The sequence below is a fragment of the Ochotona curzoniae genome, unplaced genomic scaffold, assembly GCF_017591425.1.
Source record: "Ochotona curzoniae isolate NIBS_2020 unplaced genomic scaffold, NIBS_Ocur_1.0 scaffold_4701, whole genome shotgun sequence".
Lineage (NCBI taxonomy): Eukaryota > Metazoa > Chordata > Mammalia > Lagomorpha > Ochotonidae > Ochotona > Ochotona curzoniae.
This window is the reverse complement of record NW_024467122.1, coordinates 73,836,530-73,976,509: the sequence shown is the minus strand read 5'-3', so window position 1 is coordinate 73,976,509 and position 139,980 is coordinate 73,836,530. Positions and strand designations below refer to the sequence as shown.

Below are 139,980 nucleotides of genomic sequence, written 5' to 3'. Positions count from 1 at the left end.
TCACTCTATACATGGAAAATAGAAACGTAACAGATAAGATTCACCTCTCTGCTGACCACTGACCAGAACCCAGAGCTGTCCTCATCACACACCAAGGTCCTGCTCTGCTGGCAGTTTTGTGCTGTGAGTGACACATATTACAGTGGGCCCGTAAGACTGGTCACCTGGTGAATGACATGAGAAGGCATTTTAGTGTGCCTGAGTATATATGCTCTATTGCTTGCACAATGACAAAAATACCCAAAGACACCATTAAGGGAAATACCCCTGGAGCCGTGGCACAGCAAGTTAAGCTGCCACCTGGGATACCCGCAATCCAGGTCAATGCAGGTTCCAGTCCCGGCCGCTTCCCTCCCAATCCAGCTCCTAGGAAATCAGCAGAGGGTAGCCCAAGTCCTGGGGCCCCCGCTTGCCCACATGGAAGACCCAGAAGAAGCTCGTGGCTTTTGGCTTTGGCCTGGTCCATCCTCTGCTTTTGGGTAATGACCCAAAAACATCCTCTCTACTTCTACTCTCTCTTTCTTCCTTTCATCACACATACGTGAATGACATATATAAATATATATTATATACATAGAGAGAATGTGCCCCCTCCCCCAGCTGTGGGCAGCTGCCTCAGTTGCATTGCACCTAGGCAAGTGTTACACTGCTGGGAGGAAAGCAGCCAGTAACTGGAGGGCATTCTGGACCTGGTTAATGCCAAATTTATGTTAGCTATACCAGTGTGCCAGCGTACTTGCTTATTCTATTATTATTATTTTAAGATATGTGGCAGGGGGGAGCAGATGTCAGCACAGCAGCATGTCGACAGACGGGGCCTAGGGACCCACACACAAGCATGTATAGGCCCTGGGCAGGAGGGCAGGACCCCAGGCTGGCACACCACACCACTGGAGGACTGGGTTCAGGGATCTGCATGCTCATGGGTAGCGGGGCTGTGGATTGCTCAGGGAAAGGGGCAAGGGGAGGGGATGTGTGGGAGGGAGGAGTGCTGAGGGAATACGTTACAGGCGAGAAATGACTTCCACCAACCAGGCCTCTGCACTTGCAGATTAGAGAGGGGACTGAGACACGGTTTGGAGGAGGGAAACTGGAGGACCTTTCTGGGTTAGACCAAGGCACCCACCTACTCACATGGGAAACCTGAGCTGGGCTTGTTGGTATCAACTGCTGGCCCACTGGTGCACAAGGAAGCTGCTAGATCTGGGGGGGGGCCTGCCTGGCAGGGCTAGGCCATAGTAGCCTCCAGTGAGTTTGGGGCAGGTAGGCACACTAGGCTGGGTGTGACATTAACTGGCGTGTGAGAGAACCGGATCTGTGGGGCATATGTGGGCTCACCCCTGTGGGACTGCAGTACCCACAAGTTTGCTCAAGAGCTGGGGGTGGCGACACTTTGGTCTAGGCTGCATGACCCCTCAACATGAGCTAGGACTGGGGGCAGGCTGGGTGGAGTCAGGCTGGTGAACTCCAAGGTGAGACAGGCCATGCTAAACTGAGCCATAACACACACTGCTAATGATGTAGTTTGGTAGCTGGAAGCAGCCTTCCCTCCCTGCCTCTCCCCTGTCAGATATAGGAAAAAAGGGAAGAAAAAGTTTAAAGTATATGTCCCACCCACCCTATTCAGTGGTCCTCATGGGTGTGCATTCTTGCCAGCTATGTAAACAACATCAGAAATAAAACTAAAGTTAAAAAAGAATGTACCACTGTTGTTAGATGATGCCTGCCTTGAAATTTAGGGGCTTTTATCCATGTGTTTGCGTACACTTGCATACACACACAGACACACACACAGACACAAGAACACACAGAAGCACACACACACACAGGGAAACACAGACACACAGACTCACATACATATAGACATGAGCACACACGAGCATACACACGCACATGCGCTCACACACACGATGGACCCTCACGGATCCCTGGCAGGCTGGGTGTGGCCGAGCTTTACTACTGTTTTTGCTGAGTCCTTGGTGTCAGGCCTAGCGACCTTTCTACCATTCGGTGATATGCCTAAACTCGCCCCTTTCGTCTTATCAGGACACATTCCCATGGCAGAAGGGCAGGTGCAGGGCTTGGTGAGGCCCTGCCCCAGGGAACCGTGCCCCTGGTGCCTTAACCCTATCCTTGGCCATCCTGTTCACTCCAGGGCCTGGGCATGGTGTAGCCTCCCAGACCCAGGCCAAGGGCTGGATCTGAGTGAGTTTGGAGACCCTGATCCTGGCCATCAAGGTCTCTTCTCTTTGCTGAGCTTGATGGCCAGCTCCAGGCAGCCCAGCCCAATCCCGATGTCCCCAGCCCCTGGTGAAGGACCTGCTGCCCTCTGCCCTCACTGTTCCCGGTCATGTCCATGCTGGCTGCCCAGTCCTCAGAGCCCCTCTCTTCTTTGCCCTGGGTCTTGGGTGGGAAACAGGCCTGCACGATCTGACCGGGGTCCCAGACTACACTGACCGCTCTTTGCCCCTGGTGCCTGCTGCCTCACAGCACTCCTTGCGCTTTCTGGAGGGGTGGTGTGGCCCTTCACTCTGGAAGCTGGGAGCACAGAGCCCAGGGGTGTGTGCCTGGCAGGGCCTGGGAGGCACAGGGCTCCCCTGCTCCTGAGTCCCCTCCCCTCATTACTCCCCACCTCACTATACCTGTGCACCTCGAGGTTGGCACTGAGCCAGGCTTAATCCACTTCTGAGGCCAGCCCCAGCTCCCCCTCCCCACCCCAGCGTAGGACCAAACACCTGGCTTTGGGCCTCAGCCGCAGGTACTAGTCTTCGCAAGATCCTTGCTTGCCTTCAGAGCCCAGGAGGCTTGGCAGCGCTCTCTGCTGGCTGTGTCTGGAAATGCAACAGTCCTAGAGGGATTTTGGCTCTGGCCTGGGCGCGCCTGGGGCAGGTCAGGTGATCCCACTCTCCAGATGCAGAAAGGCAAGCTCCAGGTGATGCTGGCATGGCATGTTTGCCCTGGGATCCCTTGACGCCCAGCTACATTGTCTCTTTGCTTCCCTACTTTTAGTTCTAAAGTTCAGACTTAACCCAGCTTACCTGGATGGAGTGAAGGGACCTGCCTGTGACTACCCATCCCAGGTCTGAGGTGCTGGCCTGCTTACTTTGCATTCCCTGCTGGCTCCCAGGCCCTCAGAGCTTCTGGCACTTCCTCTTAAACTCTCCTGGGCCAAATCTCTCCCTTCCCTTCCCACCCCCTCCCTCCTCATCACCATTCTGCTGCCTGTGACTTCCACTGCTGGGCACCCAGCTGGCCCGTGGCTAGATAATCAGATTACCAAGGATCCAGAATAATCTATTCCATATGGCCTGCCAGCTCTGTGGCTCCAAGGGCTAAAGGTGTGTGTCTGTGGGGGTGGGGGTGACAGGCAGTAGGCAGTACTTTGGGCGCCTATGGCTCAGCTAGGGTGCCTGGATGTAGCCTGGTGTCAGACCCATAGGCTGAGTACTACGGAAGGCCCCTCTCCCATGCCGGGTGGGGGTCCTGCTTGGGAGTTCTGGGAGCTTTCCTGTTTACACCCAGATTTTCCCGCTCCATGCTCTAGAGGCATCCTCTGACCTCTGGATGCATAGCCAGGCTCGGTGGGGCCCAAGAGGAGAAGGGGGACAGCTCAGGTCCTCCAAAGAAGATGGGCAGGGTAGGGTGGGCAGGTTCCAGGCGTTGGCCCCAGCTCTGCTTCCACTCACTGCTCCATTCCCGCGTTCTCCGAGGGCACCGTGGTGCCAACTCACCGCATGAGCTTGATCCTGCCATGCCTTAGGACACTCCGCGCTGCCGGAAGACCCCGAACTGGGATGGAGAGAGCTACCCAGGGGACATCAGTGGCATACGTCAGGCTCCTGGCAGATGATAGTCGCTCCCCGGGAGGGGGCCTGCTGATGCCGGGCAGACTGGCAGGAGGGCAGCTGCTTCCTTCTCCTGGGGGCCACTGGCTCCAGCCAGGTGGGGGATCAGGGCTGAGGGGTGTCCTTACTCACACCTTTGATTAGCACTCCTCTGTCAGAGGGACTGGTGGGAAATGAGGGCACGGAAGCTAATGAGAGGAGCAGTGCCTGGGACCCAGAGGGACCTAGTGGGAAGGCTGGGCCTGAGCTGGCGGGGGCACCTGTCCTGCCTACCCTTCAACCCAGGCCCAGGCTTGAACTCTTGCCTCTGCTCTGCTGGGGCTGCCCCTCAGCCTCGCTTCCCAGCCTTACACATTGGCAGGCCAGGGGTGGCTCGGGAGGGCAGCGGGAGAGCAGCAGCCACTGGCTCGGCACTTGTCAAAACACAGGCCCCATGTGTGAAGTCTCCATCCCAGCGGGAGCCTGCTGTCCGGAGAACTCATTAACTCCACAGCTTCACCAAGGAGCCAGCAGAGAAGGACTCTGATAATGATCAAAGCAGGAGATGCAGGCGTTGGGGGTCCAGGTCTGAGGCTGGGGTGCTCCCGTTTCCCCCACCCCCCAGTGCAGCCCTTGCAGCAGCAGAATAATGCAGGGCAGTGGGAGAGGAAGGGGTTCTGGCACATTGGCCTTGGGGACTTGGGGGTAGAGTCTCAGTGACACACCCAAGAGTTTCCCATCATGCACCACTCATGGGTCCCTGTCTGGTGCTCAGGCAGAACTGAGGTGCAGGTTAGCTGTCAAGTCTGGGTCTGTGGTCTTCAGGGCTGTGTGTTCAGCTTGAACCATGTGCCTCCTACACACAGCCTCTCATTCAAACACACCTTGCTGCTTTTGTACAGAATAAAAGAAACATTCATTAAAAAAGCTATTGGTTTGATTGTTTAAAGATTTATTTATTTATATTGGAAAGTCAGATATGCACAGAGGAGAAGAGATAGAGAGGAAGATCTTTCATCTGATGATTCACTCCCCAAGTGACTGCAACAGCCAGAGCTGAGCTGATCCAAAGTCAGGAGCCAGGACCAGGAGCTTCTTTCAGGTCTCCCCTGTGGGTGCAGGATCCCAAGGCTTTGGGCTGTTCTCTACTTTCCCAGGCCACAGGCAGGGAGCTGGATGGGAAGTGGGACCACTGGGATACAAAATAGCACCCATATGAAATCCATGTAAAGCAAGGACTTTAGCCACTAGGATACCATGCCAGGCCTCCCCACCCCCCAAATTCTATTTATTTGAAAGGTGAGTAACAGAGAAAAGGAGACACAGAGACAGAGAGAAGAGATCTTCCACCTGCTGGTCCACTCTTTGAACGACCACAACAGCCACGGCTGGGCCAAGCCCAACACAGGAGCCTGGAGCTCCAGCCGGGTCTCCCACATGGGTGACAAAAGCCCACATATACTGGCTTCCCGGCTGCATAAGTAGAGAGCTGGATGGGAAGTGGAACCAGGATTCAAATTGGGATTCATATGGGAAACTGGTGTTATCGGGGTTGGCTTAACCCAATGTACAACCATGAAGGTCCCACAGATTCATTTCCAAGAAGCCAGGAGTGCCATTATCCCCCCAGAGCAGGCAGCTGGAAGAGCGAGGGCAAGATGGTTAAGAGCCATGGATCCCTACTGTGCCTGGTGAGCCTTCTGGAGCTACATGCATGCTGTATATATTTTTTCTTTTTCTTTTTCTTTTTTTTTTTTAATGGGCTGGCACAATGACTGAATTGGCTAATCTTCCACCTGCTAAATCCAGCAGCCCTTAGGAGCACAGGTTTGTGTCTTGGCTACTCCGTTTCCCATCCAGCTCCCTGTTTGTGGAAAGCAGTCGAGGATGGCCCAAAGCCTTGGGACCCTGCACCCGTGTGGGAGACCCGGAAGAAGCTCCCGGCTTCTGGCTTTGGATCAGCTTAGCTCTAGCTATTGCAGCCATTTGGGGAGTGAACCAGCAGATGGAAGATCTTTCTCTAATTCTTTTCTCTGTAGATCTGCTTTCTCAATTAAAAAAAATCCTTTGAAAGATTTTTGTCTGAAAGTCAGATTTACAGAGAGAGGACAGAGAAAGAAGCATTTTTTCATCTCCTGGTTCATTTCACATACAGCAATGGCTGGAGCTGGGTGGATCCCAAGACAGGAACCCAGGGAATCGAGTCATCCTCTGTTACTTTTCCCAGGTGCAGGGAGTTGGATCAGAAGAGGAGCAGCTGGGACATGAACCGCAACCCATTTGGGATCCCAGCGCTTGCAAGGTGAGGATTTAGCCATTCCTATATTTTCAAGTGTAACACAAGAGTAGCACACTGCTACAAGAGGGTCTGGTCATGTGGATTTTCTCAACTGCGGCTACCCCGTGAAATCGGAACCAGGCAGGAACTGGGAATTACAACACTCAGAAAGCAGTACTGGGACAATAGGGACCGGCCCTCTCAGGCTGCTTCTCCTTGCTCCCGCCCCCTCCAGCGCACAGCCCGCTTTACCGAGTCCCAGACTTTACTCTCCTGGTTCTCATGGCACTGAGGAGGCCCAAGCCCTGGGCCCCCAGGCTGGCTCTGTCTTGGACTTGGAGCTCCAGGAGCGCCTCTCACAGGGTCCAGCAGGGGTGGATTTTGTCAGCAGCCGCAGGCTAAGAAAAGGTCTCCGGGCTTGGTGCTCCTGGCTGTGGTCCCCAGGGCTGGGTGGGCAGCCCTTCTCATGGAGGTGCTCAGGGGCTGCTGTGGCAGGTGCACAGAGCAGTGGCTCAGCAATCCCAAGAGCAGCAACAAGCAGGGGGAACAGGTAGCAAGGCACGCGGCCTTCACTGCTTCCACTGGGCTCCCTGTTGGTCTCACAGGGCCAGAAGGTGTGTGGGAGGGCGCAGAATGTCAGAATCTAGGCACCCAAAGAAACCGAGAGAATACAATGGCACACACAATGCCACACACCTCAGCCTTCAGTGAAGCCACCCCGGTGGGACAGGCTGCCAGGACCAGTGGACATCCATTCGTGGACGTGTAGGGTGGACAAGGGCATTGTCCACAGCGAATTTATGTTCTTCCTCACCCCGCACACGTGGGTTCCCCCGCCAGTGTGTGCTGCCAAGGCCTGGGCCGGAAGCCCCCCTTGCTTCTGTAGTCAGTCAGAAGCTCGGATTCTCTCCAGTCACTACCTGTCACCTGTCCTTAGATTGTTTTCTTTCTTCTGCTTTTTTTTTTTTAAGATTTACTTATTTTTAAAATATGTACTTATTTTTATTTGAAAGACAGATTTTACAAAGAAAAGGAAAGTCAAGGGGAAAGATTTTCCATCCATTGGGTCACTCCTCCAGTGGCTGCAATGGCTGAAGCTGAGCTGATTCAAAGCTAGGAGCCAGGAACTGCTTCAGGGTCTCCCACTCAGGTGTGTGGTCCCAAGGCCTTGGGCCGTCCTCTACCGCTTTCCCAGACCACAAGCAGGGAGCTGGATGGGAAGCAGAGCAGCTGGCACATGAACTAACGTCCACATGGGCTGCTGGCCACAGGCACAGGTTGAACCTGCTGTGCCAAGGCTAAGGCTCAGGCCTCTCTTCCTGAGCTTTATGAAGCTTAGAAAGTTACTCTTTAAGTTCCCTTTTGTGGAGAATTGTCAACGATCCCTTGGAATTCTGCCCAAAGTTTTTTCTCTGGCTACCTTATGCTTTCATTTGGCAAAAACCTGTTAGCTTGTTTCAAAATGGGAAGACATCGTAGCGTCTTAGAGCTCAGTTGGTGGCAATTGTGCCAAAGGGCCCTAGTGCCCATCCTGCCAGGCTAGGGGTGCCCCCTGCCAGTGACCTGGCCAGTTTAGGAGGGCTTCCTCGGAGGAGCCGTGGGCTCCCGCTTGATCATCTGAAGCAGCTGTCCTTGGCCGGAAGAGGAGCCTGTGTCCTTGTTACAGGAGATGGCGTTTCGTGGGCCTGCACCACGGGAGGGTTGGGGGAGGCCAGGTGGGCGCCTCAGCCCCCACGCACTTGGGTTCAAAGAGTCAGCCGGCCTCAGCCTGCTTTGAAGTGCTGAGGCGGAGGTCGCCTGGAAGAGGCCACTTCACACCTCGGGCTCCGCATAAACAGGCTGCAGCCCCCTGAGAGGAGCCTTTGCCTTCAACGCTATGGCCGCCCGGTGCCCGGCACTCTGCCAGTCCTGGGTCCTCGCAGTGCCTGGAGCCTGGTTCAGCCGCCGCCCTCTGGCTGCGGCTGCTACTGCTTCACCCTTCATCCGCTGGCCACAGGGCAGCTGTCTTGCCGGCCCGCGCGGCCCACAGGTTGGCGTTCAGGCCCGGCGGGGGCGCGGCTGGACCCCGCGTGGGAGCAGCTGGGAGCCTGTCTTAGGGGCTGTGCCAGGCCAGAGACGCACCACCAGCCGGTGCCTGCTGTGCTTTGGATGTGGCATGTCCTGAGGGGCAGGCGATGGAGCTGAGGCGCTCGCCCAGGGTTAGTCCCTGCTGTAAACCACTTGGCTCGTACTAGCTCTCGGAAGGATGCAATGTGTGAAGAACGGGGAGGCCATGCAGGGCCCCTCGCCCCGTCAGTGGAGATCTTCTGAGGGTCCTGCACCCGCGCTGTGTGCAGATCTGTCCCCTCTCCTGGCAGCTCTTCCCCGGCAACGTGCTGGCCTTGCTAGAGACCTGGATGCTGATGCCTCTGGATGGGCACCCCCCGGCCTGAGGAGCCCACGGATAGCGGACACCTGGCCTCTGGGCTGTGAGCGCCAGTGGCGCTGTAGGCCTGAGCGCCTTTGAAGCCGGCCTTCACACTGGGAAGAGGGCACCATGGAGCCTTTGGCACAGGCGGCCACGGAGCTGTCCCCGGTAGGCCTGTCCCCTACCGGATGGCCCTGTCCAACCCCTCCCTCGGTGATGAAAGGACTCAGGGGGTGCACTGTGCACAACCCGGAGCACATGGGCCTGGTTTGCCTGCAGCCTGGCTGGGAGCCTCTGAGCAACCGCCAGCCAGGAGGAAGGGGTGTGTGGGCGGCCTGCTGGGCGACAGCAGTTGGAGGCAGCCTGGTGGGGCGCTGGATGCGCCCAAAGCGGCATCTGGGTCCTTACACTGTGCTCAGGTTGCAGGGAATTCCTGCCTTGGGTTTCTGCTGGCTCCCCTGCTAACGGGCACCAGCTCCAAAGGGCCCAGAGCCCTCTGTCCCTTGTGGTCCAGCTTCCTGGTCTCTTCCCGTGTGGCCCAGGGACATGAGTAACCTCAGGGAGCCCAGGCCTGGCCAGGGAGAGCCCAGGACCCACTGGCTGACCTGCAGGCTGTTCCCTGCAGGCTTTGGTGTTTGTCACCCTCTCAGAGGCACCATTGGGGAGTGGGGGTACCATGGCTGCTTACTTCATAGCGTCTCTGTCAGCCCCCCTAAAGAGCCCCATCCCCCTCCTTCAGGAGCATCGCTTCCTGCCCAATCTCCTGTTTGGACCATTCACCCCATGTGGCTAGTGGCTGGTGGCTGGCCACATCCAGCACATCCCAGGCCCTCCCTCTCTGTTGACCCACTTACACACCGTCCCCTCAGGAGCGCCAGGACCTTGCTCCTGCAGACTGGGACCCCAGCAGGGCACACCCTGGCTGCTACAGGGAATGGGTTAAGCTAAGCCCTGTGGGGCTGGGGGCCCTCACACCTCCTGGGTACCCTCTCTCCACCCCCACACTTCCTTCCATATCACGGTTCTCCCTCACCCACCCCAGAGCCCTAACTTGGGGGGAGTATCCTCCTGGAGCTACCCAGCTAGGAAAGTCTATTTGCATGGCAAAGGTGGAGCTTGTAGGATGGGAATTAACGTTATTGGCAAGTCTTTTCACAGATAAGAGGGATTCATTGGCCTGACCTTCTCCCTGCCAGGCGCCCACTGTTTATTAGCACCTGGGTGTGAATTCTTATTAACGGGGTCCTGCTAATAGCGGAGGCGACCCAGGCTTGGGAACGCCTCCCACTGCTCCAGCAGCCCCACCCCCTTCCTATGACAGCGACAGTGACAGGAACTCGCCATGGTGTCAGGGTTGGAGGAGCCTCCCTTGGAAGGCTAAGGGAGAAGCGACTGAACGAGACGCCAGCCTACACGCCCAGCGGCAGCCACGGGGTGGTGCCTGTCACAGCCCGGCGTCAGCTCTCTGCAGAACCAGGGCAACCGGCCACAGCTCTGTGATTCCAGCCCGGCAGCAGCAAAGGAGCAGCCAGCTGAAGGGTGAGGGTGCTCGCAAAGGGCTTGGTTGGGGCAAGAGTCTGGCGTGGCTCAGGTTCAACCCGAGGGCCAAGGAGGGGTCCCATGGGTCCTGCCCACCCTGTGCTCCCCACAGCCTCCACGTCCTGTTCTTCAGAGCAGGGCGCTGGCAGTCTTGGTTTTCTCAGCTGGGTGCCTAAGGCTCTGCCTTTGCCATCTATTTCCAAGTCCTTGCAAGTGGGGTGGCTATGTGCTGTAAGACCCATCTTACTGACGGGTTGAGGGATTTGTCCCAAAGCAGGTGCCTGGCTAAGGGGTGGGGACCACCAGGTCTTGAGCAGAGTCCTGGGAAGTGTGTGTGTGGGGGGGCAGGTGGCTGGGAGGTGACACCATGCGAGTGTCATACTGGAATAGCTGTGCTGGAGTCACTGCAGATGCTGATGCAAATGAGGCTGCTAAAGTTCATTGCTGCTTTTTCAAGAATTGAAGGGATCAGGGAAAGAGGGGGCCACAGTTGTCTATGGTAGCAGAGCTGGGGAGTTGGGTGGACTTCCAGCAGGTGAGTAACTGCTGTCCTCTGGCTGCACATGGTTGCCCCCTCCCCGGCCCCCATCCCGATTCTAAGGCTCAGATTCGGGTGCTCTGTCTGCACCCCCAAGCGTGGGCCCCTACGTTTGCACAGCCCTGGGAACTGTGTCTTCTTAAGTCTTATACCTGGCCACTCATTGGGCCCCACTGGTCCTCACCGTCCCAGTGGCTCTATCGCCCTGGGGCAGGTGCAGGGACCACTGACTTGGCCGTCTCATCTGGAGGGGGGACCTTGGCAGCGCCCCATGTGGGCCTCTCGTGCCTCTGCTGAGCTCTGGCTCACAGGGACGTGCAGAGGCAGCAAGGACTTTGAGTCCCCAGGCCAGCGCTGCCAGGAAAGACATGGACACCTTACTCCAGGTGGCCCTGTCACTCTGTCAGTCCCTGGCTGCTGGCTGCTGGCTGCTGGCTGAGGTTTGGGGCTGTGAGCAGCACACTGAACTGCCGAGAAAGGGGCCTATGCTGTAGGAGCAGCCAGTGGCCAGCACACAGGGCCAGGCTGGCAGGGGCAGCAGCCAGGAGGAAGTCTCTGGTGTTATTACTACAAGGCTCATCTCTCTGACCCACCACATCCGCTGCCTGCAGAAGGTGGTTCTGACATGGAGTTAGGTAGCAGCAGTGAGCTTGTTTTTTTGCCTGACAAAAAAAAATTCACTTGGGGCATTTTCAGTGAGTCAGCATTGATGCCATAGAGAGGCGTCATGTCCACGAGGAAGAGTGTGAAGGTGACCCAGGGGGGGAGGTGGCCCACCTCGGCCACTAACCAAGCCCGCATCCTCAGCCCCAGGCCTCACCTGGAAGCCCGGCTCAGGGAAGCTCTTCCAGGAAGCCAACATGGAGCAGGGAAGAGTGAGGAGACAGCCCAGGCAGCGAGCCAGGAGTGTGGCTCACTAAGAAGCAGGAAAGGGGCTCTCCTAAGTCCATGACATGAATGGTCCCCCAAGATTGAAACTGTTAACTGGAGGAGGGCTGGCGTTGTGGCACAGTGGGTTGTGCTGCTGTCTGTCACACCCACATCATGTGAGAATGCCAGCAGCTGCATTTTCTGAGTCCCTGCTGATACATCGAGGAAAGTAGTAAACGATGGTCTAAGCCCTTGGGTCCCTGCACCCATGTGGACGATCTGGATGGAATCCCAGGGCCCTGACTTTGGCCTGACCTGCCCCCCAACATTGTGGCCTTTTAGGTAAGATTTTTCTCTTTGTGTCTGCTTTTCAAATTAAAAAAAAAAAAGTTACTATTATCATTTTTTTTAAAAAAAGATTCATTTATTTTTATTGGAAAAGCAAATTTACCGAGAGAAGGAGAGCAGAGAGAAAGATCTTTCATCTGCTGATTCACTCTCCAAGTACCTGCAATGGTCAGGGCTGAGCCAATCTGAAGCCAGCAGCTTTTTCTGGGTCTCCCACGCAGGTGCAGGGATCTAAATGGGAAGTGGAGCAGCTGGGATACGAATTGGCATCCAAACAGGATCCTAGCATGTCCAAGGCAAGGACTTTAGCCACTAGGCTACAGCACCAGGCCCTATTATCATTATTTTTAAGAAACCACTAGATGGGTCCTGCTAGAACCTGGACAAGGGGCATGATGGGTACACACCACAGCAACGCTAGAGTTGGCAAGCAAAGCCGCCGTTTATTTAGCTGACGTATCTGTTCAGCAAGGGCCCCGAGTGCGACCTTCCCCTCCTCTGGTTCTGCGAGTGGCTTGAGCTGTGGCTGTTCCTCACAGGGTCTCTCATGGTCCCGGTCACTTCCGGTTCTCCCGCTGCAGAAGCAAGGAGTACCTCCGTAGCTGGCTCCAGTGCTCATGCTCCTGGATCTGCTTCGGTTTCTTCTCCAGCATCTGGAAGCTGAGGCCACAGAGCCAGGCATGAGGCACCCGCCGTACCTCCCGGCCCCCAGCACGCAGGCTCCCAGTGCAGGGCACGGTCCTGCCTGCATGTGCAGGCCAGGCCGGGCCAGAGCAGGCACATGGCCAGCTTTCACTGAAGGAGCCGCGGGGCGGGGTGAGAGTGAACTGAGGACCTTAAAGTCTGTGCAAGCAAAGTGTGCTAGTCGCATGCCAGGGAGCATAGCGGGTCCTGGCACAGGAAACCCTGATGGCTTAGTGTGGCATGGTTGGATGCGGAGGACACCATGTGGAGTCGCAAAGAGGTACGCTGTGGAGGTCTGCTTTTCTGACCACATCTCAGTGAGATTTTTGCAAAATATAAGTTTTGGGTGATTTGGCATCTGCTTTCTAACCATCCAGTGGCGATGATGACGGTAGCAGGAGACGAGAGGATGGTCACGGAGCACCGGGCAGATGCCCAGTAAAGGCTGTTGCAGGTTAGTAAGCAGCAGTGAGGCTGCTGGGATGGGAGCCCTGCTTAGCAGGTGGCCGTGTGGGAGGCAGCCGAATAATCAGGACCAGGACAAAGTCTCAAAGACCAAAGCAGTGGCTTTGCGCACGATGCTTCAGTGTCCTGCACAGAGCCTTACCCTGACTTGCGCAGTCACGCCACCAGGGGGCGCAAGAGTCAGCTTCTGGTGTCAGCCTGCACCTCGATGTGATGAGGCTCCTCCCGGAACACTGACAAGGAAGCACCCCACACTTCACACCGCCTTTTAGGTAAACAAGCAGTCATCAGGGAAGAACATAGAATGGGGCACAGCGCTGGTCTGGCTACTTAACCTGGAGTCTGGAGGCCGGTGCAACCAGTTTCAGACAGATTTAGAGCTGGCCTTTAAAAATATGATTTAAGAAGTGGGAAAGAGCAGAGTTGCGAGCGAGTGCATGAGAGAGGCAGAGAATGAGCGGAGGCACTCTTATCTGGCAGTTCTTTCCTAAGATACCCATGAGGGCCCCTGGCCGGGAGCTGGTCTCTCCCATGGGTGGCAGCGACCCCATCACTGCACTCTTTACAACCGCCTGCCACGGTTGACGTCACCAGGAGCTGGCCGTGGGACCCAGGCACTTCACGATGGGAGCCAGATCCCTCACCCACCAGGTCCATCTTTGCCCCCATTTGGCTTTGAACTTGCTGCCTGCACTTGGGCACTGGAGCTAACCACGCCCTGATTTTGGGGAGCCCCAAGTTCCCCACAGATTGAGAATCTGCCCAACCCCTTTCTTATGAAACAGGAGTGTCAGTACTGCTGTGGAGTGGTGGGCAGTGGGCTGGCCTACTGAGCTGGAAGTCTTCACTAACTTACTATTTAATTCAGCCTTCCTACTTGTCAATCAAAAAACCCTGCCTTTCCTGGGATGCTTTTGTAGCATTCAGGACCTAAAAAAGGGTATGTGTGTGTGCCGTGAGAACACAGATTCTGAGCTGCAAGTGCAACTTGTGGAGGGACCAGGTAATTCCCACGTGGCTTCATACCTGCAGGAGCACTGCGCCTACTTCATACAGGGGCCACGTCAGGAGAGGAGTACACTCACGCTTTCTCACTCACAGAGCATGGCTGGAGCCTGCTCAGAGCCTGCCTATGGGAACATTAGGGAAAATGCATCCAGACAGCATGAACGGTGGGTGGGGGAGTGGCTGCCTGAGAACACAGGGTGAAATGTGCAGCGAGGCTCCCGGGATGGCGCCTGCTTGCCCGTTTGCTGACATGGGAACAAAGCTGACATTGGCCTCCAGGGAGCACAAGCTGGCGGATGGAGGCACCTGCCAGGGGAGAGGGCAGTTGGAGCCCAGGGTGCCACTGCCAGCCAGGACAGAGGTGGTAGGCGACGGCTGCCATGTGCAAAAGGCAGCCCCACTTGGGGCCAGCCACCCCTGGGGGTGCAGCATTGAGGGAGAAGGGGACAGTGCCCCGTTCATGGGCAGCTGGCCCTGCCGGGAAGCCCACTGAGTATCCAAAATGCCTTCTTGTCAGTTTCGAGCACAGGGGGCCCTGGGAGCTCCCCATTAGTAGCCGGGACACAGGGGGCCCTGGGACTGCTCCCTGATACTCTGGGAGTGCACACCATCCAGAAGAATTGGGTGCCAGGTGGACTGGGCGTGAAGTGGACTGGGTGTGAAGTGGACTGGGCGTGAAGTGGACTGGGTGTGAGGCCGCTGCAGGCTAACAGCCTAGCCCTGTGCATACCTGTGGCCGTCCAAGCTCTAGGTGGTTCAGGAGAAGGCAATGCTGCAAGAGGCAAAGGGATCTGGACAGGCCCACATTTGGGGGCCCAGGGATGGACTCAAGGGAGTCAGAATGTCACCCCAGAACTTCATTAAAATGTCAGCTGGTGTCACACAGGGTGGGCGCAGAAGCCCGTCTGGTGGGTGGGGGCGTCCCATTCCACAGGGAACGTGGAGAAGGAGCCTGTGTCCCTTGGTGTCATGAATGTTCTGCCTTGTCATGATGAGAGGTCTGGCTGGCCAGAGCCCACAAGGCCAACGAGGCCTTGGGGTGCTGGGAGCGGTGCCCAGGAGGCCGGGTGCAGAGCAGTGGCCTACAGCAGGCGCCTGGCCACCCTGGCTGGTAACCTTCCATCCATTGCCACTGCCTTGCAGTTTCACCCAGTTTGGAAGCCAAGGACACTATTTTGGATACAAGAAGTAAACAGGGGGAAAGAACTCAACGGGGAGCAGGTCCCTTGGGACACCCTGCCTCCGGATGGCCAGATGGCCATGAGGACTGGGCTGTGGGTGGACAGGGCCCCAATGCCCTCTCAAAATACAGCAACTGGGGGTGTTTCCATTGCTGGGGGTCCCTCTGGGGAGGCCTGGTCACTGCCAGTAGAGCAGGCAGAACGGCAGAGCCCCCGGTCATCCCAGGAGGTGCCACAGGCATGGGACTGGAGTCTCATGCTCAAGGCCAAGCAGATGTGCCCTCAGGGCCAACCTAAGGCAACCAGGAACCTGGCCAGCACCCACCACCACTGTGGGCCACTCCTCACTCCCCAGAGCTACCCCACAATACCTCCCCGGCTCATTCAGCCCCTAGCCTGCCCTATGCATCGGGTCAGTTGGGTTGACTAGCAGAGGCTCCTGCGGGGGTTGGGGGCCAGCTCTCTACACCCCACCCTTCCCAGGCAGGGGCTGGCGCTGGGATCCAGGACAAAGCTGGGAGGGAGACAAACACGGCAAAGGATCCATGTCCCAAACTGGGAGATGTTCTTGCCCATCCCTCAGGGTTCCACAGAGAAACAAGTGAGTTGGCACAAATAGCATATTTGTAAATGGAGTTTTCTCAAAAATGAAAAAGAAATTATTCCATTAATACTTTGCAGTGACCCAAAGCCATATTCTACAAAGTGAACGTGAGGGTGAGTGTTTGGTGTGGGGGTCCAGGCATCAGGTTAGACCCGGTGGTCTGATAGCAGAGTGGGAGACCTGGGTGGAAATTCTGACCCAGCCCTGGCTGCTGTGAACATTGGTGGTGGTGTGTGTGTGTGTGTGTGTGTGTGTGTGCAAGAACCAGTAAATGGAACATCTCTTTCTTCTTTCAAATAAAGTAAAAACAAGTACTCTTTAAAAATTCACTTTCCATGTGCTTTCTGAAGGCCCCTCATGTTAATGGCAGGGCTGACAATTTCTAGCTGGCTTATGTACATTTTCATTTTTGTGTTTTCCTGTTTTCCCAAGTGTGTGCAAGTTCTTATAGAACTCACAAACAACAAACACCTTTCTCAATGAGAGACCATTATTCCGATGTGGTGCTTCTATGTTTGAAGAGTAAGCTATGGGCTAAAGAGTTAGGAGCTTGCCTCCTGGCTCAGTCGCCTTGGGTGAGGGTAAGCCTGCGGCCAGGTGTTGGCCATGGTGCATCCCAGCAAAGCAGCCTGCTGGCCCAGGGCTGAGGCGAGGCTTTCCAGGCCAGAGTGGACAGAAGTGAAAGCTAGTTCAACAAAGAAGGTCTCGGGCTTCCATCAGGAGCTCCAGGAAGCTGCAGGCCAAGGCTTCCCCAGAACTGCTCACAGCCATGACCCAACAGCACGGAGGGTTGACATTTCCACCCGTTGGAAAGGTTTACTGATTTAATTCCATTCATTTAAAAAGGAGTGTGTGAGAGAGAGAGAGAGAGAGAGAGAGAGAGAGATTCCATCCACTGCTTCATTGGCTAAATGTCCACAGCAGCAGGGTCTGGCCTAGTGCAAAGCCAGAAGCCAAGAACACCTGGTCCCCATGTGGGTGCCAGGGACCCAGCACGGGAGCCATCACTACTGCCTCCCAGGCTGCCCATGAGCAGGGAGCTGGATTGGGAACAAGTACTCCGGTACAGGACGCGGGACTCCCCGGCCTCACCTCTACACTAGCACCTGCCCTCTCCCTCCTCCCGCACGCTGTAGAAAAGTTGCAAACAGGGAGAACACGCAGAAAACAGCCTCTCCTTCCATCCTCTGGGCAGAACCAGTGTTACTACTGGTGTACATACTTTCATGAACTCAGATCAGGACCATATGTTCAATGTCTTATAACCACTTCTCAACTTTCTATTTTGAAAATGTTCAAACCCAGAAAACAGCACTGTACTCCCCCTCAGCCTCTTGGCAGCCTGTAGCCCTCTAGCTGGGTGTCTGCATGGTCTTCTGAGCCACTTGGAAGTAAGTGTGGGCACCATGGCACGCTGCCCACTGGGGCTGGGGAACCTTTATCTGCCCATAGCCACTTGAGTCTTATTAACATTATCTGCGGACCACACAAAATGATTAACTTAAAACATAGCTTGTTGCAGACTTACGAACTTTCAAGTCCTGCTTGCAGGCGCTCTGGCAGGGCCGGACCACATGAGTGCCCAGGCTTTCTCTGGTTCCCAGGCAGGACGCTGTCAGTCCTTTACCTTCCAGGACCTCTCCAGCCAGGGGGCAGTAGGTGGAGCTTGCCCCCTGAGGAAGGGCTTACACCCACCAACCTCAGCTCCGTGTTTACTCTCCCTGGGGGCTATCGTCCTGTCCCGAGGAGTGGGCATGCTTCTGTGAGATACTGAGAGCCATGCAACCGACCCACGCAACACAGCAGGGACACGGTGGGAGCAGGTAACACGGGTGGAGATGGACAGCAGAGAGGTGCCCGTGATGCCACCTGGTGGTGATATTTTGGTTGCAAGCAGGGCACACAGCAGCATCCAGACGGCCACCTCCCGTCACAAAGCACGGACATTCTGAGGGTACTAGCACGTCCTCCCAGGCACTCAGTCCACTGCAGTGATGCTTTGGAATGAGTGAGCAAGCTGATCCCTGAGAGGTCACGTGCAAGAGAATTCAAACCAGAAGCTCTAACCATTCCCCTTTGCTTCACCAGGGGACGGGGCTAGAGAAAGGAGTGGGCATGACAGTGACTCAGAGATAACAGGACACAAGGACACTTGCCACAGTCATCCTGCTCTATAGCGGCGGGTGTGGGACAAGGATCCAGGGCTCCCCGCACCCCATTCCAGCCCAAGCGTGCACTGGATCATCGTGGGAGCCATCCACAAAGATGGACTTAAAATGGATCGAACGGTTTGGTCTGGAGACCAACACCCCCATTAGGATATCCAAGGCCCAGGTACCCGGGTGTGAGTCCCAGCTGCACCCCTGAACCCACCCTCCTGCTAAGGTGAGGTGTGGGCAGGGACCTGGATTGAGTCCTGGGCTCCAAGGCTTCTGCCTGTCCCTTCCGCGGCTGTCATGGACATCTGGGGAGTGAACCAGGGGAGGGGAACTCTCTCCTGTCAATCAAATAAATATATGCCTAAATGCAAATCGTTTTGACAATTGAAAAGTTGTTCTGGACAGGAAGATGCCATCTTTTCCACCAGCCGGAACTGGGGGCCTGTGGCTACCCGCCCAACGGCCAGTCCCTCAAGTGCGGCTCCTGGGCTGGGGCAGGTGGCGCCCTCCCGCGGCCGACCGCTTTTACCTCTTCCGCAGCAGCAGCTCACACCTGCGCTCCAGTGGCAGCGCCTCGGGAAAGGCCAAGGTCTCGCTCAGATCCTCTGGAGGGGTGATGGAAGTTTTGGAAAGATTTTCCAGGAGTGGGTAAGCCTCAAAGTTGAAGTAGAATACAGAATTTCGGGTGTCCCCCGCCTCCTCTACGGATTTGGACTTTGTTACATCCGAACAGTCTCCTGCAGTGAAACCAGCACAGCACACAACCTGTGAGGCAGCTGCTCCCCCAGAGGGGACCCAGGCTGAGCTGGGAGGGGGCAGAAGGAGCCCAGAGGGGAGACTTTGTTGATATTTCTGCAAGTCACCATGGTGTATGTTTTGACCTGGAGGGGAGCCAGAGTGGGGAGGGGCAGGATGGGGGTCATTCTGTGTGGGGCTGGAGAAGTCGGGCAGGGGTGGGCGGGCGGGGAATGGTGGCAGCCTCGGGTCTGGGCCCTTGTGTACCTTGCAGCAGGAAAAACGGAAGCTGTAGAGACACGAGAAACATGGGCTTCCAGGGCCCCGTCACGTGAGGGGGTCTGGGCAGGGCAAAGGCACAGATGATCTCGGGTTTGGCCACGTTCATAAGGGACATGGAGCCATTCCTGGTGAAGATGAGCACCTGGAGGGAGAGCCATGCAAAGCAGGGATGGCGCCAGACTCGACCTCCAGGAAGACAGGGGTGCAGGACACCCAGTGAGGTACAGATGGCACCCCACTGGCTCTGGTTGACCCCACCCCGCCAGAGTTGATGTGGGAGCTGCAGCGACAGGTGCCAACACCCTGCACCTCACGCCCCCTCCCCTGCATTGCTTCCCCTTTAGCTTTCTTTTTCTTTATTTTCTGGTTCTCCCTAGCACCTCTGCTGAGGTGCTCCCTGCCCAGCGCCTCCTGCTGCTCCCAATGCCTGGCCTCCCACCCCACCCTGCCCAGGGCATCTTGCTCAATCCCACAGCTTCCCCCCAGCTCCTGGCTCCCAGAGGGGCCTCCAGCCTGAATTCTTCCTCTGGACCATCCACGGGTCCTTGGAAAGCCTGCTTCCGCCTCCAGCCTCCTCCAGGGGCCTATGCACCCTCGCTGCTGTCTACAGGTGAGGTGCAAGGGCTCTCAGGGGGCTGGGTGGTCTCCAGCACAGGCTGCAGGGCCTCGCTCTCCTCCACCTCCCCACCTCTCCTGGGTGTCCCTCCTGGCGAGTGCTCCTCCCCAGGTGAATGGTGGGAGTTACGCCCTGGGAGTGCGCTGGAAACCTGGCTTCAGCACCAGATTCTCTCAGAGCCGTTCACTGGGGGTGGGAGGCAGGGTTTTGCGATCCCCTCTCCCAGGATCCTGAGCGTTTCTCTCCAGGGCTGTGATCTGCTCATCAGCAAGCTTGGTAGGGATGAAGGAATCACATCTGTGAACCAGGAGGACGGTAGGCTGGGCTGCGAGGCAGTCTCCACTCTCCAGCCCTTCTCGGGGGGAATGGAGGAGGTTGCCACCCATGTGTGCCTCACTGCACCCTCGGCTTCAAGCCCCAGCAGGAGCAGAAGGCATCTGTCCTTGCACCCAGTCCTGTCCAAGCGACCCCGGGCCTCCTGTCCCCAGCCTGTCGCTGCACCCACAGTGTTCCGTTCGGCTGCCACCTGCTCCCTGCCTCTCCATCGTCTGCAGGGAGAGTCGGCAGTTCCTCTCTGCTCCACACATAGATTGCTAACCAGCATCTCAGCTGTTCCCACATTGTAGAGCAGCTGCTGGAGACTTCTCAAGGGAACCGTAAGCTCCACGAAGAAGGCTGGGACTTGCTTTTTTACATCTGTCCACCTCAAAGCTAACTGGACATGGAAGTGTTACAGCAAAGGTGATCCCTTGCACAGAAGTACATGAGAGGCCCACGGCACCTACCATGCCAGGCAGGGCTCGGACCGGGGCCACAGCACAGATTGCTTCATCCAGGTGCTTTTCAGGCCTGCAAGACACAAAGCACAGAGATCTTCCAACCTCACGGAGTTTTCCAGAAGTTCTGTGCCTCTTCCCATACCCTGGGGAAACTTCTGAGTTTGCCTACTAGAAATCCCTTGATGGGACAGCTACCAGCAACTGTGGAGAACTGCACAAATAAACACAACACAGCAAAGGGAACAGAAGCTGGAGCTACAGGAATCAACAGCCTGACTCACATGTTGCAAAGCAAGTTACAGAATAAACAGCACTGATAAGCAAGATGGAGAATATTTTTAAGTTTTTTTTTTTTTTGGCAGAGTTATAGAAAGTGAGAGGGAGATAAAGACATTGATCTTCCATCTGCTGGCTAAATCTCCAAATGGCTGCAAAGGACAAATAATTATTAACCAACTTCTTGAATTCCCTATGCATGCATAGAATCTTTAAACATTTTTACAAAAGAAAGTGCTGTCCTTGGGGGAAATGGAGGAGAAGGTACTGCTGCAGGAATGAGGCTCTTCTCAGTCATCCCGGATGTACAAGACGTCACTGGAGCATCACACAGTCGCTAGAAAGATCTGGCCCAATCGATGAAGTTGGCGATCTTCAGGTGCTTGTGAGGGGAGGTGGGCAGTGAGGGTGACCAGGCCAGAGCAGCCAGCTGTCCCAGCACATCCTGACTGCCTGCTGCCACCAAGTCACCCACCTCTCGACGAGCACGCGGACGGTGGGTCCTTGGGTCCCTTTGGCGGACACCAGGTAGAGGGACGCGTCTGTGCACAGCACCACACATGACATTTGGGACTTCACCGGAGTCTTGGGGTACACGTTCTGTCCTTCGTGGACCAGGAAGTACTTGAGGAAATACACGCTTTCGCAGATAGATCCCTCAGGAAGAGCAACGACCCCAAAGGAGAATCCTGGAGGAAGCGACCACATGAGCAGGTCAGAAAGGGGTTGGGGAGGGGCCTGTGGGCAGCAAGCTGACCAGCAGAGCGGAAGCAGCCAGGAGGAACCCCACATGGGGAACCTGCTGCGAGTGGAGTGGAGCTGGAGATGGGAGAGTCAGGGCCACAGCCAAGGGCCAGGTCAGCCAAGCACTGAACTGCAACTGACCCTGAAGGCAAGGGCATGTGTGGCCAGGCAGGAGGGTCCCAGGGTCCCAGAAAGTAAGGAGAGGTGTTGTCGAGGGCTTGGGGAGCTGTGGCCATTCTGCTGGCCCTGGCCACGGCAGAGATGCTGAGGCTGTGTGCATCCTGGCTTCCACTTAGTGATGATTGCAGAGGCCTCCAATGACATAAGGCCAGGTGCCACAGGCACCTATGTGCCTGGCAGGGTACTCCCTGAGAACCATAATCTCTGGTCTGCTCCCTGGGAAGGAGTCCAGGGAAGGCGGCCACTTCTACTTGTCTCAAACGGCAAACTGCTAAGGTCTGTGATTTCCTTTCTAAACACACCACTGATTTCTGCACCTGTCAGGCTGAGTCCGGGGGACCCCACCAGGGTGCCGCCCACCTGGTCTCTCAGTTGCTGCCAGCTGCAGTGGAAGTGGCATAGCGGGTTAAAACTGCCTACTTTTAGAGTGTGGAGGCTTGGAGGAGCAGCTGCAGGGAGACCAGAGGACGCCTCAGCACTACACGTGAGTGTAATGGCACTATTCACCCTTCCAGGACCTAGCTGGGGACCAGACACACAACACGTACTTAGTGAATGCATGGGCAAGGGGAACTGCTGGGATATGGTGGCCAATGCATACTGATAGGTTGGAAGGAGGGAAGGAAGGAGGGAAAAGGGAGAGAAATTAGGGAACACAGGACAAACTCCCCAGGGTGGCTCTAAGAACACAGAGGAATGAGGCTGGCAGAAATTCTGGAGTTCATGACCAGCCAGCAGTGAGGTAGAGGCTGGCAGGGGCATGGGGAGTTGGTGGGGGGTGTTGGGGAGAGCTTACCTACCGCCAGGTCCCACAGTGAGAGCACGCCATCCTCGCAGGCCAGCACCAGGTAGGAGGAGGAGCAGCTGAGCTGGGAGACTGTGATGGGGGCAGCGCAGGGCCACACGCCCTCATGGTCTAGGAGGAAGACACACTCACCAGGCCTGCCCTGACCCCCAGACATCTGCTCAGCATGTCTCCCCAACTCCTAGTAGCCTGTGCAGGGGCTCTGCTCCTGCCTGGCTGCACCACCACCTACTTTGCATAATCTTAGCTCCTCCCCTGGGAAGGAAGGCACAGGTAGGTCGCACTGCACCTGTGCCAGTATTAACCAGGACTTCCTGGGTGCCGGAAGCTTTGCCAGGCACTTGACAGAACTCATAAGGGATCCAGGAAGGAGGTCCTGCCAGTTTGCTCCCATGGGCTCCTGGGGAGGGAAGTAAATGATTTTTTTTTTTTCCCCAAGCCACACAGCCAGCCAGTACAGAGTAGAAACTAGAAAGGAGGAGGCTGCTGTGGATGGGTGGAAGGAAAAGAGCTAATCCCTGGTGACCCCCGTGTCACTTTTGAAGTTTAAACCAAACCCAAGTGTGCAGCCTAGGGTAGCCTTGGAGGGAGCCTGCCCATGCCACCCACTCCATGAGTCTGTAAAATTACAACCTGCTCAGTGCTGTTCACTGAGCCAGTCAGAGATGCTCTCGGTTTAGCTAGTCACAGCACACAGGCAACAGGAGTGCTTGACCAGGTTGTTCCTCCAGATGAGAGCCGGGGGTTAGGGCATAAAGCAGCTGCCCTGACCTTGCACAGCTTACAGACCCACAGGGTGGGCACCAAGGTTGATAGCATGCTTTTTCTCCTTGCCACTGAAGGAGTTCCACAGACCTGATCCTGGGCTGTGGCCCCATCAGACCTGCTGTCCTTCAGAAATGTGACAGACCTCTGAGGTCATGCCACAGCCACAGAGCCCCCGCTTGGGCCTGCATAGCTCTGCTCCCCTACAGTGATGCTGGCATGTTAGCCCCATGCTCTCAGGGAGAGCCCCCTCAGCAGGAGAATACCGGTTTTATCCTTCAGAGTTCTGTTCAGTGAGTAGAGGAAGAAATTGTGACTTCCGGTCCAGCGCACGCCAAGGACACAGGCTACTCCTGGGGAAAGGGAAGATGTGGGTGTCAGGTAACAAATGCGGGGGGGGGGTTGTCCAGGAAGCAGCTGCTCTGTAGTCTGACATGGCCTGTTCCAGCAGACAGCAGCTTGTTCTGATGGGTGAGCTTTCCAAGAAGGACTGGGCACCAGCAGGAGGGCAGGTGCCCTCTGGCTGCCTCCACGTCTTCTAAAAAATTCATGTCTTTTTGGCTGTCCATGTTTGCAATGCCAGCCTCTATGGAGGTTTCTCCCTGAAGACGGGACCAGACTCCATGGGTCAGGATGTTGATGCTGGCGGACCACAGATGCAAATAGACCCAGAAGCTGTGGCTCTGTCCCTCCCCAGCAGGCAAGTGTGCATGCCAGGGGCAGGTCTCTATGCTTAGTACCCAGGCAACCCCTCACCCCACCTGGCACACTCATTTACCTGAGGCAAAGGAGCTCTTGGCTTCCATGGGCACAGCAAATATGGGGCTGGGAAGGAAGAAGTGGAATGTAGCCAGACTGGGAAGGAAAAGAGAGAGGAATGAGAGTCAAAGCTGAGACATGGGGCTCAGCCCAGAAATGGGCAGTTAGTAAGGACTCTCCTGGAGCTCCAGGCCAGTTGGGTGGGACGTGTAGGCCTCAGATGTCAGGGTGGGCAGGGTGGAAGAACCAGCAGTGCCCCCAAGCCAGGACGGGCTGGCCAGAGGGCCCCGCCTCCTAGGAAAGACCACTAATGTTCTCATCAGATGGGCAACCCAACCAGTGCTGTGCTTTAAAAAAAAAAAAAAAGTCATGGTGTAGCAGGCTAAAGCCTCTGCTTTCAGCTCTGGCATCCTATACAGGCACTAGTTCAAGTCCCGAGTGTTCTACTTCCAATCCAGCTCCCTGCTCATGGCCTAGGAAACCAGCAGAAGATGGTTCAAGTGTTTGGGCTCCTGCACCCACATGGGAGACCAGGAAGCTCCTAGATCCTGGTTCATGGCTTCAGATCAGCCCAGCTTTGACCTTTGTGGCCATTTGAAGAGTGAATCAGCAGATGGAAGATTCTCTCTCTCTCTCCTTCTTTTTCCCTTTCAAATAAAAATAAACAAATCTTAAACAAAATAAATTATGTGAGGTGTCTGCCAATTTTTCAGGTTAACAGTTCTCCCACAATGGACAATTAACAGATTTTGAATAACTGACGTGCACACTCCCTCCATGCTGCTCACTTCAGGACTGGCAGCTGCGGTCACTGCTTAGCCCCGGCCGTGGTGTCTGGAAGTGAGCTGTCTCAGCCCACTGGAGAGCAAGACAGGGGTTATCACTTCCTGGAGAAACAAGAGCTGTGAGGAGAGCTCTTCCCACACAGCAGCTCCAGAGAAGACCCTGCAAAGACAGGGGTGTGAGTGGCTCTGTCGTTTTTAAAAATATATTTATTTATTCTATTTGGAAGCATTACAGAGAAGGGCTTGGTACAGTAGCCTAGTAGCTAAAGTCCTCATCTTGTATGCGACAGGATCCCATATGGGTGTCAGTTCATATGCTGGCTGCTCCACTTCCCATCCAGCTCCCTGCTTGTGGCCTGGAAAAGCAGTAGAGGATAGTCCAAATCCCTGCACCCACATGGGAGACCTGGAGGAAGCAGATGGAAGATCTTCCTCTCTGTAAATCTGACTTCCAATAATAAATAAATAAATCTTTTTTTTTTTAAGTTACAGAGAAAGAAGGAGAGACCGAAAAAAAGAGTGAGAGATCTTCTGTCCGCTGGTTCACTCCCCAGTTAGCCTCAATGTCTGGAGCTATGCCAATCCAAAGCCAGGAGCCAGAAGCTTCTTCCATATCTCCAAGGCAGGTTCAGGGGCCTAAGGACTTGAGCTATCCTCTACTGTTTTCCCAGACCACAAGCAGGGAGCTGGATGGGAAGTGGAGCAGCCAGGACATGGGTCAGCATCCACACAGGATTCTGGCAGTTGCAAGGAAAGGAGTTAGCCACTGAGTCATCATGCCGGGTCCAAGAATGAGCTTTTAGATCACGCATGAACTCGGGTGCTGGGAAAAGAGCAGATCTGGGGCTGCCTGGCTTCCTGGTCAGGGACGGGGGTGTGGGGGCTCACCTGAGAGGCTGCTCCTCTTCCCCCTCTGTGTCCAGGAACTTCCTGTAGAATGTGTGAAACATTTCTGACTGCTGCTCCCACTGACTGTCCTTGATGAAGTGGTTCTGCCCGGAGCCCAGCCCGTGGCAATCCTCAATCTTTGCGAAAGCTTCCAGAGGGCTTTTAAACGGTGTACCTGGGTTGAGAATGACCTAGAATTAGCCAAACCACCTGGATCCCTATTTGGCTTTTCCCATGATCTGCCCTTGCTTCTGAGCCAGAAGCCCTCACGGACAGCCTCCGGCTCTTGCAGGTCTATGTCCAGGTGTCCATGTTCTTCTAGGCCTTGCCCCTAGCCCAGCCGCCCACAGGCCCTGGCAGAGAGCAGCCGCCCTCTTTCCTCCTGCAGCTTCACTCCTCTTGACTTCACTCCCACTTCTTTCAAACCTTGCCTAAATGTTGCCTCTTCCGTTAAAGCCTTTGCTGACTGCTTGGGTAGGATCAGGTCCTCCTTACTCTGTGTTCCAAAGGCCAACATGTTCCCCAATGCTGAACTTGTCATATCCTACTCCGATGACTTCCTCACACCCTTCCCTGGTAAACCATCAGCTTCCAGAGCACAGGGGATGTGACTGATAGCTCTTTGTATTTGGGCATTGTAGACACTTAGAAAACACTCATGAATGAATGAACACAGGTACAAGGGTATAGTTAACTGCACCCTGCTAACATTTTATTTTTGTTACAAGACCCTAGAACTTACAAGTTTTTTAAAAGTCCCTCTTCTAAGCTTACAATTTAAGTATTGCTGCAGTTAAACAGGGGGAAATGGGAAATATGGAGAAAGACAAAGAAGGAAAAATCAGGAAAGTCAATCGCAAAGGGAAAGAGTATATTAACAGAATATGACTTACCTGCAAGAGGCTTAGGTGGCTTGATCTTCATTATGTGAACAGGAAAACTCAGTTTAATATCTGCTTTGAAACATACATTCATATCCTAAAATAAGGAAAATACATAAATAATAAGGCAACAAACGAGATGAAACAAAATCACTTAAACTAATAATTCTTTTTTTTAAAGTTGTATTTGTTTTTATTACAAAGTCAGATATACAGAGAAGAGGAGAGACAGAGAGGAGGATCTTCCATCTGATGATTCACTCCCCAAGTGACCACAATGGCTGGTGCTGCGCCGATTTGAAACCAGGAGCCCAGATACTCTTCCAGGTTTCCCACACGGGTGCAGGGTCCCAAGGCTTTGGTCCATCCTCTGCTGCTTTCCCAGGCCACAAGCAAGGAGTTAGATAGGAAGTGGAGCTGCTGGGATTAGAACTGGCGTCCATATGGGATCCTGGCACGTTCAAGGCAAGGACTTTAGCCACTAGGCCACGGCGCCGGGCCCAAAACCACTAATTATAAAAGAAGGCAGAAAAAGAGGGAAAGAGGGAGAAACAAATATAGGACAAACAGCAAGTCAATATCAAGGTAGCATTTGGATCTAAGTGTATTAATAGTCACATTAAAGGTGCCTGGTCTAAACACTCCAGAAAAAAGGCTGAGGATGTCAGGTTTTATTAAAAGGCAAGACACAACTACATGCTACTAAAACACAACACCAGCATCTTATATTGGTGGTAGTTTGTGTGCTGGCTGCTTCACTTCTGCTCCATTTCCTGGATAATGGTCAGGAAAAAGCAGTGGAGGACATTCAAAAACGTTTGGAACCCTGCCACTCATGTGGGAGACGTAGAAGCAGCTCCCGGCTTCAGGCTTCAACCTGGCCCAGCCCTGGCCATTGCAGCCATCTTGGGAGTGAACTAGTAAGTGGAAAATCTCTCTTTCATCTCTCTCTGTAACCCTGAATTAGAAATAAAAATAAATCTTCAAAAATTAAGCAAGGGCCTGCCACTGTGCTATGAGATGCTAGCTTACAGTGCATCTCATAACACCGGGCTCTGGCTGCTCCACTTCTGATCCATCTCTCTGATAATGTTCCAGAAAAATTAATGGAATATGGCCCAAGTGGTTGGGCCCTGTACCCAGCTGAGAGACCCAGAAGAAGCTCCTGGCTATGGACTGGCCCAGCTCTGGCCATAACAGCCACCTGGGGAGTGAACCAGCAGATGGAAGATCTTTATCCACCCCTTCTCTTTCTCTGTGATGCTATCTTTCACATAAATAAGTCTTGCCAAAAGTAATCAAAAGAAATCTGGAATGGCTATACATAGAATGCTTTAAGAAAAAGACCACATCAAAGTGTCAATCAGACATAACATTCAAATTACTATGCATCTCAAAACAGTTTTAAAACACACGAAAAAGAAGAAGAAACAGACAAAATCTACAAATATAAAAGACATTCAGGAGACTGGCACAATGGCTCAGTGGCTAATCCTCCATCTGTGGTGCCAGTATCCTAAATTGGTGCCGTTTTGTGCCCTGGCTGTTGCACTTCCATCCAGCTCTTTGCTTATGACCTGGGAAAGCAGTAGAGAATGGCCCAAAGCCTTGGGACCCTGCACCCACTTGGGAGGCCGAAGAAAAACTCTTGGCTCCTAGCTTTAAATAGGCTCAGCTTCAGCCACCGAGGCTATTTGGGGAGTGAATCAGCAGATAGAAGATTTTTCTGTCTCTCCTCTCTCTGTAAATCTGCCTTTCCAATAAAAACAAATGAATCTTTAAAAAGAAGAGAGACATTCAGTGACTGACAGAATAATCAGACAATAAGTCAGAGAAGACACAGCAAGGATATAGGAAACATTATGAATAACTTGGTCAATAACAGCAGAGTACACATTCTATTCAAGTGCACACAGGATACTTACAAAGACAAATCATATTCTGGGTATAAAACAGGGCTCAATACATTTAAAAGAATGTAGAGCTTATAAAAGATGCTGTCTGATCATAATTGAATTAAATCAGAAACCAATAAAAGGAGAGATATCTATAATAGCTCCAATATTTAGGCATTAAAAAACATACTTCTAAGAAATCCGTTGGTCAAAGAAAACATTTAAATACATTTAGGAGGTATTTTGAATTGAATGAAAACATACCAAAACTTAAAGGATGCAGCTAAACCAGTACTTAATATTTATAGCACTAGACACACATATCAGGAAAGAAGACATATCTCAAATCAGTGACTTGAAGAAAGCTAAGGACGAGGAAAAACCTAAACCTAAGGCAGGCAGGTTGAAAGAAACAATTTTTAAAAAATCATATTGGGGTGCAGGTTAAACCACCACTAATGACAATGGCATCGCATACTGGTGTTCTTAGAATCCTGGCTGCTCCACTTCCAGTCCAGCTCCCTATTGATGTGCTTGGGAAAGCAGCAGAGGATGGTCCAAGTGCTTGGGCCTCTGTATCCTTGTGGGACATGGAGGAAGCTATCAGTTCCTGGCCCAGCCCTCCTGCCTACTGTGGCTATTCGTGAACTGAACCATCAGTTAGTTAGAACATCTCTTTGTAACTCTGCCTTTCAAAAAAATAAACTTTTTTTTTTTTTGGATAATCATATTGGACCTCAATGAGACAGAAAGCAGAAAAACAAGAGAAAATGCGTGAAACCAAATAAATAAACACTAGTTATTTTATGATTTGTAAAACAAATTTCAAATAAAGATGAAAATCTCTAAAAGGCAGCTTACACCTCTCTGAAAAATTTGTTGTTCAAATTTCTTACCGTTTCTACATTATCTGGAGTAATGTGACCGAGCATGCTCTGGGGAGAAACATGAGAAATTAATTCATAGATATGAAGCAATGGATACGTGCTCCCTCCTCCCTTCAATCCTCCATGATGCTTGCTCTGTCCCCTCCTCTCCTCTACACACCCCTTCCTCTTGCAAGCAGCAAGTTCACACGTTGACATGGCGGGTTTGCTGGATTTTAACATTGAGTTCCTGAATTCCAGAAGCAGCAGCAGCCAGGCTGCCCTGCTTTGCTCTCAGCACAACCCCTTCCCCCAGGATGGCCAGAAAGAGGATCAGCTTGGCCAAGGGAGCAGGGAGGAAGAGCCCCAGAGGACACAGGCGAGGTTGGGTTGTCTGTTCAACCTGCTGTCCAGAAACGGAAACAGCCAAAACAAACAGCGGGGAAGGATTTCACAGGACAAAATATAAAAACAAAACAGAGGAAAACGTGCCAAGGATTCTTTAAAGAGGTGGCTTCATTTGTCAGTTGTTTGTTTTCTGATACAGCCAAGAAGCAGTAGGGTACCCTAACATTGACAATCCCTTGATGTAGTGGTGTTCGCAGTCTACAACATGAAGGCGTCTAAGAAGCTTTGTGGACGCCCAGCTGTGCATTTAGTGCATCTTAAACATTTTCAATTACTTGTTGTTGAGTAGAATCATCTCCTACAGAAAACCACTGCTCAATGCTTGTGTCATCTGCCCCATACGCACTCTCTAACACCTTTGGTCATGGCTTCTCAGTGCACCAAAAAAGATCTGCTGGGTCCAGTACAGCAGTCTAGTGGCTGAAGTCCTTGCCTTTCATGCGCTGGAATCCCATATGGCCGCTGGTTCTAATTCAGGTCACCCCACTTCCCATCCAGCTCCCTGCTTGTGGCCTGGGAAAGCAGTCAAGGACAGCCCAGAACCTTGGGACCCTGCACCCATGTGGGAGACCTGGAAGAGGCTCCGGGATTCTGGCTTCGGATTGGCACAGCTCTGGCCATGGCAGGCACTTGGGGAGTGAATCAGTGGATGGATCTTCCTCTCTGTTTCTCCTCCTATATATATATGACTTTACAATAAAAACAAATAAATTTTTTTAAAAAAATGGATCTGCTTGGCACAGAGTCTGACTCTTTGGGATTGGCTGGTTGGAAAGAAGCAGAAGATACTGGTTTTAATAACCCAGAAAAGTATTATCTACTGAAGAGAAAAGGATTTTCAGGTGTAAATATAACAAAAAAAAAAAAAAAAAAAAAAACACAAGGTAGTGTGCAAGAAGTGTCACAAAATCCTGTGAGAGTTCAGGGAGGGAGTTCTCTGGGTTGACAGCCCCGGGGACTCAGGACCCCATTCCACTCACCAGGCATCCACTGAGCCAGGCTCTGTGTGAGCTCAGCACACACCAGTCTATACTACTCAGAATCCTGCTCCATCTCCAGCATCTAATAGCGTGGGTTTTAAAGGGTTACTGAACTAGTTAGTGTTAGTTGTCAGAAAGAAAGATAGTAAGACTTGCAAGCTGTCTGTTCTGGGGGGGAATTATATCTTAAAGACCTAGCACAACGCTCAGGCACCCCCATGCCATTCAGCTGAAATGGCAGCGCTCCTGCCTTCTAAGAATAATACGAAGAACACAGACATATTCCTGTACACAGAGAACAACGCCCTTACTCTACAGTCTGAGAACTGCAGGGGCATCTGAGGTGTAAAGACACACCTTCAGTCAGGAGGCAGTGACCTCGGACCAGGCCTAAGGACTCCCTCCCGCATCCACAGGAAGGCCAGGGAGTGGTCCTGGTGAGGAGGCCACTCCCAGCAGAGACACTGAGATTCCAGTAACTTTTATCACTGTGCTTTAACCACAGCATATGGATCTGCAAGGCTTTGAACAGCGTTCCTGCTGTCTTCTCAAGAGGCTTCATCCATCTTGAAATTCTAGGGAAAATTCAGACGTGAATGTAGCAGGGTAAGGGCCAGTGCACAGATGTTTCGTACCAGTTGCAGCTGTCCGACTTTTTTCTTCGAGTTTTGAGCAAGTTGGTAGTGTTCCACTTCCTTGAGCCAAGAGTCCTTGGGCAATTTATACACATCCAGCCAAACGTCTCCACCTCCTGCATTGGGAAACCAAGGAATCGTTGAGCAACAGCAAGAAGGTAACATGTTTTTTCTGATTTCTCAGAAGCACTGGCACGAAAACCATGCACTCCTGCCACAGGCACCAGTGGAAGGGCAGCTTGGACAAAGTGCTGGAGAGGGGGCTCAGCAGGGACCATTGCGAGTCCTCCTGCCCCTGTATGCCTCGTACAGCACAAGGGAATAGGCGCTTCTCAGAGCACTCATGCAACACAGCTGCCCACCAGGCTGCCTGTTCTGCCCCGCCTCCTAGGCTACAGATGGCAAGCTCCTCTGATCTGCCATCCCCTGGTCCTCCCCTGTCTGGAGAGGAAGGCGGTACAGGTCAGCAGTGGAGAGGAAGAAGCAAGGGAGGGTCAGAGTCGGGAAAGAAACACCCAGGTCATTCTGCCCGGCTGGTATCAGAGGAGATGACAACCTCCTCTTCTTGTTACAGAGACAGGCTGTGTCTGTCCTGAATGCCTGTCAGTTGGGGGAAAGTGTCTGCCCACGAGCTGACTCTCCACCAAATATTTCCTCAACAGAGCACTCATCTTTACGCCTAATGCCAAACTTCTGCATGCTGAACTGTGAGAGTAAATGGGCCTCATTTTTGGTTGCATGCTTTGTGGGTACTTGGGTATTAGCAAGCTTGGAAAACAAATGGAACTGGCACAGAAGTGTTCTTGGACTCATGAAGCATTATCTAATCTCACATCTCTCTTTCTCAAGCATATAGCTCTTTTGAGAGGTCACGGGCAAGGATGCACATGGAGGCCCATGTGCTATTTGTCCAAATAGTTAAGAGTGAACTGTAAAGATGAACATCTGTGGCAACGTCTGTCACCACAGTAATTGCAGCAGGCAAGGTCCAGTGGTAAGTGTGGAAATTTCTCTTTTTTTTTTAAAGATTTATTTTATTTTTATTGGAAAGTCAAATATACAGAGAGGAGAGATAGAAAGATCTTCCATTCGATGATTCACTCCTCAAGTGGCTGCAACGGCTGATGCTACGCCGATCAGAAGCCAGGATCCAGGAGTTTCTTCCAGGTCTCCCGTGTGGGTGCAGGGTCCCAAGGCTTTGGTCCATCCTCTGCTGCTTTCCCAGGCCACAAGCAGAGCGCTAGATGGGAAGTGGGGCTGTCAGGATTAGAACCGGCGACCATATGGGATCCCGGTGCGTTCAAGGCAAGGACATTAGCCAGTAGGCCACGGCGCCGGCCCAAGTGTAGAAATTTCAAAGGAGAAAACAGACATGTGCAGAGTCTGTAAGTACCTCCCCAACATGATCACTAGTTCCTGAGACAGATGTCCATTCTCTTACCTACCTCTGCAGGTGAGGCCACAGCCATCCCTCCCTGGGTAGGGTGAGGACTCAGGGACCTGCTCTTTGAGAGTGTGGCACGGGAACCTGGCAGGCACCCCTTGATCAACCAGATGAGGCTCCTTTCAAGTGAGGCACGCTGCTGGTACACACCTCTCAGAATGATCTAACGCGAGGCACAGCAAACCCCAGCTAGATCATGAGAGAACCGTCAGACAAATAGAAACTTGAGGGGCATTCCACAAAGTCTGAGAGGTACCCTTCAAAAGTGTCAAGGTCACGACAAAGGAGAAGACTCAGAAACTGAGACAGACAGGAATAGACTAAGCAGATATGAGGCGTCCTGGACTGAACCCTGGAGCACAAATAAAACAATAAAAAATAAAAAATAAGGGCCCGGTGCGATGGCGCAGTGGTTAAGGTCCTCGCCTTGCATGCCCGGGATCCCATATGGGCGTCGGTTCTAATCCTGGCAGCTCCACTTCCCATCCAGCTCCCTGCCTGTGGCCTGGGAAAGCAGTTGAGGATGGCCCAAAGCTTTGGGACCCTGCACCCGTGTGGGAGACCTGGAAGAGGCTCCTGGCTTCAGATTGGCTCATCTCCAGCCGTTGCAGCTGCCTGGGGAGTGAATCATTGGATGGAAGATCTTCCTCTCTGTCTCTCCTCTCTGTATATCCGCCTTTTCAATAAAAATAAAATCAATCTTAAAAAATAAATAAATAAATAAAATAAAAAATAAAAAAAATAAGGAGTAGAGACCCAGTGAGAATCTGAGAATCTGTAGTCACTGGTATTGAACTAACATTTCCTACTCTGGCAAACAAAGCACAGTCCCACTGGGTGTTGAGGTCAGGGAAGCTGGGCCTGGGGAAGGGTTTCTCTGTATCTCTTTTGCAAGTCATCTGAGCACCTGAAATTCTTCCTAATAAAAGGTCTGGGGTGGTGGGGTTTTGTAATCGACTAGAGAAGACTGCAGGTCTAACAGCCTCTGGTTAATCTTGCCTTGTATGAGGAAGGCAGCAAAGTCCCCTCCTTGAGCGAGCTCCATCTTTATGCAGGTGGTTTGCTTGCTGGAGTCCTCCTGAAGAGAAAAGAGGAGTGGATACAGAGAGTCAGCCGGGGGCAGTGCGCATGCCCAGCGGGTGCACGGGGGGCCTTCTGTGGGCCAAACCCAGAGCAGAGGACTAAAGCCTGGGACGTGAAAAGATGCCTGACTGCTTTGGCCCTCCTACGCTGGGACATCTCTGGACAGGATGGTACATGAACAGGCTGCACTTACACGACTGCCTAGAGGATTTTGGACTTCTTTCCTGGTTTTTTTTCAAACACTCAGATTTGTAGCATGCTATTGGATCTCCTGGTCAGATATGCAAGTCTCAAAGCCCGTGCTGGTCCTCTGTTAGTCAGATGAACTGAAATGTTTGCTATGGAACACTGAGACTCTGGTGGTTCCTAGACTACACTCAACACTGAATGGAAGCCCAGGATGAACAAATACTAAGGCAAGTGTGTGCCTGCAAAACTTTCAAGCAAGATGACAATGACTAGAGGCTGCCACTGTGTAGTACAGGAGATTAAGCTGCTGCCTGGGATGCTGGCATCCCATATGGTCATGTTTGAATCTTGACTGCTCTACTTCCAATCCAGCTCCCTTGCTAATGCACCTAGGAAAGCACTGAAAAATGGCCTAAGTGTTTGGGTGCCTGCCACCTGTGTGGGAGATTAGATGGAATCCCAGGCTGCTGGTTTCAGCCTGGACCACCCTTGGCCACTGTGGCCATTTTGGCAATGAACCAGTGGGTAGAGGATTTCTCTCTGTCACTCTGCATTTCAAAAATTAAATAAATCTAGGTATTTTTTTAAAAAAAAAAAAAGATGAGAGAGATAAACTCTATACAGTTTATGCTACCTTTAAAGAGCCTGGAAACTACTAGAAAATAAACTAGACTCTAAGCTTATAAGATCCCTAAGTTTAAAGAGATCTTGTCGAGGACCCGGCACAATGACTCAGTAGCTAAATCCTTGCCTTGTAAGCGCCAGAATACCATATGGACACCGGTTCACGTCTTAGCTGATCCATTTCTGTTCCTGCTCCCTGCTCGTGGCCTGGGAAAGCAGTCGAGGATGGCCCAAAGCCTTGGGGCCCTGCACCTGTGTGGGAGACTCAGAAGATGCTCCCAGCTCCTGGATTCAGATTGGTTCAGCTCTGGTAGTTGCAGCCACTTGGGGAGTGAACCAGTGGATGAAGATCCTTCTGTATCTCCTTTTCTCAGTAAATCTGCCTTTCTAATAACAATAAACACATCTTTTTTAAAAAGGAGAGCTTGTTGAACATTTTTTAAATATACAAATTTGTTGTCATGAAAATTACATTGTTGTTATGGAAGTTTCAAACATACACAAACAGAAAGTAGTATTATAATTTCAACAATTATCAATAGATGATAACTCTTATCATCCCCCAAACCTGCTAAAATTACGCTTTTCAACTTAAAAGATGAACAATATTCCTAAATGCCATCTAATATCCAGTCTATTTTTAAAGTTTCTTAACTGTATCATAAATATCATAAATGCTAAACAGCATAAACATTTTTGTGAAAAGGTTAGTCTTTTCACATTTAAAGATTTATTTTTTTTTCTTGGAAAGGCAAATTTACAGAGAGGAGAGACAAAGACCTTCCCCTGCTGGTTCACTCCCCAAATGATTGCAACGATTGGAGCTGAGCCAATTTGAAACCAGGAACCAGAAGCTTCTTCCGGCTCTCCCAGGCATGTGCAGGGTCCCAAGGACTTGGGCTATTTTCCATTGATTTTCCAGGTCTTAAGTAGAGAGCTGGATCAAAAGTGGAGCAAATGGAACACAAACCATATGGGATGTTTGCTTGCAGGCAGAGGCTTAGCTAGTTGAGCCATCACACCAGTCCAGTCTTATTACTTTTTTAAAAAACACATTATTTTTATTATTTTTTTAATTGGAAAGTCAGATATACAGGGAGGAGGAGAGACAGGGAGGAAGATTTTCCATCCAATGATTTACTCTGCAAGCAGCCACAGAAGTTGGAGCTGCGCTGAACTGAAACCAAAGCCAGGAGCCTCCTCCGGGTTTCCCACGTGGGTTCAGGGTCCCAAGGCTTTGGGTTGTCCTTGACTGCTTTCCCAGGCCACAAGGGCACGGAGCTGGATGGGAAGTAGGGTTGCTGGGATTAGAACTGGCAGCCATATGGGATCCCAGCACGTTCAAGGTGAGGACTTTAGCCGCTAGGCCACCATGCCGGGCCCAGTCTTATTACTTTAAAGTTATTTATTGGGTCTAGTATTGTGACTGAACAGGTGAAGCTGCTGCCTGTAATGCTGGCATCCCCCGTGTCCTGGCCCTTCCACTTACTTAATGGCTTCAAAAAGCAGCAGAGGATGGTCCAAGTTTTTGGTCCCCTACAGCCACATGGGAGACCTGGTTAAAACTCCTGACTTTTGGTTCAACCTCATTATTACAGTCATATGGACAAAAGATCAGCAGACAAAAGATCTCTCTCTGCAGCTCTACATTCATATAAATAAATAAATCTCCTAGAAAAGAAGTTATTTATTTAAGCGGCAGAAAGAGTCAGATAGAGGACTCCCATCTGCTGGTCCACTCCTCGAATGCTTGTAATGAGGTTAAAGCTGCGAGCTAGAAACCCAGTCCAGATCCTACATGGGTGCACATGCTATGTGAACACCAGTTTGAGTCCTAGCTGCTCCACTTCTGATCCAGATTCCTGCTAGTGGCCTGGGAAAGCAACAGAGGATGGTCCAAAGCCTTGGGTCCCCGCACCCACTGGGAGACCCAGACGGAGTTCCAGGCTCCTAGCTTTGGCTTGGGCCAGCTCTAGCCATTGTTGCCATTTGGGGAGTGAAATAGCTGATAAAAGACCTCTCTCTCTTCTTCCATCCCCCACCTTATAATTCTGACTTTCAAATAAACAAATAAGTCTTTTAAAAACACAGGTACATTGAGGCTTTTTATTAAACATGGTTGTTATTATCAAATAAAGACAGCAGATGCTATAGGGACAAAGCAGTTATGTGGACAACAGTCGGAAAGCAAGCACGTAAGCTCTCTGGTTCTCATTGTCTTCATTTTTTATCGCCAGTCCTTGCTAGTGGGATGGCTAGGTTATCTAGGGGCAGAGACGGGGCACCCAGCATTTTCAGCCGAGATGGCAGTCAACTTCTCAGCTGGTGGATTGGTCACTGCTTCTTTTTCTCAAGGTCTGGGGTCTTCCAGGTCTGTAACTGACCTCAGGCCTCTTCTCTGGATTTTCTTCCTCCTTGTTGCCTTATTAGGAGGTGAGGAGGGCCCCTGTGGCACTGTAGTCTGGAACCCATCACATGTGTATTCAGTATCACTGGTCTACCTTGTCCTCCTGTGCCCCAGTTGTCTGTGCCCTCTGCATCCTCTGCTGGGCACATGATTACAAGAGTGGTCGCCTGCCAGGTGCAGGATCCTCACACACGGTAAGCTGGGAACCATGGCCTACAGCAGGGCCAAGCTTCGAGGAGCAGTTTAACCTTTGGTCCTTTTCCCTACTCTCACTCTACTGTGGATTTTGCGGGATCAGCCTTGCCAGCAGTGTGCACGGTGTTTGCGTCGGCACTCACGGGGGCTATGGGGCAGTGTGTCTACTGCCCGGCACTGGAGTGCTGCTAGGCCCTGTGATGGGCTGCCTCTGCACCCTTCCCCAAAGCTTCAAACTCCTCATGTACTTCTTATATCATGAGGGCCCTTCCTGGGTTACTTTTCTGTGACTTTCTGCTGCTCAAGTGCTGTTGTGAAACCGTATTTGTTCCTTATTCCTTACACTCTTTTCCTCATCACAGGTGGTGCTGATTTGTGGTCCATGCTGCAGGTGTGGGCAATGCCAAACCAGGCTGCTGCTAGGTCTCAGCCTCCTTGTGCAGGGCTGCAGCGACGGTGACCAGGGCCAGTCCTCCTGGGAGTCACTCTGGCCAGGTATGCCAGGACTGCTGTTGGCTCCCCAGGGCCCATTTTCTGCCCCGGCTCCCCTTGAACACTACTTGTATCTTTTGATGAGCAGAAGCTTTACATTTTTAACAGCCTCACATACACTAGAGCTGTCATGATATAATAAACGGTGCGTCTTTTCTTTAAAAATGTTATTTTCAATGTATTTGAAAGGCTGCTTGGTGGGGGAAGGGAGTGAGAAAGAACAAGAGTCACTTGTTCACTCCCCAAATGCCCACAGCAGTCGGGGCCGGGCCACGCCAAGCCAGCAGCCTAGATCTCAGTCAAGACTCCCATAGGGTGGCAGGAACTCGAGTTCTTGAGCCATCATATGCTGCCAACCAGGGTGTGCATCAGCAGCAAGCTAGAATCCGGAGCAGAGCAGCTGCACTGTGAACCGACACACTGTGATGTGGATGTGGACATCTGAGACTGCATCTTAAACTGCTACACCAAATGCCCGCTCAAAGCCACTCATGCAACATGTATGGTGGGGTGCTGGCGTCCATGCAGTGGGTGTGGATGACATGAAGGTGTGAAGAGAACAGCTCCCCTGTTGGCAGGTCTTTAACAATGTATGCTGTCTCGGCCGCAAGAGCTCAAGAATATTTATACCAACATCATAAAACATGCTTCCAAACTAGTTTAGGGTTGTTAAACCTGTGGTTGTAATGGGAATTTATGTTTAAGACTTTTTCTTAAAGATTTGTCTATTTTTATTGGAAAGGCAGATATACAGAGAGGAGGAGACAGAAAGGAAGATCTTCTGTCCAATGATTCACTCCCTAAGTGGCCGCAGTGGCTGGAGCTGAGCCAATCCAAAGCCAGGAGCCTGGAACCTGGAGCCTCTTCCAGGTCTCCCATGCGGATGCAGGGTCCCAAAGCTTTGGGCCATCCTTGACTGCCCTCCCAGGCCACAAGCAGGGTGTGTGGAGCAAGCCGGATGGGAAGCAGGGCTGCCGGATTTAGAACTGGCGACCATATGGGATCCCAACGCGTGCAAGGCGAAGACTTTAACCACTACGCTATTGGGCCGGGTCCTGTTTCTGATCTTTATGTTTCTCCTTCTGTGATATATTTTCTCCTTTAACTGACTAAGATAGGTTGTAAAATGAGGAATGAGGTAGGAATGTATTACTGATTCATATGTGCTATGAACTGAGAAACTCCTGGCTTCAGGGTCAGATGGATAATGCTCTGCTTTAAGGTGAAACAATTTGCAGAATTATCTTTGGAAACACCCACTTGACCATGACATAAAAATTCTGTAAGAGTTTGTGACTGCTTCTGTATAAATAAAGGGGACAGCTCTCTTGCATTGTCCATTACGACCCTGAAATTGTAGTGGTCCATCTTTTCTCTTTATCTCTTTTAAAATGCCGACTCCACACACCCTTCTTGAGCTCCGAACTCGGCTGGAGCTCCAGCAGTGGGGTTAGTTTTGACACATGTGCACCTCTTTGAGAGCATCACCACAGCCAAAACCGTGAACACGTTCCTTTGTGTAGTCCAGGGTGAGAATGGATGTTTTCTGTTACTGTTAGTTTGCATGTTCTAGAATTTTATACAAATAGAATCCTACAGGATGCTTTCTTTCTGCTGGATTTCTACTTGGCATGACGCATTTGAGATCTGTCGGTGTGGCTACGCACCCTAACGGCTCATCCCTTTCATGAACAGCAGTATCCAGGCACTGTTTAGGTGGCTTCCGGCTTGGGGCCGAGACAAACCAAGCTGCTCATGTCATTATAGTGACCCATGCTGTCCTTTCTCCTCAGTAAGCTCACTGGAGAAGAAATCACTGCATTGGATGCTAAGTGTAGATATTCAACTTAAAGCTTCATTTATTTACTTGAATGTCAGAATTACAGAAAGAAGAGAGAGAAGCAGAGAAAGAGACCTTCCATCGCCTTAATCACTCCCCAAGCGCCCGTCCTGGCCAGAGCTGGGCTGGTCTGAAGCCAGGAACTTCTTCCAGGTCTCTCACACCGGTGCAGAATCCCAAGGCTTTGGGACTTCCTCCACTGTTTTCCCAGGCTACAAACAGGGAGCTGGATGAGAAGTGGAACACCTGGGACATGAACTGGCACCCATATGGAATGCCAGCACTGAAAATGGAGGATTAGCTTAATATACTACTGCACCGAAATGAATATTCAGTCTTTTCAAAAGCTACTTAAGTAGCTGTATCAAATAGAATAAGTAGTGTGTTAAAGTTCCATTTACTCCACACCTTGGCCAGCCCTTGCTACTTGTATCCTGTATATTTCCTTTGGTGAACTGTTTCTCAAATCCTTTATCCATTAAAAAAATGCTATTTCATTAGTTTTGAATTTTGAGGGTCCTAGTCTCCTTATTCTTTTATCAGTACCTTTTGTGGAACAAAATTTCTTAATTTTCAGTATTTTCTCTTATAAGTTATGCTTTTGACATTGTAACTAAAAATAAAAAATTTTTTTTGCCTAATATGAAGTCACAAAGACTTTTTCCTGTTTTGTTGTATAAATTCTATAGCTTTAATTTTACCAACAGGTGTCATTCATTTCGAGTTGAGCTTCACGCATGATACAAAGAATGGGTTTTATTTCTGATGAATCCAATATTGGTATTTTCTTTAATGCTTAGCACTCTCCATGGCCCAAAGGTTGAAAAGATATTTTCTGTTTTTTTTTTTTTTTTTTTTAAGAATGATACTTCAGCCTTTTTATTTAGGTCTAAGATCCAACTAAAGTTAATTTATATATATGGTATAGAATAAGATTGATTCATTTTGTTCATTCTCTATTTCTAATACCATTTATTTAAAGTATCTTCTTTATCAAATTGCCTTGGTAGCCAATTAAAGTTTTTAACAAGGCAATGTATAGTTAAGAAATAGTCTAAATAATATCTTCTTTTTTGAAATTAATTCAAACACCACTTTTGGGGGTGGGTGAGGATAGCAGTTAAGATGGCTCTCAGGTTCCTACAGCCCCTGTCAGAATACCTGTGCTCAGATCCCAGCTGTTCCGCTTCTGACCCAGCCTCCTGCTGAGGCATACTCTGGGAGGCCGCAGGTCATGGCTCAAACACCTGGATCCCTGTCACCCATGTGGGAGACCCGGATTGAGCTCCCAGCTCCTGGAAGCATCAGGACCAGTGACTGCAGGCAATTGGAAAGTGAACCGGTGGATCTTGATCTATTTCTGTCCTTCTCTGCCTCTCAAACAAATACTGAGAACCCTCACTGGAGTGGCCAGGCAGGTGTTAGGATTAAGAGAAACAAAAAGACCTGTGCTCTGCCCCGGGGGGCTTACGTCCCAGAGAAGCAGCTGTGATGCAGACCAGCAGGGAGGGTGCAGATTTTGTGACTGAACTGCTCTTCTGTCTGCACAGCACAAAGGAATCAGCTTCTTTTAGGCTTAGCAAGAAACACGTCTTACCAAAGGAGATGTCTGAGCTGGTTTTGAACAATGAGAAATTTAATGGCTAGAGTGGGTCTGGAGATTAGGAGACTGTCCCAAGCAGAGAGACACCACAGACACGTGAACGGGAATGGGATACAGACTAGGGAACATGGAAACTTTTTAAAATCACTTATTGGACTTGTTGGTCTGATGCTCAAGAGAAAAAAAATCTGAACTGGAGTTTCATAGTCACTAGCTCTTCCTGACAACAGGATGAACAAATTGGAGGCCTTCACGCGTACCCTCTAACAGGAAAGACACTGGATTCGCCATTTGGGAAGAGGCTTCCTGGCAGGGAGGTCTTGATATCTTCCTAAGCCAGCACTCCTGTCACTGTCTCCTGCTGAACTTCCTTTGGCTTCTGGCTCAGTTAAAGGTCAGAGAACAGACACTCACCGCTTCATTGATGGCTTTGATCAGGAAAAGGCAATCCTTACACAAATAGAACAGCCTAACGATGCCTGAAACAGAGAAAGAGGTGGGAATCTAAGACAGACATGTGAGCCAAGGAAGAGCTGCAATTTTCTTTCTTTCTTTTGCTTACTTACTATAGAGACCACGAACCCCCAGCCACTGGTTCATTCTCCAAAGGCTGGCAAGGCCGCTGGCTGGGGCCAGGGCTGGGAGCCAGGAACTCAATCCATGTGTCCCACCTGAGCAGCTGGGACCCAGTTACTTGGGTTCTCACTGCCTTCCAGGATTTGCACTGAACAGGAAGCCAGGGGCAGGAGCTGGCCCCATGTACTCTCATATGGGTATCTAAAGCTCAGCCACATGCCTCCACAGAGCAGAAGTGACCATGATGAGTTCACATGTTCTCGGGCCTCTACTGGACCCTAGACTGCCCATGTCCATTGCTCTCCCTGCTCTGCTCTCCCTCACCTGGTATGCTTCATCCTTTCCTCCTTCCTGGGCTCCTGTCTACCCAGGCCCCACCTGCTCCTCCTGATAGTCTCGTGAGGCACGTCAGCCACACCAGTCCATGTCCCGGGTCAGCATGGTGCCCACTCTGTTTCTCACTGTCTCCTGTGTACAGTGCCTTCCTCCTGCTAGCTCTGGGATCCTTTGATGGAAAGGAGCATAACTTACTTCACAACTCCAACAAGCTCCTCATGCACCTGATTGTCTTAATAATTCTGTCATTCTCTCATTCAACCTACTGTATGACTCACATGACTAAGAGATTCTTCCTGTAGGTATTTCTCCCACATATTTACACCTGCTTCTAAATGTGTATAACAGATCCTGAAAAGGCATCTGGCCCATTATCTGTGAAAAGTCAAACTCAATCCAATAAAGATTCATGGGCATGTGCTCTAGACCAATGAATGTATTAGAGACATCAAGATGGTATGCCTTCTAAATCATTGTGTTGAAGGTTACACAAAGCAAAATGCAGCATGACAAATATGTGTGATCCTAGGTGGACACTGAATACAGCAGTTAAGATACTCATCAGAAGGACCTGATGTGATGGCTCAAGGGGTTAATCCTCCACCTCTAAGCACCAGAATCCCACATGGGCACTGGTTCACATCCTGGTTGCTCCACTTCCCATGCAGCTCCCTGCTTGTGGCCTAAGAAAGCAGTGGATGATGGCCCAAAGCTTTGGGAACCTGCACCCACATGGGAGACTGGGAAAAAGCTCCTGGCTCCTGCCTTCAGATCAACTCAGCTCAGGCTGTTGTGGCCATTTGGGGAGTGGAACAGTGGATGAAAGATCTTTCTGTTTGTCCTTCTCTCCATAAATCTGCCTTTCAAAAAAAAATAATAAATCCTTCCTTTTTTAAAGATTTTTTTTTTATTATTTTTTATTGGAAAGGCGGATATACAGAGAGGAGAGACAGAGAGGAAGATCTTCCGTCCGATGATTCACTCCCCAAGTGAGCCGCAACGGTCGATACTATGCCGATCCGAAGCCAGAAGCCTCTTCCGGGTCTCCCACGCGGGTGCAGGGTCCCAAAGCTTTGGGCCGTCCTCGACTGCTTTCCCGGGCCACAGGCAGGGAGCTGGAAGGGAAGCGGGGCTGACAGGATTAGAACTGGCGCCCATATGGGATCCCGGGCATGCAAGGCGAGGACTTAACCACTTGCGCCACCGCACCGGGCCCAATCCTTCCTTTTTTAAGAAAAGATATTCATCAGGAGACACCTGGGTCCCAGACTGGAGTGCTTGTTCCCCATTTCAGCAGCCTGCCAGTGCAGACCCGGGGGGAGCAGATGATGGCCCTAAGGGCTGGGCACTTGCTACTTGTGTAGGTGACCTGGAATGAGTTCCTGCTTCCTGTCATTTGGGGAGTGACCCAGGGGATGGCAACATGGTCTCTGCTTTTCAAGCAAATACATTTTTTAAAATAGATGCAGGGTGTGGACCCCAGGGCCACCATGCCTGACCTGAAGTCTCACTGTGTTACTTCCTTTCCACATTAACTCAGTAATTTAATGAACATGCCTGTTGGCGCTTCTGAACAGGGATGAAAACCTGCACTTTCCTACAGGAGCTCCTGTGAGAACTAAACGGCCCACGGATACACAATGGCATTAGTTATTTCTTCAGAAGTCTGGAGAACTCCCACGCCCAGACCCACCCACACCTGAAAAGGAGATTAAAGTGAACAACAGTTCCTAAGCAAATGTATATCAGGCTTAAGAAGAACAACAAATACCCAATTCATCCACAGGAGCAATGAGCATTTCATTCCCCAAATCCATGGCCCAGATGGAAGTGACATCAACCTTAAATTTCTCCCAAACAAATATTCGTTTAGCATTGTACAGATTATAGATGGAGAATCCTTTGGCTCCTCCAATGAACAGATAGTCTTGGGAAATAGCCATACAATTGGGTGTTTTGTTGAGCTGGGAAAATGAAAACAGAGAAGAAAACGAATTATTGTCAGTTCTCATAGACTTCAAGTAATAATGAAGCTAACTTTTCAAAGTAGACATGGTGGTGGTGAGAGCTCTTCCTACACACATAACCCCCAACCACAGCACCCATCTAAAACTCCACCCCAACAACTGGGAAATTCACAGCATCCCACTTTTAGGAGAAAGAGGACAGAAAAAACAAATGAGTTGAGGATAAATGCGCAATCACAACACTTACACATGACCACAGGCCCTGTCCGTCATTTCTAAAGTGTTCTGTGGGAAGAATTTCACTCAAGCTCAGTCATCAAGCCACAGACTGGATTAATGCACTAAGGAAGACTTCTCAATATCCACAGTCAAGCAAAGAAGGCCTTTTGTACAACCCTCAGTTAACCAGAGTCAGCAGTGTGCCTAGCGTCTTTGAGAAATGCACCTGTCTTGTTGAACCATGGCTCCTGGCAGGAAGTCTTGCCAGGGATCAGGTGTTTTCGATTACTAACGTTCTTCAGAGAGGCTGGACTCAGAGGTAGCCACCGGCTCCATACCTGAATTTCTGCAACAGGAGGGTAGACAGTGGGCTGCACCCGGTTCCTCTCGGCTTCCCTCAGCGCCTCTCTCTCTTCAATAGCTTCCCAGGTCTGGTCAAACACAAGGTTCACCAGCTTGTCGATCATTCGGTACGGCTGAGGCAGAGATTTCAGCTCCTGAGAGGGGTCCTTGAAGACATAATCTGCGTCATCATCCTCAGGCCAGTCCTTCTCTGCTGGGAACGGTACCTCCAGCGGTCCCTTTGGTGGCCTACTCTTCGCAGTCCGACTTCCTTTGTGGGCTGCCATCATCCCCAAAGGCAGCACCGGAAACTTCAGGGAAACTCTGTTAGGCTGCTAAGAGGAAACAAGCCAAGGAGCTGTGACAGTAAAAGGACTTGGGGAGAGCAACAAGAAGCCAGGGTGCTCCTCTTTCCCAACACAACAGCCGACAGGATGGTTCCAGGGATTGGCATTTTCCTCACTTATCACAGGATTAGTATAGTCTTTCTAGGATTGGGCTTTCATGTTGGTAAGGATATCAGGTCAGAACCTGCCAGGCCAGTGGCAGTGACACGTGCTGTAATGGGGGAGAGAAGACAGATGTCCTTATCTTGCCTTTCTCGATCTCTGAATTAGGAGTAGACAGCTGAAAAAGCTACTGCCCGCCCTCCTTTCACCCTCTGCCTCCTTCACCTATGCCTTCTCTTGGCTCTCTGTCTCTACAGATGTCTGCACTCCTGCCAGCTGGGCCACAAGCCGCACTTCTCCCTCATCCCCAGGCAGGTGCAATCCATGCCCTCCCGATCCCCTCTGATGTGTACCCTGCTCTCCAATTGCTACCATCACGAGTTTCACAGGTACAGTATTCAGAGCCACCAGAACTGTTTGAGAAATTGTTTTAAAAAACGTGGACTTTTAAAAATCCCACAATTATGACCCTGTAAATAATTAGTTAGAAAATATTTACAACTGTGCTTTAGAAATCCAACAGTCAGGCCCGGCGGCATGGCCTAGTGGCTAAAGTCTTCACCTTGAACACCCCAGGATCCCATATGGGCGCCGGTTCTAATCCCAGCAGCCCTGCTTCCTATCCAGCTCTCTGCTTGTGGCCTGGGAAAGCAGTCGAGGACGGCCCAAAGCTTTGGGACCCTGCACCCACGTGGGAGACCCGGAAGACATTCCAGGTTCCCAGCTTCGGATCAGCACAGTACCGGCCGTTGCGCTCACTTGGGGAGTGAATCATCAGACGAAGATCTTCCTCTCTGTCTCTCCTCCTCTCTGTATATCTGACTTTGTAATAAAATAAGTCTTTCATTAAATGTTTTTTTAAAGTTATAGAATCTTAAATCCAAACATTTAATGAAAGACTTAGGGCTCAGCTGAAGATGGCGGGTACCGAGTGGTGCAGGGCCTTGCACTGCTAGAGGCCCCAGGCATCTCACGGAACCCCGCTGCCATCACCCTTCCCTTCAGCTACTGAGGTCACTTGTGATGTGGCCACTGCCTGAGTTTGACCAGGTGAGATGACAGCAGGAGAAGCAGCACCCGAAGGGATTATAGCGGTTCCCCAAGGCCACCCAGATCCAGGAATAATGCCTGTTTCCACCAGGGACACAGGAAAGCCTCCTAATTTTACAGTGCCGTTAGAGGACTCAGAAGGATCTTACCTCGGTAGGCAGATGTATTATTCATATCATCAATGCTTCTCTGAAAGCTCACCAAATTTTTGAAGTTATAGCATCAAACAAATTGTTTCAAAGTAAATGTATCCTAGAATAAAATCCAAGACTATTTGTAAGAATGTACAATTATGCATTATTCACTGAAGTAAAATTCACACTGTCCGGGGTCCTTAGAGGTAGAAAGACAAGACAATATTCACCAAAGTAAAAAGGAAAGCCAACTGGGTCTGGTGTGGTGGCCCAGTGGCCGAAATCTTTGCCTTGCATGAGCTGGGATCCCAAATGGATGCAGGTTCTAATCCCGGCAGCCCTGCTTCCCATCCAGTTCCTTGCTTGTGGCCTGGGAAAGCAGTCAAGGACAGCCCAAATCCTTGGGAGACCTGGAGGAGACTCCAGGCTTCTGGCTTCGAATCAGGAACCCACATGGGAGACCTGGAGGAGACTCCAGGCTTCTGGCTTCGAATCAGGACAGCTCTGGCCATTGCAGCGCTTAGGGAGTGAATCATTGGATGGAAGTTTTTCCTTTCTGTCTCTCCTCTCTCTATATCGGATTTCCAATAAAAATAAAATAAATCTTAAAAAAGAAAAAAGAAAGAAACAGATGAAAGTCCAAAGTCAGGGGCCTGCCTGGCTGGCCTCAGAGTAGATGACCATGGCAGTGCATGTGACAGTTAAAGATAGGCTGCCAGAAAGCTCATGGCCAGGCTTGCTCTAATTGTAACAATCTATTCTCAAGGTCAGTAAGCACAAGGAGAACTCCCTTAATCCCTGCCAAGGGTAGCACCCTGATGATCTAACCACCTTCCACCAGGCCCTGCCTCTTAAAGGTTCTACCACCTCAACTGCCAAACTGGGCACCAAGCCTCCAACACACGAACTTTTGAGAGACACAGCAAATCACAGTATTGGGGATGAAGACTAAGTCTGGAAGCAGCCATGGCAAAAAGACATGTTATATACAGAGAGACAGAACTAAGGGCAACAGATCTCTTGAAGGAAACATCCATGCACGCCAGAAGAGAGTATTTTTTTTTTTTTTTTTTGGTTCCAAAAGAGAGAATTTCTTGGTACGAAAGGGAAAAAAAAAAAAAAAGCTTTCACTTCTACAATTCCATGTCTCTAAGACATAGTTTCCCAAAAAATGAAGATGAAGTAAATGCTTTTTGGATATGCAAAAACTGAAAGAATGAACCACAGCCAATCAGCACTACATTATGTTAAAGAAAGGCTTTCAGGAAGAAGGTCATGATAGTTAAAAACATGAGTCTACACAAAGGAATGCACGCCCTGGATGCAAGTGGGTAAACATGATGTTTTTCTTCTTTAAATCTCTTTCAAAAGGCTAAAACACAAACAAAAATACCAATGTGGCATGAGTTTAATAATATATGTGAGGAAAATATGATAATAATATACAAATGCCAGGAGAGAAATGGAAATGCACTAATGTCTGAGGATAGATGACAGATTAAAGATGCACACTGCAAACTCAAAACCAATAACTAAAATAAAAAAACAGTTACAGCTAATAGACCGACAAGAGATTAACAAAACCATAAAAATAACTAAAGTGGGGGAAAAAAGATAAAAAAGAATAGAAAAAAAACCCAAAGAATAGAAAACAGCCAGATCTCACCATATCAATAATACATTAAATTTCAAGCTTCCAATTGAACGGTAGGGATTCTTAGATAAGACAACAAGACAATACGTGCTGTGGACCAAAATATCACTTAAATATAAAGACATACGGACCTGGCAAAAATGGTTGAATGGTTAAATCCTCACTTCACAAATGTTGGGATTCCATATGGGCACTGGTTCATTTCCCAGCTGCCCCACCTCCCATCCAGCTTCCCGCTTATAGCCTGAGAAAGCAGTAGATGATGGCTCAAAGCCTTGGGATCCTGTTTCTGCATGGGAGACCCAGAAGAAGCTCCGGCTCCCGCTTTGGATTGGATCAGCTCGGCTCTGGCCATTACAGCCATTTGGGAAATGAACCAGCAAATGGAAGATCTTTCTGTCACTCTTTGTCTTCATAAATCTGATCTGACTTTCCAATAAAAACAAATAAATAAATCTTTAAAAAAAAAAAAAAGCTGAGTGGCTATATCAAACCTAGCATGTGTCAGAGCAAAGACTCCAGGGATCAGGTTCATCTCATAATGGAGAAGGGATGAATTCATCAAGACAGTACAATATCTAAACATTCATGTACCTTGTAATAGCTTCAGAACATATGACCAGGGCATGGCACAGTAGCCTAGCAGCTAAAGTCCTCACCTTGCTTGCACCAGGATCTCATAAGGGTGCCAATTCCTATCCCAGCTGCTCCACTTCCCATCCAGCTCCCTGGTTATGGCCTGGGAAAGCAGCAGAGGACAGCCCAAAGCCTTGGGACATTGCACCCTCGTGGGAGACCTAGAAGATGTTCTGCTCCCTGGCTTTGGACTAGCTCAGCTTCAGTTTTGTGGCCACTTGGGGTGTGAGCCAGCAGATGAAAAATCTTTCTCTCTGTCTCTCCTTCTCTCTGTAAATCTGACTCTCCAATTAAAAAATAATAATAATTTTAATTGTAAAAGCCCCCACACAAAGCTTAAAAGAAGCCCAAGGAGAAACAGACAAGTCCACAACTGCAGTCCTCTGCACACCCTCCTCCTGACACGGGCGTACCTTGTGTTAGTGAGCTGCAGAGAGAGTGGGCTTTATCATGTAAGGCTTGAGGCAACGCCAGGCGAGCAAACTTGTCAGCACCATGCTTCCCACAGCATGTGCTACGTCATGCCTCTGCATCACATTTTAATAATTCTCACAATATTTTACACTTTTTCATTCTTACTGTATCTGTTACACTGACCCATGGTCAGCGGTCTTTGATGTTACTGCTATAATTATATTGGGGTATCAAAAACTATGCCCACATAAGATGGCACACTCAGTTGATAAATTCTGTGTGTTCTGGTTGCTGTTCACTTATTTTGTTCTTGCAAGACAGCAATACTGAAATTAGGACAAATCTACTGCTAAAGGGTCATTAAGGATTCAGGTGATAGGACCAGTCACACCTCTCTTAGTTTAAATCAAAGCTAGAAATGACTAAGCTTAGAGAGCCATGTTGAAAGCAAAGATATGCTAAAATGAGGTTTTGCATCAACCAAGGTGTGAATGCAAAGAAGTTCGTTTTTGGTGGGTTTTTTGTTTTGTTTTATTTTGTTTTGTTTTTAGCTTATTTATTTGAAAGGCAAAGTGACAGTGACAGATACAGGGGCAGAGGCAAACAGAGAGAAAAAGAATCTTCCATCCTGGTTTACTTCCCAAATGGCCACTAACAGCCTGTGCTGGGCCAAACCAAAGCTGTGAGCTATAAACTCCATCCCAGCCTCTCGGGTACACGAGCCACTTTTCACAGCTTTCTCGCAAGCTGTATCAGAAGCAGAGTAGCTGGGAACCCATTGGAACTCTGATATGGAATGTTGATGACACAAGCAGTGGCCTAACCAGTTACGCCACAATACTGGCCTCAGCAAAAACTTCTTGGAGGAAATTAACTTTTTTTTTTTTTTTAGTGAATACATGGATACTAACATTAAGTCAAACAGCTTGATGGGTGGATATGGAGAAAGTTTCAGTGGTCTGCTTAGGAGATCAATCAACCACAACATTTAGCCAAAGCCTACTCCAAAGCAAGGTCTTAACTCTTCAGGTTACTTGCAGGCTGAAGGGCGAGGAAGCTACACAAGTTGAGTTTGACAAGAGCAGAGATAAAGAAAGAAGCCATCTCCTCAACATCAAAGTGCAGAGTGAAGCAGCGAGTGCACACTGATGTAGAAGCTGCATTCAACTACCCAGTCTCGCTGAGCTCACTGAGGAAAGGGACCACATTAGCCAACTCCACCCTCAAGCTGTACAGTGGGAGAGATGCCACCTGGGACTTTTAGAGTTAGAAACAAGGTAACTTCTGGCTCCAGAGCTTCAAAGACACGCTTTCTGCCTAGAGACTAATGTAGCTGGTAAGTTTAACGTGAAGTCAGTACCCCTTAACCCATCCCTAAATCCTACAGCCCTCAAGAATCAGACTACACCTATTCTGGCTGTACTCTGAAAACGGAACCTCGTCAATACAGGAGAACAGAGCGTATCTTACTTAAGTCGTCTGTTTACCACTACCCTAGGTCTGCAGCCAAGGAAACAAAACAGCGTGAAATCTTGTTAGGTGGTTACCGAGGGTGATCATCCCACACAGTGCCTGCGCCTTGGCGAGTGTTCAGGGGCGCCATTCCCGACCCCATGTTGGCCTCCACGTTGCCAACCTTGAACAGTTCCACAATTAACAGCCACTTTCCTTGTTGTTAACTCCTCCAGTTTCCTTAACAGAAAATTCTCTGCCAGCGGGGCACACACTCCCTGAACCACCGGGATCGCTGAGGGAAACGCTTGAGGAAAGTTCTGAGGGTGAGGACGCCGTTCGGAATGCATCTGGGGCTCCCGGGCGTCCGGCTCTGAGGAAAAACGCTGGAGGCTGAAGAGAAAGCCCCACAGGAGACCCCTGCAGTAGTGCCGCAGCTACGGCGTCAGCGGCAAACGTACGCTCGGAAAGCTGCCCTCACCTGAGCCGGCTGGCGGCGTCACGTCGTCCTGGTAACCGCCACTTCCGGTCCCTACCGGAAGCCTGCCGTGCCGCTCCTGGTGGGTGGAGTGAGGAGGGACCTGCGGCGGCCACGCCCCCTCGGCCCTGGGCCGGACCCCGAGTGTCCCCCGGGACCAGCGCACCCCACGGGAGCCAGGTGCGACGCGTGGCCGTGGGCTGGGCGCCATGGACGCCTTCACCCGCTTCACCAACCAGACCCAGGGCCGGGACCGCCTCTTCAGGTGAGTCAGGTGCCTTTCAGGGTGCCGGCTCTGGGGCACCCCGAGAAGAAGGAGGGAAGCCCTGGGGAAACCGGCCGCTCCCGCAGAGCCCAGTCTGGCGCTCGCACCCCGCCACACCCCAGCTTCAGTGGGGGTGGGCCAAGCCAGGCCTGCCACTCTCCCCCAGAGGCTTCTGATTGGAACTCCGAGCTCTCCCTGTCTGCCAACTTTGCTCCCGGGATGGTGGCTTCAGCTAGCCCTTGGCATGCTGCTGGACAGTTTTTTTGTTTTGGTTTTTTTGTTTTGTTTGTTTGTTTTATGCACCGTCTGAAAATTGCATTAGTGCCCAGTTGGCCTTGTTGGAGGTACTGTGTGGGAAATAATGTCGTAAACTGCAAAATAAAACCCGTGGGGAAAAACCCGTGGGAAAAAACTCCTTGTGCCTCGAAGATACACGCTGTGCTGCTGCACGAATCGGAGATTGTGCCTGCGGTTCCAATCCTGGTTCGCCCTGTGTCTATTAAGATAATCTGAAGGACAAATAATTACTGTTGCACTTTTACCTTCCCTTCTGCTGTGCAAGAAGGGCTGACTGGCAGAAGCTGGCTTTAAGACTGTCCTCAGAGCTTTGCAATGGTTAACTTGTCTAACCCTCACCACAGCCCCGTGTGATGGGGACTCAAGATGGCCCCATTCCACAGATAGGCAAAGTGCAGCAGAAGGAGGTGCCAAGGGGCAGAGGTGAGCTATTGCAAGCCACTGTCCCCTTCCCAGCCCCACCGTGCCTGCTTTCTGGCCGGCCTGCTATTGTCTTCAGAGTGGCCGGGCTCTGTGTACGCAGCATGCAAACACAAGCATGATTTTGCAAGGTTTGTCAAGGAGATCAGTGAATCAAGGAATCCCAGAACATACATGCGGTGCTTCGGGAACTCTGCAGGAAAGGGAATTATAAGACAGGTTTATTTGGGTGCAAAATGTACTGAAATTCATGCCTTTGCAGGATCTTCATGAAGTTCATAAAAAAAATGTGTACTATAAAAAAATAGGTATGGATCTCAAAAATTTTTGCATTAAAATAAGCAAACCTCCCCGGTCTACATTTTAAAGATTTATTTCTTTGTATTGGAAAATCAGGTTTACAGAGAGAAGGAGAGACAAAGATCTTTCGTCTGCTGATTCACTCCCCAACTGGCTGCAGCGGTTGGAGCTGAGCCAACCCGAAGCCAGGAGCCAGGAGCTTCTTACAGGTCTCTTGCTCGGGTACAAGGTCCCAGGACTTTGTGCCGTCCTTCACTGCTTTCCCAGGGCACAAGCAGGGAGCTGGATGGGAAGCAGGACTGTTGGAATACAAACCGGCACCCATATAGCATCCTGGCACGTTTAAGGTGAGGACTTCAGCCGTTAGGCTATCACACCAGGCCCCAACACATTTATATTTTAATCTTACTTTTCGAAGAACTTTTTGAAGAATCTCCATACTTACTTATCAAGGCCTGAGGTCTCTAGCTTTCATATTCCAACCCCTTTATCACATATGTATATATGTGCATATACGCACAAACTGGCATTCTATATTTATTATATATACACACATACATATATATATATACACACATACAAACTGGCATGTATTTTTATATATATTTATAAAACAAATTGATGTTCCTAAAATAATGCATGGTTTGGGGACCCAGTGCTGTGGTGAGATCTGGGAGCTGCAGGTCAGGAGCTGGACCCAGCGTGCAGTCACCACGCAGGAGGCTTTGTGTCTGTATCTGAGGGTCTGCATTGAGTGCTGACTACTCAACCAGCTTCCTGCTCCGGCACCCCGACCGAATTCTAGGCTCCTGGCTTGGGCCTGGCCCAGCTCTGAATCTTGCAGGCATTTGTGGAATTGACCAGTGGATGAAGCTCTCCATTGTCTTTCAAATAAAGTAAAGCATCAATGTAATATTTTTTTTTTAAGAGAGGTACATTGGGCCTGACACAGTAGCCTAGTGACTAAAGTCTTCCCCTTGCACACGCCAGAATCCCATAAGGGTGCAGGTTCATATCCCGGCTGCTCCACTTCCCATCCAGCTCTCCACTTGTGGCCTGGGAAAGCAGTCAAGGACGGCCCAAAGTCTTAGGTCCCTGCACCTGCGTGAGAGACCCAAAAGAGGCTCCTTATTCCTGGCTTCACATTGGCTCAGCTCCGACTGCTTTGGCCACTTGGGGAGTGGACCAGCAGATGGACAGTCTTTCTCTCTGTCTTTCCTTCACTCTGTAAATCTGGCTTTCAAGTAAAAATAAACAAATCTTTAAACAAACAAACAAACAAAAGATAGGTGCATTGCTGTAGCCAGCTTGAGCCCTCAGACTAGGAAGATGCTTTTCTTTGAAAAAAATGTGATCCCCATTTTCTCTACTTCCTGCCCAATATTAGGTTTGCCATTAGGGAAAATGTGCCACAATTCTATTGAAAATAAAGTGTGCAGTATAGATTGACATGCAATTCCAGGACAGTAGTAACCAGGTGGCTTATTCAATACACTGGCTAAAACACCAGGATGTCCGTGTGCTATAAACCTCTTTTATTACATTTGTCATCAAGTCATTGTTGCTTACAGGCACAACAGTCATGACTTTATTGACCAGGTACCATCATTAGATGGAGTTGTACCTGTGTTTTATGTAAAACACTAATTAATAATAGCGGAAAGCAAATATCAAAAACATGCCCTAATTTGTGTCCTGTCCCTTTAGTTTAAGCTAAACTTGTTAAAGCTGTGAACTTTTCTCAGGGTTCTGGTTTGTGTTTGTGTCCCATCGCATACAGAGCAGGTTACCCACATGGTAGAAGAGTTGCTTGTCGTGGCCTCCCTGGGGAACATACAGGCTGTGAACCTTCACAGGCATAGCACAACGGCAGTTTCCGTGGGCTTTCCTGCCCTGGCTGCGTGCGTTGCTCAGGGCCAGCACGGGGCCATCCGCATGGTTGTTCAGCGCATGGCTGCAGTTCCTTTCATAACCTGTGTGCAGCATTTCCATCATTGTTCTGCCCTTCGGCCCATCCACAGAATCGCTGTTGCAGGAGTTGGCTCGTGAAAGAGCTGCTGCCCGGGAAGCATCGCGCTTGGCTGCGTGTGTTCTCTTTGCTGTCCTGGCCGAGTCCAGCTTGATTGGATGTGTCAGTCACTCTCCTCCCATTGTCTTCCATTGCAGAGCCACTCAGTACGCATGCATGTTGCTTTCGTATTTGTTAGAGCCTAAGGCTGGCAAAGAGGAGGTGGTCATGAAGCTCAAGAAACTGGAGTCCAGTGTGAGCGCTGGCCGTAAATGTAAGTACCCTGTCTCGTGGAGGCCAGCGGCTCCTGGCTTAGAGCCCCAGCCCTGCAAGTCTCCGGATACATTCTAGGGCATTCTTTTCCAATCAGTCAAGCTTGTTGGTGAAGTTGGAATGTGGGTGTCTCACAGCTGGCCATTCTCATACCCCACTTCTGTGTTTGCATTTGGTGCTACACCATGCCTTCCTAACACACATGAAACCTGCAGGAGACTTTTTGTTCTAGAATCACTATTTCGGCAGTCCCCAGCCTGAGCTTCTAGCTCTTGTGGACCTTTTTGTTCTGTGGAGGAACAGCACAGCTGTCCGAGAACACCTGCCTTGTCCTTGCTGCTGTGGGGGTTACCTCTACAGAATGGATACATAGCGGCTCAAAGCTGGAGTGGGACAACCGAGCTTTGGCACTCACTTGATTGCTTTAATAGTCAGTCAGTTGGGACGTCCTGTGCTGCTGTAGCAACCATAGCCTGAATCTTCACTGTGGGTAAGAAGTGGACTTCACTGCAGTGTACCACAGGTAGAAGATCGCATGTTCATCAGCTGTCCCCAAGCACCTGCTTTGTCCCCAGGCACAGTTCCAGGCTTTGTGAGAAATCACAGTGTCCATAATGATGAAGGTTTAGTGCCAAATGTGTTGTCTGTGGGAGAGGAAAAGAAAAGGGTTTGGGAGGAGGTGGAGCTTGAGTTGTGGTTGAAAGAAGGAGGCGGGTTCCTCTAGTAAGGGCTGAGTACTGGGTCAGACTGGTGAGCTGGGCAGACACAGTAAGGAGCTTGCACTGTCAAGCAGAGGGTCGGAAGGGTGGCTGGGGTTCTGGGTGCGTTGAAGCCAAGGTTTGACATTCTTAGATATATATATTTTTAGAATCTTAGAGTTTGAACATATTTTTTAATTTTAATTTCAGTTTTAAGATTTGAAAAGCAGAAATAACAGCCATGAGTGAGGAAGGAAGGAAGGAGAAAGAAAGCGCTCCCTCCATTGGTTCACTCCTCAAATGGCTGCAACTGCTAGAGCTAGGGCCGACCAAAGCCAGGAATTTCATTCAGTTCTCCCACATGGGTAGCAGGGGCCTAAGAACTGGGGCCATCTTGGGAGCTGGGTTGGAAATGTAGCAACTAGCAGTGAACCAGTGTTGCAGTATGGGGTGTTGACACTACCACACTGGCCCCTCGCATGTCTAGATGTCGCTGAGATCCAGAAGGGACCTATCCAAGCTCATCCAAGGTCATCCAAGCAATCATAGAATAGCCAGAGCTGGGCTCCAGAAACTACCTACTGTTATGTGCTATTTTTGATGGAGGACTACAAGGCATTCTTGTGAGGTTGTAAGTTCTCTGGAAGTAACTGCTTTTGAGCCCTTACTGAGTCTAAGGTCTAAGTGGACAATATTATTAATTGTCCTGGCTACTAAGTCCTGCTATCTGCTTTATCTTAGAAATAGCTCCTATGTGCAGATTCCTCCAAATGCCTGCAGTATCTAACCTAGGCCAGGCCAAAACTGGGTGCTAGGAACCCCACCCAAGACACCCACATGGATGCCAGCACCCAGCTGCTGCCGCCAAGGTCTGTATGAGTGGGAGTGAGTATTGGAGTCAGGAATAGAACCAGGGATCGAATCCAGGAAGTCCCTTGTGGGAAGTGTGTCGTTCCACCAGGTCAGACACCTGCTCTCTACTTTGTCAAGAGACAAAGGACTCTGGAGTAGACAAGTGACAAGAAGATAACGGTGTCATTTAAGAAGTAGTCTTTTGTCTAGAAAGTAAATGACAAAAAGACATCAGACTCCCCCAGGGCAGACTGCACTGGCTTTCACACTGTCACAGCACCTTTCTTCTAAAGAGGCACAGCTGGGAGCAGTCAGGTGTGGGAAGGCACCCTCATGCCTTGCTGTGCACATGCTCCAAGTCAGCCTTGAGGAGGTAAGTGGGCGGGGAGGAAATAACTGTATGCTTCCTGGGATCATTTTAGGGATCCCCAACACGCGCACACACACACACACACACACACACACACACACACACACACTCACTGTAATGTCTCCTTCCCTAGCCAAAGCTGAGCCTCAGTGGGTGTTTGGCACAGCCGTGAAGTTGTACTTGGGATGCTTGCTTCCCATTTGGGAGTGTCTGGGTTTAAGTCCTGGCTACTCCACTTGCTCTCCAGCTCTCTGCTAATGCATCTGGGGAGGCAGCGGATGAGTCAAGTATTGGGTCCTTGCCACCCAAGTGGGAGACCCACGTGGAGTTGTAAGTTCCTGGCATCAGTTTGGCTCTTAACCAACACTGGCATTTGAGGAGTTAACCAGTGTATGGACAGTCTCCCTTTCTGCCTTGTCTCCCTGCCTTTCGCATTAGTAAAAATGAGAGAGGAAAAACACCCTGACCAGTGCTGATTGCCTACCCTGCAGCATGCATTCTGCCTTCCCCTCATGTACCAGTGAATGACAGTGAACCGTGTGGATTCCTCTTGCAGGGTTCAGACTGGGCAACGTGGTCCATGCCATGCAGGCAACCAAGCAGAGCATCCGTGCCACCGACCCTGTGCCCCGCCTATGCCTAACGCTAGCCAACCTGAACCGTGTGATTTATTTCATCTGTGACACCATGCTCTGGGTGAAGAGCGTGGGTCTGGTCGCTGGCATCAGCAAAGAGGCATGGAGGAGGCGAGCTGCCCGCCACTACTACTACTTTCTGCTGCTGAGCCTGGCCAGGGACGTGTATGAAATCTCCCTGCAGATGGGACGGGTCGCGCACGACAGAGCCAAGAAGGAGAAGGGGTCCTCGCAGAGTCCTTCTGGGTTCAGCGTGGCCGACGAGGAGACGGAGTGGCTGCAGTCCTTCCTCCTCCTCTTGTTCCGGTCTCTGAAGCGCCACCCCCCACTGCTGCTGGACACTGTGAAGAACTTGTGTGACATCCTGATCCCTCTAAGCCAGCTGGGGATCTACAAGTCTAATCGAGGCCTCATCGGCCTGGGAGGGTTCGTGTCCTCAGTTACAGGCATCATCACCGTGGCCTATCCGCACATGAAACTCAGGACCTGCTAGGGTCCTTTGAGGGCTGAGCCAGACTGGCCTTCAAAGGCGACCTGCTCGTGGAGTGGACACTTGCTGTGGTCACAAGCCAGGCCGTGCCTGGGTTCTCATTCTAGCCAAATCTGAACAACTGCATCGCTGGGAGACAGGAGCCAGAATGAAGAAGGGAAGCATGAAGATTTCAGCTCATGTGATTTTCAAGATGCTGGAATCACTGCTGGATTTCTGAGTATTTTCTCTGTGTTCAACATTTAGTGAACATTTCTGATGTGCCCAGTAGGAACTTAGAATAAGATCTGGAAGGAAAATTGAACATGGCCCAATCAATCACATGGTGACACTTTGGGTATGGTTTTTGCTTGACTGCCCATGCAGAGCATCTAAGGATCCACTATACCCCACTGCCACCCTTGGGTCTAATATTATCTGTGGGTAGAGGTCATTAGGCAGTGTCATGACTCAGCCACAATTGGAAGCAGAAAGGAGTTGAGGTGAAAATGGGTAGAAGGTCACCTGTTATGTGGCCTGGGACGGATAAGGGTGCTGAGAAAATATAAACACTACTGGTTCTTCTGACTGGGAATCCTTGTTTGTCCCCAGGAGTCTTCCTGAGTTCCTGGCAGAGTGGGAGCCGGGGACTCTAGGACTCTGTGCTTTTATCTCGCCACTCGCCCTAACTCAGTACTTCCATTGGTCAGTGCTTCATAGTCTGTTCTACAAAACTGCAAACTGACTTGTGAGCCAGCTTGTTCTTGTCTAACCCCATGTAACAGTCTGAGTGCTTCTGCATTAATTAGCAGTTTAACATGTCATGACTTGAGTGTGCGAGGGTTGCAGTTTACTCTGATAAATCCAATTCCTCATCATAGGGTGCCCGGGGGAGACGGGAAAGGTCAGGAAGGGGCCCAGAGGACATTTCCCTGGGTTCCCTGCCTCCCATCCCGGGTGTCAGATTTTATGGGGACAGATCCTTTCATCTGAGGGAGGTGAAATGGGCAGGTGAGACGCCAGCAGGTGGGGGCAGAGTCAGTCCAATCAGTAAGGCTGTGTCATTTCCCTGAACGCAAATGTGAGCAAAATTCCCACAGGCACAACTTGTCTGTGGACTCAGGTCCTTGGCTCTCTGTTCTCTAGGCACACAATCAAGACACGGGGTTTGAGAAAGCACAATTCGGGCCCTTGAAGAGACATGCCCAGTACTGTGTATCAGGGCCGATACAGTTTAAATGACTGTTTAGACCTTGTCCAGATCCTGCATTCTGGTAGGTTCATTATGTCCAATAAATTCTGAAACAAACTGACCTGTGTGTCTGTACATGTTGTGGGAATAAAGCCCCAGTGAGAGGCCACCCCACTCACTGAGCTCTGGGACGGGAAGACTGAGAAAGATCACGCTGGGGTAGGGGGCGACCCCAAAGATGTCTTCAGCTGTTTGGCTGTCCGGGGCGCTGCTTGCTCCTGGAGGTGATGATGCGTGGCCCTGTGCCTGTCTTGTACTTCTGTCCCCTGAGGTTGGGATGGGACATACCCTCCAGGGCATGAGCGCCTTCAGTGGGGCCCTGGGCTTTCTCCTTCCCAGCTAAGCCACCCCTCCTGTAAGCTTCCATGTTCACAAGAGTTTCCAAAAACTAAGGACTTAGAGAGCAGCACATCCACAGCTGAGCGTTGCTGCTGAAGGAGTGAGGCAGTCAGCCAGACCCACTTCTGGTGATCCACCTAGGAATGGGACAACCCAGCCCCTGCTCTGGGGAGAAGGGAGAGGAGAGAGAACTGTGCCCTGCAAGCTGCCGCTGGCCAGCTGCCCAGCCCTCTTCCCCGGGCCTCGCCCACGCCCTTTCACCGCCTCTCACCTCTCACCCACATTCTGGAACCGCTGCCCTAGTGGCCAAAGGACCCGCTTTGTCAGCAAAACCTTCTCCTGCCTTTGGCCCAAAGCCACCACTCTGGATCAAGAGCTGCCCTTCGGCCCGGGGTTGCCGTCCAGCCACAGCCTCAAGGGACATCTGTCCTGTTCCAAGTGGAAGAGGCCACTGTTTCAGATACTTCCCTTGTGCCCATGAACAGGCCAGGCAGGTCACTGCCTGTTCACTGAATCGCACCCCCTCCTTTGTCAATCACCCTGCTTTGGGAGGCTGCCAGCATGCTGCCATCCCCCCACCTGACCTCCCACTGCCCGAGCCAGCACACCACAGACAGAGCTGAGCATACAGGATATGCCGGGAGACCCTGCTTCTCCACACCCTTGCCTGTCTTGTCTGTGGCCCACAGCACACCACTGCTCCGAGCTCCCACACAGACAGCTCTGCCACCCCCGGAGACTACATATGCTGGCTCCTGGAACCTTAGGAACCCTGGAAACGGTGGCTGACACCATGATGCACCACCAGTTCTGAAGGCAGGAACTAGATCTTGGGCTTGAGTCTGCTAAGGAATTAGAGGTAACAGCTCCTGGTCATCTGGGTGCTGTTGGTAGGAGCAGAACCTTGGTCACTTGTCACTGGCCCTGTGTGCCTTTTTTTTTTTTTTTAAAGATTTATTTATTTTTATTGAAAAGTCAAATATACAGAGAGGAGATAAGAGAGGAAGATCTTCCATCCAATGATTCACTCCCCAAGTGGCTGCAATGGCTGGAGCAAAGCCAATCCGAAGCTGGGAGCCAGGAGCTTCATCTGGGTCTCCCACACGGTGCAGCGTCCCAAGGCTTTGAGCCATCCTTGACCGCTTTCCCAGGGCACAAGCAGGGAACTGGATGGGAAGTGGGGCTGTCAGGACTAGAACCAGCGCCTGTATGGGATCTTGGAGCGTTCAAGGCGAGGACTTTAGCTGCTAGGCCACCCTGCCGCAACACCCCCCCCATCCCCGCAACCCCATGTGCCTTTCAATCATGCTGTTCACTTCTCACCCCTGCTAGAAACTAGGACAGGATGGGGGAAATGAGTTCAAAACTGCTCCCCACCCGCAAGAGACAAGGACTCAAAGATGAAGAAACTTACTAAAAATTAGAGCTTATGACTTTATTTATTTGAAAGAGTGAGAGATAGAGTCCTTCCATCTGCCAGTTTATTTCCCAAGTGGTCACAATGACCAGGACAGGCTCAGGCTAAAGCCAGGAGCCTGGATCTTCATCTGGTCTCCAACGTGGGTGCAAAGGCCCAAGGACTTGAACCATCTTCTGCTGCTTTCCCAGGCATATTAGCAGGGAGCTGGATCAAAAGTAGAACAGCAGGGCCTCTAACAGCCACCTGTGTGGGATGCCGGCCAGCCTCTCAGGAGGTAGCTTGCTTGCTGAGCCACAATATTGGCCCCTAGGGCCTAGCATGATAGCGTAGTGGTTAAGGTCCTCACCTTGCACGGCTCGGATCCCATATGGATGCTGGTTCTAATCCCGACAGCCCCCCTTCCCATCCAGCTCCCTGCTTGTGGCCTGGGAAAGCAGTTGAGGATGGCCCAAGGCTTTGGGACCCTGCACCCGTGTGGGAGACCTGGAAGAAGTTCCTGGATCCTGGCTTCAGATTGGCTCATCTCCAGCTGTTGCAGCCACTTGGGGAGTGAATCATTGGATGAAAGATCTTCCTCTCTGTCTCTCCTCCTCTCTGTATATCTGCCTTTCCAATAAAAATAAATCTTTAAGAAAAAAAAAAGAGAAACTATGTTGGCCCCTCGTGCCTCTGACTTTACCACCATGGATCTCCATTCTTTCTGGAAAACAGGATTGGTTCTGTGTTTTTCCTTGTTGCAAATGGAGGGCCGGAAAGAGTGAGTAGCAGAGGCCTCCATGGGGCTGCAGGAAACAACCATCTTTCAGCTCTGTGCTCTCCCTCCCTGTTGCTAAATGTGCTAAATGAAATCAGGATAGAACCCCAGGGGACAGCCCAGCTTCCTCTGTTCCCTACCCTCCCCTAGCTGGACGGCCTTGGTCACATTGCCCAAGGCTCCCTGCAGTGCCTGGACCCTTGAGTGCTCTCGGGGACACTCTGCAGCCTGGGCTCTGGTGGAGGCAGCAGCAGGCAGCAGCCGGGGTGAGTACGGGCTCAGGGGCAGCTGTCTCGCCTTGCTGGTTTAAGGCACTAATGAGAAGAGGTTGTGAGTAAGGTTGTCCTGGGGGTGAAGAGACGGCAGGTGACTGAGGGAGAGGTGCCAGGTGAATGACCAGAGCTGGGAGCAAATGCTCTGAGGCCACTGGCCTTTCCAGAGGCCGTCGGAAGAGCTTCCTTCCCTGGGGGAGTGTAGAGGGGAGGCCTGGCGACATACAGCAGAGCCAACCCAGAGCTTTGTTCCTTAAAAACAGAAAAGATGAAAGCCAACACTTGCTGCTTGAGTCTCTCCCGGGACTTTATTTAAGGGTCTAGAGACTTCCTCTCTTACAGTTGACTGGAATTATACTTCTCACCCAAGCCCCTTGTAAGAAACATCCTTCTTGACCGGCAGCCTGTGGAGCAGCTCAGGCTGTGGGACACCGGGGGGTGGCCTTGTGTAGGGTGCTCACTCCTGCAGCGATACCTTCTGCTGGGGGCATTCGTGCTCCCAGGAAGCCTGGTGGGCATGAATGGACAGGAAGTGCTTGTGTGGAGCCCAGGCCCCAGGGCTTGTGACGGACCCGGGACTCCGTGTCTTGCAGCGTGACAAGCAAAGATGACAGCGAACAAGGGCCTCACTTTGCTGGATGGAGACCTCCCTGTAAGTGACCCAGGCTCACAGGACCTAGGGATGGACGATGGAGATGGGGAGGGCCGGGTGGGAGGGGAGATAAGGGGACACCAGGCAAGGTGTGCCACAGCCACAGTCCTAGCTCAGGGACTACCCCGCTTGAGTTGTTCTTCTCCTCACTGTCAGCTGCAGAAAGACTGGGGTTTGGAGAGGGAAGAAGATGACCCAAGAACGCAAAAGATGGCAGTGTTGGTTGGGGAGGGAAGTCATGGATAGGGCCCTGCTGCACCCCAACCCCCAGCTGAGCATATGGGAGAAATCCCAGCAGTCTGTGGAAGGCAAAATTATAAGACAAGTTTATTGTGGTGTAAAAACTTTAGGGAATCCACATATGTGACTTCATGTAGAATGTATATTATAAAAAAACACTAGGACATAAATTTCAAAAATGTTTATATCAGAATTTGCTTATCTTTTAATTGCATTTGCTGTGATTTTTTAAAAAGATTTATTTTTATTACAAAGTCAGATATACAGAGAGGAGTAGAGACAGAGAGGAAGATCTTCCATCCGATGATTCACTCCCCAAGTGAGCCGCAATGGCCGGTGCTGTGCCAATCCGAAACCGGGAACCTGGAATGTCTTCCGGGTCTCCCACACAGGTGCAGGGTCCCAAAGCTTTGGGCTGTCCTCAACTGCTTTCCCAGGCCACAAGCAGGGAGCTGGATGGGAAGTGGAGCTGCCGGGATTAGAACTGGTACCCATCTGGGATCCTGGCACGTTCAAGGTGAGGATTTTAGCCGCTAGGCCACACCACCAGGCCCACCGTGATCTTTTTTTTTTTTTTTTTAAGATTTGTTTATTTTTAGTGCAAAGTCAGATACACAGAGAAGAGGAGGAGAGACAGAGAGAAAATCTTTCATCCGATGATTCACTTCCCAAGTGACCACAATGGCCAGAGCAAAGCCAATCCGAAACCAGAAGCCTGGGACCTCCCCTCCTGGTCTCCCATAGGGGTGCAGGGTCCCAAAGCTTTGGGCTATCCTCGACTGCTTTCCCAGGCCACAAGCAGGGACGTGGATGGAAAGCCGGGCTGCCAGGATTAGAACTAGTACCCATATGGGGTCCTGGCACTTGCAAGGCAAGGATTTAGCCACTAGGCCACCACGCAGAGCCCTGCCGTGATCTTTTTTTTTTTTAAGATTTATTTTTATTTCTATTATTTTTTTATTGGAAAGGCGGCTATACAGAGAGGAGAGACAGAGAGGAAGATCTTCCATCCGATGATTCACTCCCCAAGTGAGCGCAACGGCCGATGCTATGCTAGTCCAAAGCCAGGAGCCTCTTCCGGGTCTCCCACACAGGTGCAGAGTCCCAAAGCTTTGGGCCGTCCTCTGCTGCTTTCCTGGGCCACAGGCAGGGAGCTAGAAGGGAAGTGGGGCTGCAGGGATTAGAACCGGCGCCCATATGGAATCCCAGGCGTGCAAGGCGAGGACCTTAACCACTTGCGCCACCGCGCTGGGCCCTGCCGTGATCTTTTTTAAGTACCCCAGTGTCCCAGTACAAAGCCACCGGATTCCTGTACTCCCAGCATCATTTGCACCGCTGGGCTGAGCAGTGCGTGGCCTGTGGGGCTGGCCATTCAGCCTGTGGGGCTAGCCATTCGGCGTGTCCAGTAGGAGCTCTGATCCAGCTCCTACTGTGTCTACAGGTGGTTCTGATGTTCTCAAGTGTGCCCAATGCCTCCTGGCAAGGCTTCCCTGCTCTGGGTGCCGCTCAGATAATGAATTGTGAGAATTGTGAACTTGGGCCACACCCATCTTGTCCTGAGGGCAGATGCTTCAAGTTTTGTGCTGACTCAGAATGCAAGAGTCAAGTCATAAACGGCCAGGTTCAAGGGGAAGCCATCCTGACCGGCCTCACTTCCCGAGCAGAGTCTTGCCTGTGTGAGCATCAGTCTGACCCGAGTGATTTTCCTTTTCTTACTTTTTGTGTGCACATTTTTTTTGTTTTTAAGATCTATTTTTATTGGAAAGGCAGATTTTTAGAGGAGAGACAGATCTTTAGTCTGCTGGTTTACTCTCCAAGTAGCCTTAATGGCTGGAGCTGAACTGATTTGAAGCCTGGAGACAGGAGCTTCTTCCGGGTCTCTCACGCGGGTGCAGGGTCCCAAGGCTTTGGGCCATCCTTGACTGCTTTCTCAGGCCACAGGCAGGGAGCTGGATGGGAGGCGAGGTTGCCAGGATTAGAACTGGTGCCCATACGGGATACTGGCACTTTGGGGGGGAAGGTTAGTCAGTTGAGCCATTAAGCCAAGCCTAGGGAATTCCTGATGTTCATAACAATAACGTTCTGAAAGACTGATTGATTGACTGATTGATAAGGCAGAACAGCAGCAGAGAGAGAGAGCTTTTCCATTTGCTGGTTTACTCTTCAAATAGCCCCAGTGGCCAGGGCTGGACCAGGCCAAAGCTGGGAACCTGGAACTCCACTGGTGTCTTTCATGTGGGAAGCAGGGACCAACCTCTGCTGTTTTCCTAGCCGCATTAGCAGGGACCTGGATGGAAAGTGAAGCAGCTGGGACTTGAGCGAGTGCTCCTTTGGGATCTAGCATCACAGACAGCAACTTCGCCCCCCTGCGTCATCACGCTGGCCACCCTCTCCCCCTAGAAGAATTTGATATTATACCATCGCAGGCCTGAATTAGAATCTGGACCCTACCACGTCCAGGCTGTGTGGCCAATGGGAGCCACTTCATGTCCCTGAGTGTAAGTCTCCTGGTCAGCAAACTGGTGAAGGCACCGGCCCCCAGAGGGTCCCTGTGATTGACAAGGTCACCTGAATTAAGTAAGGTCACTCCGGGCCAGTGCCTGCAGTGCAGTCACCTTGTCATTGTCACACCCTCTGCATGGCTGAGGATCTCTGTGAGCTACCGTTTAACCTGTGACTGTTGTAAAAAGGCAGAGTATTCATAGAATCCAGCACCCCAGCAGTGAAGGATGGTCCACAGGGCTCTCAACCCGCTGGCTGCTGGGCCAGGGGGCGGAGCTGAGACTTCCTGGCCGCCCCTGGCAGCCTTGCCTGAGGTCTGACCTTATAGACCAGGACTCAGCAATGGCGGTCACGGGGTGAGAGAGCCAGGCACACACTAATCCCCAGCTCAGTGTACCCAGGGGTGAAGGACGAGGGCCAGAAGCAGGGCAGGAAAAGGGCTCGGCTAGGCAGAGAGGGAATGGGACAGAGGCAGAGCCTTCCAGATGGAGGGGTTAGAATACAGTGGTGGGGAGACGGGGGTCGTGTGTGTCCTAGCAGTCCGGACAAATGTCCAGGTGGAGGCCACCCACACAGTGTGGACTGAAACTCCAGATGCAAAGTTCGGGCCGGGTGGCCAGGGAGCGGGCAGAGGCTGCCTCCACAGTGTGACCAGGATGCACTGTGGGTGCCTCTTGTTTTCGCTGTGGGCTCCCTGTGTTCCCATGCCTGGGGCACCCGGAGATATTCCAGCTCACTGACACTCGGGGTGCCCCTCCCCGACCTCCCTCCCTGGGCTCACCTTCCTGGGGAGGCCACGGAGGCACAACACGAATTACTTCCTCTCTGTGCCAGGAGCAGGAGAACGTGCTGCAGCGTGTGCTGCAGCTGCCGGTGGTGAGCGGCACCTGCGAGTGCTTCCAGAAGACCTACGCCAGCACCAAGGAAGCACACCCCCTGGTGGCGTCTGTGTGCAACGCCTACGAGAAGGGCGTGCAGGGCGCCAGCAGCCTGGCCGCCTGGGGCATGGAGCCGGTGGTCCGCAGGCTGTCCACCCAGTGTGAGTCTTCCCCGATGCTCGCTGCCGTCTGTCCCAATCAGCCCGTACTCACTCACCTGTCTGCCTGATCGCCCACCCAGGCCTGCATCCCTTCCTCGCTTGACTTTCTCACCTGGGGACATGCAGTCGCCCCCCACCCCCACCCCACCCCGTCCCCCAGCTAGCTTTTCCCTAGGATAACCAGGACTGGTGAAGACGCTGCAGAGGGAAGGCACGGGTGGAGCTAAGTGGCTGTTGTGAGACGGGTCTGTGGCAGGTCAGATACCCACTCTTCTTTCAAATTCAGGGCCAATAGGCACTAGGGCTGCCGGGCACGGCAGAGGGACACTGGCTCGGCCCTGCCGGTGGTAGTACCACACGGGGGCAGCAGAGAGCCACCAGCCAGGCATGAAAGGGCAATGAGAATTACCCAGGGCGGCCCCCTGCGGGACCTGTCCCTACAGATTGCTCAAACGTACCTCAAAGTGCATGGCTTTCCATGGGGTTAACAAATCCAACTCCCTCCCTACTCCCAAATAGAGAATGAAGGGGATCCAAGGGTCACACTCAGCACGCAGTAGAGGAGGGGTGAAAGGGCACCAGCCCCAGGCAGACCCCCCTGGTCAGAGAATATATAAAGATTTACTTATTTATTTGAAGGCAGAATTGCAGAAAGAGGAGAGACAGAGCCAGGAGCCTCCTCTGGGTCTCCACATGGTTGCAAGGGTCCAGGTACATGAACAAGGAGCTGGATCATAAGTGGAACAGCCAGAACCTGAACCGGCACCCATATAGGTTGCCAGCCATGCAGGCAAAGGCTTAGCCTATTATGTCACAGAGCTGGCCCCAGGGCTAGAAAATTCTCCAAAGGAAAAGAAGCTACCCAGAGAAGGACTGTATCAGAGAGTGCACTATCTATGAGCCTCCTTGAAAACCATAGTGGCTGTGACCCTGACCCTGCTCTTGCCCCAGCAGGAGGGGCTGTGTCCCCTCCACGTACCTGCACCTCTGGAGCTTGCCTCATTTGTGGGGACAGCTACTCCCTTTTCTTCCTGTGGCTCTCACCTCTCCCCTGCTGTCCCCCTACCCCACCACACCCCAGTGACCATCTCAATACAGAGGGATTAGAGGCAGGGACCATGGAGCATCTGGGGGCTGTGGCATCTGTGGCTGGCAGTGTCACCACGAGGACTCAGCAGGCCTCGGTTGGCCCCATGCTCACACCTCCATTCCACCTCTTCCCAACTCTCATCTCGAACGCCAATCCCTGGGCAGCCTGGGAGGGAAGCGGGACAGAAGAGAATAATAATTGCTACTTCCCTCCTTACTCCCCCCCCCCCCAGCAAAGTCAGCACCTTTAATTCATCCACCTGTGCCCACAAGGAAGCTGGGACAGATGGGGGCTGGTGACAGCCAAGAGCATGGGTCACACATGTGCGGGAGGTGGCAGGGCTGGACCCCCTGGGCTCTGAGGTTAGCTGCTCTTACCCCAGGGGCCACTGCTGGGTTCTGGCAGCAGGATCATGCCACACCCACCCCCAACGTGGTCCTTCCCTACCAGTCACAGCTGCCAACGAGCTGGCCTGCAGAGGCCTGGACCACCTGGAGGAGAAGATACCAGCTCTCCAGTACCCTCCAGAAAAGGTGAGCTGCTGGCTTGTCCTGGCACCCACGCTGGCACTGCCTGAGCCCAGCTTGTGGCATGATCTCTGCCACTTACCCCTTGCCAACCCTTTGGGGGTGGGGCTATTATCCCAGAGTGCACAGGTGCCTGCTCCACCCCCACTCTGTCACAGTGCCTTCGGTGGGATCCAACAAGTCTCACTCCCTATTTTTCCTGGTCGTGTGCCTTTGTCACAGAGGTGCTCCCAGGTTAACCAGAAGGAAGATTTCAGTGTAGAGCCTGCAGCCCTGGCAGTGTTGGGGCCGCATGGCTAGCACAAGGAGGGTGGATGTCGGCTCTCTTTAGAGCCAACACAATGCAAGGTCGTGCCCCCCTTCCAGCAGCCGGGCTTGGAACCTGTCCCCCACCTTGCCCTTGAACCCCCTCCCCTGGCCTTCCCAGATCGCCTCGGAGCTGAAAGACACCATCTCCACGCGCCTCCGCAGTGCCCGCAACAGTATCAGCGTGCCCATCGCCAGCACGTCAGACAAGGTCCTGGGGGCCGCGCTGGTTGGCTGCGAGCTTGCCTGGGGAGTGGCTCGAGACACGGCCGAGTTCGCTGCCAGCACTCGCGTCGGCCGCCTGGCCTCTGGCGGGGCTGACTTGGCCTTGGGTGGCATTGAGAAGGTGGTGGAGTACCTCCTACCCCCTGCCAAGGAGGAGTCAGGTACCTGCTGTCCCGGGGCCCAGCCACCCATGCTGGAGGGCTGGCTATCTTGCTGATCCCCAGGGTCAGAGGGAGGTGGCACATGGACCCACGGGATTGGCAAGGGGGGGGTACAAAGACCCACAAGGAGGGACAATGAATCACGCACAGCCTTGGGGAGCTGACGATGGACCTGCAACTACTGCCTCCAGCCCTGAACTCAAGCTGGCGCCCCCCAGCCTTCTCTGACCTCTTTTCCCTTCTTTCCCTGAAATCCCTACCCAGGCTATTCCCCTGGACGCCAGCAGGATCAGAAGCCCCCCAAGACCAAACCGAGCCTGCTGAGAAGGGTGGGGGCCCTGGCCAACACCCTCTCTCAGCACGGCATGCAGAGCACTGCCTGGGCACTACGGCAGGGCCACGCCCTGGCCATGTGGATCCCGGGTGTGGCACCCCTGGTGAGTGTCAGCCTCGACCTCAGCCCACTCCCACCCCAAACACCAGGGGCCCTATGCCCTCCTGATCCCTCCCATCCCCTACTGATACCCTCTCCTTTCCTGAGAACATTCTTTCTTCTAGCCTGGGCTTGGTACTTAAGGTCTGAGGACTGGAGTCCTCGGAGGAGTGGGGCTGGTCCAAAGGCTATAGGGGACAGAAAGGGCAGGAAAGAACAGCCTGCCTCCTTAGGATGGCCCTGCCTGCCCTTCCTCATGCCCTAAGCTGAGCCTCCTGCTGTGGCCCTCCCGCCTCTGCTCCCCGGGCACCTGGACTCACAGCATCCCTAAATAAGTGAAGCATGAGGCTTCATTCTGTGGGCCGAGAGCCCACATTCTAGAAGGTTCTAACTTCCATCCACACTGCACCCGAGGCAAAGCTGCCTTTCCTAGGCTCAGAGAGGGCCAACTCCCTACTGCTCCCCACTGCTTCCACCTCTCTATGCACTTCAGCACAACTAAGCTGGGTCATTTATTCATACAGAGCTTTAGTAAGAAACAGGACAGGAAAGAAAATAAAAACAACAAACACAGAAGACTAGATGACAACTTTCCAGCCAGAGAAAGAAAAAGAGAGAGATCTTCCATCTACTGGTTCACTCCCCCAGACGACATCTGTGGTTGGAGCTGAGCTAATCTGAAGCCAGGAGCCAGGGGTTTCTTCTGAGTTTCCCTTGTGGCTGTAGGGTCTCAAGGGCTTGAGCCATGCTCTACTGCTTTCCCAGGCTAGAAGCAGGACTCAGCTGAGACACAATCCAGTGCCTACATGGGATGGTGGTACCACCGGGTGGAGGATTAGCCTGTGGCATCACTGAATTGGTCCCTGAGATGTATATATTTATATACCCAAAAGATATAGACAGGGGGAGAATCATGTACTGGTTCACTCCCCAGATGGCTGGGCCAGGCGGAGGCCAGGACCCGAAAAGCACCACATACCTGGGCCATCGTCCGCTGCCTCCCCGGCCGCAAGAGCAAGGAGCTGGACAGGAAGTAGAGCAACTGGCACTTGCCTGTGTTGCAAGCAACAGCTAATCCGCCATGCCATTTTGCTGGCCCCTTAAGTGGTACTTCTTCTTTAAAAATATTTATTTGTTTTATTGGAAAGGTAGATATCTAAAGAGGAGGAAAGACAGAGAGGAAGATCTTCTGTTCATTAATTCACTCCCCAAGGGTCCCATTGGTTGAAATTGAGCTGATCCGAAGCCAGGAGCCTGGAGCTGCTTCTGGGTCTTCTGTACAGCTACAGGGTCCCAAAGCTTTGGGCCATCCTCAACTGCTTTCCCAGGCCACAAGCAGGGAGCTAGATGGGAAGCAGGGGCACTGGGACATGAACTTTCAAGGCGAGGACATTAGTCACTAGGCTACCATGCCAGGCCCTGAGCTGTGCCTTTAAAAATGTCACCAGGCCTGGATAGTTTATTCCTGTGCCAGGTTCTGTGGTTCCCTGATATACAGGAGTAACAGTTCTTTCAATCCCTTGAGCCGAGGGTCATTTGCCTCGCCTGAAGGGGCAGGCCCAGGAGGCCCAGGTATGTTTCTGGAAGCTGCATAAGGAGGCCCTGGTGTGTGGGATGAGCCCTTAACATTGTTTTGAAAACATTCAGATCATCTTTAGCCTTCATCAAGAGCTGGGCACAGGCCCAGTGTGGTAGCCTAGCAGCTAAACTCCTCACCTTGGATACAACAGGATCCCATATGGGTGCTAGTTTTAATCCCACCAGCCCTGCTTTCCCATCCTGCTCTCTGCTTTGGCCTGGGAAAGCAGTCAAGGACAGCCCAAAGCCTTGGGACCCTGCACTCACATGGGGTAGACCCAGAAACCAGGAAGAAGCTCTTGGCTCCTGGCTTTGGGTCGGCTCAGCTCCAGCCATTGGGGCCACTTGGGGGAGTACATCATCAGAATGAAGATCTTCCTCTCTGTCTCTCCTCCTCTTCTGTATATCTGACTTTCAAATAAAAATAAATCTTTTTTTTAAAAAATGTTAAAAATTTTTTTAAAAATAAGAATAGGTAAACAAATAGCTGGGCACCATGCAAACATCCACCCACAGTAGAATGGGTGAGGCATGGAGGATGCAGACAGGGAAAGACAGGAACAAGTTCTGTATGCGGCAACGGGGACGACCTCTCGCCATTGTGTTGAGCTACAGAAGCTGTTCATGAACGCAGAGCGAGGGGGTCAGAGGCACGGACACTCTTGAGGGAGGGTGAATGTGTGCGGACTCAGCAGGCTGTTGGGGCTCCCCAGCCTCACTGGTTTGCTGCCTGCTGTGGCCACCCCCACTCTCAGAGCAGCCTGGCCCAGTGGGGCGCGTCGGCAGCCATGCAGGTGGTGTCCCGGAGGCGAAGCGAGGTCCGGGTGCCTTGGCTGCACCATCTTGCCACGGCCCAAGAAGAAGAACATGATGAGCAGACGGACTCGGAGGGGGCAGAGACAGAGGAGGAGGAAGAGTCGGAGACAGAGGAGGGGTTCAGTGAGGTGAGGGGGCATGGGGCTCCGGGTCCCTCAGTCACACCGCCCAGAGCAGCAAGGGCTCGGAGTGCAGTTACGTGGGATGTGGGGCCTGGCTACCACATGTCACACCTTGTCCCTAATGCCCAGCAGTGGCCATCCCTCATAGAACCCAACAAGCAAGGCAAAGCGAGTCTTGGCCTATTTTGCACCAACCCAAGGCCACACTGCTAGGCCAAGCTCTGTGTTTGTCCCTCTGGCTCTGCAGTTGGTGGGGCTGGGGAGGGCGGATGGGGGCAGGGCTTTCTCTGACCTTGCTTTGCTCTGCAGGCAGCAACCATGCCTGACCCACGAGGCCTCCTGGGCAGCATGGCGCACACTCTACAGAAGACCCTGCATGGCACGCTCTCAGCCGTGACGTGGGCACCTGCGGCCGTGCTGGGCACAGCGGGGAGGATGCTGCACCTCACGCCCGCCCACACCGTCTCCTCCACCAAGAGCAGGGCCATGTCTCTGTCGGATGCCCTGAAGGGTGTCACTGACAACGTGGTAGACACAGTGGTACACTATGTGCCGGTGAGTGTCACTGCAGGTGAGTCTCCCTCCCCCAGGTGGGCCTCGGGAAAGGATGAGAGCTCAGATTCCACTGAAGGGGCTGCACACGCCCCTGTTCCACAGCCCAGGTGACCCGTGCAATCCTCAGTACCCTGGGACCCTCATGATGTCCTGGGCCCCCAACCTCAAGAGCAGTGTGACCCCTGGCCCCTGTCTTGCGGTAGTGGGGGATTTCCCAAGATCAGACTGGGAATCCCTGCAGCTCCACCCTCGGCACCCAGCTGATGGACCTGCAGTTTTGCCTGGTGCTGCCCAAGCAGGGATTGGAGGAGGCTTGTAGTACCGAGGCCAGCCCAGTTCTATCACCCACCGAGAAAACTCCAGAGAGGCCGTGTCTTCACTTGGACCCCATTTCCAGAGCAAGTCACCTTGCGCTGGCTGGGGGAGGCTGGCCAAAGCAGGAGGGCCCTTCGTGCTGACAAGGATCCCTCAGTCCCTGCCGCCCAGAGGTTGCCAGGAAGACAGCTGCCAGTGCACCCCCAAAACACCTGCCCTTGACCCAAGGAAGGGTTAGCAAGGCCCCTAAGCTCTGAGGGAGGCTGGAGGGGTGTTGCCCTAACTCGCCTTGTCTCAGGGTCTGTCCCAGACAGGGCTCAGTGCAAGTGTCAGCTCAGGGGTCTCCTGGCTCCCCATTCCATCCTGCTGTCCCCCATCCCAGCCTGTGCCCTTCTGATGGCCGTTCTGGAGGTGCGGAATGAATCCAGGACCGCAGAGGGAGAGGAGGGTGGGAGGTCCAGGACCCAGAGCCCCGTGGGTCCCTAACACGCCTGCCGGACCCTCAGCTCCCCAGGCTGTCGCTGATGGAACCCGAGAGCGAATTCCGCGACATCGACAACCCGCCGGCAGAGGTGGAGCGCAAGGGGTCCGCGGCACGGCCCGCCAGCCCGGAGCCCATGCCGCGCCCCGCGCAGCCCCGCGGCAACCTGCGCAGCGTGCGGGGCCCGGCGCTTGAGGACAAGGCCGAGCCGCCCGCCGTGCCGCGCCCGGGCTTCCTGGCCGCGCCGCGCGAGAAGCCCACGCGCAGGGTCAGCGACAGCTTCTTCCGGCCCAGCGTCATGGAGCCCATCCTGGGGCGCGCGCAGTACAGCCAGCTGCGCAAGAAGAGCTGAGGCCGCCGCGCCCCGGGCCGGGCCGCCGTCTCTCGCAGCGAGCAGGACGCGCGCGGTCCAGGGAGGGCTGGCCTCTCACCGTAGTTCCCGGGGACCCTGGCTTCGTTCATGCCCATGCTGCCACCCAGACACACATCACTCTTGCAGCATCCTACTGGGTTCTGCCATTCAGAACCAGTGTTGCAGCGGCGCACGGGCCACAGCCCTTTCGGATTCGGTGGTCTTTCAAAGATATTGTTACTACTATTCTCGTTACTATTAGTATTGAGCCCAGACCCACTGATTACCCAGGCTCTCTGCCGGCCCCTTTAAAGAGAAAAACCAAGCAGGTGTGCAAAATCTGTGTTCGTTGAAAACCGCTCTTTTCGTGCCAGGCTTGTCCTCTCTAGCGCCACCTCCCGCTCGCAGCTGCACCTGCCTTTGCACCATTCCCATCTACGTTCGCAGTCGGTTCTTTGCCTCCAGAATGGAGAATCCAGGGAATGCCGACAAAACCCACAATATAATCTGTATGCTATGGGCCATGTACAGAAGGTCTATAGTTCATTCTAAATCCCATTTTTTGAAATGTTAATAAATCTAGGCAATACATATGTGTAATTACAAAAAATTCAAACCTTGCAAAAGGATGTGTGTTTTCCTTCCGAAACGTCACAGTTCTCTTCCCTAAAGACAGCCAAGGTTAGGGCCTCTGGTGTGTCCTTCCCAACCAGGAAAAGGCCACGCCCGTGCTCCTGTGTCCACTCCCCACTTTTGCTTACCCAGCGATAAACTGTCCTACTCATCGGCTGTGTGGCTGAACCACTCCAACAATCCAACTGTCCAACGATGTTTATTAGAGAGGGCTCTCATTGGCTAGTTCACTTCCCAAATGCCTGCAATGACTGACACTGGACTGGACCCAAGCCAGGAGCCAGGAAAGCAATCCCGGTCTCTCCTGGGGTCCCAGAAAGCCACACTCAGAAAGCAGAGTTGGGCACTGAACACAAGGACTAGGGCTATGGGACAGAGGTGTCTTAAATGGCATCTTACCCACCCAGCCAAGCACCTGTGCCCTACTTGCTCCTTTCGGTGGTCATGTAGGAAGCGCTTCACAATTCAGATGTTCTCTGTTTGATTTAGCAATCTCCCTAATGATAGATCTTCAGGTGATCTCCAGTTCTTTGACTGTTACAAACTGCACCGTGAAAATATCCTTGTCAAAAATGTCTCGTGCATGTAGAGGGCTCTGAGATAAAATGTGATTTGTAACCAAGTCAGTGATGAGGAGGCCGGGTGGGTCCTGCTGGATGCTGTGTGTTCCCTACCTTGGAGGACCCTTCGGAACATGAGCATCCCCTCGGCCCCCACTAGAGGGCACCCCAAAGGTCTTCCTCCTTGAAAGTGGCTCTGGGCTCAGCAGCTCTTTGAAGAAATGGGTTAGGCACCTTGACATGCAATTTTGGAATCTAAAAAGGCCAAGGAAGGGGGGCATGATTGATGGGCATGGCCAGGGCCTCCACAACCGTTTCCTGGGGTTGGAGGAGTGAGGTGGTTTCAAGAGCAGTCCCTAGGATGACAGAGCTGGGAAGACAGCCTTGCCTTGGAGAAGCGACCTGTGGTCTGTCCAGAGCCAAGGACACAGCAGCACCGCTGAGCGGCAGAAGTTGGCCTCCTTGGCTCCAGGCTCTGCCAGTGGCCTCCTGGGGCTCTCACCTTGGTCAGCCTTGTCAGTCAGGTGGGGGTGAAGACAGATCCATGCTCCCCATATTTATAGCCTGGGATATGGGAAGGTGTGAGGGATGTGAGTGTGGGTGTAGAATGTCCCTGTAGAATGTCCAAAGACCCTGTGTTAGAAGTGTAGTCCTGGGCCAGGCACGGTGGACTAGGGGCTAAAGTCCTCGCCTTGAACGGGCCAGGATCCCGTATGGGCACTGGTTCTAATCCAGACAGCCCCACTTCCCATCCAGCTCCCTGCCTGTGGCCTGGGAAAGCAGTCACGGACAGCCTAAAGCCTTGAGGATCCTACACCCGTGTGGGAGACCTGAAAGAAGCTCTTGGTTCCTGGCTTCGGATTGGTGCAGCACCAGCCGTTGCAGTCACTTGGGGAGTGAATCATCACACAGAAGATCTTCCTCTCTGAATATCTGACTTTGCAATAAAAGTAAACAAATTAAAAAAAAAAAAAAAAAAGAAGAAGAAATGTGATCCCCAGAGTCTGACATTAGCAGCTAAAAACTTAATACAATTATAGTCTGGGAAGAGGTTGCTTTGGGTGGTGACTGCATTGGTTTAGGGTTTAGGGCAGGCCATGATGGAATTACACTCTTTAAGGGAGACTCATAGAAATTCACAGACACGAGGGAGGGATCTTCAAGTTCATGGAAATTTGTTTTAAGGAAAAATTACACACATGAATTTAAAAAATATTTGCACCAAATATACCTATTTTTAAACTCAATCTCTTGGGCCCAGCGGCATGGCCTAGTGGCTAAAGTCCTCACCTTAAACGCGCTGGTTCTAATCCCGGCAGCCCCACTTCCCATCCAGCTCCCTGCTTGTGGCCTGGGAAAGCAGTCGAAGACAACCCAAAGCCTTGGGACCCTGCACCCCTGTGGGAGACCCAGAAGAGGCTCCTGGCTCCTAGTTTCAGATCAGCACAGCACCAGCTGTTGCGGCCACTTAGGGAGTAAATAAGTGGGTGGAAGAAATTTCCCTCTGTCTCTCCTCCTCTCTGTGTATCTGAATTTCCAAACAAAATAAATAAATCTTAAAAAAAAAAAAAAGTTCAACTTTCTGAAGTTCTCCCAATGCAAGCGGTCTAAGCAGTTACTCTTAGGGTACCATCTCCTTAGGGCCACAGGGGGACACCGCGGTGTCACACCTTGCACTCCCGGTGCCAAGTTTCTTTCGACATGACTGCAAGAGGCAACTCAGTTTCAGAACTTGCACCATGAGGGCAAATGAGAGTCTGGGGTCGGAAGGGGTGGTGGGGACGAGGTGCCATGGAAGTGTTACGTTTTTAGGCGGGAAACGACAGCTTCCAGGAGTCCCGGGCCTGGAGTGGGAGCCGAGTTGGGTGAAGAGGCAGCTCTGAGCCGCTGGCAGTCCAGGGCACGCCACCCGCGGGGACTCCCTGGGCAGGTCCAGCCCCCAGCCCGGGCCCCGCCTGCGGCCCGATTCCGCGGCGCCGCCCGGCCAGCGCCTGCGCCCCCGAGCGCGCGCGGGCGGAGCTGCGGGCGGGGAAGGGCTGTTTTGGGGGGGCGGGGGTCCCGATGACGGCATCGGAGCGCGCCGTGCCCGGCCTGTGAGCCTCGACTGCTGGACCGACCCCCGGTTGTGTTCGCACCCAGGCAGGTGGGTGTGGGGCCGATCGGGGACAGGGGGTAAAGGGGCACGAGGACCCCGGGGCGAGGGGGCGGCGCGCGCGGCTCACAGCGCTGCGCAGGCCGGTGCCGGGTGGCTCTGGGGGGCGGCCGGCCCGTCCGGGGAACCCTCACCCCGCGCGGGAAGCTCCCCAGCCCGGATCCGTAACTTCCTGGAGGCCACTCGCTGGGCAGGCCGGCGCCCCCCAGCCCTCAGTCTGACCCGGAGAAGGCAGCACCGAGGCTGGGGGGGACAGGTTCCTGGTTGAAGTTACTGATACAGACTTTTCGGGAGCTTTGGTCCGGCTCCTGACGCCTCGCTCCCTGGTGGCGCGATCGCACCGTGCAGTTGTGCGGCTGGCAGGGCCGCGGAGGAGCCGGGACGGTAACCGGCTTGCGACCTCCGTGATGGGGCTGCACCGAGGCCCCCATCTCACCTCCATCCCCCGGTGGTGCCCGGGAGCCGGGACGAGGGGCTGTGAATGCTGGGATGGTTGGACGGGAAGTGGTCAGTGCTGTGGGAGCAGGACCGGAGCCAAGTCCTTGGAAAGGGATTTGCTGCTCCCTGTTTACTTGTGCTGGGAGCTGGGGAACCAGCCAGAATGGGGAGCGTTGATGCAAGGGAGACAGGACCTGTGGGTGCCCTCACGAGGCGCAGAATCCGTGGAGAAAATGGGCACCCCTGTCTGGAGGGCCGAGGAGGTTGCAGAGAAAGAGAGACAGGAGGAAAAGTCTGGGGTTCAGAAGGTGAATGGTTATAGTAAGCAGGGTCTGTTTTAAGGAGTATTCATTATTATTCTTTACTGATTTGGAAGGCAGAGTCTCACACACACACACACACACACACACACACACACACACCTTCAATCTGCTGGTTCTCTCTTCATATGGCCACAACCACCAGGTGGGGCAGGCTGAGGCCAGGAGCCTGGAACTCCATCCAGGTCTCCCACATGGGTACCAGGGGCCCAGGTATTTGAGTTCTCCCTGCTACCTTCCCCAGCCCATTAACAGGGAGCTGGATTGGAAACAGGGCAGCCAGGGTTTGAACTGGAGCTCTGACACTGGGTGGCATGTGGGAGACTGCTGTGCAGGCAGTGGCTTAAGCTTAACAAGGCTGGCCCTATGGTGTGTCTTCTGTTCCTTTACGGGATCACAAGGGCAGAGGGGCTCTTTGTTTTGGGAGCTGGGTCATGAGGAAGTAATAGGATTGTATTTGCATTTTTAAAAAAATGTGCCCCTGACTGCAGAGTTGGAGCAGGTGGGAAGACCCACAGGGAAGGGCCCTGATTGCAGGATGGGGGCGGCAGGTGAATGTGAGAAAGCTTTAGGAGTGGGAGCTGGCAGAGTTGGTGGTGGGAGCCTGGTCTTGGAGGGTAGGTCAGGTTTTTTGAAGAAGAGCGGGCCAGGTTTGAACAGTGATGTGACAAAGGTAGAGGCTTTGGGAAATCTGGTGGGTTAGGGGAGGGACAATGGGATGCTATGTGGGGGGTCATGGTGCATGTGGTGGATGCACACACTGACATAGGGTACCAAGGCAAGGCGTTGGGGCGGTACATTGCTACTGTGGGGCTGCAACATGGATCCTCAGACGTCAGGCTGGACAGGGTCTGCCCTGAACCTTAGCCTTTCTCCCTGCTGCCCCTGTGGGGCCAGGGGCTGCAGGAGCACACCCAGGTCACCTACAGGGTTGTCTCTGTCCCCTGGAGAGCAGGTGCTGCTGCAGGGCCCTCTCAATGTCTCTCCCCAGGGCCTGGAAGTCTGTCTCGCACATGGGGCTGGAGGCACCGCGACTGCCGGTGGCGGAGGAGGCCCCGGTGCGGGTGGCCCTGCGAGTCCGCCCCCTGCTGCCCAAGGAGCTGCTGCATGGCCACCAGAGCTGCCTGCGGGTAGAGCCTGCGCTCGGCCGTGTCACCCTGGGACGCGACCGCCACTTCGACTTCCACGTGGTGCTGGCAGAGGACGTGGGCCAGGAGGCTGTGTACCAGGCGTGCGTGCAGCCTCTCCTTGAGGCTTTCTTTGAGGGTTTCAATGCCACGGTCTTCGCTTATGGCCAGACGGGCTCTGGGAAGACGTACACCATGGGCGAAGCCAGTGTGGGTGAGTGACCTTGCTCATGGCCGTAGGCCCACGTGCAGGGTACTCCTGTGTCTCCCATGCTCCCCACTGGGGGATGGGAACCCCGGGGGAGGGGAACTGCAGCCACATCAGAGGGCATGGGCAGGGTTATTCACTGGAGGGCTGGGAACCTCTCTGGAGATGAGAGATTCCCATGCCACCTGGTCCTGGGAACCTCAGGGGGCATCTGGGGCTTGCTTGTCTTGTAAGGGCTGTGCTGGGGCTGGCTTGTCTTGTAAGGGCCATGCTGGGGCTGGGGCCAGGACACCCTGGAGCAGGACCTTGGGCAGGACTCTTTGGGCCCCTCTTAAGTCCCTGAAAGATGAAGTGGCCCCATGTGTCCAGCCTCCGGTGAGGGCCTTCTGCCTGGGAGAGGGACAGATCCCACGAGGAGACCGGAAGCCAGGGAGGTGCGGGGGCCAGGCATGCTCTCTGGATCTACCTAGGGTCCCACAAGAGCAACCTCAGTTCCCACTGAAGGTGATGTCCTCAGTGACCTATTACCCTCCACTGGGCCACGGCTCGTAAAGGTGCCAGCGAGGCCACGTAGGAAGCCACGCTTCTAGCACACAGGCTTTTAAAGACCGGCTGGCAGGTTGCAGAATCTTCTCTCTTCCCCTGGCCCACAGCTACACTTTTCCTCCTCTGAACCGCACAGTGGACGTGAGGAAGGCTCCTGAAGGCTCTGTTCCTACCTACAGTCACAATGAAACACCAGCCTCCCATGACCTGATGCTCTCCCACTGTCACCTTGGGCGGGATGACATTAGCATGGGGTGGGGAATGCAAATGTCCCGGCCGCAGTAGTTTCAGAAGCATTTGCAGAAAAGAGGTGCATGAAAGAAAGCTTTCCTCCATCCTCTGGTTCACTCCCAGGCTGAAGCCAGGAGCTCCTTCCACGTCTCCCACATGGGCTCCGGGGCCCAAGCACTTGGGCCATCCTTCACTGCTCTCCCAGGCGCATGAGTAGGGAGCTGGATGGGAAGTGGAGCAGCTGGGATTCGGATGGGTAGGGTGCTGGGGTTGCGAGTATTCGTTTAACCCCTTGTGCCACATTGACAGCTCCCTCATTAAATGTTCTCCCATGTATTTTTTAATGGCTGGTGTTTCATTGTGACTGTAACATACTTTAGTGAATCAGGTATTCGGTTGGAGCTCAGAATAAACAGGGATTATTCCATGGGATAAAATTAGGAAAACTGTTAGTTAAGTAAGAGCAGATTATAACAATACTCTGTCATGGGGGCCACCGAGCCCAGGGTGTCTCATAGCGTGTCCTGTGTACAGCGAAGGGGACACTCATATTATGAAAGGAAGAACAGTGCATGGCTGCTTCCCACTCTGAAACTGCATGCTCTGCCTGACTACTCCAGGGCATGGCTCAGCTCTAGCTGCCCCTCCCTCCTGCGTCGGTTTCTGCCCACTGCCTTTTCTATCCACCTGGGAGTCCCGGCCCCCAGCTACTGGCAGGGACACCGGAGGCCTGTGCCGTGTCCGGCCAAGGGCCCAGTGGCAGGTGCCGTGTGGTGTTTCCCCAGCCTCGCTCCACGAAGACGAGCAGGGCATCATCCCGAGGGCAATGGCCGAGGCCTTCAAGCTGATCGATGAGAATGACCTCCGGGACTGCCTGGTGCACGTCTCCTACCTGGAGGTGTACAAGGAGGAGTTTCGGGACCTGCTGGAGGTGGGCACTGCCAGCCGTGACATCCAGCTGCGGGAAGATGAGCGAGGCAATGTCGGTAAGGAGCTTTGGGGCACATGACTGACTGGGAGTGGCATGTGTGGCTTCGGGAGGCTGCACCTGCTCACAGGCTATGGCGCCCCTGGAACAACTCATGATCGCTGACACTGGGGGGAAGAAAAAAGCAGGGAGCAAGGAGCCGGCGGCGACCACTCAGTTCCCAGGCCCCTGGCAGGACTGGGGATGGTTCTTACAGACTGAAGCTGAAATTGAGGGGAGCGTATTTATCTCTGGTCCAGGTCCCTGTCTAGTCCGCAGTGATGGGTTGGTGAGGGTTAGACGAAGGGAATTTGGATGAAGGCAGTGTGGCATGGGAAGAGCAAAGGCAGGGTTTTTGTGCTGTGTTGCCCCTGGCCGACGAGGCAGTGCGCTGCCCACAGCTGGTTCACCACCTCCTGTGCCCACAGTGCTGTGCGGGGTGAAGGAGGTGGACGTAGAGGGCCTGGACGAGGTGCTGAGCCTGCTGGAAATGGGCAACGCAGCGCGGCACACGGGGGCCACGCACCTCAACCGCCTGTCCAGCCGCTCCCACACGGTCTTCACTGTGACCCTGGAACAGCGGGGCCGAGCCACCAGCCGCCCGCCCCGGCCCGCTGCAGGCCAGCTGCTGGTCTCCAAGTTTCACTTCGTGGACCTGGCGGGCTCTGAGAGAGTCCTCAAGACCGGTAGCAGTGGCGAGCGGCTCAAGGAGAGCATTCAGATCAACAGCAGCCTCCTGGCACTGGGCAACGTCATTAGCGCCCTGGGTGACCCGCAGCGCCGAGGCAGCCACATTCCCTACCGCGACTCCAAGATCACGCGGTGAGTGGAGACCGGGGAGTGGGGATGGGAGGTAGGGTCTGCTTCTGCCTTCCAGGCCCTGCACATGGGGCCCCTGACGTCCTGGCGCCCGCACCCTCAGGATCCTCAAAGACTCTCTGGGCGGCAACGCCAAGACACTGATGATCGCCTGTGTGAGCCCGTCCTCCTCGGACTTCGATGAGACCCTCAACACCCTCAACTATGCCACCCGCGCGCAGAACATCCGCAACCGCGCTGCTGTCAACTGGCGGCCGGAGGCCGAGCGGGCGCCAGAGGAGGCAGTGGCAGGGCCGGGGGTGCGGGCGCCGCCGCGGCACCGCTCAGAGACACGCATCATCCATCGTGGCCGGCGCGCCCCAGGCCCCACTGCCGCAGCCACCACCACTGCCGCCACTGCCGCCTGCTCCTCTTCCTCCTCTTCTCCCTCCGCTGCCGCCGCCCGCCTGGGCGCCGAGTGTGCGCGCTACCGGGCCCGTACCCACGCGGCCTACACCCTCCTGCGCGAGCTGCAGGCGGAACCCTGGCTTCCCGGTGCTGCGGCGCGCAAGGTGCGCGACTGGCTGTGCACCGTGGAAGGCGAACGTAGCGCTCTGAGCTCCGCTTCGGGGCCTGACAGCGGCATTGAGAGTGCAGCCGCCGAGGACCAGCTGGTGCAAGGGTCCGAAGGACGAAAGATGGCCATGGGCCAGGTGTGGCCCAGGGCACTGGGGTGTATGTGTGCGGAACTGGGAGGAAGAAGGTCTCTACACAGCCAGCTGTGCCCTTGTTTCCTGTCCTGCAGTAGGCAGCGTCACAACTTCCTCTTAATACTGCTTGGAGGTGTACTTAGCTAGAACTTAGCTAGAGTGCCACGGGCTACCCAGCAAGAGGTGGCCCAAATGGTTTCCAAAAGGGATCCCGGGCCAGCTGCACGCATGCAACAGAGTGGGAAGCAGAGCCAAGCTAGCCAGCGATAGAGAGAGCCAGGGGGGTGCCCCCAGCTCCTTGCCCATCCTGAAGCCTCCCCGTGTGCCCCATAGGAGGACGACGGGGCACAGCAGCTGCTGATCCTGCAGAGCCAGGTGGCGCGGCTGGAGGAAGAGAACCGAGACTTCCTGGCTGCACTGGAGGATGCCATGGAGCAGTACAAGCTGCAGGTGGGGAGAATACAAATGTCATTGAATCTCCCAGGGCCAGAGGAAGCTGAGCCCGGGTAGAGTCTGAGTGGACTGTTTAGAGACCCAGTGTGCAACCTGCATAGCCCAGAGGACGTTGGGCCTGACGCCCTCTGGGTAGTGGAGGTTCCATGTGGTGGCCAAGCACCCTGGGAGCTTGAGCAGGACTGGACAGCAAGGGTGAGAGCTTGGATCTGCCCCAGGCTGTGTGTGTCTTGGAAGAGAGGCGATCAGGGCAGAAACCCTCTGCAGAGTTACCCCAGGGAGGGCTGCTGGCCCCAGACTTGCCCTTCGGTGTCCTGCCCTTCTGCTTGTTGGGAGCAGCCCTGCCCCAGGGGTACCCTGCCTGATCAGCGACCTGCCCATGTCTTGCAGAGCGACCGGCTGCGTGAGCAGCAGGAGGAGATGGTGGAGCTGCGCCTGCGACTGGAGATGGTTCGGCCGGGCTGGGGGGCCCCAGGGCTCCTGCAGGGCCTGCCTCCTGACTCCTTCGTGCCACGGCCTCACACAGCCCCGCTGGGGGGTTCCCACAACCACACGCTGCTGCCTGCGGCCTGTCCTCCCGGAGTTGAAGTTGGCCCTGAGCACTGGGAAGAGGTGAGGACATGGCCAGGCTGGCTGTGTGACGGCCGGTGGTCCCACATCCATGAGATGCGCGATGCTCGGCGCCTGTGTCTTTAGAGGCACGTCCTCTCCTAAGGGACTGCTTCCACTGGGCATCTGTGAGGAAGGGTTTAGAGCAAGTTCTGGCTTTTGGGCAAAGATGGGAAACTCATCAACTAGAAGGCCACCCCCTGGAGCAGGTGCATGAGGTAGCTCACATATAGGTGCCCATTTGTGTCCCTGCTGCTCCACTTCCCATCCCGCTCCCTGCTAATGCACCTGGGAAAGTGGCAGAAGATGGCCCAAGTACCTGGGACCCTGCACCCACGTGAGAGGAGGCTCCTGGTTTCGGACCAGCTCGGCTTTGGTTGTTGTGACCATTTAGAGTGTGAACCATTAGATGGAAGACCTCTCTGTAACTCTGCTTTTAAAATAATTAAATAAATAAATAAAAAGCACCCACCAGGTTTGCAGGTTCACTTTCCCATGAGCTTTACCCTGTTCCTTGAGCCTTGGTCTCCTGGCTGCCTGTTCTGCCACTTTCCAACCTAAAGCTGTGGGTTACCTCAGCCCCGAGGCCCAAGAGGACTTGGACTGGACAGAGGTGGGCTTGACCTTGAAGGAGCAGGGGGCTTGAGGAGGACTGGGCATGCTGCACAAGGGCGGTACAAGGGAGCTGGCGCCCCCTGCAGGTGGTGGATGGTAGGGAGGCAGGAGCTGAATTGCCCTCAGAAAAGCCCGGAAGTGGCTCTTCAGCTACATCGGAGGAGGAAAAGGAAGAGGAAGAAGAGCCGCCTCGGCGGGCCTTGCACCTCCGCAGGTGAGTGGCACCCGCTGCATACATGGTAAGGACCAGCTCTTGTCTCATCACACAGCCGGGGAGGCCTCACACTTGCGTGGCCCTGGCCAGCCCTTGGGGGAGAGCAGGGTGGGGGCCATGGGCTGTGAACCAGGAGTGCTCCCTGGGTGGGTGTGAGGTGACCTGGGGTCACGTGGGGCCTAGGACACAGAAGGTCCAGTGGTCTCTCTTCCTCCCCACCTGGGATGGGGCTGGGCTGGAGGGAGGACAGATCCCTTCCTCCTCTTTCCAGAAACGGGATCAGCACATGGAGCCAGAAGGCAGGGGCCTGTCCTGAGTGTCCACCAGATGGGAAGGGCCCAGAACCGCCCCTCGCGGAGCTGGATGCAGCCATCCCGGGGTCGAGAGGTAAGCTAGGCAGGGTGCAGAAGGGACCTCCTCCCTGCTCCATGCTCCTGGGTCAGCCCACGACCCACCCCTGGCCCCGTGCTGCCTCTGCTCCTTGCCTCCCCCACCTCACTATGTGGAGGTGGTGACTCCTGACTGCCTGTCACAGTGGTTGGCGGGACCAAGGCACAGGCCCGCCAGGCCCCTGCTGCTATGGCCTCGGAGTGGCGGCTGGCCCAGGCCCAGCAGAAGATCCGGGAGCTGGCCATCAACATCCGCATGAAGGAGGAACTCATCGGCGAACTGGTCCGCACAGGTGAGGGGCAGGGGTACCTGGGTGGGCCTCCCACTTGTGGAAGGACAGGGGGCCAGAGGTTTGGTGTCCATTGTCTTGCAGCAAGCAGTGTAACCCCTCTGTGCCTTGGTTTTCTCACCTGAGACGGGGATGGTGATCCTGCAGGCATCACAGGGTGCAGTGGGTCCATTTAGGCTGGATCTTGAGTAGGCAGTTTTTTCCTATCCCTGCGGAGTGCTTGCCACGGCTGAGGCCTGCTCTGCACTGTACCACTCATTTACACAGTGTGTATTGCGATGCACCACGTGTCTCCGAGCCGTGCCATGCCCACTCCTGGCAGGTGTCAAGAGTGAAGGAGCAGGGCCCAGCTGTACATGGGTTTCCCTGAACGATGATAGATTCATCACAGAATGCATTGTGCAGAATTCCAGGCACCTCAGAGGAGCGACTGGAACCATGGGTCCCCACATGCCAGTCACCCAGATCTAGCCATGACCAAGATTTTCCCACGTTGGTGTCCTCTCTCCCTTTTATTCTTTGCTGAGATGATTTTTAAAGATTATTTTTACTGAAAGAGAGTTATAGAGAAAGAAGGGGAGACAGAAAGAGGGACAGAGAGAGAGAGAGAGAGAGAGACTGGTCCACTCCTTAAATGGCTGCAAGACCTAGAGCTGGACCAGTTCAAAGCCAGGAGCCAAGAGCTGTTTCTAGGTCTCCCACATGGGTGCAAGGGCATAAGGGCTTAGGCCATCCTCTGCTGCTTTCCCAGGTACATTAACATGAGGATAGGAAGTGGAGCAGCTGGGACTCGAACCGGCACCCATTTGTACTGCTAGCACTGTGGGTAGAAGCTTACCCTGCTGTGCCATTGTGCTGGCTCCTGCTGAAATAATTTTGAAGCAACTCTCAGACTCTGTGTCCTTTGATTCTTAGGCCCTCTAGAACAAATCTGCACCTTTTTGTTGTTAATTTAACAATCATACCATTAGCTCCTCTAACACTTGCTAGGGTGTGCAACTGATATGCCTAAGTTGGGGTGCACACACACCCCTCAGCTTTACTTGCGTGGCCTCAGCAGTCTGCGCTGTCTCACCTCTCCTGCCTTGGAGTGGCACACTGCAGACTCCAGCTGTTTGGAGTCTGTTTGCTTCCTTGTGGTGTCCTTTAGCTTGTCCCTCTGTCCTCCATGCTTCCTGCATGTAGAATTTAGTTTTGTAGATCTGATGATGCAAGTTAAGAGTTACGCAGTGACTTTAGTGTGTGTACTAGGAAACTGCAGAGCTGGTTAGTTTGTAATTTCCTTGGGCCATGGTTGCGGTTGAGGTTCATGCAGGAAGGTGAGTGTGGCCTGCCGGTGAAGGCACCCACTTCCTGTCCCCAGAGCCACTCCTGCATCTGGCTCCAGATTCCAGCTTTCTCATGCAGATGCTGCGAGGCAGCAGTGCTTCCCTGGATCCAGTTGCCAGCTCCCAGTCTGGCCCATCACACCAGCCACTGCAGGCATTTAGGGGATGGCCTAGTAGAGGGGAACTCTCCCTACCCTGCCTCTGGACTTCTTAATAAATGAAAAGGAGCAAGTTGATCTCAAGAACCCACCGAGTCAGTCATGGGTGGTGGTAGAATGCCGTGGGAAAGCTCACTCAGGGCTCAGGGCTGCCACGGTGGGGAGGTCCTGGCGGAGGTGGGGCGGGGCCCCTTCTCAGGGAGAGGCGGCCTGTGTGATGCAGCCCCGTTCTTGTCCAGGGAAGGCAGCCCAGGCCCTAAACCGCCAGCACAGCCAGCGCATCCGGGAGCTGGAACAGGAGGCAGAGCGTGTGCGGGCTGAGCTGAGCGAAGGCCAGCGGCAGCTGCGGGAGCTCGAGGGCAAGGAACCCCAGGATGCCAGTGAGCGCTCTCGGCTGCAGGAGTTCCGCAAGCGGGTGGCTGCAGCCCAGAGTCAGGTGCAGGTAGGTGTCAGGACCCAGGGCAGGGGCTGGGGCTCACACTCACTGTGGATTCCCAGCCACTGGTGCCGACTCCCTCCTGGACTCTGGGAGCGAGACTGCACTGATGACCTTTGTGTAGGAGCTGGGGGCTGGCTTAGCTTTCTACCCAGCAGGGGCCGCAGGCCAGGGTCCACATGGTGTGGAGACCTGGAGATGGGAAGGAGTGGCCATGCAGCCCTTCCCTGCACTGTCCACTGGTCTCTCCAGCCATCCCCATCAGTCTGCTGCCCACTGCAATGTCCATCGTCCATCCGATGAACGCATCCGTTGTGCCTCTGTCAGCTGATGTGTGTTCCCATCTACATGTCCATATGGCCTGCCCTCTTTTTTTGTTGATTCCTGCACTGTCTGTACTCCACCAAGGCTGCCATAGCCGAAGGCTGCGATTGGGGCAGGTCACAACTGTGGGGGCTGGAATTCAAGGTCAAGGAGTTCATGGATCTGCACCCCCATGAGGCCTCTGTCTTGGCTAGAAGGTGGCTGCTTCTCCTCTGAGCCTTTTCCTGGCCTTTCTCTGTGCCCTGGCACTCCTGTCGTCCCCTTCTGCCCATAGGGTCACCTGGCATGCTGGGTTAGTGCATCAGTCCGAATCACCTCTTGAGACTTCTTGTCTCCAAACTCAGCCACATTCTGAGGAGTACAGGGGCTGGGGTTCCCACATGGGTATTTGAGGGGTGCAGTTCAGCCTTTAGCACAGCCCATCCTGCTTCTCATCTTCCTTGCCCACCCATCCCTTCCTGCTCTCTGTCGCCTGCGGTCAGAGAGGCTGTGGAGTGGCTGGGAATGTGGCTCCAGGAGCTGACAGCTTGGGTTGGAGTCAAACCCTGCCACTGACTCATTGCGCGCTCTTGGGTCTCCTAACTTCTGTATTTCCTGGTTAATACAGAGTGTGGTCCAGTGCCCAATGTTACAGTGGGAGTTACACTTGTGCATTATTTGTGTTCTGTCACGGTTACTGTTTGTTCACCATGTGTTGCCTGTCCCCCTGCTGTGACTCTGTTCTGCCTACCGCCAAGTGCCAGGCACCATGCCAGGCTGGCAGTATTCCATGTGTGGCCCAGGTGCTGAAGGAGAAAAAGCAGGCGACAGAGCGGCTGGTGTCGCTGTCGGCGCAGAGTGAGAGGCGGCTGCAGGAGCTGGAGAGAAATGTGCAGCTCATGCGGCAGCAGCAGGGCCAGCTACAGAGGCGGCTCCGCGAAGAGACGGAGCAGAAGCGGCGCCTTGAGAGCGAGATGAGCAAGCGGCAGCACCGCGTCAAGGTCAGGCCTGCGGGGTCCAGGCTGGGGCCCAGCCCAGGCGCCCAGGCAGGGTCCATCCTGTCCTGCCACACTGCCTGTGTTTTTTCCCATGAAATTGAGTTGTGTTACAGGGAGCCTGAGATGAGACCTCAGGGAGTGAAGGCTAGAAAGTGTGACTGTAGGGACCAGGATGATTCATGTTGTCTGCTTGCTGGTCCAGAGGGATGGCAGGTGGCACTGTCGGGAGTGGACTAGTACCTCTGTGGGCTCAGGGTGTCCCTGGCAGGCCCTGGGAAGGTGCTGGTACTGTAAATAGCCCTGCCCACTGAGCTTCCCCTGCCAGGAGCTGGAGCTGAAACATGAGCAGCAGCAGAAGATCCTGAAGATCAAGACAGAGGAAATTGCAGCCTTCCACAGGAAGAGGCGCAGCGGCAGCAACGGCTCCGTGGTCAGCCTGGAGCAGCAGCAGGTGGCGCCAGTTGGCAGGGCCAGGTCCATGCCCACTGAACCTCGGGAGGCAGCCCTACACCCAGCGGGCACTGAATTGTGTTCCTTCTGCTCCCCCTTCAGAAGATCGAGGAGCAGAAGAAGTGGCTGGATCAGGAGATGGAGAAGGTGCTGCAGCAGCGGCGGGCGCTGGATGAGCTGGGGGAGGAGCTCCGCAAGCGGGAGGCCATCCTGGCCAAGAAGGAGGCCCTCATGCAGGAGAAGACAGGGCTGGAGATCAAGCGCCTACGGTCCAGCCAGGTAGGCCCCGGCCAGGTGAGGCTCGACCAGGTGGGGTCCAGCCAGATGAGGTCCGGCCAGGTGAGGTCCAACCAGGAGAGCTCCTTCCCTGGGAAGTCTTTCCAGGTGATGCCCCATCTTGGGATGTCTAAACAGGTGAGGTTCTTCTAGTTGGTGTCTCCGCCAGGTGAGTTCCAGGTGGTGAAGCTCTTGCCTTCTGAGCTGTCTCCTGTGGATCTCCAAGAATTCTAGGGTAGAGGTTCTCTCCACTCATTCCTCCAGTCTGTTTCACTGCTTAGCTACTTGCTCTGGTCTTTGTAGAGAGTAGGAAGTGGTATGGCTGTAGAAAAAAGACCCCCCCTGCTGTGGCTGCAGGCCGACAGGGCAGAGGGGCCTGGCTCTGCCAAGTGGAATGACTCCTTCCTAAGTCAGCATCGGAGTTGGTCTTCTGTTACATGGGGTTAGAATATTGCCACAAGGGTCAGAGAGAGGAAGTGAAGCCCAGGCCTGCCATCTCGGGCACTGCCTTCCATTGTTGCTATCACGCATGGCTTGAGGGGCTCCCAGGGCCACTTGCATCTGTGTCATCCCCTTTGCCAGAAGGCTCTGTGCCCTGCTTCTCTGGGCCATCCCTGTGGTCCCTGGGGACTAGGAGTAGGACTACCCTGCCTTTTGGGGCTATGGGTTTTTTGAGTGAAGGACCTGGGTTCTCTTTGGCACCCCATGAAGACAGGATTTGCTCTGCCTTGATCCCTGGCGGTGTTGCCCGTAGGCCCTGAACGAGGACATTGTGCGGGTGTCCAGCCGGCTGGAACACCTGGAGCGGGAGCTGTCTGAGAAGAGCGGGCAGTTGCGGCAGGGCAGTGCCCAGAGCCAGCAGCAGATCCGTGGGGAGATTGACAGCCTGCGCCAGGAGAAGGACTCACTGCTGAAGCAGCGCCTGGAGATCGACAGCAAGCTGCGCCAGGGCAGCCTGCTGTCACCCGAGGTGTGTCCGGGGTAGTTGCCCGTGTGCTGGGCCCGCTGCCCACTTCTCTTGGGGGCTGGGATCCACGGGGTCTCCTGTCCTAATCCACAGGGACCAGGCTGTGCTGACCTCTCGGTGCCCCTTCAGCTGGAACCTGGTCTCCTGTGTTTGAGCTCCACATGGGCATTGGGTGCCAGCAGCATGTTTAACACACCCCTGAAGTAGACAGCAGGCCTGTACAACTAGAAATGACCCAGTAGACCTCTGTCCCTACACATCTGTCCATGTGGGGCATTCTGCCTGCTGAGTGTCAGTCCACAGAAGGACTTGCACTGGGTAGGACGGCCTCTTTGTAGGCCATCGGCTCTTTGCCAGGACCAAGCTGACAGACACATCCATGTCTTTGCTGCCACCAGGACGAGCAGGGGCACCCTTTGTCCCCACATGTTCAATGGGGACACTTGAGGCTCAATTGCCTCTCCCCAGTATGCCTCTGTACAAGCACCCCTGTCCCCACAGGAGGAGCGGACACTGTTCCAGTTGGATGAGGCCATTGAGGCCCTGGATGCCGCCATTGAGTACAAGAATGAGGCCATCACGTGCCGCCAGCGGGTGCTGCGGGCCTCAGCCTCCTTGCTGTCCCAATGCGAGATGAACCTCATGGCCAAGCTCAGCTATCTCTCATCCTCAGAGACCAGAGCCCTACTCTGCAAATATTTCGACAAGGTGAGTTGGGTAGCCTTCGCCCCCTGCCACTCAAATGAGGGACTGTTACTGTAGCTATAGTGAGTGAGAACCTCCCCTCCTCTCACACAGGGGCCAAGTGAGGACTATCTTCCCAGCTCCAGGCTGCCTGGCTCACCTCTTTAAAACCAGTCTTTCTTACCATGGCTAAGACCCAACTTGTTCCATTCTCTCTCCTATCTGGCCAGCTTCAGGGTGGCCTTGTCCAGGAGTTCCCAGGGTCCATGTCTGGTGACATGTGTGGTTACCACAGGGCAGGGATAGAGTCCAGAGATCCTAAACATCCTTTAATGCACAGGACAGGCCCCACAGCCATTACCTGGAGGATGTTGTGCAGCCTGAGGCCTTGCCTAGAAGCTCAGTAGCCTGTGGCTAGAACAGGGTTTGCAGTGGGGACAGACACATTCCATCGGGTCCCTGTTGAGAAGGTGTCTGAGGCCAAACCCTGACTCAGCAGGATAGATCCCAGATTGGTGTCTGCTGTGGGGGCCAGCTGGCCAGGATTTGCTGTCCCTGGTTGTGGCGTGCCAGGGCCGGTGGGGGCTGAGTGGCTGGATCCTGGCACAGGTGGTGACGTTGCGGGAGGAGCAGCACCAGCAGCAGATCGCCTTCTCAGAGTTGGAGATGCAGCTGGAGGAGCAGCAGAGGCTGGTGTACTGGCTGGAGGTGGCCCTGGAGCGCCAGCGCCTGGAGATGGACCGCCAGCTGACCCTGCAGCAGAAGGAGCATGAGCAGAATGTGCAGCTGCTGCTCCAGCAGAGCCGCGGTGCGTGGCCCCGCTGCCCCCAAAGCCCTGGGGCAAGGTGTGGGGGCGTCTGCAGCCCCTCACTGCTCCACCCCACCTTCCCACTCTAGATCACCTTGGCGAGGGTTTCGCAGACAGCAAGAGGCAGTACGAGGCCAGGATCCAAGCTCTGGAGAAGGAGTTGACCCGCCACATGCGGATCAACCAGGAACTGAAACAGAAGCTTGGTGGTGGAAATGCTGCCTGCCAGAGCAGGGGTGAGCTCCCCCGCTGTCCCGGTGCAGGCAGCCTGTCTTGCTGGGAAGTCAGGCTTGTTCCTTTGTTTGGGGAAAGCACAGGAACCACTCTCACCTCAGACCTTACTTCTGTTTGCTTATGAGGGGGACCTCCAGTAATTTATGGAACTCATTTTGTTGTTGAAACAAAACAGAAGGGGCTGGTGTTGTGGTGTAGCTGGTCAGGCCTATGATGCCAGCATTCTTACGTGGGTGCTCGTTTGAGTTGCAGTTGCTCCACTTCCAATCTAGCTTGCTGCTAATTTGCCTGGGAAAGCAGCAGATGGTGGCCCAAGTGCTTGGGCCCCTGCCCCCAGAGCCCAGAACTCAACCCAAATATTTAAGCCATCATGTGTTATCCCTTGTTTGTAGAGCAGAGCCAGGCACCCTCATGCCCCATATGGGACAAGGGGATCCCTACTGGCATCTGGATGCTGAGTCGAATGCCCCAGACTTGTCTCTGCCATCCACATTTCTCTGTCCAGCCCAGGATGATGTGACCATGGACAAGACTTCGCTTTTTCTTTTTTTTATATATTCTTTTTTTTTTTTTTTTAAGATTTATTTTTATTGGAAAGGTGGATATACAGAAAGAAGGAGAGACAGAGAGGAAGATCTTCCATCCGATGGTTCACTCCCCAAGCAGCCGCAATGGCTGGAGCTGAGCCAGTCTGAAGCCAGGAGCCTGGAGCTTCCTCCAGGTCTCCCACGCGGGTGCAGGATCCAAAGGCTTTGGTCCATCCTCGACTGCTTTCCCAGGCCACAAGCAGGGAGCTGGTTGGGAAGCGGGGCAGGCCGGATTAGAACCGACGCCCATTCGGGAACCTGGCACGTACACAGAGAGGGCTTCAATCACTTCGCTATTGCGTCTGCCCCTAGACTTCGTTTTTTACAGACATTGTGTTGAAGTTTCCTCCGCTTGTCCTGGAGCACTGGAAAGCTGGGATCTCAGGGAGCCAGGCCACCTCCCTCTGATAAGCTCAATTCCTTTGACAGGTGGAGACAGGAGTCGTCTCTTTTTGGAGAACAGACAAGTCCCTGGAAATGAAGATGAGCCCCAGCCAGCACCTGAGCTCTGGCAGTCCCCACTCAGTGAGGTGGCTGCCCGTGCCCGAGAGGACACACGGGATTTGGTCCACGCTCCGCTGCCCGTGACATGGAAGCGGTCAAGTGTATGTGGCGAGGAGCAGGGTTCCCCAGAAGAGCTGAGGCAGCGGGAGGTGGGCCTTCCCTGGAACTTGGGGTCTCTGTCTAAGCCCCGGCGGGAGCCACGGAGGGCCAGCCCAGGGATGATTGATGTCCGGATCAACCCCCTGTAAGGCCATGAGACTGACGCTGCCTCATGGGGAGACTCCTGATCCTGCTGAAGGGTGCAGCTGCTGCGGCTGCACAGTGAAGGACGGGGCTAACCTCACCCCCTTGTTTTCACTAATGGCAGTCAGCAGGACCACAGCCCCAAAGAGCTGAGCTCCTCCCCATCTTCTGATGGCCACCTTTGCCTTGCCCCAGGGTAGTAAGCCCTAGTGCCTGTAATCCTGGGTTCACACGGGGTCTTGTTGCAGGGTGGCTAGCAGCAGCAGGGTTTGGGTTAAGTGCTCTTATGAACATAGGGAAACTGTACACTTTTAGTTTGAAAAAGTCATTTAATAGTAAACAAGAATAATCCGAGTTTTCACTTGGAATGTGATTCGTAAGACAACAGGCTTGACCTTTTTTGGAGACTGAGATAGCTCTCAATTTGCTGTCCCAGACCCTGGCCCACAGCCAGCAGTAGGCTGGCTGCTGTGCCATGGGGCACCCCAGGTGGGAACCTCCAGCAGCATGCTGGTCATAGCAGACATGGGACAGGACAGTACCTGAACATGAATGCTCTAGGGCACAGCCAGAGATGGGGTTGCTGTGGAAACTTTTGGAGCTGGCCTGAGTCCGTTAACCCCAGGATGGAGCAGGGCACAGAGAAGCACTGGACTCTATTCAGAAATGAGGGGATCAGAAATGCACTCTGCTGCCCAGTGCTGTCTTCAGCTTTGTCTCTGCCCCAGTAGAAGCCTCACACAGCGCGGCTCTTTCTCAATCAGGCACAGGGGTTTCCCTGAGCTCCCAACCGAGGATTCCACCCATTCCTTATCTGGCTTCCTGCTTCTCAACAGCCTGCGCATCAGCCTTGGCTAGTTTCTCCTCGTTTTTTGAGCTTTTTCAGTTCGATAAAGCCCTGGTTGCTACTGTTTCTGAACAAACCGTTAGGGTTCCTTTGTGGTGTGAGTGTGGGTCCCCAACATGTCCGGAAGAATCATGCTCAGAGCATGGCTCTGGTCAAGTTCTGTAGTGTCTGCAGTCCTAGGCCCTCCAACCAGACTCCTCCCTAGCTAGCTAATGAGCTTCTTCCGTGTGTAAGTTCTGCCGATGGGGCGTCTCCTGGAGAATGCTTGGCTGGAGGGAGAGTCTTTGGCAGTGGAGAGAAATACGTCTGAGTCCTCATCTAGGGAAAAGCAGAGTGAATGAGGACTGAGTGCAAGACAGAGGGAGAGGGCTACATTTAGGCACGGACCAGGAGTACCCTCGCCAACAGTACTGCCAGAGGTGTGGTCATCCCCCAGAAACGTCAGCCATGCTTCCTGAGCTTCTGTACGAATGCACAGTGCTGGGGATGGAGCCTTCTACCTAATGCATCACACATTCTTTTAGGTCTTAGGTCTGATGTTATTTTACCTGATTTCTATCAGGTCCTGAGAGAAGAAACCTTCCAGAGGCCACCCTCCTCCTGTGCTCTCCCACAGCGTGGCTGACCGGGAAACAGCCACATAGGGTGGTGCATGGGGCAGGGGGTGGCAGAGCCAGGCTGCCTACTGCAGCTGGCACCATCTACTGAGTGTGCATGGACATGTAGGTGTAAACCGTGGGTGATGGCTGGCCCAAAACACAGCAGCTGTCTAGTATGCCACCCAGAACCATAGAGCTTCGTGTGTGGCAGGCAGCGCTCGGCCCTCTGCCGACCCCTAGTAGACTGGCATTCAGCAGGACCTGGAGGGGCTGTCTGATGCACAGTCCTTCTAAGGCAGTGTCTGGGAATGGCATGTCACATGCTGGCAAAAAACCATCTATCCTACCTGACCCATGCCTGGTGCTCCCCCTCAAATCCATTTGCCTGGCAACTCAGAACTAACTTGAGGGAGCCCCTCCCTCATCCCAGGAGCGAAGTCTCCAGACCCATAAAACAAGTTACCTCTGGTGTCTCTAGCCTGAGAGGATGATGTCTTCCCCTGGAAGAGCAGCGGAGACTGGGTCAGGGCCTGGAGACCACTGGCAGAGAGGCAGCTGCGTGTGGTGTAGCACGGAGGCGGGGTGGAACCTATGGAGATGCCAATGTGTCAGGGCAGCCTCACATAGCCCAGGAAGTGAGCTCAGGCCATCCCAAGGAGCAACCACAAGCCTCCTTGCCCCACATGGAAACAAACTCACCAGTAACAAACACTTCATCATCCCCTGTGGAGGGCAGCAGTCGCCCACTGCAGGCCGGAGACCTCTCTTCACGCTGGCCCAACACTGAGTCTCCTCGGGAACCAGCACAGACTCTCTTGGTTTCATACTCCACTTCTTCCTCTGCAGACAGGAGTCTCTTCCTGGAACCCAGCCCAAACTGTCCCCAGGAGGCAGCTTCCTCAGCCTTGGGCATACTGTCCCCCGGGGGCGACTGGTCTGGCAGCTGACACACTCCCTCGAGCTCAAAGTCCCCCAAGATGGAAGTCCTGTGTGGGCTGAGTTCAACACCCCGCCCCTTTCCTTCAGGTTCCGGTAGTAGCAGGCCCCCAGGAATTTCTGCACCAACCTCACTCCTGCCAGCCGAGGTACCAGTGCTGCAGTCCACTGCCCTCTTCCTTCGGGGCCAGTCCTTAATTGTGTCAGGAGTTGTCTTCCCACTGTGCTTGGGGGATGGTGTCCAAGGAACCCCGACATCAGTTTGAAATGGGGAGGGAGTGCTAGAGGGGCAGTGGGTGGGAGTACAGGACTGGCAGATGTAGGTTTGGCCCCCGCCCTTGCCAGGTGTGCTGTGTGAGGGTCGGAGGCAAGGCGGGGACATGTAGGTGGACTCGGGCTTGTGAGAGGACCTGCTGGTCCTGGGCACGCTGGGGCCTGAGCTCTCCTCTCCCAGAGCACTCTCTTCCTTTCTCAGGGACTCAGCTTCCAACAAAGAGCCAGGTTCCATCTTCTTAATCCGAAGCTTTGGAAGGCCGGAAGCTTGCATCTCTAGCTCTACCTCGAAGGCTTGTGGGCTGGCAGCAGCTTCCAGATGCTTAGCTGAGGCCTGCGGCTGCTGCTCATGTGCTATGGCCTGGCGCTGCCGCCGGTCGGCTGTGCAACGCAGGCCATAGCATGATGTCAGAGAGCAGGGCCCAGAGGAAGGGAGGGTTGGAGGAGCCCCAGGGTCCAATACATGTGGCCTCTCGTCAGCTGCTGAGGTCTGCAGCCCCTCACCTTCGTGCCCTGAGGAGGCAACACTCTGCAAGCCATCACTGCCATGACGATCAGCTTCCTCCAGGGAGAGACACTCTGTGTTGCTGGAGGACCTGGGCCAGCCACTCCCAAAGCCACCGCCCGGAGAACTCTGTCCCGTAGATGGAGACTGAGGACAGAGCCTCACTTCCTTCTGGCCCCTTCTCAAGTCTGTGACAGATGCCAGGGAGTGCATGCCCACCCCAGGGGCTGTGTGGACAGCAGGCTGGCCCTGTAGGGAGTCTCCCTGTAAGGAAGTCTTCCAGCACTGCCTCCCAGTGTCAGAGGGTTGGGGAGCTGGGGTATTAGAGGCAGTTGCCTGGGAGGCTCTGTGAGGAGTCAAGAGGCCAGGAGAGGATGGCCAAGCTGGGGGCTCCTTCTGGTCCTGTTCTCCAGGGGAAGGAGATGCTGTAGTTTTCCTAAACAGACTCTTCTGGGAGCCATCCCGGAAAGGCAAGTGGAACTGTTTCTGTGGAGTAACGGGTGGGGAAGAATCTGTGGCTGCCTTTGATAACCCCTCTGGGGTGCCGACAGTGCTGTCCTTGGAGTTTTGCACTGCTTCCCCCAAGTGAGATGATCCTGGGCTGTGTTTCGGGGTCTGAGGTGAGTCCACGCAGGCAGCTGCTCTCTGCGGTGTTCTGAAAGAGGGTCTGCTGGGGGTTGCATAGGAGCTTCTGGGCGGGGTGCTGGATGGAGTTGGGGGTGCTGGATGGGGGGCACTCTTGGGACTGGAAGTCATGAAATATGGCCAAGTACAGCTGGGCTGAGTGCCTGGCCTCACGGGCGTTCTTGGTGATTGTGCTTCCAGACAAGAGGCTGCTTCCGGAGCAGCCCCTCTGGACCTCCAGGGACCACAGCCCTGTGGGGACTCTCCAGGGGACTTCTGAGCAATAGCTTGCTTTGCAGGTGTTTTTTCTGCAGGCGGCGTTTGCAGTCCCTCAGGAGCACATGGTGGAGTCTGTGGTGTGCGTGGGAATCTTCTAGGTGTGGTTTTGGCAAAGCTTGGAGACTTCTGGTATCTCTTTTTAGGAGTCTGAAGAGAAAAATATTTCAGTGTTTGAATATTCTAACTCCCGATTTTCTAAAGAAGCACTGCAGCAATGTTGAAGGTCAACCAAAGGCAGGATCAGAAGGTGGAAACATCAAGGAGTGGCCCAGTTTCCTTCTGCAGAATACGACCAGATTTTCTAGGACCAAGTACTGGATCCAATATTAGCTGCTTCTCCAAAGAAAAGCTGCCATACTTTGTACTCTAAGGCTAGACTCTACTTTGCCTGCGACTATCATAATTACTCCCTAACTCTTGCCAACACATCACTAAACACTTATTCCCTGCCAGGCAGTGTTTGCTAGGGTTGGAGTTGGGGACAGGAAGGGGTTAACAGATGCAGAAGACACAGCAGCAAAGATAAAATTTCAGAGAAAACAAAATGATTCCTTTCCGTCTCTCTCTTACACACACATACACAAATGCACTTGAAGCATCAATAGCGAGGAAGTCAAGCGTGGATCTCTCGTGGAGAACCTTGCTGGACTGTGTCAGGACACAGACAGGAATGATCATGTGGCCAAGGCCTTAACAGGGCCAGGCACGGGCATTCTGGAGCACAGGGAGGCTGTCTAACCCAGCAGGGGCAAGGCAGGGAAGGAGTTCTGAGGAACCAACGTCGGCTGGAAAAGCTGAGGAGAGGGACCGTAGGCACAGGAAACAGGAATCAAAGCACAAGTGTGAGAAGCCGTGGCTGCACGCAGTCTGACATACCGGGCGGGCGAAGTGGAGGCAGGGCGGGCTGAGGCCAGCCAGGCTGGCAGGGACAGACCACGGGGGGAGGACAAGGCTCTCAGTTGTAATAGGGCCATGTTTTCCAAGCGCTTGCTGAGTCCTTGCATCCTCCCCCTGGCTCTGAGCAACTTGCTGAGTTTCCAAACAAAGATCGATAACTTTCAACATGGCTCATTTCAGAAAACCTTAGAAAACCTTGCATTTACAGGCTGGAAGGTCGTGAAACTTTAGGCAAAGGATATGTTGGACATTTCAGAGAAACATGAGGATTGTTTCAGAAAGATCACCCAGATCTCTGGGGAGGTGAGCTGCGGAGGAAAGGCTGTTGCAATGTTCTAGCACAACTGAACAAAGGCAGAGTTCAGGGGTGGGGAAGAGGGGTGGATCCGAGAAGGGCTGAGCAAATGGGCAGGACTGGATCAACTGGCCATGCTCAGGGGAGGGAGCAGCCAGGGATCACGGGTGGAGGTACGGGTCAGAAAGACGTGCGTGTAATGTGTAACAGGCATGTGCAGACAGGATCATGTGTGTCTCCTCAACATTATCTAGGCCAAGCCTGACAGTTTAAGCTCCCAAAACCTAGTCTCTTGTGGCTCTCCCCAGCCACCCACACTGTACTCTGCCTCTGACGTTTCTGTGTTCCTTGAGAACAGTGCCAGAGCGTTACAGACACTGATACCTGATAAGTCGCAGGCATCTCAGACCCAGTCACGTTTCCTGAAGACCTGCGAGTTCGGGCTGAGCTCTTTTCTGACGATGATCTGAACACCTCAGACACTGCCCCAAAAAGAAGCCTTTTGGGAGATCGAATACTTTGGACTGGAGAATTTCCTCTTTGGCCTACAAATCAAAAATAGCACATATTTCATTCCCTTTCAACTCCTGCTCTCCCAAACAGGAAAGGCAACAATGAGAGACACCTTCCTAAAATTTACATACTAACCCCGGCCCCTGTGTTAGGAAATGGAGATAATTAATTTATAAATATAAAATATGCATCTATTAGCCAAGTTAATCAAGGAAATGAAGAACACAGCTTCCACTGGGACTCTCATGTGTAGTACTCCTGTCATAGGAAGAAGATTCTAGCAATTTCCTTTAAAAAAAAATGATTAATTTGAACAACAGAGATAGAGTTGTCCAGACAAGAATATTTCATCCACTCACTCACTTTCCAAATGGTTCCAACAACCAGGCCAAAGACAGGAACACAGAACGGTTATCTGGGTCTCCCAATGAAGGGCAGGCAGCAGCCCAAGCACTTGAGCTGTCATCTGCAGGGAGCTGGATTGAACATGAAATAGCCGGAACTCCAAAATGGATGCAAGTATTGCAAGTAGTAGTTTAACGTACTGCACCACAATGGCAGCCCTGGCGATTTCTTTTGAGTGAGCAACCTACAGTGAGTGCTGGGGACCAGTTTGTAGAAATCCAATGTATATGACCATTTTTCACCATCAGGAAATGTCCTGTTCTGAGCTTCCTCTCCCACTGGTCAGTGAGGACCAGTGAAGACAAGCAGGCCTGCAGCCTTCTGCCTTACCTTGCTGAAACGAGTGGACTCTTTGTATGCTTCGAGACTTTGGTTGAGACACAGAATAGAAGGATCCAGAATTTGTCCTGCTAAATGACAACTGCTTGATTCGAGGACTCCTTCTCAAATTTAGCTCTGCAAAACCAGAACTGCAGTCAGTCAGCAGGAAAAACAACAAGCTGTCAGATATTTCATACCCAAGACGTTCCCTTCAAGAGACTTGTGTGTGTGTCTCTAAAACAGCTAAGTGCTTTGATATGTGTTCCTGGCAAGGTGTAAAAGCCACGGACTCACTGAACTATCTCCCTTCAAAAGTTTTCAGCCCGATGTGGGGTGGGGAAAAAAAACCACATCTGTACAGTGCCTTATAGCAAACATTTGCAAGTTAGGATTAATATATGTGTTTTATATACATTTGTCTAGAAATAAGAGTGGTAGAGTTCACGTGTGAGTTTTGTGATTACAAATGACTTGTGTGTGGAAGGTAGAGTGACAGAGACAGTCAGAGAGCTTCCATCTGCCTGTTTACTCCCCCAAAAGCCTGCAACAGCCAGAGTGGTGTCAGGCCAAAGTGAGAGGCTGGGAACCGAATCCAGGTTTCCCGCATGGGCAGCAGGGACCCGGGTACTTAAGCCATCATCTATTGTCTACTAGGGTTTGCATTGCAGCATTGGCAGAAAGCTGCAATTGAAAGCCAGAACTTGAATCCAGAGACTCTTATTTATTTATTTATTAAGATTTATTTTATTGGAAAGGCAGATTTACAGAGAGGAGAGACAGAAAAATCTTGTACCCACTGGCTCACTCCCTAAGTGTCCACAACAACCAGAAATGAGCAGATCTGAAGCCAGGAGCCTGCTCTGGGCCTCCCATACGGGTGCAGGGTCCCAAAGCTTTGGGCCATCCTTAGCTGCTTTCTCAGGCCACAAGCAGGGAGCTGAGTGGGAAGAGCAGCAGCTGGAACATAAACTGGTGCCCAGATGGGATCCAGTGCTTGGAGGAGGAGGATTAATCAATTGAGCCACTGTGCCAGGCTCTAATAAGGAGTGTGGACCTCTCAAGTTGTGTCAACCACTAGGACATACATCCTATCTAATGATATTTGAAATTGTAGCTTTTCTTGTTGATTTTACCACAACAAATATCGATTACTTGAGCAATTTTAAAATGTTAGCTTTCCGGGCTCGGCATGATAGCATAGCAGTTAAAGTCCTTGGCTTGAACATGCCAGGATCCCATATGGGTGCTGGTTCTAATCCCAGTGGCCCCGCTTCCCACATAGCTCCCAGTCTGTGGCCTGGGAAAACCAGTCAAAGGACAGCTGAAAGCCTTGGGAACCTGCACCCGCATGGGAGACCCAGAAGAAAGTCCTGTCTCCTGGCTTCAGATTGGCTCAGCTCCAGCCATTGCGGCCGCTTGGGGAGTAAACCAGCAGATGGAAGATCTTCCTCCCTCTCTCCTTCTCTCTGTAAAGCTGCCTTTTCAATAAAAAATACATAAATAAATCTAAAAAAAAGTTAGCTTTCCAAAACCTACTTTTCATAACACATACTTTTAAAATAAGTCATAACATTTTGTGTGTAAGAGTGCTTTAGTCTCATCTTAAATCCTATTTCTGGTTCATAAAAACATTTTCTTCAAAATTTCAGTAAATTGTGTAAAGAAACATTCTTATAAAAATACTTGCTGAGCTACATACATAATGCACCGACAGCCAATACAATTTTTATAAAAGATCTTAGGATATTTTATGGTAACAAGTGCTGAAAAGTTTCCACAGAAACAGCAAAAAGTCGGGGAGGGAAGGAAGCAGTGTGAGGTCTGGTAGGCAGGCACAGTGGTACAGTGGGTAAGCTACTGTTTGGGAAACTCACATCCCATATCAAACCCTTATCACAGAGTTTAAGCCATGCTTCCACTTCTGATGCAGTATCCTGGTATGTGCCTAGGAGCCAGGGGCTGATGGCCCGAGTACTTGGGTGTAACCCACTCACGTGAGAAAATGCAATGGTGTTTCTTACTTCAGCCTGGCTTAGCCCTGGCTATTGCAGGCATGTGGGGAATGAATCAGCAAATGGAGGATCTCTGTATCTCTCTCTCTTAGTCAATTTTCCTTCAAATACATAAATAATTGATGGGGGAGAAAAAGTAACCTCACCTTCTCCTTTTTCAGGTGACTCTTCAACAACATCAATATCGGGACCAGGATCAGAAGCCCTCAAGGAAAAATAAGCAAAAATATTCAGTATGCCTCATAATCACTACCCACTAAAGAGAGAGGGAGGGAGGGAGAGGAACTGAGAGAGCGAGCTTTTCGTCCAACAAGGAAACAAAGATCACAGGGTTTGATGATGCCAGTACCAGTGGAAGTGGTAAGGAACAAAATGTTGGGCCACCTTTGCAGCACAGTATTGCTGCCATCCGCCAGTAGCCCACATGGGCCCTGGTCTGTCTCTGGGAACTCAGGGGTAAGGGGCCACCTTCCCCAAGTCAGCACATGGATGATGGAGTTACAAAGTGTGGGATATGCACTTAATGCAACACTACTCAGCAAACACAGGGAGGAAGGGCTGATGCCCCAGCAACACAAATCAATCACAGCAGGTGCAGGAGGCCAGATATGACATGTCCTGCTTGGTTCTCCTGCTCTTCTTGAGACTATAGGATGCTGACGGGTGAAGAGCAACACAGCTAACAATGAAGTCACGACGGTCAGAAGGGCAACGGAACCCACAAGATGGTGAGCAAGGAGGGATGCGAGGACCAGGATATCACTCACCTGCCCTTGATCTGTCTGTGCAGCAGCCTTCTGGAGATCTGCTTATGTACTGGAGTCTCAGCCACACTCTTGGTCAGTAATTTGTGATAACCTAAAAGCAAAAAAGAGCTTAAATTGTAATTTTCACCTCACCTTCCCAAGAAGCATTTTTAACTCCCTCCCCAGCTGGAGTGGGTGCATTAACAGAACTCAGTCAACGCATCAGAACAATTTACTAGCACTGCCAAGGTGAACAAAATAAGCCAATGTGAAAATATCATAAAATTACTTCTCTAATAAGCAATTCTGAGAAAACAAAAACTGCACAATTGTCAAGATTAACACAGCCATCCAACTAAATATACTTTTTTTATGTCTATGATGAAATGAAATAAAATACATGAGAATGCTGAGAAGTCACACAAACATTAATACAATAATCCAGCTCAGTACAAAATTTCTTTGTATAGGCGACAGGCCAATCTTGGAAGGAATGGGTTAAAGTGAGTTAAGAATGAACAGTAGGGGGCCCGGCACGATAGCACAGTGGTTAAGGTCCTCGCCTTGAATGCTCCAGGATCCCATATGGGCACTGGTTTATGTCCCAGCAGCCCCACTTCGCATCCAGCTCCCTGCGTGTGGCTTGGGAAAGCAGCCAAAGATGGCCCAAAGCCTTGGGACCCTGCACTCGCGTGGGAGACCTGGAGGAGGCTCCAGGCTCCTGGCTTTGGATTGGCTTTACTCTAGCCATTGTGACCACTTGGGGAATGAAATTGTCGGACAGAAAATCTTCCTCTCTGTCTCTCCTCCTCTCTATACATCTGCCTTTCCAATAAAAATAAATAAATCCATAAAAAAAAAAAAAGAATGAATAGCAGGGAACAGCAGAATAAAGATACCTAAGGGGGGCGGAAATAACCTCTTGTATAAAAGGAGCCAGCATATTGGCAAAAATGGATTAAACAACAAAATCACCATTTTAGAACTCTGGAGATGAAGGGCTTACACTAATGGAGGCAGTTAGCAGGGAATGGGCTGAATGTCCTGAAGTCCCCCTGGTCTCTGCTCCCTCTCTATCCTGCAATGGCCTTGAAAACCAGGGTCCAGCAGCCACTGGATGGGCAAGGAGCACCCCCAATGCCATTCCCACCTGCCTGGTAGCTCCATGGGAATCCCCAAGATTTAAAGGGATGGGAACACGACTGCTCTTCTGCCCCACCTTTGGAGTCATTTAGGATCTTAGGTTACTGATGGGTCACAGAGTCCACAGACAGACATCAGAGGTCACACACACAATATAGAAATGGCACACATGGACAGCTGCAGCCCCCAAGAAGCGAAAGTCAAAAACCTTTGAGGGGTTAAAGGATCAGATTTCCATGGTCACCACAACAAAATATACCCAATAGCTAGTTCTCAATAGAAAACAACAATGCATAAAAAGAAACTATAGCCCATTTATTAAAAAAAAAACAAAAGACAAACAAACAAACAAAAAACAAAAACAAAACCAGAAAGCATCCCTAGGGAAGATTACACAATGAAATTATTAACTAAAGGTATTAAATTGCTTTTCTAAATATGCACAACAAAGTCAAAATACAATTTACTAGAGGGATTCAACACCTTGAAAATGTCCTATATCTGATGAAAGACATCAACTCACATGTCCAAAAAGCTCAATTAGCTCCAAACAACAGACACTGAAAGATACACTTAAAAGTGAAACCATCAGAAGCCATAGATGAAGAGTTCTAGAAAGCCAGCAACGGAGAAGCTGTCCAGTAAGATTAATAGCTGGTTTCTTATCAGAAATGTTAGAGGCCAGAAGGCATATTTAAAGGGCTACATGAAAAAGGGCTGCAATAAGAACTCTAGCTCCTTTAATAAAACACATAAAGACATTCCCAGATAAATAAAGTGAACCCATCACCAGTACGTCTGCCCTACAAGGAAAGTTATGAGTGTGTTTCAGGCAAACACGAAAGGATGGGACTGGCTGAGGCACAGCCCTCGGAGTGCTGCCCGGGACGTTTGCACTCCATATGGAAGTGCTTACGTTTGAGTCCTCACTCTGCTTCCGATGTGACTTTCTGCCAATGTGTACCCCATGAGGTCCCTGGTCCCTGACATGGGGGATCCAGAGGGAATTCTGGGCTCTTTGCTCTGCCCAGTAAGGCTATTGGGCATTTGAGGTGTGGATCTCTAGGTCTGTCTTTATCTCTGACACCACATCTTTCAAAAACATTAAAACAAGCAATATGAAAAGACACTAGACAGTCATAAAAACAAGTGAAGAACACAACTTGAAGCCATTAGAAGAAAATAGCAAAGAACTAGCAAAGGTAGTTAAATATAAAAGGCAATTTTATACTGCTTTCAAGTTGCAAAAATTTTCCTATTTGATTTAAAAGGCAAATTTGTAAAATAATTCTGTATTAATAGACACAATGTGTAAATATATAATCTATGACAATAATAAATGTTTATCATTGCAGAAATACAATGTAGCAGTATTTATAGCTACATAAAGTATATAGAAATACATATTGGATATAATATATAATATATGATTAAAACTAAGTTGGTTTTATTCAAACTAAAAATCAGTTAAATGTAATGATAGAGAAATTGAAACAAAAAGCTATAATACATGAGAAATAAAATGGCAGAATACAGTCCTTGGTCATTACAAGTAGATTAAATGTTACAGCTAAAACACAGAAATTGGCAGAATGAAATAAAAATATATCACCCAACAATATGTTGTTTAGATTCAGTTTAGATAGAGATGCAGAGGTTCAAAGTGAAGAAAAAGCAAGATAATCTGCAAAAAGGAGCCAGTGGTCCCCTCATTGCAAGACTCCAGTCAAACGTAGTTACTAAAGACAAAATACATTACTCATTACTAACAGTTCATTCATCAAGAATATAAAATAATGCATACCTGATAGAACTGATATATGAATCAAAATCTAAACAGAACTAGGGAGGAGCAGAGAACTCACCAGTAACAGTTGGAGATCTAAATATTCCTTTCCAGTGACAATTGGAAATACGCAGAACAATAAGTACAACTAAACATAAGACCCAAAAGGAACCATAAACTACTTATCACACATAATAAAATACACATCTACAGTAAACTTTGCCCAATAAGAGCAGAGCACATATACTTCCCAAGCACACATGGGTTACTCTCCAGGAAAGACCAAATGTAAAGTCGTAAAACAAATCTTAACAGGGCTCGGCAGCGTGGCCTAGTGGCTAAAGTCCTCGCCTTGAATGCACCGGGATCCCATATGGGTGCCAGTTCTAATCCCAGCAGCTCCACTTCCCATCCAGCTCCCTGCTTGTGGCCTAGGAAAGCAGTTGAGGATGGCTCAAAGCCTTGGGACCCTGCACCCATGTGGGAGACCTGGAAGAAGTTCCTGGCTCCTGGCTTCAGATCGCCATAGCATCGGCCATTGCGCTCACTTGGGGAGTGAATCATCAGATGGAAGATCTTCCTCTCTGTCTCTCCTCCTTTCTGTATATCTGACTTTCCAATAAAAATAAATAAATCTTTAAAAACAAAAACAAATCTTAACAAACTTGAGAAGATGTGAAACAGAAAACAATTAACCAAAGGGAACGTGGGAAATTTACAAATACTTGAATACTAACGCACTACTATATAACCAATGAGACATAGAAGAAACACAAAGAGAAAATATTTTGAAATGACAAAATGGATCCAGCTATTCTAGTGTTTAGAGAAGAATTTATGGCTATTAGTACCCTTATCAGAAAAGAAAGGTCTCAAATCAGTAACTTGCCCTTATGTTGAACAACTAGAAAAAGAACAGACCAAAACCCATGGCAGGTAGAGGGAAGGAATCAAGATCAGAAAAACAGAAAATTCAATGAAAGGAAAACTGGGTTCACTGTAAGGAAGAACAAGAGCTTGAAGTAACTAAACCAAGCACAAGGGGAACAGTGCTGTCCTCACAGAAGGAGCACCAGCCCTCCAACACGGTAGGTACCTTTGGTCTTTCTCTCCACTTTATCCCCCAGACCATCCACAACAGACACGGAATGGCTTCTGGGCAATCCCCGCTTCAGAGATCTCTTTGAGGGAGAAAGCATTTCCTGGTTGAAGAGATTTCTTCGAACCTTGGTCACTTCTGAAAACACAAAAGTTATCACCGATAAAACAGAGGCTGTGATACAAAGAAGCTGCATTTATTATTAAGTGTTCCTTAAGCAGTACTTTTCCACATTGTATTAAAACCAACCTCACGGATGATGCACACACTGAGAAAACAGAGCTTACCTTGTCCTGTATCCTTCCTTGTCTGCGGAGGCTGCTGAGGGTCAGCACATGTGTTCTCCTGGAAGACGGGAAAATCCAGTAGGAAACATTTAGAAAGACATTCACTGAGAATAAATAATAAAAATTCTACACAGAACCAAGAGAAATAGTAAAACACACAAAAACAGGTTCCAAAGACACTGTTACACTATAATTGTACAAGAAACACCATAAATGCCCATAAAGAGTGAAATAAATGATATCTCTCTCCAGTGTGGACATCAAGGAAGGAGAGTCACTGGCGCAGCGCAGGGGATTATGCCACCACTTGTTTTGCCAGCATCCCATATGATTGCCAGGTCAAGTGTTGGCTACGTCACTATTTTTAAATAAGATTTATTTACTTTACTTGATGGAATTACACAGGGAGAGAGAGGGAAGGATCTTCCACTTGCTGGTTCACTCTCCAAGGAGCTGGCCAGTTTGAAGCTGAGAGTCAGCAACTTCCTCTTGGTTTCCTACCTGGGTACAGGGTCCCAAAACTTTGGGCCATCCTCTACTGCTTTCCCAGGCCACAAGTAGGGAGAAGGATGGGAAATGGACACAAACAAGTGGCTCACTTGGGATCCTGGCACATGCACAGCAAGGATTTAGCCACCAAGCCATCGTGTCAGGTCCAAGTAATGATTTCTAAAGAATAGGGCCCGGCACAATAGCCATAGAGCTAAAATCCTCGCCTTACAACATACTGGGATCCCATATGGGCGCTGGTTCTAATTCTGGTGGTCCCGCTTTCCATCCAGCTCTCTGCTTGTGGCTTGTGAAAGCAGTTGAAGATAGCCCAAACCTTGGGACCCTGCACCCATGTGGGTGATCCAGAAGAGGCTCCGGGCTCCTGGCTTTGGATCAGCACAGCTCTGGCCAATACGGTCACTTGGGGAGTTAATCAATGGAAGGAAGATCTTCCTCTTGGTCTCTCCTCTATGTATATCTGACTTTCCAATAAAAATAATAAAAACAAATCTTAAAAAAAAAGAATAGATGAAGGATACTCTAACGTTTAACTTCATGTGACTTTAACTTATGATGATTGTATATAATGTACATAATACCCTTTATCCCCCATGCTCTCCCAAAAAGTGGGGAAATCGCAAACTAGAGAGCAACTACACCCAGGAACATCTTTGGAACAAACTGCTCTACTAGCTACCATAAGAACAGATTTAAGAGTCTAAACAGGAACCAGTGCCATGATGTAGACCACTAATCCTCCATTTGTGGTGCCAGCATTCACCTATCCCTGCTAATAGCCCAGGAAAGCAGCAGAAGACGGCCCAAGTGCTTGGGACCCTGCACCCAAAAGAAGCTCCCAGCTCTGGCTTCAGATTAGCTGAACTCCAGCTGTTGCAGCTACTTGGGGAGTGAACCAACAGATGGAAAACAGATCTCTCTTTGTCTCTCCTTCCTCCTCTATAAATCTGGTTCTCCAAAAAATAAAATAAAATAAATAAATCTTAAAAAAAAAGTTTAAAACCCGAATCTATCTAAACAAGGGAATGTATGTGAATTTGCCATTGTAATCATTGGAAGAATGAGCTAGTGACACAAAGCCAAGATCTCGCTGCTAGGAAACACTATATGATAGTTCTTAGTTGCTGAGGGAAATTACAATTACAACAACATTTGATACATTAGAGTTCTTCATCCAGGAATTTGTGAGCTATAGCATATAGAACAAAAGGGCTACTCCTTGTTTCTGAAAGTGTCACACGAAAGGACCAGTCATGCCCATTAGTGTGTATGTGGCCTTTAGCTAATTGCTTCCCCACAGTTTTAACCGAAGTTAAACCCTCAATCTCAGTAAATCTTTTTTTTTTTTTAAAGATTTCTATGGGAATGGCAGACATATATAGAGAAAAGGAGACAGAGATCATCCACCTGCTAGTTTATTCCCCAAGTGGCTGCAAAGGCTGGAGCTGAGCTGATCCGAAGCCAGGAGCCAGCAGCTTCTTCTGGGTATCCAATAAAGGTGTAGGGTCCCAAGGCCTTGTTCTGTCCTCTACTGCTTTCCCAGGCCACAAGCAGGGAGCTGGATAGGAAGTAGGGCTGCCGGGACACAAACTGGCACCCATATGGGATCCCAGTAAGTGCACAGTGAGGATTTTAGCTGCTAGGCTACCACGGCAGGCCCATAAAAACTTACCCTTAAAAACATAACATACTGAGAAGTACTTCCTGTTAGGCAACCACAGTCCTATTACAATCATTATTTCAATGATCTTTTCACTTAAAATTTTATGAAAATTACTCGATCCTATTTTTGTTATCTTCCAAAGTCTATTTCTAGAAAGCAGAGATACTGTTTCTCATTCCCGTTTATTATGTCAACTAAAGCTGGAAGGAGTAACAGTGCTAGTGCCATTTCTCATCTACAGGAGACTACTTACATTTTTTGTAGCTCTCTTGGACATTTTGGGAATTTCAATTTGTCGAAGATTCTGTGAAACCTCTGCAATGCTTTTATGTCTTATTAGTGCATTTTTCCTTTTAAAAACAGAAAGACACAGTCAAGACACACTAGCTAGAGGCTGCAGGTAGATAAAAGGCTTCTTCTCAGGTGCTGAAGATCCCAGGAGGATGCTAGGAGGGGCTCTGTGACCTGCAGCATAAATGCCACACACTCCCTAGACAACACAGGGAATGTCAGATGCTGCTCGTTAACTCCACAGAAGGGCAACCACCAATTCAATACACAGAATGGACAAAGACAACTGGACTTTGTCAGAACTGACGCAGAGTACAGATAATTTACCTGACTCCATGAGCTTCCTGGGTAACTATGCTGATCCTTTAGAGGACTCAAAGATATTCCACTAATAGCTTAACCATCTGGTCCTTCCAGCTAACAACTTTCTCTTATCTACGATACTGATGCTGCCAAGGTGGTAAAGAAGGAAGCTGTCTTGGCCAGCATTGAGGCTTAATGGGTTAACCTGCTCCCTACCAGCAACCCATAGGAGCATGGATTTAACTCCTGGCTGCTCCACTTCCAATCCAGCACTCTCCTAATTTGCTGGGAAAGCAGCGAAGGGTAACCTGAGAGTTTGGGCCCCTGACACTCATGTAGGAGACCTGGATGGAGCTCCTGGTTAAGCCTGGCCCCCGCCCCACCTGAGCATTGTGGTTTATTTAGGAAGTAAAGCAATATACAGATTATCTGTCTCTCTCCCTGACCCCTCTCCGAAGCTTCACGTACTTTTTTTTCCCTTTTAATGTTAAAAATAAGTTCCAAGGAGTGCTAGAAAAGCCTAGGGAACACTGTAAAATGCAGTGAGAGGAAGTACCTCTCCTGTACCTGCCCCTCCATCAGGATTATAAAATACATAAAATTTATGATTTACCTTCTCTTCTTGGCTGATCTGGTTCGCAGCTCCTCCAATTGGTCTGACTCAGTGCTGCCCAACACTGATGGATGAGCACTTGGCAGAAGAGGCAAAGAACGAAGTGGTGATTGGATTTCTTGTGTCATGGAGTCATCACTGAAAAAATCTGTGGGAAGGACACGAGCCAGCTTCTGAGGAATCATAAACCCAAGGCTGTTGTAAAGATTTCCTAGTGTCTTTGGGATAGAGTCAATATACCTGTGGAATAGATGGGTTAAATGTGGAATAGAAAGTTACCATCTCACCCACGCCACTCCGTTTATCATGCAGCATTCTAATAGTCCTGACAATACCATCAGGCTCAGACAACAGCATAGGCAACTCACAAGGAAACACAACTTTAAAGTTAGTAGCCATCAAACTTACAATCTCAAAATTTCCTCCAGAAAGTTGGCTAAGTATGCAGAGTCCTCCGTGAGATACAACAAGCGCAGCAGGTCTGTCACCTGATGGATGGTTGAGAGAATTACCGCATGCCCTCCGCAGGGAGCCCCAGGCGCCAAGCCCTGTCCCAGGCACTGGGCAGCATCCTACCTCCTCCTCCATGTACTCCACGTCCTCAAGATTCTCACATATGGAAGGGCACTGCACACACAGCTCTAAACGAAGGAACACCTGGAGCTGGCACCTGCAGAGGGAAGAAAAATACTTGAGCGTAACTACTATGAATGACCCCCAGCTCCTTCCTTACATGAGCATCTATTTACATAAAAAGAACTAGAACTACTGTTTTCTCTAAATATCCATCTGATGATCAGGTGGGATTACAAAGACTCAGTAATAGCCGCTCAACTTTAAACTGAAACGAGTAAATCTCAACGCTCTAGTTTGAGATGGCATTTAAAAAGTTAGGAAGGCAGGAACTTACTCTCTGACTTTTGCTTCCTTATCCAGCTTTTTCCCTACATTCTGTCGAAGACTTTTGCTGGTTTTCAAGAAGTTACTTTTTACTAGATTCAGACAGTTTACCTGGAAATACAAAATTACAACAGAAGAATAAATTACTTGCTATTTCTAATTTCTTTTACATTTGAATAATGCCCTAAAAGAGGGGAAGTATATTACAACTTTGCTTATTTTTTCATTTCAATGATAAATACTGAAGTGATAATTCTTTTAGATCTTTAAAAATATTTGACCGTAAGTAGGAATGGATACAGCAAACCTTTAGATTTGAACTATCTTAAATGGATGGTTCCAGAGCTGGTGTTGTGAAGCAGTGGGTTAGGCTGCCTGCCTGTGATGCCAGCATCCCATAAAGGCATCGATTTGAGTCCTAGTTGCTCTACTTCAGATCCAGCTCCCTGGTCCCTGCTTAGGCCTGGGAAAGAAGTGGAAGATGGCCCAAGTGTATGGTCCTTTGCATCCATGTGGGGGCCCAGAAGGAGCTCCTGGCTCCCGGTTTTGGCCTGGTCCAGCCCTAGCTGTTGCAGGCAGTGAACCAGTGAATCAAAAAATCTCTTTCTCTATCTCTTTGTATGTGCTCTACCCTTCAGGGGAAAAAAAATTAAAAAGGAAGGTCCACAAAGTAGTGACTACTATGTTCCCCGTAGAGAAGAGCCCTGCTTTGCCACTAAGCCTGAACAGTGGTGCCCAGAGGATCCCATGGCTGAGGACCAGGGAGGTTTCTCAAAGGACAGATGGCCAGCCTCAACCTGGGATTCACTTCAACTCATCTGGAGGAGGCCAGCATCAATGTTTAAAACCGATGTTCCAGGTGAATTTAAATTGCAGCTAAGAAAAAAATCTTGCAGCTCAAATGAGGAAAATAGCTTTCCTTAGGAGAAAAAGACATGTAACCAGCTCTACTCATATCATTTCTTCAACTTCTTCCCTTCCAGGTTCTGGATTCCTGCATGACATAAGGTGTAAGAGACAATGCCAACACACGTGAATGGAAACACTTCCACATCTGTAAGAGGCAGAAACTTCTAGACTCTTACTTCTAAGTCCTTGGTGCCTTTGGACTTAAGGAACTCCTTAATGATGGAGATTATGTTTCGAGCACATGACCACAATGTGCTTTCTTCTGTGGCCACAGTCTTTTGGTAGTTTTCATGTATGTAAGTCAGTAGCTCATCCTCAGTTTTAAAATCTGTGGGGGAAAAAAAAGGCAAAATTGAAGCCCTTGCACTCTTTGTACCAGTGGTTCCGACGAGTGGAGATTTTTGCCTCCTGAGCCACATCTGACTGTGTTTGGACTGTGCCCAGCTAGTGGTGGGGAGCGGGGGCAGTTACTAGCACCTACCGTGTAGAGGCCAGAGAAGCTGCATATCCGATAGAGTGTGGGACAACCCAGAACACCACACAAATAAAAGGGGAAAAGGAAATACACTGGATACAAGGTAGAAACCCATGAGAAAAAAAAAAAAAGATGATTCTAGACACAGGCTTTCCTTCCTTTCCAACAATTAACTCAAGGTGGTGTTACAGATCTACATGTGAAAAGCAAACCCATGGGCCCAGTGCAGTAGCCTAGTGGCTAAAGTCCTTGCCTAGCATGTGCCAGGATCCCATATGGGCACTGGTTTATTTCCCAGCAGCCCCACTTCCCATCCAGCTCCTTGCTTGTGGCCTGGGAAGGCAAACCAGGATTACCCAAAGTCTTGGGACCCTGCAACAACATGGGAGACCTGGAAGAAGCTCCTGATTCCTGGCTTCAGATCAGCTCAACTCCTGCTGTTGTGCCACTTGGGGAGTGAACCAGCAGATGGAAGATCTTCCTCTCTGCCTCTCCTATCTATATATCTGACTTTCCAATAAAAATAAATAAATCTAAAAAAAAAAAAAAAAAAAAACAGAAAAGAAAGAGAAAACCCAGGGATCAGAACTACGGCACAACAAATTACGCCAGTTTGTAGCAGTGAATTCCTTTTGCTCCATTTTCTTATCAGCTTTTGATTGACAGTGTTTTGCGTTTTATCCATTCTAATTAAGTCTGTGGTAGTTTCTCATTGTTTTAATTTGCAATTTTCTCATGATTTATACAGTTGAATACATTATATTTGTATGTCTTTGAGTCTGTCTGTTCAGGTCCTTTGCCCATTGTTTTAAAAAAATGATTTATTTATTTGAAAATCAAGAATGGGGAGAGGTAGGAAAGGGAGAAAAAAAGAGAGAAAGGAGGGGGAGAGGAGGGAGCTGAAGAGAGGGGAAAGGAGGGGAAGGGAAGGGAAGGGAGGGGAGGGGGAGGAAAAGGAGGGGAAGGGAGGGGAGGAAAGATCCTTCCATTTGCTGGTTCACTCCCCTGCACCTAAGCCAGTTGCCTTGAGCTCCATCCCTTCCACACAAACACTTGCATGTGCAGGCTCACAGTAGTTTTATTCATAAACATCACATATTTGCATAAGTAACTGGATCAATTAGCTGTGGTTCATTCAGTCAATGGAATAGAGCTACCCGAGAGGGAAGTTAAAACATGTATCACTAAGTGAAAGAAGCCAATCTGAGATTCCATCTACGGAATTTTCTGAATAAAGTAAAAACATGGAGACAGTAAAAAAAGATCAGTTGCTCCCAAGGGTGGGGCTGTGCAGGGAAGAACAAGGCAGAGCACAGAGAATTTTTTTATTTTTAAGGCAATGAAAATCCTGTGTGCTACACAAGGGTAGGTGCATGTCAGAACAACAGTGTGTCCAACACCAAGCACAAACCTCATATGAGCTCTGGCCTCCAGACAAAGTGCCACCTAGGCCACAGTGCTGAGAGGGGGTAGTGGGAAGTCAAGGTAGAGCTGAACCCTTTCTCCTGTGACTGATTTTGTGGTGAAGCCAAAACTACCCTAAACAAATAAATCTATGTTAAAACATTAAGGGTAACCACCCGTGGAAAAGAAAAACCAACTACGGTCAAAACCTATCAGAAGGACAAAAGAATAAAGGAAACTTGAATAATCCCAGAAAATATCAAAGAACAAATAAATAAGTAAAAGAAGCATGATAAATGGAAAGCAAAAAAATACACTAGAAATACACTAAAAAAATACATCCAAACTAGCCAGTAATCATAACAACTGTGCAGTTACTTATGAAACAAACCTGCTGGTTAATAAAAATTCTCAGGTTGGACTTTAAAGCCTGGAAGAACTACAAGGGAACTTAGACAAATATATGTGGAGAACAACTAATACAATCATTTCAGTTATAAATAAAAGACAAAAATTACTAAAAATGTTGAACATTCAAACATTAATGACCTAATATTGAATAATTAGCGGATACGTATTACTTTCAACTACCTGTGGAATATGAAAACGACCACATATTAGGCCAGACTTCAGCAAAGAATCAATATCTTACACAGTCCAAAATATCAAAAGCTAATTATGAAATAATTTTTCAAAGTTAAGGGGTTGGCACTGTGGCATATGGGAAAGCAGGGGAAGATGATCGAGTGCTTGGGCCCTGCACTCACACGGGAGACCTGGAAGAAGCTCCTGGCTTTGGAGTGCTGCAGCCCAGCCACTGCAGCCATGTAGGGAGTGAATCAGAGGATGGAAGATCTCAATCTCTTGCTCTTTTTGTAACTCTTTAAAATATATAAAATAAATCTTGAAAAAAATAATTTTCTTTAAAGAGACTGAACAATTAAAGAAAAAGGGCAAAAAAGGGCACAAATAAACAATGCTAGAAATAAAAATAGCAGAAACTGAAAATACTAGTAAGACACAATGCCAAGCTTCATTTCTTCCATAAAAATACCTAGTCAGCCAAAAAATACATATATGTGTATACATATATATACATATGTATATATATAGTCATTCAATCACCAGCTGTTGAAAAGATTATCCTCTATCTATGAGTTACTGGGGTGTCCATCAAAAATTACTTCAGCACTGGTGCATGGTCACTGCTGCACAGGATCTAGTTTAGAAGTTACAGGAAAACCACCTCCTCTGCTGCACTGCTCCACCTGCTATTCTCTGCACATGCGTCACCTGTGTCTCACCTACATCATTCATCAGCTCATTAGAGATGCTCTGCTCACACATGCCAATGACCCACTGTGGATCTAGAATTCCACAGGGAAGGAACCTTTGCAGGGGCAAAGTCTGGAATTCTCAGAACTCAAAGGTGGCATCATACAAACCTTGCCAACGTTTATAAGCAAGGTTCATGTTCAACCCACAGGACTGGCATCGGCACTGAATTCAGCATATACACTAACAATGATAACATACTGCAGTTGAATCTGTTGGGAGAGAGGCGGGGAGAAAAAAGCAACCAGGAAAACAAAAATCGCCCAACTAAGTTCTTCTTCCTACTTTGTCCCAGCCCTAAATCATTCAACCTTTTTCCTCTCTCCCTCCACTCACAAACGTAGCCTTAATCCTTGTCCTACAGCCCTTCCTCTTCATGTATCTTTACTCTTTACTATCATGTAACGCACAAATCTCCTCTTTTAGATGCGTAGTTCTTATAAATACTACTTCTGTAAGATCAGTTTCATCTCTACAATTAAATCCTAAATCTAAGACTAGGATACTTCAGAGCATGAGACAGATATCCAAAATATCAATTAAGGGACATGATCAGACACATTTAAAAACACGAAGAGCATAAAAGAGCAAACAGCACAATGTACAGAAGGGAGGCATACCTTTCGGTTTAGAGCTTCTTAAAGTCCTTCCTCGGTCTTCCAGTTTATCTGCTGCTTTTCCACCGCTTACCCTTGGGACTCCCTTGTCCCCAGGCACTTCTGGGCTGTCATCCGGGTGTAACTTCTGAGCCTTCACATTGAGCCTGGCAACATTCACCATCTTCAAGGAACGGCACATGGCGTTCATCTTCTGCCTCACTGGAGTGCGAGGAACACCGCCTGCCACACAGCATCAAGGGAGGAAAAGTCCATCAATGCCGCTCCTGAGGAACCACGAACTCCTGCAGCTCAAACCACAGGGAAAGACCAGTGGAGGACATCCCTTCAGACTTCTTTGGTTCGGTGGTTCTTGCAGAGCTTTCTCCCCAAGACCCATTGAGATAGAACCTCTTTCTTTAAACAGGGTTTAGGAACTAAGCATCTCAATGTAATGATTTTTTTTTTCCTGTAAGGCAAATGCCTAAAGATTCATTCTGAGGCCACTGAAGCTTCTCTGAACGGTAACTTTTGGAATCTGCATCAAAGGGCAGTTTTCATACCCTTTGATATAATTTGTTCCTATAAACCTACCTTAAAAAAAATGAATATCAAAAATTTTTACATGATGAACACTGTAGTATTACTTATTATCGTCACGACTACAAAACCAGCAGCCAGCATTGTGGTGCCATGAGCTAGGCTGCCAGCTGCAATGCCTGTATCCCATCCAGCTTTAAGTAACAGCTGCTCAGCTCAGATCCAGCTCCCTGCTAAAGTACCAATACCTAGAACGGTAGCAGAGTGTTCCTACCATTCAATTAAGAGGCCCTGAGGAAGCTCTGGGCTCCAGGCTTCAGCTTGGCCCAGACCTGGCTGCTATAGCTACTTGGGAAGTAAATTAGTGGTTTATTCTCTCTCTACCACCTCTCCACTCCCTACCCCAGCCAATCTTCAAATAAATAAATAAATCTTAAATAACAAAAATCAAATGTGGGGAACCTAAATGTTCAACAAAGTAAAAATTATGTAAATTTTGTTACACAATAAGCTGCAATAATTACAAAGTAACAGATGAACAAACATGTATAATACAAAGTTGTAACATATTCTTGCTATAACTAAAAAAGAAAGTGTTTTATTCATGGGTGATCTGCAATTTTCTTCAAATCTGAAATAAAAGCATTTTCTTGTCTTCATTTAGTTATCATTTCACCCTCACTTTAGGGACTGTCAATATTTAAATTGAACCTGGTGCAATAGCTCATTGACTCTTACAAAAGCTGGGATCCCATATGGGTGCCGGTTCATTTCCCAGCTGCTCCATATCTGCATCCAGTTCCCTGCTTGTGGCCTGGAAAGGCAGTATAAGATGGCCCAAAGCCTTGGTACCCTGCACCTGCATGGGATATCCAGAAGAAGCTCCTGGTGTCTGGCTTTGGATCAGCTCAGTTCAGGCTGTTGCTGCTACTTGGGGAGTGAACCACACTCTCCTCTCTGTAAATCTTCCTTTCCAATAAAAATAATAAAATAAATATTAAAAAAAATTGTTTCAAATTTATTTTCATTTTATTTGAAGGACAGAAAATGAGACAGAGATCTTCCAGCCCACAACAGCCATGGCTGGGCAAGGCTGAACACAGGAGCGGAATCTCCCACATAAGTGGTAGGCCTTCTAAGGTGTGCATCTGCAGTTAGCTATAAAGAACAGAAGAATTGGGATCCAGCTCCAGGTACGATGTGATATGGGTTCAGGCACCACAAGTGGCAGCCTAACTACTGTGCCAAACAGCTGCCCCAGATGTCAATCTTCTAAAACATATAATCTCATAAAACCCAGGCCTGGCGCAGTAGCCTAGTGGCTAAAGTCCTTGCACACACCAGGATCCCATGAGCACCAATTCATTTCCCAGCTGCTCCACTTTCCATCCAGCTCCCTGCCTGTGGCCTGGGAAAGCAGTAGAGGATGGCCCAGGAGCTTGGGACCCTGCACCCATGTGGGAGATCGAGAAGTTGTTTCTGGCTATGGATCAACTCAACATGAGCCATTGTGGCTGCTTTGGGAGTGAACCAATGAATGGAAGATCTTTCTCTCTGTATTTTCTTCTCTCTTCATATCTGCCTTTCTAATCAAAATAAATAAATTTAAAAAAAAGAGAGAGACAGACAGGACTTTGGGTGCATACGTTTCTTTCTGTCGTCCTGATTAGCTGTGGCAGATTCTTCACGGCGTTTCCTCTGGTAGACCTCCGAGAGGCCCCGGGTTAATTCACTCTCAGTTTTGGAAGATTCTTTATTAGCTGAGGCAGCTTGTAACAACCTGTAAAATCAAGATACTTGGCTTAAACCAGAGTTTTAATTTTTCAAAATTTTAAGATAAAACAAAGCAGCAGTAGAAAAAAGAAAACACCATCCTTTTAAAAACCTACCTAAAGATGTCCCCACAAGATGCCCAACAAAATAATTTTTCTTTTTCGGGAAGGAAAGTGTCCCTACTCGCACTGATTCGCAAAGCCACGCTGTTCACAAGACTGTGAGCCTTGGCATTCACTACTGCCTTCTTCCCAGCTACGGGGATGGATGCATCTTGCAATGACTGTAACAGTTTCACAGCTATTCTGTTCTTACTTTAAAACACACCAAATTACAATGTGAAACAGTATAATAGGAAATGAACAAATATGGGATTGGTAATAGGATTAAGTTAATAATGATTAAGTCACTCAATGCTTCCCCCCCCCCCCCCCATATTAGCCACTAAGGAAATCATGAAAGCAGCACGACATGAAAAGCACATTGTTTATCTTTTATTATCTGATTAGGAAACAGGAGGAAGCTCCGATGACATGGGCTGAGCAGATCTCACAGGTGAGAACAGCACCGGGGCCGACAGTCGCAAACCTGCACCATGCTATTGCAGATTCGGTCTCCCTGACTGCTGGCACTTGCCACAAGGGTGGGGAGTTTTGACTTTTTCTGTTCATGTTTAAAAACATGAACCTTTCAGAAAAAGTATGGAAAGCAATATGAGTAAGACAAGCATGTACCTCTTAGCAAGATAAAATATTTGCTAATTTTTGCTGATCTGCTTCAGCCTTTTAATGAACTGTCTCATTACAGACACAGCTAAAACTTTAGCCCATCTTTCCCACCCCTTCCTCCCAATGTTCTGGAATCACGAACAAAACAAAATGTCATGAATTTCACATAAATGATGATACAATTTTGTCTGCCCTGCACATGTTTATTTTCTATATGTATAGAGAAGTAGCTCTAGGTTATTCCTTTCTAATAATGAATGTATCATTATTAGATTGCACAGTGTTTTACTGATCCATTTTGCTTCTGAAGCTCCATGAGTCCTTCTCATAATTAATGACCAGCAACAAATATTCAAGTAACTTCCCTTGTGTCTGAATCTCCTTGGTAGATAATGCTAGAAGACAAACTGCTGAGTTCACAGTACGTGAAGATTCTGTTTTGTAAAATGTTAAAACTCCTCGGATCGGCTCAGCTCTGGCTATTGTAGTCACCTGGGGAGTGAATCAGTGGATGGAAGATCTTCCTCTGCTCTCCTCGGTAAATCTGCCTTTCCAATAAAAATTAATAATCATAGAAAAAAAAAAACCTCTCATTCACAGTTCTCATGCCCTTGTTATCTTCATGTTGAGTAATTTCTGACTGATGTGTATGACACAGAATCTAGTTTTCCTTATTTCCAATTTCAATCTGCCTGAATTGAGCTTCTTTTCAAATGACTGACCCAACAAATCTGTTCATGAGTGAATTGCTTATTCACATCCTTTGCCCAGTTTTCAGCTGGAGTACTTTTCTTTCTTTTTTTTTTTTTAAAGGTTTTTTTATTTTTATTGGGAAGTCAGATTTACAAAGACAAGGAGAAACAGAAAAATCTTTGTGGCCACAATGGCCGAAGCTGAGCTGATCTCCCGCTCAGGCGCAGGGTCCCAAACCTCTGGACCATCCTCCACTGCTTTCCCAAGCCGCAAGCAGGCAGCTGGAAGGGAAGTGCAACAGCCAGGATATGAACTGACACCCATCTAAGATTCTAGTGCATGCAAGGTGAGGTCTTTAGCCACTAGGCTACTGTGCTGGGCCTAGCAGATTTTTTTTTTATTGGAAAGGCAGATATACAGAGGAGAGACAGAGAGGAAGATCTTCCGTCCATTGACTCACTCCCCAGGCGGCGGCAACGGCTGGAGATGAGCCAATCTGAAGCCAGGAGCCTCTTCCAGGTCTCCCATACAGGTGCAGGGTCCAAAGGCTTTGGGCCGTCCTCAACTGCTTTCCCGGGCCACAGGCAGGGAGCTGGAAGGGAAGCGGGGCTGCCAGGATTAGAACCGGCGCCCATATGGGATCCCGGGCGTGCAAGGCGAGAACCTTAACCACTGCGCCATTGCGGCAGGCCCTTGGGCCTAGTAGATTGCTTTTCTTCATAAATTCTTAGGAGGTCCATACTAATTGGACACTTTGCTATGTATATGCTTACAGCTACCTCAGTATAGCATTTGTCCTTGTACTTTAACACAAAAATTTTAAAAATTCACTATTGTAAAATCTTTTCCTTTATGGTTTCAGTTTTTTGCCTTAAATAAGAAATCCATACTTCTCTTGATATTCTCCTAGATATTTTTTCTTCTAATATTACTAACATTATGTTTCTCACATTTACTCTATTGATCAATTAGAAACTGACTTAAGAAAGCACTTCAAAAAGTTTATGGGGGCCTGGTGGTGTGGCCTAGCAGCTAAAGTCCTCACCCTGAACGCACCAGGATCCCATTTAGGCACCGGTTCTAATCCCGGCTGCTCCACTTCCCATCCAGCTCCCTGCCTGTGGCCTGGGAAAGCAGTGAAGGACAAAGCTTTGGGACCCTGCACCCGTGTGGGAGACCCAGAAGTTCCTGGTTCCCGCCTTCGGATCGGTGCAGCACCGGCTGTTGCGCTCACTTGGGGAGTGAATCATTGGGCGGAAGATCTTCCTCTATCTCTCCTCCTCTCTGTACATCTGACTTTGTAATAAAAAATAAATAAATCTTAAAAAAAAGGGTTTATGGGAAAATAGAATAAAAAGTTTTACTTTTATGCAAAAATTCTTAAGCCCATGCATGTGCAGTCTTCAAAAACTCAAGGAACTGCATTATATTATGAAAAACTACGGAAGTGTCTAAAAAATTTTTGAATCAAAATAAATTCACCTTTGGCTGCCTTTCTAGGTACATTAGCAGGCAGCTGGGAGTGGAGCCAGCATCCTGATAGAGGAATGCTCACACAGCATTCTCTATCATAGGTGGTAGCCTAATCTGTTGCACTAAAATGCCAGCCACACACACTGCTTTATTTATGACAAATGCTGATATCTCACTGGCGGATGTGCATCTATTTTAATGTTGGATCCTTTATCTATAACATATTTGTGATGTCTATTTGTAGAAACTTTAATAACTAGTTGCTAACACAAATTACATCCTTCTATGAATTATAATTTCCAATTGTATGTTTACAGAATAACTGAATCTTCTATCAAGACAATCATATTGCTTTCAAATATCAGTATTTATATTTCATGAAAACAAAGATTTTTAAAACATGGGCCAGATTTGTGCACCAAACACAAAACACTGAAATTAAATGAAGAGATATACCATGTTCATGGATCAGAGGCCTCAATTTTCCCAAATTTATCTATGACTCAATCTACGCTCAGTTAAAATTCCAAAGGCTTTTTTGTGGAAACTGAGGCTAACTCTGGAAAGACAAAAGATCAAGAATGACCAAGGAAATCTGAAATAGTTGAGAAATTTACCCTGACTTAGATTCACTATAAAGACACAGAATGTGGTTTTGGTGTAAAGGCATATTTAACAGAGGTGGTATTTGTACTGGACACTGTATAGAAAAGGAATTGCACGGGGCCCGGCTCAGTAGTCTAGTAGCTAAAGCCCTTGCTTTTTTGCACGTGCAGGAATCCATATAAACACCGGTTCTAATCCGGCAGCTCCACTTCCCATCCAGCTCCCTGCTTGTGGCCTGGGAAAGCAGCAGAGGATGGCCCAAGGCCTTGGGACCCTGCACCCGCATGAGAGAGCTTCCTGGATTCGGATTGGCTCAGCTATGGCTGTTGCAGCCACTTGGTGAGTGAATCAACAGATAGAAGATCTTTTTCTCTGTCTCTCCTCCTCTCTGTATATCTGACTTTGCAATAAAAAAAATTATAGGCAGATTGCTGAAAATTAATTTTAATAAACACTATTTAGAGAAACAGAAAACTCTTACCAGAATGATTCCATCAAAGTTGAACTGGCACCACTGGTGTTTGAGAAAGGAAACCAGTTTTCCACAATGGTGGGATTCCAGACAGTGGTACGGCCAAGCTCCTGCAGGGCCCACTCTGGAGCAGGAGGAGCTGCAGGAACACAGGAACAGCAGGGAAGGTAACATTAGAACCAGAGCAGCTAAATCCCAGTGCTCATGCTCCCCTGCACTGAGTTTCCTTCCAAACATGCAAATAAGACCGTTAAAACAACCTGCCTTTGGGACTAGTATAAGGTGCAGTGCCTTAAGGCAGCTATAGTATCAGCATGTCATATGAGTACCTGTTCAGTTCTGCTCCCTGTTGATGCATCTACGAAAGCAGAAGATGGGCCAAGGATTTGAGTTCCTGTATCCATGTGGGAGACCCAAAAGAGGCCCTGGACTTAGATTTCTACCCACTGTAGCCATTTGCGGAGTGAACTGGCAGACAGCAGACCTCTCTATCACTCATGTCTCTCTCTCCCTAATTCTACCTTTCAAATACATAAATAAACCTTAAAAATTTCTTTAAAAGAAAGCAACCATTTATGTGTACCACAAACTCTTACAGGGCTAGGTTGTCTACGAAAAATGTTTCTGAATGACATGCAAACACAATTTTAAGTTTTTCTGTTCTTGGTTTTCTGTTCCCCTCATCTTATTTTTGATTACTCCTCTGAATAGGTCAAAAAATATATTTTTTCCACATCTATATCCTTTTAAAGTGGCTTTAGCAGAGCCAGCATTATTGGCATGTTGATTAAGCTGCCACTTCCACTTCTGGCATCCATATCAGCACTGATTCCAGTCCTTGCTGCTCCACTTCCTAACCAGCTCCCTGATAATGCACCTGGGACAGCAGAAGACGGTCCAGGTGCTCCTGACTTCAACCTGGCCCAGTGCTGGATGATGTGGCCATTTGGGGAGAGAAGCAGCAGGTGTAAGATTTATCTGCCTTTGCTTCTCTCTTTGTAACTCTGCCTTTCAAATAAATAATCTTTTAGAATAAATAATGTATTAACATAAGAGCAACTAAAACTGCAAAACAAAGCTTTTCTGCTGCATTGAGGATTTCAAATAAGAAACTAGCAAAATTAGGTTTACTGTGGTGCAAAAAGTGTTGAAACCCATGTCTTATCTTTTTTTCTTGTATATTTTTTTAAATGTAAAATTTTATTTTTATTTTGACAATCTTTACATAGTTAATTAGGGTAAGCAGGTTCAAGGGCTACAGGAAAGTGGATAATACTAGTATGTTTTCCATATTGTTATCTTCATGTTTAAGGGGGGGTATTAAGGGAGAAGGCCCACCCAATTTCCCACCCTCCCCAGGTCCCGGATGTAGGGCATGCTCTGAGGTTCTTGCTAGAACCTCTTTTTTCCTTTTTGAAAGATTTATTTGTATTGGAAAGTCAGATTTACAAAGAACTGAGGCGATCTGGAGCCAGGAGCTTCTTCTGTGTCTCCCACATGAGTGCAGCATCCTAAGGCTTTGGGACATCCTCTATCGCTTTGCCAGGCCACAAGCAGGGAGCTGGATAGGATGTGGAGCAGCTGGGACACAAATCGACACCCATATGGTATCCCAGCGCACATGAGGCGAGCACTTTAGCCACTGCACCAGACCCATGCATTGCCTCTTTATATTGTCCATGAACTTTCTGAAAGCTCCTTATGTATTAGAAACCATCTTTTACCTTTCTGGTTTCATAGGAGTACAATGCATGATTTCAACACCTTTTGCATTTAAACTGAAGTAGCTTGATTTTGTATGTCCAGTAACATTGAGCTTCTATAAGTGCATGGTGAAAAAACAAGTTCTGATGTTGCAGAAAATTGCAAACCACCCAGACTATGCTGGCTACTTTTGAGCTTTTGAGCTTACCAGAAGGAGCAGGATCAACTAGTGAATGATCAACCTGATTCAGTATATCATCCACAACATCTGAGAAAAGGGAAGTTGTATCATGGGTGCCCTGGGCCACAGCTGTTGGGAAAGAAGGACTCTGAAATACAGCCTCCTCAGTGCGAAACACGATGAGAACTGTAGTACTGGTAGACAGCGGGGAAATAACTCCAGTGACTGGGGGCCAACCTTCCCCAGGGTCCACGGTGACAACCTACATAAAAAGAACTAATTAGTTGGGTGTTGTTGCAAATATGTTATAAAAATGTAACTTAGTAAAAGAATCATTTCCTCAATGATTATTAAAATAGACAGGAAGAGACTTGATGACTAGTAGAGGCAGAAAAGAACCTACTATTTATATAGTTCCATTCACCTAGTCTTTCAACTCATAAATAAGGAAAATCTACCGTTTATGATTATTATACCCTTACATAGATACATCAAGGCTAAATGAAGAAGTACCAGTTTGTCACCCAGGGAGTAAGGGGAGATTCAAGCTTGTCTCACTGCAAAACCCATGTAAGTCGGGCTGCATTGTGGCTCAGAAGGCTAAAACGCTGCCTGCGATGCTGCCATCCCATATCAGCATCCTAGTTCAAGTCCCGGCTCTTCTGTTTCTGATCCAACAATCAATGGCCTAGGTAGAAGACAGCCCAATGACCTGACCCCTGCCACCCGCATAGGAGACCAGGGAAAAGTTCCTGGCTCTTGAATTGAGCATAGCTTAGATCTAGCTGCTATGGTCACATATAGAGTGAAGCGTGTAGATGAAAGATCTCCTTGCTGGACTCGGCATAGTGGCCTAGCAGCTAAAATCCTCGCCTTGAATGCAATGGGATCCCATACGGGTGCAGATTCTGATCCCAGTGGCCCAGATTCCCATACAGCAACTTGCTTGTGGCCTGGGAAAGCAGCTGAGGACGGCCTAAAGCTTTGGGACCCTGCACCCACATGGGGGACAAGGAAGAGGCTGCAGGCTCCTGGTTTTGGATTGGCATAGCTCCAGTCATTGCAGTTGCTTGAGGAGTGAGTCATCAGATGAAGATCTTCCTCTCTGTATATCTGACTTTTCAATAAAAATACATGAATAAATCTTAAAGAAAAATTCATGCAAGCAATCACAAGGCAACCCTATCATCTAAGGAATTCACCCAGAAGATACAGTGGGCAAAAGAGCTGAGGTCTAATGTAGACTGTCTGCCTCCAAGTCCAGCACTCTTCATCAGTGCACAACGCTTAGAGCGGTAACTGCTCAGCAACCACTACATTCTTCTCTAGACTGCTTCCCAATGTCATCCAGGAAATAGATGCCTCCTGAGATTAGAGGAACAAGCAAGGTAAAGAATCTGTTGGTGGTTTAAAAAGCAGCCAATTTTTAATTTTTAATTTATTTTACAAATTTTGCAAAACTTATTTGAAAGGCAGATAAATAGCGACAGAAGAGAGTTCATCTGCTGTTTCACTTCCAGCTGCTCACACAGCTAGAGCTGGGCCAGGCGGAGGCCAGGAGCCAGAGACTCAGTGTGGCTATCCCCCACATGGGTGGCAGAGATCCAAGTCCTTGGGGCATCACCTGCTGCTTCCCAGGTTGTGCATGAACAGAACGCTAGACGGGAAGCAGAGTGAGGGTCTGCACCTAGGTTCTCCAATACAGGATGTGGGCAGCTTAAACGCTGAGCCCTATACCCACCCCAACCATAACCTTTAACAGTAAACAGTTATGTTAATTATTGTTGAATTACATTGGGGACCATTATTATATCTAACTTTATGATATAGTGATTATCCTTTAAATACTTAGGTAAAAGTAATAAATATATAATAGCATTTTTAAAATAATAAAAATTCTCCATCACTTCAGTACTTAGTATACTTATCCCATTTGGCCGACTGCCTTTCTCTATGTGACTATAACGTAATTGGATTTAGAGTTAATGCAATTTTATAAATGGTTCTTTACTAATGGGTTTTATTAAAATGACACTACAATGCAGACATTTGTAAAACGGCATCAGCTTTACAGAAAGGATATTACACTGGGTCCTGAGGTACTCCCTGGCACTTAGGGCACGCACTGTCTCACTGTATCAGTGTGACAATGGAGAACACTCACCAGATGCAGCTCCTCGGCTGTCAGCCTGCTCACCAGCTGCTGAAACAGCCTCGGGGTGGACTTGTGCTCCTCTGGGCTCTGTAACATCCAGCTATCAGTACCCAAAGTGCTGCTTGCTGGGAGGGACCACTGGGCCACCGAACCTTGCACAAAAATTCTCACTGGTGTTTGAAAATGTCTCTGATGCATTGCCAAGGGCTCCAGGGTGACGGTCCATGTTGCTTGACTCTCTTGGCCTGCTAGAAATAAAGTATACTAGATCTAAACAATACCATGAATGCTGGGCCTAGTATAATGGCTCAGTGGCTAAATCCTCACCTAGCAATAAGCAGGATCCCATATGGGTGACAATTCATGTCCCAGCTGCTTCACTTTCCCATCCAGCTCCCTGCTTGTGGCCTGGGAAAGCAGTACAGGACAGCCCAAAACCTCAGGAACCTGCACCCATGTGGGAAATCCTGGCTTCAGATCAGATCAGCTCAGCTCTAGCCACTGCAGCCACTTGGGGAGTGAATCAGCAGACAGAAGATCTTTCTGTCTCTCCTTCTCTCTGTAAATCTGCCTTTACAATAAAAATAAATAAATCCTGAATGCTAAAAAATAAAGTGAGTTTGCCAGTTGAGGTACCATTATTGTCTCCTAGTTCACACTTCTGCACTTACTCTACTGCCAACATTGCTAGCAAAAGCTACCCAGTTTTATTGGAAAAGCCATACACAAACAGGACTTTAAAAAGGCAAGATGTGTTTTCAGAACTTCACGAACTATAACTTAGGAATAAGTAAGCAATCACTACCACTTAGAAGAAAGCATCATTTCTTACACCCATCAAACACAGTCAATGAGGTTAATTTCTGAAGACTGTATGAAGGTCTCCATCCCAGCCTCCTGCCAGTGCAGGCCTTGGAAGGCAGCAGTGACAGATGACGGAGCTGAATTCCTGCCACCCACACGGGAGATCTGGACTGCAGCCCCTGTTTCGGAGCGGCCCAGCCCCCGCTGCCATGAACAGCAGATGGGAGTGCTGTTTCTCGTTGACTATCTCACTCTCTCGAGACATAACAACTAAAAAATTTCCCTTGAAAACCCCTACAACTGCATACACTTCGCAGCATTGTTGTATAGAAACATCCCTACACAGTGCTATTTCTGTGATTATATATATGTATATAGGTATACAATGTGTTCAGAAACATATATAACTCAGAAATGAGTCACCAAAATGGTGAGTCATAAAGTGAAGCAAATTTGTGACGCCTTCTACACTGGCTTTTCCTAGTCTCAAACACCGTTTTTGATTTCTGCAGATGAATGTATTTTCTCTCTAAGTCAGTCAGTGTTTCTCTAGGTCTTCACTCTATCAATCTCTTTGCTGATACAAAGGAATTCTAACCACCCCCGTGCCTGGGTACCTGAACAACATGAGCCCTGACGGGACAGCTGGGCAACCCTTGGCAATCTCCCACTAGCTCTGTGTGTGCACGTGCTCGCAGTCGCACTGGACAGAGCTCACTCCTTCCTGTGAGAGCTCTGCCTGTGCACTGACATCTTTTCACTCTCTCCATGATAAACAGCAGATGAGTGCCCACGCTGTAGGGAATGCTTAGGAAGTTTAAAGTATGGAGCTACCACAAAGGAAGGAATATACCTGGAATACAGAGAGAGCAATAGTAACAACTCAAATAGCATTTGTTTACCTTCCACAGGGAGAAACAACGTTCCCTTCATCCGTGGGAATGAGGCTTCGTACTCGGGAGAATTGTACAGCAGGTGGTTCAAAGTGGCCTCTGCTGGCAGGGTGGAGATCCAGGGAGAGAGGTGAGGTTCCTTTGACAGTACCTCCCCAGCTTTAGGAAGATCCCAGCTGAATGTCTCAGACAGCAGGACAGTGCCTCCCCCGTGATGGAGCAGCTCACGCACGGTCCAGTACCCAAAGTGGTCTGGGCATTTCCACAGCTAAAATAAAAACAACCTCAGGTTACTGAAAATTAGATGGCAATAATTACAGGAAATCAGGAAAAAGTAAAGTTGGCAAGCACATGAAAGGGTTGGGGCACACAATTAATGTATTTATTGAACCAATCACAAATAACAGTCAGCATCCAGGTAGCATTTGATTAATGAAAAAACTACTTCACTTATATTTTTTTTTGTCAAGAAATAGAAGTGATGCAAGCCATGTTGTAAAGCATGAAATGTTCACATCCAAAGAAGCACAAACTATCACATATTAATACAAATAATTCTGCTACCCACGGTAACATGACAAATGGCAGGAGTACCTATCTAGACAGTGACTTGCCACCACAGGTCTACTCAAGGACCAAATGACTCTTATATTTCCTATTTTAACTGGAACCTTCTCACCTCCAAGGCTGTCTCCTGCCTCCAGCACAGAAGTGACTCCTCAGCATAAACATAAACCTCTCACAACTGAACCCCCAGGCACATTCTCTTCTAATTCTCTCACCTATCTTATTTGCTGTTCCCTGCACATGTAACATTTCATAATATTCCAGTGTTCTCACTGCTTCTATTCATGTTTCTGTGCCTCCCCTTGCCCTTCTACCAGGTGAATGCTCATTACACTACTGTAGCTCAAACCCTACTTTGTACAAGTCCTAACTGCTTCACACACATCTCACTCTTAAGTCAACGGGGATTCAGCCAATTGCTGTTGAGCAACCTCTATGTGACATAGTCCCTGTTTTCTAGGATCTTAAAAGTTGGAACTAAAGTGAGTGAAACAGCAATAACATGAAATATTTAGCAGTACCACAACAATATTCAGGCAACACGGGAATATGAAGATCACATATGGAATGTCATTTTGTTGGCAGGTAACTGTAAACTACTGCCATGTGAATGTGAGCCATTAAAACTACAGGTCTTCAAGGTCGTCCAGGTCACTGGTAACTTTCCATTACATTCAAGTTCTAAGACCCACAGAAAACTGCCCACCATTCACAGCAAGGGAATGACAGACTAGTCCAACAACCCAGGACAGTCTTGGCCAATGCTTTTAAAATTCTGGTTCTTATCCTGACGGACTTTTGAGCAGATCATGGTTAGCATTTGTTTTTAAAATGGAAATATTAAATATTACAACACAAAAGAAAATATTAAGCAAAGGCAAAAAGAAAAAAAAAAAGAGGGGAGATGGTTAGTGCGTTGGCTTAAGGGGCTAATTCTCCATCTGTAAGCACTGGCATCCCATACAGGTGCCACTTTGTGTCCCAGCTGACATCTGCTCCATTTCCCATTTAGCTCCCTACTTATGATCTGGAAAAGCAGCAGAGGGTGGCTCAAGGCCTTGGGATCCTGTACCTACACAGGAGACCTGGAAGAAGCTTGCCTCTTGGCTTCTGATCAGTTCAGCTCCAGCCATTGTGGCCATTTAGGGAATGAATCAGAAGATGAAGGTTCTTTCTGTTTCTCTTCTCTCTGTAATTGTCTTTGAAATGAAAATACATCTTTGAAAAATAAAGAAAAAAAGGGTCTGGCGTGGTGGCCTAGTGGCTAAAGTCCTTGCCTTGAACAAGCTGGGATTCCAGATGGGCGCCAGTTCTAATCCCGGCAGCCCCACCTCCCATCCAGCTCCCTGATTGTGACCTGGGAAAGCAGTTGAGGACAGCCCAAAGCTTTGGGACCCTGCACCCATGTGGGAAACCTGGAAGAGGCTCCTTGGCTCCTGGCTTTGGATCAGCACAGCACTGGCCATTGCGGTCACTTGGGGAGTGAATCATCAGATGGAAGATCTTCCTCTCTGTCTCTCCTCCTCTCTGTATATCTTTCCAATAAAAATAAATAAATCTTTAAAGATAATAATAAAGAAAAAAGCAGATGCACAAAACTGTGTCAGAGGTTTCCCACCTCCTATTTGGAAATGTGAATTAAGATTTGAGTACAGGCTCTGTTTCTCTCAGTTCAATTCCCCAGACTGTGAGTTCATGTCCCAAGGGCAGGCTCTAAGTGTTTGTCCTGACAGTGAGGTTGGCCAGAGGCTCTCGAGTAGGAAAAAACAGATCTTCAACAGAAGACAATTCCAGAAAAATCTGAGGTCATCTGAGGGGCATTTTCTTGGAGGAAACAGCAGCAGATCCACCCCTCACACAGTGATGACGTCAAGTCAGGCCTGGAAGCGATTACAGAAAGATCCCACAAGCTTTAAAGACACAGTCATTTGAAAGGCAAAGTGACGAAGGCGGATAAACAGATCTTCTGTCATCTCATTCCCCAGATGCCCACGGCAGCTGCTGCAGGGCCAGGCCACAGGCAGAAACCAGAACTCCATCTGCACTTCCCAAGTTAGTGGCCCAAGAGCTTAGACCACGACCTCATGCCTCCTGGGGTGGATCAGGGGTAGAGTAGCAGGGACTTGCCAGCACTCCAATATGGGACGGAAATGGCTCATACAGCACCTAAGCCCCACAGTGCGCAGCCCTACCTGCTTAGCTTAATGTTATTCCAAAATAAATAAATAAATCTCCAAGCCCCATATGCTATGACTTATTTCTAACTGGTATTTGATAGTTCCAGGATAAAGTCTTTCCTGTGATTTGTTATCAGTTACCCCAAATCAAGTGTTCAATTGTTTCATACTATATGCAGCATTTAATTTGCCACCTTAACAAATTTTCATTTCTAGGATTCCATTTTCCCTATCAAGTGTTTATCTGACTTTTTTTTTTTCTTGACAAACCACACTATCTTACTTTGGAATGTAATGTGTTTCCTGGACTTTGTATAGGAAAAACTGCGGGAAATTATAACACTGTATCATGAAAGCCCTTGCTTATTTTGCATCTGTAATCAGACTTTGTAACCAGCTCCCTTTAGATAGACAACTGTATCCACTGCCTATGGTGACCAAGTGGAACCCCATCTCCCACCTGGCTGAATCGGTTTCCAGACCACTTGCACGGGTGCGAACAAAGCCACACTTAGTGCCCTGAGCCCGAGATGGGCTCTCTAACCTCCCACCTCCTCCCTGGTCCTAAAGACTCAGCACAAACACACTTACTTCACGTTCAGCTCAAATCCACACAGCCGTTCCCTTTACCCAAAACGTTCCTTTCCTTTCTCCAATCATCCACTTCTCTGCTCAAAAAGGCCTTCCCTGAACACCACTCTAGACAAGTCACCTCATTCTACTTCCTTTGCTTTTCAACAGCTTTATTTTCTTCAGAAATCGTTTATTTTCTCATCCAGTTTTCTTCAGAGCACGATTTGAAATATTAGCACTTATTTGTCTATGTATTTACTCTATTAACCTCCTCTGCTTAATGTAAGAGTACTTCAAAAAAAAAAAGTATGGGAAACACCACTGCAAGACTGGCTTAGTTTGGCACTAAAAAGTTTTGAAAGGCACAGCATTCGTTTCACAGTAAGAATTTCACGAAGTTCTTGAAGATCCTGCAAGGCGTGGATTTCACAATTTTTTCTGCACCAAAATAAACTTAGTTTTGAGGTCAAGACCCCCCCCCCCACCCTGCGTCCCTGTGTGCGGGGTCGGCCGTCCGCCCCGAGCCCACCACCACGCCGTACCTCCGGGCCCTCGGTGGTGTCCACCCAGTACAGCGTGATCTTCCGGGCGATCAGGACCTCCTGGACCCTGCGGGGCAGCAGCCTGTCCGTCAGCTGTCGCGGGCCGGGGGCCTCGCTGCCGCCCACGAACTGCAGCAGCTCGCGGCGCGAGTGCGGGCAGGGCGCCAGCAGGAAGACGGCGTTCCCGCGGCCCCCGAGCAGCGCGGCCGCCGCCGCCCCCGCCGCCCCGCGCGGCTCGCCCTCCACGTCCAGCAGCCTGCGGCCGCTGCTCCGCAGCACGGGCTTGGTGGGCGACGTGATCTCGGGCCGCTCCCACTCGTCCTCCAGCAGCGCCTCCAGCAGCGCGCCGTGCGTGTGGCTGGCCCTGGGCGCCGGGCCCGGCAGGTGGGCACCGCCGCCGCGGCCGCGCTCCCCGAGCCGGGCCTCCAGCTCCTCCTCAAAGACCTGCCACGAGCGGACGCCCAGCTCGCGGAAGCCGCGGCCGCGGGACGGCCGGCTCCGCGCCCCCTGCGAGTCGAAGAACTTGAAGGCCCAGTGGACCCTGGCCAGGCCGAAGCGGCAGCTGAGGTAAGTGAGCAGGCGCAGGGCGGCACGCCGGACGCGGCCGGGACGCTCCGCGCCGCCCGCGGTGTCCAGCAGCAGCATGACTTTGTGGCAGCAGGCCATGCCGGCCGCGCCGGGGATGCCGCCCGCGCCGCCTTCCTCTCAGCCCGGCGCCCCTTGAGGGAAGCGGACGCCTTCCCGGCCTCCCCGACGAGCCCCCGGTCCAAAGACTCCCGCGCTTGCCCCGAGTTGCTGCTATTGGCGGAGCGAGTTCCCAAGGCCACTTTCTATTGGCTGTCGGCCTTACGTAAAGTACGGGAACACTTCCATTTTTGAAGTCTATTGGGGAGGCAGTGCTTGAGAGCCTCAGTTTGATTGGTGGAAGTCGTGACTGTGGGCGGGGGAGAGAAACTTAACGCTGATTGGCCCAAGCCTTCATTTTAAAATTTAAAGGGGCGGTTCTCAGAGGGCGTGTTGCCGGCAGAGGCCGGCCTTGGTGCGCTAGTGCGCAGGCGCGGGAGCGGGCCACCGGAGGGGGCGAGCGGGTTTCCAAAAACTAGACTTTTGGTGTCAGAAAGTAATTTGGCTTAACTGGAGCCGAACCGATTCGAACCTTTTCTTGACGGTTTAAGGAATTATATCCGATGGCGAATGCTCCGGTTTTCTGTCAATGTAAGGACCGATTTCAAGTCGGACGTTCCTTCCCTTCACCCTGTTGAATTCTAGGTGTCTGAGGAAGGTAGCAGGTGCAGTTCCGACTGTACTTATTTAACCTTAGGAAATTTGGAAGCAGTTCGGGAGTAGTTAAATGAGGTTATGGCGTAACTCCGAGGGGAACCATAGTGGTAGTTTTTGTCTTTAATGTCAGACTCGACCAAGATTCCATAAAGAACTTAAGGTAAATTCTCTGAAATTTTATCCTTGTACATATTTTTAAACTGTTCATGGTGAAGATAATACTGTGTCTAGGAAAGTGTGATTATCCAGGGTGATGGCTAAAAAATGTTCTTATGCTTTTAATTTTTAAAATTTTTGCAATTCGTTGTTACTTTAACAATCTGTGGGAAACATAGCAAGTAACAAGTATCTTGGACCTGATACAGTAGCCTAGTGGCCAAAGTCCTCGCCTTGAATATGCTGGGATCCCTTATAGGCACGGGTTCGTATCCCAGCTGCTCTACTTTAATCCAGCTCCCTGCTTGTGGCCTGGGAAAGCAGTTGAGGATGGCCCAAAGCCTTGGGACCTTGCACTCATGTAGGAGACGCAAAGAGGCTCCTTGGCTCCTGGCTTCAGGTCAGCACAGCTCTGGCCATTACAGCCACTTTGGGAGTAAACCAGCAGATGGAAGATCTTTCTCTCTGTCTCTCCTTCTCTCTGTAGATCTGACTTTCCAATAAAAATTAAATAAATCCTTAAAAATATATATCAGCTTAAAAATTAGCCTGCTCTAAGGGCCTGCTTTGTGGCACAGCAAATAAAGCCACCACTTACAGAGCCAGCATGCCATATGGGCCCTGGTCCATGTCCCTGCTGTTCCACTTCCAGCCCAGCTCTGTAATGATGGCCTAGAAACGCAGTGGTAGACAGTCCCAAGTGCTCAGTCCAAAGTGCTCGGGCCCCTGCAACCACGTGGGAGACCCAGATGAAGCTCCAGCTTTGTCCTGGTCCATCACTGTGGCAGCCGCATGTGAAATGAACCAGCGCATGGAAGATCCCTTTCTGTAACTTTCAAAATGAATACATCTGTTGTGTTTCATTCATACAACAGTTATCTTGTCGGGGCAAAACAGACAAAAAATCCTCCCCTGAGGGTCTGCATTTTAGTAGGGAGAGCAGCAATAAGCAAGATAAACAGGTAGAAGACATTATAGATGGGGATGGGACTAAGGAGAGTGCTGTGAGGACAGTCACAAGAGAGGGAGTGAAAGGAGCTCCCAGGTGGGCGACTTTCCCACACAGGTAGTTTTTGTTTGTTTGTTTGTTTAAAAGATTTATTTATTTTTATTGCAAAGTCAGATATATACAGAGAGGAGGAGAGACAGAGAGGAAGACCTTCCATCTGATGATTCACTCCCCAAGTGACCACAGCAGCCAGTGCTGTGCCGATCCAAAGCCAGGAGCCCAGATCCTCTTCTGGGTCTCCCATGCAGGTGCATGGTCCCTAGCCTTTGGGCTGTCCTTGACTGTTTTCCAGGACACAACCAGGGAGCTGGATGGGAAGTGGGGCTGCTGGGATTAGAACCGGTGCTCATATGGATCCTGGAGTGTTGAAGGTGAGGACTTTAGCTAGGTCACAACACTGGACCCTTGTTTCGTTTCTAAATTGACTTGGAAGGCAGAGTTATAGAGGGACAGAGAGCTTCCCTCTGCTAGTTCACTCCCCAAATGGTGCAAGGCCAAGGCTGGGCCAGGCCAAAGCCCGGAGCCAAGAGCTTCTTCCGGATCCCCAATGTGGGTACAGGGTTTCAAGGCCTTGGGCCACCTTTGGCTGTTTTCCCAGGCCACAGACAGGGAGTTGGATGGGAAGTGAACAGCCAAGGCACAAACTGCGCTCATATGGGATCCCAGCATATTCAAGGTGAGGTTTTAGCCACTAGGCTACCATAGTCTCTCTCTTTCTCTCTTCCTCTTTTTTTTTTTTTTTTTAAGATTTATTTTTGTTGGAAAGGCAGATATACAGAAAGGAGGAGAGATAGATCTTCCATCCAGTGAATCACTCCTGAAGCAGCCACATTGGCCAAGCTGAGCTGATCTGAAGCCCAAGGTCTCTTAAGGAGTTGCTGGCTCCTGGTTTCAGTCTAGCCCAGTTTCAGATGTTGTCATGTTTCATTACATTAAAGACTCTGTCAGTTTCCATCGTCTTCTCTGTCTCTTTTCTTTTGAAACAAACAAATCCGGTTTAAAAAGAAAAAAAAAAAAAAGCACATTATATTTGGTGGCTGGTGTTTTGGCTTTGTTAACCTGCTCCACCTGTGGGGCTGACATCCCATATGGCCACCAGTTCAAGTCCTGGCTGCTCTACTGTTTAAACTAAGGGAAAAAAAAATTCCCCTAGGAACTCCAGGATCACACACAGCTGGTAAGACCCCAAGTGTCCTCCCCACAGGCTCTTGTCATTGTTTGTCCAAGGGTGCAGGATCCCAGCTGTCTTCCACCTGGTAAATGAGAGTGTTCAGCTTACCCAGTCCCTATGTGACATGTTGGTTAGTAACATGGGATAGTTGTTTCTTTCTTTAACTTTTGCTTTTACTTATAGACCAAGTTTTTAAAATTAAAAAAAAAATTATTGATTTGAAAGGCAGAGTTAAAGAGAGGGAGAAAAATTGAGAGCTTCCATCTATTGGTTCATTCCCCAAATGATCAACACAGCTGGGACTGGGACAGACTGAACCCAGGAACCTGGAACTCCATCTGGATCCTGTGGGCACTAAGGACCGGGTACTTAGACTATCTTCTCCTGCCTTCCCAGGCCCATTAGTAGGGAGCTGAATCAGAAATGAAAAAAACCAAGATGGGATGCTGGTATCGCAACATAGGCTGTGCAGCAACACTGGCCCCTAGTTGGTTTTTTTTTTTTTGATCTGTGAATATTCAAATGTGCTAAAACTATGTGTCAAAAGAATTATCCTTCCCTCTTTGATCTGCTTTTGCAGCTAATAAAACTCAGGGGTGGGTGTTTAGGTTGTAAACTGCCCCTTGGATGCCTGCATCTGATATCCAAGTGCCTGGGTTTGAGTCCCAGCCTCCTGCTAATGCAGACCCTGCGAGGCAGTGGTCACTGCTCAATGTGTTGGGTCCCTGCCACCTGGATGAGACCTACATTGAATTCTCATCCCCTGGCTTGGTCCTGGCCTGGGATACAGCAAGTCATGGCTTCTCCACCTTTTTCTATTTTTAAGATTTATTTATTTGAAAGGCAGAGTTTGTTGACAGAGACAGACAGAGCTGTTGTCCATCTGGTAGTTTGCTCCCCAAATGACAGCAACAGCTGGAGTTGTGGTCAGAAGCCCAGAAGCCAGGAGCTTCTGCTGGGTCTCCCACATGGGTATAGGGACTAAAGACATGGACAGTCCTCTGCTGCTTTCCCAGATGCATTAGCAGGGAGCTGGATTGAAAGAGGAGCTGCTAGGTTTCAAACTAGTATCTGTATGGGATGCCAGAATCGCAGGCATTAGCTTTAATCACTAAACCAGAAAGTGCGCACCCTGCTACACTTCCAATTTTTAAAAAGTCTGAGCAAAGGAGAAAAATTAGTTAAGCTTATTTGTGTGGTCTCTTGCTGGGTTTTTTGGTTCTAGCCCATTGATTTCTTATCTGTCCCTCCACCAATTCCATACAGTGTTGATTACTCATAAAGTAAATCTCCAAGTCAACTGTTATGGGGAGAATCAAGATGGCAGAGTAGGGTAAGGACATGTTTAAACAGACGGAGAAATATTAGCCAGTGTGAAGCAGAGAGGGCACATTCCAAGAAATAGGAGAGTACAAAACAACAGCAGAGGGGTACCTGGAGACTGACAGACTAAAGAAAGCAGCAGACACAACTGTATGGTGGTGCAGTGACTGATACTCCAGTGACATTCAGCTAACAGTGATCTGAACTCCACCGGCAACCGGAACTCCACCAGCAGCAAGGTGGGAAGGGTTGTTTATCGGGACCTCTGGAGGTGAACCCAGACAGGAACTGCCCGTCCTGCTGGTCTCTTTGATTTGGCCAGGGGCAGAGACAGAGCGACAGTTCCCAGACGAGTGGTGCAGGAACAGAGTGGATTTCACAGCCCAGTCGGCCTCCTAAGGCCAAAGAAGGTGCCATTTTGTTTAAGGAAACATAGGCTATGGGACAGGACTGCACATGCACTGGGCTGGGAGTGAACTCATTTCTGCCTCAGTGAACTGCAACAACGTGGCATCCTACAGGTTCCACCCAAGACAGGTCCGGGTAGCCCTCAGATCTGACAGCCAGCAGATCAAGAACTCTAGTAGTGGCATATCAGGTGCCGTTTTTTACAGTGTGGCAAAGAATTTAAGACTGCAGGGGACAACAGTGAGCTGCGCATGCACTGAGCTCAGCGAGAATTCATTGAGCTCAGTGAATTGCACTGGTCCCTCAGGAAAATAATACTGATTATGGCATTACATGGGTGAAAATAGGTCCATTTGGCCCTCAGACCTAACGGCCAACAGGTTCGGCAAGGTCAGCACCACCAACAACCTAACTAGATAGGACACCTTGTGTCTCCCTAATCCTGAAACCTGCTCCAACAGAAATGGGAGAAATGCTGTACAGACAATGATGCAGCCTCAGTACAGTATCTCAAGAGGTGGAGACATGTGAGCCAGGAGCTAGGGCTATGGAGACCATGGTGGAAATTAACATAAGAACCCAGATCTGGAATTCCCTGGAGGGAGTGGCACAAGTGACTTCAAAGAGCTGTGTACCAACTGCAGTAAGTAAAATTGAACTGTAGACCTTTGGGTGACAGAGCTTAGAATCCTGCCCCAAGGAAAAGAATCTGATAACCAGAAGTACAATGACCAAGAGCAAAAGAAGAGACAGAGACACAATGAATATTACTGAAGAGTCCGCTACAAAGGAGCAAACACCTTTGCCAACCTCAGAATTAACTGAGGAAGACATTGAGAAAATGGGGGATACAGAATTCAAAACACTTCTTATAAAACTTCTTATCAACAACAAGAAGCACATAAAGCAGGCATTCAAGGAATTCAACGAATATGTCACACTGGAAATGAATCAAATGAAAGCTGATATATCAAAAATTAAGAATACAGTGGAGCAAATTGAAAGAACAGTGGAGAGTCTCCAAAAATAGAATGAAGGAAGCAGAAGAAAGAATCTCAGCATTGGAAGATATTTCTTGTCACCACGGGGAAATAAACAAAAAGCTGGAAGCAGAGCTAGATCAGGCTAAAAAAAAAATGTATTCAAGCATTGAAAGACACTATTAAAAGGCCAAATGTAAGAGTTATGGGAGTCCCAGAAGGTACAGAAAGAGAAGCTGGCTTTATAAATGTATTTAATGAAATAATAAGGGAAAATTTCTCTAATGTAGAGAAAGACTTGGGGAACAACATGCAGGAGGGGCACAGAACTCCCAATAGGCTTGATCAAAAGCCAGCTTCACCACAACACATGATAATCAAGCTCTCTTCAATTGAACATAGGAAAATATCCTTAAATGTGCATGTAATAAAAATCAACTGACATATAAAGGAATGCCAATTAAACTCACAGGTGACCTCTCACAGGAAGCTTTACATGCCAGAAGAGAATGGAGTGACATATTCCAGATTCTAAAAGCAAAAAAAAAAAAAAATGTCAGCCCAGGATAACGTATCTAGCAAAACTTTTCTTTGTCTTTGAAAATGAAATAAAATTCTTCCACAGTAAAGAAAAGTTAAAAGAAAATGTCTCTCCCAAACTTGCCCTACACATGATACATAAAGATGTTCTCCACAGAGAAAAGGCAAATGTCAAGAACATCCCAGTAAAATAACAACAGAAGACTAAATCAATGAACAACCCAGTGCTAAAATGACAGGACCAAATTCCTGCCCATTCATATTAACCCTGAATGCTAATGACTTAAACTTATCAATCAAATGTCATAGATTAGTGAACTGGATTTTTTTTCTTTATTTTTGACAATCTTTACATAGTTAATTAGGGCAAAAAGATTCAAGGGCTACAGGAAAGTGGGTAAGACTATTATTTCCACATTGTTTTTTTTTCCCTGTACCTGGGGTAAAGGGGGAGATAAAGGGAGAAGCCCCATCCAGTCTCCCACCCATCCCAGGTCCCTGATGTGGGGCATGCTCCGAGGGTCTTGCTCAAGTGATTTTAATAGTTCAACACTTAAGAATTGCAGCCAATCTCGCCATTCCAAGCACAATGAAGTTGCTGCAGAATCCACTGATTGACATAGTCCACCTTAGAGTCTCTGTTTGCCCAGTTTTAGTGAACTGGATTAAAAAAAAAAAAACAAACATCTATTTGTTGCCTACAGGAGACACATCTCACCAACAAAGATCAGTGGAAACTGTATCTCATGGATTTTGATTTTTTTAAAGTTTAATCTCTTCAAATAGATCATACAGTAGCATCATTTTCTTCAAGAAGGTTTTTGATTTTGTTTTTCATTTATTCAGCAACACATTAGTCATTCAGCAGCATGTTATTTAACTTCATGGCATTGTAGATTTCTATTTTTCTTCCTGTTGCTGATTTTGTATTGTGATTTTTTTCATTTAAGGGAATATACAGTAACTGTGAAATGGAAACTGTCATATCCAGATGTGAGAATACAATGCAATATGCGTCTCTACTTCCAGACAAAGATGGACTCTCAACAAAACTGTTTATTATATCTTGACAATAGGAAGCTGGACTGCCATTGTCCATGTCCGCAATGATGGACATATGACTGTTTATAAAGAACTATAGTATAGTAATAACATAGGGGAACTCAGTGAGGAGGGGAGAGAATTGGGGAGGGGGTGTGGGACATCCCAGGGCCTATGGAACTGTATCATAAAGTGATAATAATAATAATAACAACAATGAAGGCTATGAAACAAAAATAAAATAAATCTAAGCAAAAAAAAAAAAAGATTCCTTTACTTTTATTTGATAGATTTGCAGAGAAGGAAAAACAGAAAGAGGTTTTCCAGCCTTTGGTTCACTGTCCAAATGGCCACAATGGCCAGAGCTGAACTGATCCAAAGCCAGGAGCAAGAAACTTCTTCTGGCTCTCCCATGTGGGTGCAGGGTCCCGAGGACTTGAGTCATCCTCCTCTGCTTTCCCGGGCTATAAGCAGAGATCTGGATGGGAAGTGGAGTAGCTAGGAAACAAATCGGTGCCCATGTGGGATGCCAGCACTTGAAGCTGGATAATTAGCCTGTTGAGCCATGACACCGATTCCTACCCTTTGTTACAAGGTATTTTCACTGGTTACAGATTCAGGGGTGGCAGTGTTCTTGGGTGCATTTGAAAGTGTTGCATCTCGGGCCCGGCATGGTGGCGCAAGTGGTTAAGTCCTCGCCTTGCACGCCCAGGATCCCATATGGGCGCTGGTTCTAATCCCGGCAGCCCTGCTTCCCTTCCAGCTCCCTGCCTGTGGCCCGGGAAAGCAGTCGAGGACTTTGGGACCCAGAAGAGGCTCCTGGCTTCGGATCGGCATAGTATCGGCCGTTGCGCTCACTTGGGAAGTGAATCATCGGACGGAAGATCTTCCTCTCTGTCTCTCCTCTCTGTATATCTGCCTTTCCAATAAAAAAAATAAATAAAAATAAATCTTAAAAAAAAAAAAAGAAAGTGTTGCATCTCCTTCCACCTGGCTCCATGTAGCTCCTTGTTGCTGGCTTCATTACCACCCTAGCTCCAGCCTTTTGACCATTTGGGGAGTGAGCTAGTGGATGGAAGATCTTTCTCTCTCCAGCTCTCCTTCTCTGTAAATCATGGAATTGTAGCATATTACCCAGCATTTACTATTATTTCCAAAGAGGAAGTTAATCATCTGTGCAGATACAAGCCAGTGACCACTAGAGGGAGGCAGCAACTGTATCCTAACACTTGAGTCCATGCTTCTGGAAAAGAATCCTCCCCCTATTCTCCAATGAAGGGAAAAAGAGTTTGTGTCTGTCTGGCACCTGGGGAGGAGGGAGGAGGTGCGAGGGGGGAAAGACAGAGTAGTCCCCAGGAGGCGGGGCACTCCTCACGTAGTTGTGCCAGGCAGGTGTTGTCTCCTCCTTTTTGCAAATGACACAGGAGGCCTCTCACAGCTGTAAGAGGGTTTATGCAGGTCTGACCTTCACCCTGCTGATTCTGGTCAGTCTCCACTAGCTCCCACAGCTTCCTCACTTCACCTCTAGCTGAGAGGACTAGGGCAGGACCTCCTGGGCACGGCAGGGCCAACATGGTGGTGACAGGAGGCAGCTGAGTGAAT

General features: G+C 50.4%; 5 protein-coding genes across 9 annotated transcripts; 3 read left to right on the top strand and 2 right to left on the bottom strand.

The window, feature by feature from the left end:
• Positions 1 to 12,361: 12,361 nt before the first annotated feature.
• WDR93 (WD repeat domain 93) lies at positions 12,362 to 44,788 on the bottom strand. The gene is made up of 16 exons (XM_040968463.1): positions 44,498 to 44,788; positions 43,745 to 43,937; positions 41,476 to 41,540; positions 33,628 to 33,706; positions 31,185 to 31,300; positions 29,192 to 29,230; positions 26,413 to 26,497; positions 25,520 to 25,694; positions 23,866 to 23,942; positions 23,354 to 23,440; positions 22,314 to 22,433; positions 21,069 to 21,282; positions 20,324 to 20,387; positions 18,908 to 19,064; positions 18,435 to 18,642; positions 12,362 to 12,464 (listed from the first exon to the last, which is right to left on the bottom strand). The coding sequence occupies exons 1-16, from the start codon at positions 44,786 to 44,788 to the stop codon at positions 12,362 to 12,364; spliced, it is 2,073 nt and encodes a 690-aa protein (XP_040824397.1).
• Positions 44,789 to 50,977: 6,189 nt separating this feature from the next.
• Positions 50,978 to 58,666, top strand: PEX11A (peroxisomal biogenesis factor 11 alpha). 2 transcript variants are annotated; one of them, XM_040969022.1, is made up of 3 exons: positions 50,978 to 51,033; positions 54,217 to 54,332; positions 56,901 to 58,666. In XM_040969022.1, the coding sequence occupies exons 1-3, from the start codon at positions 50,978 to 50,980 to the stop codon at positions 57,377 to 57,379; spliced, it is 651 nt and encodes a 216-aa protein (XP_040824956.1). In that variant the 3' UTR covers positions 57,380 to 58,666. The 2 variants fall into 2 exon arrangements, with proteins under 2 accessions (XP_040824956.1, XP_040824955.1); XM_040969021.1 differs by having other exon boundaries at positions 56,808 to 58,666.
• A 3,333-nt stretch (positions 58,667 to 61,999) lies between these two features.
• PLIN1 (perilipin 1) lies at positions 62,000 to 72,786 on the top strand. Its single transcript, XM_040969637.1, has 8 exons — positions 62,000 to 62,044; positions 65,621 to 65,825; positions 67,366 to 67,448; positions 67,870 to 68,134; positions 68,399 to 68,571; positions 70,901 to 71,089; positions 71,393 to 71,638; positions 72,460 to 72,786. Exons 1-8 carry the CDS (start codon positions 62,000 to 62,002, stop codon positions 72,784 to 72,786), a joined length of 1,533 nt encoding a protein of 510 aa, XP_040825571.1.
• Positions 72,787 to 77,902: 5,116 nt separating this feature from the next.
• Positions 77,903 to 92,376, top strand: LOC121149125 (kinesin-like protein KIF7). 3 transcript variants are annotated; one of them, XM_040969579.1, is made up of 18 exons: positions 77,903 to 78,230; positions 79,787 to 79,987; positions 80,397 to 80,790; positions 80,891 to 81,467; positions 81,813 to 81,926; positions 82,320 to 82,528; positions 83,224 to 83,367; positions 83,639 to 83,754; positions 83,903 to 84,049; positions 85,772 to 85,974; positions 87,075 to 87,272; positions 87,595 to 87,720; positions 87,822 to 87,998; positions 88,750 to 88,965; positions 89,464 to 89,670; positions 90,256 to 90,454; positions 90,544 to 90,690; positions 91,705 to 92,376. In XM_040969579.1, the coding sequence occupies exons 1-18, from the start codon at positions 77,903 to 77,905 to the stop codon at positions 92,025 to 92,027; spliced, it is 4,026 nt and encodes a 1,341-aa protein (XP_040825513.1). In that variant the 3' UTR covers positions 92,028 to 92,376. The 3 variants fall into 3 exon arrangements, with proteins under 3 accessions (XP_040825513.1, XP_040825515.1, XP_040825514.1); XM_040969581.1 differs by having other exon boundaries at positions 82,320 to 82,541; positions 83,240 to 83,367; positions 87,825 to 87,998; XM_040969580.1 differs by having other exon boundaries at positions 82,320 to 82,541; positions 83,240 to 83,367.
• Positions 92,377 to 92,637: 261 nt separating this feature from the next.
• Positions 92,638 to 131,135, bottom strand: LOC121149123 (treslin-like). 2 transcript variants are annotated; one of them, XM_040969578.1, is made up of 22 exons: positions 130,470 to 131,135; positions 126,610 to 126,878; positions 124,923 to 125,148; positions 122,786 to 123,020; positions 120,883 to 121,012; positions 116,775 to 116,908; positions 114,613 to 114,831; positions 110,955 to 111,106; positions 109,880 to 109,980; positions 109,546 to 109,639; positions 109,378 to 109,457; positions 108,970 to 109,209; positions 108,016 to 108,112; positions 105,590 to 105,647; positions 105,300 to 105,440; positions 101,296 to 101,386; positions 100,675 to 100,733; positions 98,516 to 98,651; positions 97,662 to 97,821; positions 94,168 to 96,232; positions 93,932 to 94,057; positions 92,638 to 93,187 (listed from the first exon to the last, which is right to left on the bottom strand). In XM_040969578.1, the coding sequence occupies exons 1-22, from the start codon at positions 131,133 to 131,135 to the stop codon at positions 93,075 to 93,077; spliced, it is 5,592 nt and encodes a 1,863-aa protein (XP_040825512.1). In that variant the 3' UTR covers positions 92,638 to 93,074. The 2 variants fall into 2 exon arrangements, with proteins under 2 accessions (XP_040825512.1, XP_040825511.1); XM_040969577.1 differs by having other exon boundaries at positions 124,923 to 125,161; positions 126,620 to 126,878.
• Between the last annotated feature and the right edge of the window lie 8,845 nt (positions 131,136 to 139,980).

Bases quoted from the DNA above. Each gene is read 5' to 3' on its own strand.
- LOC121149125 (XM_040969579.1), top strand. From the start codon at position 77,903: ATGGGGCTGGAGGCACCGCGACTGCCGGTGGCGGAGGAGGCCCCGGTG. The intron at 80,791-80,890 runs GTGAGTGGAGAC...CCGCACCCTCAG, and splicing joins CGCGACTCCAAGATCACGCG to GATCCTCAAAGACTCTCTGG. The intron at 81,468-81,812 runs GCCATGGGCCAG...GCCCCATAGGAG, and splicing joins GGTCCGAAGGACGAAAGATG to GACGACGGGGCACAGCAGCT.
- LOC121149123 (XM_040969577.1), bottom strand. From the start codon at position 131,135: ATGGCCTGCTGCCACAAAGTCATGCTGCTGCTGGACACCGCGGGCGGC. The intron at 126,879-130,469 runs GTACGGCGTGGT...TTTTTATTTTAG, and splicing joins ACACCACCGAGGGCCCGGAG to CTGTGGAAATGCCCAGACCA. The intron at 109,210-109,377 runs GTAAGTTTGATG...TCTATTCCACAG, and splicing joins CTGGAGGAAATTTTGAGATT to GTATATTGACTCTATCCCAA.
- WDR93 (XM_040968463.1), bottom strand. From the start codon at position 44,788: ATGGCAGCCCACAAAGGAAGTCGGACTGCGAAGAGTAGGCCACCAAAG. The intron at 41,541-43,744 runs GTATTTGTTGTT...TCTCTGTTTCAG, and splicing joins TGCTCCTGTGGATGAATTGG to GCATCGTTAGGCTGTTCTAT. The intron at 25,695-26,412 runs GTAAGTCATATT...TTCTCAACCCAG, and splicing joins GCCACCTAAGCCTCTTGCAG to GTACACCGTTTAAAAGCCCT.
- PLIN1 (XM_040969637.1), top strand. From the start codon at position 62,000: ATGACAGCGAACAAGGGCCTCACTTTGCTGGATGGAGACCTCCCT. The intron at 67,449-67,869 runs GTGAGCTGCTGG...TGGCCTTCCCAG, and splicing joins TCCAGTACCCTCCAGAAAAG to ATCGCCTCGGAGCTGAAAGA. The intron at 71,639-72,459 runs GTGAGTGTCACT...CCGGACCCTCAG, and splicing joins CAGTGGTACACTATGTGCCG to CTCCCCAGGCTGTCGCTGAT.
- PEX11A (XM_040969021.1), top strand. From the start codon at position 50,978: ATGGACGCCTTCACCCGCTTCACCAACCAGACCCAGGGCCGGGACCGC. The intron at 51,034-54,216 runs GTGAGTCAGGTG...CTTCCATTGCAG, and splicing joins GGCCGGGACCGCCTCTTCAG to AGCCACTCAGTACGCATGCA. The intron at 54,333-56,807 runs GTAAGTACCCTG...TTCCTCTTGCAG, and splicing joins TGTGAGCGCTGGCCGTAAAT to GGTTCAGACTGGGCAACGTG.